A 103,338-nucleotide genomic window follows, 5' to 3' on the forward strand; every position below is an offset into this window, starting at 1 on the left:
GCAGTAAAATCGACCTTCCCCCATGTACCTAACAACCAACATGAAGGTACTAAGACAAGGTAGATGCCCATTCTTCGAGTCCAAGGATTACGCGGCGTTCTGGTTGCGACTTCTTCCATTTTATATATTCGCGAATCATCATTGAAACCTTATAACTGGATGGAGGGAATCGAAAGACCTTGAAGAGTTCTTAACCGAGTAGAAGTCAATAAACGGAAAATTATACTGAACCCAATTATCTTGCTTGAGTTGGTATACATATTTATACACCTTTAGACATAGTCTAGAGCTATTTTTAACCGTTCATGACAGGGAATAAGGCTAGTAGCAGTTGACATTTTATTGTTCAAAAGTGATTGTATACATCAAAATCAAAATCCCAACATTTAGCTAGATAAGAAGTCGGACCTGGAGAACAACTTCTTGTGCCCATGGCGACCAAGCCACTTGGGTTAATTAAGAACAACGCTTCGGCTTCTGATTGGTGAACTTTTAGCTCTAGTACAAATTAATTCATTCGTTGTAATGATTATCCTCAAAGTATCACTTTAGACATGATCTAACAAGAAAAAACTTGTCAAACACTACTCATCTGTAATGAGTTGATGCAGAGATCTTGATTTATAGGTAACAACCTATGCATTTTCTTTCTTTTTTTTTGTAATGAGAATACTTACATCTCTCATACATTTTATCCGATGAATAACGATCCACTCGAGATAAGTACACTCAGGTGCAAAAAAAACGCAACAAGTTGATATTTAGTAAAATTTGAAATCTCATAGTTTTCTTATTTTCAGCTCAATTTTTGAAATTTTCAAAATTTTTCTATTAATCTGTAGATAAAATTATTAATTACAACTTGGATATTCAATCTTTTGTTCACTGCTGGCTCATTAGTCACTACCTACAGTGTTAATTAGAAGTTTGTTGTTAAACCCTAATTTTGAAACATCCTGTGGAATAATTTCGTAGTCAAATTTTTTCAAATTACCAATCTTCATGAAGAACCATTTTTTTCAACAGTTTGTTTTTTGGTTCATGGCGTTAAACGCACTAGTTTTCTTAATGGATAAATAAACTCCAATCAACAGTTCACCCAATTCGAAGAAATGAAAACATTTTGACGATTTGGCTTTGCTCATTATGCTATAATGAGAAGGCAACAATAAGTTGTTCAGTTGTAATGATAAACAATCAGTTCAAAATTTGTTTATGCAAACTTATTGAATTCAAGTAAAAAATAAAACTTCAAAACAAATCAATTCAACTGTAACGTAAAAAACCTTTTTTTAATTTGGATTTATATTTTGTATTACCCCCTCTAGCTCTTAAATTATTACTGCCTCAATACATTGGATAAGATTGTCGCTTAGGGTCGAATAACATCTTGAGGAAAATTTAATTTCTGAAGTAGGTAAACCGCCGATGATAAATGCACTTAAAGGCATGTAACTCAATGTTGAAAAGGAATGGTTATGAGGAATTTGAAAAAATTTGACCACGAAATTATTCCACGGAATATTTTACAAATAAGGTTGAACAACAAACTCCTGATTCACCCTGTATAGTGACTAATAAGCCAGCTTTTAAAAAAGGAGTGAATATGAAAGTTGAAACTTATAATTTTATCTACAGTTCACTGGAAAATTTTTAAAAATTGAGCTAAAAATAAGAAAACTATATCAGACTCGCATCTCCGAAACTAAAAGTTCTAGGACTTACTGGTAAATTATATTGGATTCAATATAGGTAATAGCAATACATGTTTTTGATTTCGATTGCATAATCATGTTTGGTTAATTTTCTGAGAAATACTTTTTTTCGAGTTGTTCGATGATTTATGGTGGGCTCGTTCGCTGAACAAATCACAATGACTGTAATTTTGAAAAGAGAATGGTCTTAAACTATGTATAATGTTCGACTCGATGATAACGAATCTATCCTTAATTTTGATCCTGTACTTTAGAACGGAAGAACCCAGAAACTTTAAATTTACAAGGTAGGTTTCAGATCTTGCCGCGGTTGAGTTCGTTAATGAGCAAATATTCCCTTTGAAACTGTGAATTACATCGAGATGCACTTGGATGTAGAATGCCAATTTTACGCCAAATGCAAATTTTCATGCTGATTTAAAAAAATTATGACAGTTTATCGAGATGGGCGGCCCTGAAGCCCAGACAGGAATCATTCTTTTAAAGCAAAAGTGGCCTATGTCCGCGCATTTTCCTAACAGAAACAGATAAGTTTGACAAACAAAGAGAAGTAAAAAAAATTACCTCATTCCAAAGATGTTCCGATGGGTTAGAAAATACACAAATTGTCACAATAACAGCCATAATATCACAATGACAGCTAAAATGTCTCGATGACAGCCAGAATGTCACTTTGACATTAGTTGTCAAATCTCAATTTATATCCTTAAAATACTTAGTTATTCATAATACTCGTACAGAACTCGTTTTTTACTTTAGCAACTATAAAAGTAGAAAAAATGTAGTATAGTTCATCCAAAGTCACTTGAACTAGTTCATAAAAATGCTTGGCCAGATGTCCCTTTGAAGTGGATACCGCAATCCGTTAAATACCGCTAAATACTTCGAAAGTATTGTCAGACAATAAATTCACTGGCCCCAAATGAATATTTTGAAACTTGGACAACTCTTGCATAATCGAAATATTCTGCTTCCTCTAAGTGACTCCGGATATACTATAACAATCAATTTTTTTTTCTATCAAATGTATTCCCTAACATATATGTTTCTACAGGTATATGGAGTTATGAGGTCTCCAAGGGCGCATAAATGAATGAGAGCTAAAAATCTGACTTCACATCAGTGTCTTCCTCATTTTTTTGCTTCAAAAATTTATGGATCGTGTTCTCGAGCTAGGAGAATGAGAATCAATGCGCTATTGCAATCAATTGTTATACCAAATTTCATGCAAACAGCTCTCAAAGTTTTCAAGAAACGCTCTAAATGGAGGACCTCTGGCTTGGCCAGGTTTCAGTTTCGGGGGGAGTTTTCAAGGCAAGGGCGTATACAGAAGCCAATAACAAATTCTTTTCTCAGAAATATATGAGTATTTGGATTGCCCCTACATTGTTACATAGATTTCTACCGGACCTCCATGTTGAAACACGAATATGGCATAATTCGCCTCTTTTTATTTTAATTAATGTTGACATCTTCCATATTTCGGGCGGGGGTTGAACCCTATAAACGCCACCCCTGGCTAAGCCCGTATGGAATCTGAAAATCAACCTAATATACAAATAATAAATGTGTATTTGAAATGTTTTTTTTCCTTTCCATATATTGATCCCTCGGATTCAAACCTGTAAGCTCCTCCTGAATGCCAAGTCCTTCAAACTAAAAACACGTACAGGCAAACACGATTGTAGCCTTACAATACTCGAAAAATAGTTCTTCAAATTGAATCATTGCAATATAGCAAACTGATTTGTTTTACATCAAATCAAAATTAATTTCCTTTGACGATTTCAAAATTTCATCAGTTATAAAAATTAATACCCATATCTAATTCACAATAATACAAAGAAAACACTGAAAATTTTATTCTATAGCATATTATTTCCTTTTTTATTGCAAAATATTTTGTTCACATATGAAATCGAATTAATACATATTTGGATAAATTATAAAAAGTAACACTCGGTGAGATTCTAACTCAGGTTCAGTCAGTTTTGTTTGATATAATTTTGTCATTGTATTTCCAAGCAAATAGGTATGTCACGAGATATATCCGAAGTAACAGCTCCACAGAGGGTGTGTGTATAATTTTAATATTCATTTTAAATTAATTCTACTTTCCAAGTATAGACCCATTTGAATTTCATAATTCATTATGAAGAATTCTTATTGGAAAGGAAAAACTAAAAAAGAGGAAAAAATCTTCGAAAAGGCATAAATTAAGAACATAATTGGATATCATATCAAATAAAAGAAGAACTTTCAACAAAAGATATATTAACTAGAATTTCAGAACAATTACAATGAAAAATCATTCTAGAAGATTTAAGTCGCTTCAAAAAATGTTGGATATAAATTAACTTGTACGGCAGGTTGGTACTTCACTCATTCCTATCTGCCCTTGGTAAAATTGATTAGATAATCTATAACCCATACTTGCAAGCATAGTTTCAAAAGGATCTACTGACATCCTTTGTTGGTTGTCTTCAACGACTGTAGGGAGATTCTTCACAAGTCTTGTATTGACCTCACCATTCTGTTGATAGGAATAAATTCATGATTAACTCTAGTTAGAAGTACAAAACTATATATTATTAAAAATTTAAGTTACCTCTTTCTCAGGAGACCATAGTTTAACAACAGGATCAATTCCACTAGATGCTATAAAACAAGCAGTAGGATGAGGCTGTATGCAATTAACAATGGATACATCACCCCAGAGAGCATTCACTATATCTCCTGTGTATTTATCCCAAATAAATATAACACCTTCATCTGAACCAGCACATAGATAATTTCCTTGTTCACCTGTAAAAACAAACCACTATCTCCATCAATAATTAAATACAACTTTGTAAATTCCCTATATAACAGGCTATTTGGCAGATTTTTCAAATAATCTCAAGTTTTTCAATAATGGTTATTGAGCACATAAAATTAAAAAAAAATGTAAATTTGAAGGAGGCAATTTCATAGAATGTGGCATCAGTAAAAACAATGAAGTATAATGTATTTGTTTCCATTATTATTCAACCATTTTCTCTTGTGAAGATCATTTTGATGTGAATACAATTTTACTTTCAATGAACCTATTCAGACCCTCAAAATAACTAACATATTTAATTGTAAAAAATGAACAAAATTTGTGGCAAAACACCATATGCAAAGGAACAGAAATACAAATTGACAACATTGTAAATTTGCCCAATCGAGTTTGTTTATCATCACTTGATTATAAGAATGAATTATTTAGTCTATACAGCTTTTTTAGGATATTTGATTACTTTTTTCAGATAATGGATGTTGTTTCTTGAAGTCTAATCTATAAGAATATCAATAAATAGGACCATATTTTTTATACAGTCAAATAGCCTATTTTCAACCTCTACAGGAAACAAGTTCAACTCACCTAAGAAATTAACTTCTTTTATGTCAGTTGTAGTGTTACAGTGTCCCACATATCTGCTCCGATAATCAATTGAAGCCTGTCGTAGGACCTTCTCTTGAGGATCAATCTTATTTTGACCATCTCCATTTTTATCAGCTGATAAAAATTTTATCGTACCACATAAATCTGAATAGTCCTTTGAATCTTTCAGCTCAGGGAATTTCATGATAGCAAATTTTGCCCACTCATTAGCTTCTTTCGACCATTTTAAGGTCACTAGACATTTAATAAGGCCTAAATGTACTTTCACCACATTGGGACAATGTTGCAGTAAAAGGAGGTAATCTCTTAGTGCGGCATAAGTATCTCCCATCCTGAAAAATGGTAGAATAATGAAGAACATCTTCCTATGAGATATATTGATCAATAAAATCAATAATATGGCAACTAAAACAACTTCAATTTAAAGTTGTACTATTCTTGAGAGAAGAATATTTTTTTAATTGAATGTTAGCAATTAATTTTTTAAAACTCGTGAGATATGGACTATCTACTTTTGATAGAAACTGATTATTAATGTTTATTTAACTTTTATTTTGAGACTAGTTGAGTTTTTTGTTTATTGTACCCTTTCTCTAGAACAACTCTGTTTACCCAACTGCAAAAGGTTCTCCAATAGCAGAAAAAAAATTTTCTGATCCAGGTTAACCTCTAGGCCAAACTGTACCATAGTTTTTAACAAGAGTCCCCAAAAGTGTGTAAGAAAAAATAATGCTATGTGCATTTCAAAACTTCATTTGATTCAATAATGTCCTTTTACCATAAAATCAATATGAACAAAAATTGTAAAAATATTTTTACACTTTGAAAATTTGGTAGTGAACTGATTAATAATAATCATGTTCATATTGAAAGCATACACATTTTTTACAACGATTAAAAATAAAATCACCCAACCGAATTGTAGATCTTTTGTTCTCTACCCTAGTCATTCATGAAAACCCAAGGGGGTCGTCATCGCTTAAATAAAACAACTAAATGTTCATATTCTAAATTAAACTCACCAATTCCTCTGAAAAAGTTTTTCAGCTCTATTTATATATTCACAAAGGCAAGTTGGTGTACTCATATCTGTAATATCACTCTTTACAGAACTATCCTGTAAATACAAAGGTAAATCAAAATCTGAAGTATACCATGGTATCACAATAATTGCATCTAGATTGGAGTAATGTTAGTTATTTACCATAGTTTCACAGCAAGGCCGATAAAGGTTCAACTTTTTTGATGTGACATCTGTTGGAATCAAAATTTCATTGATGTGTTCTGTGCTGTTTACATCGAAGAGGTAGATTTGTTCTCCACCCATATTAACCAACATCTCTGTACCTGCAGAATTGAAGGCAATGTAGGTAGCTGCTAACTTAAAATTCATCAAACTGAAGTTCTCTTTCGCTAAATGCCCAGGAGAATAATATTGCACACAATTTGTGTCTGTCAGTACAACTGGTGATCTTTTGAGGGAGTCAATTGAGCAACTCTTCTTCAGCTAGAATTAAAATATAATTAACAGACTAGGAATACCTACAAGAAGGATATTAGGTTTCGATAGAAACCTAATATATAGATATATACTATTAATAATTCCTTGCTATGTGATAACCACATTAATTGCATTGCATCTTTAGACCTGCGACTACATTGTTTTCTTTGTTGAAGTAATACTTTGATGAATTGAAATTTTAAGCGGGTTTGTACTAAAATACAACTATAATTCAATGTTGTTTTAAGTTTCCTAAGATTGAATGTTTTTTTTAGAGAAAATGACTCTTGCAATAACTAGCATGTTTCATTCTTTATCAACAAATTATAATTTTCTTGGTGCTTCTGTAACAATCATGTAAGATGTAATTATTCATAGAATATATTTCAGTAAATTCTATTATCACCTAGGATCCCTCTTCTAGGCGTGCCTTATCTATTTATTTTGTTCTTATGTTTTTTTAACATCTAAATATCTTTGTCCTTTGTTGAATTGGGCTTTTTATACTTACTTTCACATTTGAAACTACAACTTTTCGTCTATCATATAAGCGGACAAAACAATCATTAACCCCTACAGCTACATGATTAGGATTTGTTGGATTCACTTGTATACATTTTACTTCTGTTGCATAGCTCAAATCTACAAAAACTTTCGCCTCTTCTCTGCAGTCATGGGGCTCTCTCATATCATACTGTCTAGAAAATATAATAGGGATAAAATTACAAATTGAATGAAAATAAATAATATTTAATCCAATAATGAATACTAACAATACTAAACCATCTTCACCAGCAGACCAAAATAACATTGGTTGATCTGGACAAGTTGCCAGTCTTTTAACTCTTCCAATATGGCATGAACACTGTAAAAGTGGAACCTCCTTGGATACAGCTTCGTGCACATTCTGTACAATAACTTTACAATCCCCTGCAGCAGTTGCTATTATAGAGTCGTTAGAGTCCAAAAACTGCAAGGAACAAATTAGATGTTGTATTCATCATTTATTACCTGCTGAACTATCTCTAGAAAAACTAGTAAAAGGATTGTTCTAGTAAAACGGGGAGGTACTTACTTTGACAGAAAATATATTTCCTACGTGGGGGGTAGGAATAACTTGTAACTTCTTATGATGAAATGGGTCCCAATAAATAATGTTGGTGTCATCAGAGCCAGACGCTAAATGTCTTCCATCTGCAGACCATTGTAAACAATTAACACATCCTTGATGCCCCTTAAGTTCATATTCTAAACCCAATCTTTTCAGCAAAGCCTCAGTGAAATGACATTGTTTTTGAACTATACCAGCGTATTCCGGATACACTTCCCTGGCTCTCAACAACTTCAAAACATCGTGATCGTTCTTCCATTTTTTCGTTTTCCTTTCCATCTGCGGAATCTCTTCGAAGTAATAATGAGGTGTGAATCAAGCTGTCTCACCTTTTATTACGTTCATTAATCTTGATGGAAATGTAAATGATCAGATTATATCAACCCTATTTTGAAGCTTTCTAGAGTATTTTTGTTTTTGTTTTTAAATTCTAGAAATTGATATTGATGACCTTGAATACAACACTGCCAAATGACACTGACAGCTGTTACATTGACAGCAAACATCAAATCATAGAGCGTTTTTTTTATGGACAAGAGCACAAAAGTTGAATTTGTATAAAAAATACTAAAAGCATCCTTGAACAATTTTTATTGAAAAATAAATTTCAAATTGATACTAGCTTAACAAAGGAAAAGTGTTTTAATTTACGAGTAAATTATTTATAATATTTGAAGTAATGTAATCGAGACTGTCTGATACTCGCTCCATAGCTATGTAGGAATCGACATTTTCGTCTTTATTAGCAATGAGCATTCCCTCGATCTGATCTATCCTTGCGAAAATAAATTTATTTAAAATACAAAATATCAACAAGCTTTCGGTTTCATCGTAGCTTATTCCAAGGTCGTCGGCTATGCTACTTAATTTCAGACGTTTGTACGGTCTGAACAAACGTAAAAGCACTGTTGTTCTCACGTGCTTAAGAAGTTCCTCGATATGTTCCATAATAAAATGATCACACATCAACGATTCCTTGTTATCTTGAAAAATACGTTCGAATTCCCTCATATCGTGGTTTTGGAAAGCGGAAATGAGGTCCATCATTGGTTTCAGCTCGGGATCGTTTTTATACGGTTTGGCCTCTTGAGAATCGAACGGATTGATTACGGATCTGAGCAACATGCTTGTTAGGATCAGGTATTTCAAACATTGTATCCTTTTCGGGGAACCCGACTCGTCGTAGTTTTTGAAGGCTTCGAAAAAGTCTGTGTAGGCTTCCTCGTACTCTCCAGATCTCAAGTGCATCTTGCCTCCGCATTCCCGTATCACGCTCATTATCAGAGGATGTGGAATGGCAGATTTGATGTGCAAGGATTTTTCGTAAAGCTTCTTCAACTGCTGGTGGTTCTTCAGTTCGGTGTACATCTGAATTTCCAAGGAGTAAATCGACAGGATCTGCGCTCCTGTGTGTGAATCAACCTCAGAATAATCCGTAGTATCTGGCGAGTACGCGCAAGCCTGTTTCAATTGCCTCACTATGTTGGCAAGCCTGTTGAATTCCCCCCTTTCCAGATACACCAAACCCAATCTGTAGTTGGTCTTGAACCACAACCTATCGTTTTTGGCAAGTTTCAACGCTTCCAAAGTTGTCTCGTAGAAGTACTTCAGCACGTCAAAATCCTTGGACGTCGACGTGTAGTCCAAGATGGAGTTGATGGATTTTTCGCCGTGATTTTTCGTCACCGATTGGTTTATGTAGCTCAATAGTTCCTTGTACATCCCCATCGTTTCTTCATAGTTTTTCAGGTGGAAGTTGATCTTGACGATCTGTTTCAAAGCTTTGAATCCCCAGATTCCTTTTTCGTTTCCTTGTATTTCCAGAACTTTACGGAAAGCTGCAAGTGCGGCTTTCGGGTCTTCTTCCTTGGTGGTTTTCGCCAAATAATATTGGTTCTCAAGATCAACGTCAGGTTCTGAAGTGCTCTCTTCGGAATATTCGAGACCGTAGTCCTCATCGAAGTCCAGCATGTCGTCCATGTTTTGGTGGTTGACTTGAGAAACGAGAGCTCTTTTCTGGAAAAAATATTAAATTAAACATCTTCGTCTCAGGTTTTGAGAATATGAAATGATTTGTTCCTGAATGAAAGATTACCGTCCTCAACTTTTCACTCAATAATTCCCAAATCTAACCAAATTTTTTCTCAAAAGTTTCATATTATTATGAAGCAGGATAAAACATGGCAAGCTATTGCTTTGCTTGCACAGTATTTTTTTCCCATAAAAAATTGCGTTTTATGAATACACGAAACTCGTTTTCATCCATTTTTCATACAACAACAAATGTATTACCACTTAACTTTGGATATCTCGATCCAGATTTATCTCTGTTCGTAAATTTTGACACGCATTTTTTGAAGTTGAAACTAACGAAAAAAGAAGTTGGTATGCCACTGACAATGACTAGGAACTTATTTTGTGAAGTGTTATTTCATATTTCCTTATTTTTTCATAATTTTCAAATTATCTTGAAAGTTAGAGACTATAGTTTCCGAGTGAAACAGATATGGACCTTAAAAAATTACAAGACCTTTTTTTCATTTTAACTATATAGCCCTTTGGTTTGCTCTAGCGAAAAAGCAAATTATAGCACTAAAATATAATGAAATTTTTACAGTTGAATGAAAATGAGAAATTCGAATTCGGCTCGTATATTATTGTTATCTTAATCGCAAATCATCAAATCTGATATTATTTCTATAAATTGATGCATCAATATCTTTTTTATATAATTATGTTTTTGGAGTTAATTCCATACCAGATTGGTTCACGATTCTCGCGTAAACTATCGGTATTGATAATTTATTTTATAATGAAAAACCTCACCTTATGTTGATGTTTATCCTTAAAATAGAATTGAAAAATGAAAACATATTGTGAGTGATAATGCTAATTTTAATTTCAGGCCTACAGAAACAAACAAACGTACTCACCAAACTAGAAGAGTCAAATTAATATTCTGACAACTGGGATCTGTCAATATCAATTCCAAAATAACAATTACTAATTATAGTTCTGTGTTTCAATTGAAACTTTTATGAAAATGAATTATTGACATTTGAACGCGAGGTTAGGTGATATTCTAGAAAACTTCTAATCTGTTTACGAGTAATTAAGTAATAGGTAACTGTAATCGAATACTTCAACAGTACTTAAATGCAAAAATGAGCATTATTGAACCTTAAAAAATGTGAATATATTTCGGTATACGTTTATTTATTCTTATCCGTTATCTTTTAATGTTCGGTTTATAGTTCATACAAACTATTATCTGACCAGAGGTGTTTAACATTTATTCCTTATACAGGGTGGGCTTTTGAAAACGAAACAGACGAGAAAACAGGCGGAATGAACTCATTTCGATAAAATGCTCGGACACGTCAATTTTTGATTCGAAGGGGACAACTTTTAAGATCAAATCCACGTGCATATCCTTTCAGTCCTTAGTGTTACAGCCCCAACCCCTATATTTCGAATAGGAAAGATGGGGTAAGTGATACCTCATTTGAAAGATGTTTCTATCCTGAGTTCAGCATATTGAATGTTTCCTCATTTGATCGATTTGATCATTTGAAACGGTCATTTTTCAGAAACGCCCCGTAACTTTGAAACGAATCAATATATATCTATGATCTGCTCTCTTATAATATTATATTAGGCCAATTGAAAAGTCCCCGGTCTGATGCACAGATGGCGGTGCTAATATTAAATCCATATGATTTTTAGTTAGCACCAACCTTCAAACGATACGTGTCAAAATTTGACAGCAATCCGACCATTAGTTTGTGAGACATTGAGTTGTAAGTGTGGCTACTTTTGTTATTTGAAAAATTATTGAAAAAAAAGAATTGCGTGTGCTGATAAAATATTGGTTTTTGAAGGGATAAAATACATTTGAAGCAAAATCTTGGCTTGGTGAAGAGTTTTCAGGATCTGCACCAGGAAAATCAACTATCATCATTTTGAATGACTCTAAAGTGAAGTTGATCGAGATAGCAGACATTATTATGAAGATATCATCTGAACGTTTGTACATCATATCATTCACGACATACATGTGAAAGCTGTGTGCAAAATGGATGTCGCGCAAGCTCACAATCGATCAAAAGCTACAACGTGTTAATGATTCTGAGCAGGGTTTGAAGCTGTTTAAGTACAATAAATCTGAATTTTTGCGTCGATATGTGACAATGGATGAAATATGGCTCCATCATTTCACTCCGAAGTCCAATCGACAGATGTCAACAGTCAGCTGGCAAGGTTATGGCATCAGTATTCTGAGATGCGTAAGGTATAATATTCATTGATTACCTCCAAAAGCGCCAGACCATCAACAGCGATTATAATATAGCATTATTGGATCGTTTAAAGTTGAAATTGGTAAAAAACGGCACCATTTGAAGAAAAAAAAGTGCTGTTCCATCAAGACAATGCAGAAATGTCAGAAATCAATGAAAACAATGGCAAAACTGCATGCATTTGGCTACATCCACCGTATTCGCGTGATCTGGCTCCCAGCGACTTTTTCCTGTTTTCAGACCTCAAAAGAATGCTCCCTGGAAAGAAATTTGGCGCCAATGAAGAAGTAATCGCCGAAACTGAGGCCTATTTTGAAGCGAAATACAAATCGTACTACAAAAATGGTATCGAAAAGTTGGAAGATCGCTATAATCGCTGTATCGCATTCGAAGCCAACTATGTTGAATAATAAAATCGAATTATGCCAAAAAAATGTGTTTTACTATGGTAGACCGGGGACTTTTAAATTTGCCTGTTATAGCCTTATAGTTCTCGAGATGCTCTCAGTGAGCATCGAAATTGGGACACCCTGTATATATACAATAATAGGAGAAATGAAATGAAAGCTTTTCTTGAAAGTTACTCCAAAAAATTAAGCCAAATCACCTTGAATTTCCTCCCGAGAAAAACAAAACACGCGAATATTTTGCATTGAAAAAACGGAATGAACCAGAGTGTGCATCGAATATCGTGAGAAGTTATTAAGTTAGAATCGTCATAAATAATTTTCCAATGAGTGTTCCGTGTGCAAGAGCCATCAGGTCTGTAATTTAACGCCAGCCGCTATGTAATGTTTAAAGTTGGGTAAAATTGTGTAAAGATGGAAGCCATATTAGACCATTATCATTCAGGTGATATTACAGTCTTGCGCTTCAAATTGTGGGAAGAGTCAGCTGGCTGAGGCCCCAACTTTATGTGGATGCCAAGTTACAACTGAAACAGTCACCTTTATTGGGGTTATTAGGTTCTGACCGATGATCACAAGGGTGTTATGTGGATTACTTTTCATAGATTTGATCGTCACGAGATCGAACAACTTAAAATTGATGGCGAAATTTGATAATTCCTGGAATCAGACACCAATTAGGAATAATTCTATGAAACAGATGAATATTATCATTTTACTTTTAGTCATTGTATTTGATCACTTGTTTGCTTGATGTATTTTCACTGATTCATCCGGATCCGGCTCGAAGGACCAAAAAATGATGTATTTTGGATTTTTATTGCCATCAGAACTTTTTGATGAAATAACGGGTGTTTTTTTTTTCGAGGTATATAACTTTAAGATGGCATTACTGTTCAATATGGCTACCGATTGGCGATTTAACAGCTGTCAAGTGATTCATTCTCAGTTTGGTTTGGCAAATCATGAATAGACTCACGCCTGAACAACGCTTGCAAATAGTGGAATTTTATTTCTAAAATAATGGTTCTGTGCGGCATACGTATAGCGCACTACGTCCATTTTATTTTGTTTAGCGATGAAGCGCACTTATGGTTGAATGGCTACGTCAACAAACAAAACTGCCGCATTTGGAGTGAAGCTAATCCTCAAGTGTATGTCGAAACACCGTTACATCCAGAAAAACTGACTGTTTGGTGCGCTTTATGGGCTGGTGGAATCATTGGTCCCTACTTCTTCAAAAACGATGATGGCCAGAACGTTACAGTCAATGGTGATCGGTATAGAGCCATGATTACTAATTTTTTCATTCCTGAATTGAACAACCATGATGTCCAGGAGCTGTGGTTCCAACAAGACGGCGCAACATCACACAGCTCGTGCCACAATCGATTTATTGAAAGACATGTTTGGTGACCGCCTAATTTCACGTTTTGGACCTGTGAATTGGCCTCCAAGATCTTGTGATTTAACACCGCTAGACTACTTTCTGTGGGGCTATTTAAAGTCATTGGTCTATGCGGATAAGCCACAAACTCTTGACCATTTGGAAGACAACATTCGCCGTGTTATTGCCGATATACGGCCACATGTTGGAAAAAGTCATCGAAAATTGGACGTCCAGATTGGACTACATCCGAGCCAGCCGTGGCGGTTATATGCCAGAAATCATATTGAAAATGTAATGCCACAAGATTATTTTGCGGATAAATAAAATTCATGTCAATCGAATAATCCATCGTTGTTTTATTGCAATTTAAAGTTCTAAAGCTCTAAAAAAAATACCCTGGTCCAGATATTAGTTCAATAACCTGATAAGCTTTGTTTTCAAGATACAGGGTTTTAAAATTTGAAAAAAAAAACAGTTTTAACTTATAACTCTAGTATAATTACATTCAATTTTTAGGTATTGAAATCTAGATGATGTTATAGAATAATCATTTCAAGTTTCGGGGAGAATTTCGTTCAAATATCGTCATCAGAACCATAAAAAGTTCAAGCAGAATATATAAAAAGAAGGAATCGTAAAAGACGTTAAGTTAGGCGCTTTTGAGCTGTCGCTCATTTTTACCCCAATTGTTCCCTTTATACAGTTCCGTAGTGTCCAAAGGTGCAACCTGTAACTCATTAGTAGGCTCTGCTTATTGCGCTAGATGGTACGCCATTAATTTTCTTTGATGTTTTTATCATCCACCCAAAAGCTATCAGTCTATCAAAAGAATTATTTCCTAACTTTCTGATGAACAGTAGGTACCATATTAAAAAAATTATCAACAATTGGAAAAATGACAGCTTCAAATGGAATGTTAATGTCCATCTAATACACGTACTGGGCCATAATTTATTCACGACACACACTGTATTCTTTTACTCGGGTATCGAACATTCAATTTTTGTATCGGTAAGGGAGCAACATGATTTATAATGGAGTAATGTTTGAATAAATAATTCTAATAAATGGTTTTATGTGCTTTTCGAATGCTGCGGAATAACAGTTATTCCACTGCAGTCAGTTATATTATTCTCGACCCCAATGAAATTTTAATGAGATCGGGTAGCTAGCCAGTGGTCATTTAAACGGTTATTACTGTTTATCATTACGCCTGAAATAATCATTAATTTGAAGTATTGGCCTTTTTCCCACGGTGGTTTGAAGGATTTTGATCGGAAAACGTCAACGCTAGAGCGATAGCTTGCAGGATAACTATGGAAAAAATTAATTCATCCAAATTATTTTTCTTCGATAGTAGGGATTCACGGCTTGGCTTGATTTTCAAGCTACTTGGCTTGAGCTTGACTTGTTTTCAAGTAAAGCTCAAGTCAAGTAGTAGTTTTTCAATCTCAAGTCAAGTCAAGTATTTATTTATCAAATAGGTACTTGAATCATATCAAGCTACTTGATTTTAAGCAGTTTTTTTGTGTAGTGTCACATCAATAAAAAAAATGATGAAATGAGAAGGAACTTCGCAAACAATACTTTTATTTATTTAACTTATTGTAAAAAAGAACCGAAAATATAAACTTTTTCGAAATAGAAACATAAATTGAATCCCTATAAATAATAACAAAATAATAAAAAATAAAGTTTCTTAATATTGAGAAATCTCCAGGATTTGTTTGATTTCATAATTTTCCATCCAGGATCTAAGACACATGAGGCATCTTATAGATTTGTCACCTAACCTATTGCGGGTTTTTGTAACTGTAAAATCTACCAATAGATTCCATAGAAATGTGAGAAAACTACTAATAAAGTCACACTGGCGAATGCTTCAGTCTCTCGGTGCTCGAGGAATCCCCTTATTAGGTCTAAGCGAGCACGAGATTGCAGAAATATAGGGTGTTTTTTTTTGAGGTATATAACTTTAAGTTGGCATTACTGTTCAAGATGGAGACCGATTTAACAGTTGTCAAGTGATTTATTCTCAGTTTGATTTGGCATTTCATCATGAATAGACTCACGCCTGAACAACGCTTGCAAATAGTGCACTTTTATTTCAAAACTAATGGTTCTGTGCGGAATAAGTATCGCGCACTACGTCCATTTTATCGTTTAGCGATGAAGCGCACTTCTGGCTGAATGGCTACGTCAACAAACAAAACTGCCGCATTTGGAGTAAAGCTAATCCTCAAGTGTATGTCAAAACACCGTTACACCCAGAAAATTTGACTGTTTGGTGCGCTTTATGGGTTGGTGGAATCATTGGTCCGTACTTTTTCAAAAACGATGATGGCCAGAACGTTACAGTCAATGGTGATCGGTATAGAGCCATGATTACTAACTTTTTCATTCCTGAATTGAACAACCATGATGTCCAGGAGCTGTGGTTCCAACAAGACGGCGCAACATGTAACACAGCTCGTGCCACAATCGATTTATTGAAAGACATGTTTGGTGACCACCTAATTTCACGTTTTGGACCTGTGAATTGGCCTCCAAGATCTTGTTATTTAACACCGCTAGACTACTTTCTGTGGAGCTATGTAAAGTCATTGGTCTATGTGGATAAGCCACAAACCCTTGACCATTTGAAAGACAACATTCGCCGTGTTATTGTGGATATAAGGCCACAAATGTTGGAAAAAGTCTTCGAAAATTGGACGTCCAGATTGGACTACATCCGAGCCAGCTGTGGCGGTCATATGCCAGAAATCATATTTAAAATGTAATGCCACAAGATTATCTTGCGGATAAATAAAATTCATGTCAATCGAATAATCCATCGTTGTTTTATTGCAATTTAAAGTTCTATAGCTCTAAAAAAACACCCTTTATATGCCGTACACGACGCGTGCATATCAAGCTCAAGTAATATCAAGTAGCTTGATATCAAGTCAAGCAATAAACATCTGAAATCAAGTCAAGTCAAGCTATGTAATTTTTCACGAACTTGATTTTCAAGTCAAGTAGTTGGTTAAAATATCAAGCTACTTTGCTTGATGAATCCCTAATCAATAGACAACGGTATTTTTGTTGGCATATTTGCGAATACATATTCAGCGAATTCTAACCAGTTATTGCATATTTTTGCGGAGTTTACAATATTTTTTCCATTTCCAGAAAAGTCAAATAAATCTATTATCCAAACAATTCTCACATGTAATTATTATAAATTGTATTAACATATAAGTGAAATTTCTCAGCATTCCTTAAATTAAGTAATGAAATTGAAATGAAGCATGTAATTCTTGACGATCATCACAAGGAATTTTTCAAAGGTTATATTTTCGATGCGTAGGGATTCTGAGAACCCCTCACTAGACTAATTATTTGGGACACCCGATACAGGGTGTTTCTGAATTGACGGAAAAGATCTCAGATGGTATTACTTCGACGAAAACTAACAGGGTTTTTTATAACACCTGAAAATTGTACTGTTAAAAAGGGATAAATTGAATTTTGAAATGGTAACAATAATTTTAAGTAGTTAGACCATTCAGGTTTTAACATTATCAATTTTTCAAACGAATAAATGTGGAATATTAGCTTCTGAATAATAAAATCATATAGAGAATATTTGTTATTCAATTTATGATCGATTTCGTCGTTATAATATGAAGTTAATATCGACAACTATTATTTAATTCACATTGAAATAACAAAAGAATCGATGCTTTTATCGAACAAACACTGATAAAATTTCATTGGAAAATAATCACGATACTTGCGGCATCTATATTATTTACGATATGCCATTGAATAAAATCTCTGTAATAACTCAATTGATGAGTTTTTCTGAGAGAAAAGCTTTGTTTGATCGTGGATTATTCAACGTAAATATTATTATTGATATTAACCCTTGAACATTATAGCTATATAAGAATTCTTGTTATGTAAACAGATTAAATAAACATCGACATGTAGACAGACAAATGACATACCTCGTAATATAGGCTTGATTGCTGAATAAATATAAACAGAGACATTGCGGAATAACTTCCTATGTATTTAGTGTAATGAGGAAGCAACTCAACACTTATTGCTTTCTTTTGTAATTTATTATTACTTATTCATATTTATTATTATGTTATTATTTCTATTACATAATATTTGAAAAATACCCAGAAGAATTTCTTATGTCTGACAGATAGCCTTGAATGGATTATGTGTCGATGATTTTTTATTCAAATTTCAGGTATAGTAGATATGAATTGAAAATTTCTTCTGTACTCCATCTTACGTTATCAACAACTTTTAGCTGAGGTAAAATGTATTAATTCACTTCAATCTAATACATTTCTCGAGTTCTGATGTCTTGAATCAAGGAAAGAAAATCACTGTCTTGAAGGTTTTGAACTCTCTTTTTTTCATGCTTCTATAACGCCCTCAGAGATCGCAAAAGAGTATGAGCATATATACAAGGTGTTTCAAAAAAGGTGACCCTGTCTCTAGGATTGGTAGAAAATTGAAAAATAATTGAGGTTTTCTCAGTAAAAAAAATTCGTAACGTCAACCATATCATCAAAGTAGGTATAAAGAATACTATGATATTATACAGATAAAAGGTGCTGTCTAGTCTATCAGTGTGTGCAAGTTAAATTCATTGAACACACAAAAAACACTTAATGAAATATTGATTATTTTGCTCATAATATATTTTTTATGTTAGGTAGTCGAAATAATGAAAATTTTCTTCTATTAATTGATGAAGATTGAAGATTTTCTTATCAAATCAGAATTCCCGGCTTCAAAACTGATTCAAACTTTAATAAGAGAAGAAAACACACAATTTCCCTGCTGGTAAGGGTGGGGGATTGAAAGTGACTGATTTTATAATATAAGTGAGAACAACGAAACACATTACGTGTCACACAACCATCTGTTTTTGTTCGATAAATTCCCACGCTTTATAACTTTTCACAGCCTATACTATCTTTCATCTTCACGTATATTCGGGGATATAATGCTGCCAAATGGGTGAAATTCAACTCTATATTACATAGGAGGAGGATATTTCTATATACAGTGTGTCACTAATAAAAGAGAAGAAAGAGAATTCAAATACTTGCACTGCAACTTTAAAATATGATACATTTACAATATATGACAACAGTTTTTAGTAAAAATTAAGGAGAACTTTTGGAATATATCTATTATTTTCTGAGATAGATATAGATGTCATACAATAAGCTTAGGTATTTGTGAACATAACGCCATCGAAATATTAGACGATTTGTATCTGCATCATAAAGTTAATCTCGATTGAATTTACGAGCCGACTTCTCATCATTTGCGGGAGGTTTTAATTTTCTGCTTCAATATGAAGAAATCTGCGGAGGGGGCTCATCGAATGATCTCAAATATCTATTGTGAGGCCGCTATTAGTGAAAGAACGTGCCAAGAGTGGTTTCAACTTTTCAAGAACGGTGATTTTGACGTCGAAGACCAGCATGACGGTGGAAGAGAGAAGGTTTTCCAAGATGAAGAAAAGGAGGCATTACTTGATCAAGACTCGTGTCAAACGCAACAAAAATTGGCTGGATTATTGGCAGTGATGCAACAAGCCATTTCAAAACGCCTGATAGTCATGGGAATGGTTCAGAAACAAGGAAGTTGGGTGCTGTAGGAGTTAAAGCCGAGATATGTTGCACGGTATTCATTTGCTTGTGAACAGCTGCTTGCAAGGCAAAGACGAAAGGGATTTCTGCATCGCTTGTGATTGGAGACAAAAATTGGGATCATTACGATAATCCCAAGCTCAGAAAATCAAGGCAATATCCCGTCCATGCTTCCACGTCGACGGCCAAACCGAATATTCACGGTTTCAAGGTCATGCTCAGTATTTGATGAAACCAGCACAGTGTAGTGTATAAGGAGTTGTTAAAACCGACTGATACAATCACAGGCGTTATCGAACGCATTTAATGCGAATTTCAAAAAAAAAACGGCAGAAGAAAAGTTGGGTGGGATCTGAAATATTTCGAAAACAGTAAAGTTGAAATGCAAAGCTCTGCGCTTTAAAGTTTGTAACATCGAAAATTCACGTCCTTCGTTCAAAATTCATCAGTCTCGACCATTGTTATCGCCATATCATACATAATTCGACATTAGCGTGTGGCCATCCTTTGTATTGCTGTATTATACCAATAATCTAGGGGTTGATCCCCAATTATAGGTCACCCTACCTACACCAAATCCTGTGACTTTGTGCACATGTTACGTATCAACAAACAGCAATTATTGTCGTCATGATAGCGCTATATAACTCATCCATAAATTTCTTCTGTGATGAAATTCAATATTTGCCTTTTATACGAGGGAGAGTATACTCATGAGTACGTCCGTATATTGTCAAAAATTTCGAATCGGTTACTAACGATTCTAAATTTTTCGTTTAAGCTGTTTCATCATCATTTAGTGGCAATTCCTGTAATTTTCAAATCTTCAGCCGGGAATTTTCTCAATAAGGTTTTACTTATAACTTACAAATAGAAAGACTTAGAAACTTGATATTATCATATCATAACATAATTTCAGATTTTTGCCTATAATTTATGAAATAATGCACTCATCGCCCAACTGCAAGCATTTTCGTAATATACATAGTCGAATCTATCAAAAAAATTATACAATATTCACATGAAGGAACTTTTATTTTTATTCAATTTTCCAAGGGTTGGGTAGGGAAAATTTTACGCAAATTTTTCGACAAAAAATTTTTCAGGTGAGATCGAAATTCGGCTAATCAGAGATCGTCTATTATTGCACCGCTCACCGATTCTTCGTAAAGCTCCCGGTTTCGAGGAAATTTGAACTCGAAATTTGGAAAAAAATCGAATTTCCCTCTAAAAGTCGTTATATCTCCTGAATTATTCGTCGCAGATCCCTGAAATAAAGCGTTTTTAAAACTGCAAGTCACGCTCTAAAACATAGTGAGGTTTCGAGTGCGTAGCCCACGTCCAGAAGAAATGGCAGCTTCGGGAAAATTATCAATTTTTTCTTTGAAAATTTCAGATTTTTGCCTATAATTTATGAAATAATGTACTCATCGCCATGGAATTTTTCAAAAACTGCTGTTAATAAAATAGTCAAGAGACGCGAATACAATGATTTTAAATTTGAATACCAAGCCTTGCAAAAATTATATCGTAATGATCTCAAAATAAAGTTCGATTCTTGATTTTTTTCAACGGAAAAAATGACAAATACAACAATAGTGATACCTCGCGAGAAAATTGAGAATGTTTTGGAGGGTATTCAAGGAGACCAAACGAGCAAATGTATAAGAAGAAGTATGGGTTCCAGAACCGTAAAGTGCATTTTACAAAATGGTGGTCATTTCGAACACTTACTTCATTAATTTTCATTTACTTTCGAATAATCATTTGATTTTTCTTTCATTAAATGATACTTTCGTTTAATTATTATGAATTGAAATATTTAAATGATTATTATAAAAGAAGAACCAAGAAACCATTATAATGGTTTCTTGCTTTGATTCTAATATGTTCTATTTAGTTCAAGATGGGTAAGTTGATTTTCTTATCGAAATTTATTGCATATTGCATGTTGTTAATTAAACTAAATGAAGGTAGTACAGATCCGACCCAAAGAAAATTGGATAAGGGTCAAAATCACCTGAAAATCTACTTTGAATGACATTGTATGATATATCGTTGAATTCAGCGTTAAAAGTTGTCATAAAATATGCAGGTCCGTATTTAAAAAAATGAGGTTGAGGGTGGCCCAGAGAGTACGAAACGTTGGATACGAAATCTGATTACGTCAAATTGAGGATAATTTACTGTCGAATAAAAAATTCCTGTAACATTTTTTGATGATATTTGAAATGACGTGGGAAAAAAAGAAAAATCAAAATGACATAATTTACTTCTCTTATGATATCTCGAAAACCGGCCCTGATAATCACGATTTGTTTGAACTGCTTGATAATGCTTCTATGCATGCAACTTTTTCTCCATTTGACCAACCTTCTAACTCTTATGGTTTAAAAGTTACCAATACAATCCCATTAAAAAAGTGGCCAGCCTGTATGTTCATGTGCTGAAGATCAATTGCGAAGAATATGGACCTGGATCCTTCGCCATTTTGCATTTTCCGTGGGTTTTCATCAAAGTTCTAATGGGCAGCGGTGCAAATGGTAGAAAACACATTTACAGATAATTAATAAATACATCGAAAAATATTCAAATGAGTCTATCTCGCAATATATGATTTAAAAATTTCGTATGTCACCACCGAAATAGAAAACTATTGAAGAAAATACTTCTGGCAAGGAGGACATGCAACCCAACTCATCGATTCAACTTTCAAAAATTACAGCAGACCTGGCCAATCAACTTGATTTGAAGTTATAATAATCGAAAGTTAATATGTTTATTATCTTCTCATAGTCTGCACATACGTAACATTTACTCAATGCTTTATAAAAGCTGATTGTTAATTTCAATAAAAAGATATAAGAAAAATAAATCTATTCATGTACTTATCTCTCATATCTTTTGATATATCTAATACTTGATAAAATGGTAAAAATACGAAAATATCGAAAATATCTAGTTATTCAATTTTTTAGTTTGTTGAAGATTTAGGAAATGAAAATTTTATTTTGTGTTGGAATGATTTTTCAATATTAATATGATATTTCTAGATGAAGTGTATCGATTGGAAAAGGTACCACCCTTAATATCTCGGCCTCCAAGCAAAATCAGAACACATGCAAAAAGAGGTAAACTTTTTTTGGAGACAATTTATTCAGTTGTTTCCAATCAATTTGTATCAATCATTTGAGCGTGATGACAGCAATCTTAAATAGTAAGGGAAACTTGAAACAATCTGCAGATTGTAATTGTAATAATACATGTATTATTATAGTTCTCTGAAAATAATTCTGAGCCGATTATAAATTTTCACACACTTGTAGTTTGCCAATATCGCCATATACTCACTTCGAATTACAGCAAATGAACACAAATCATTATTCGAAATCGTTATTTAAATTTATGTGTTTTTGTATGATTTTTTCCCATTAGTTATAAATGAAAGTAAAAAATTGGCCTAATGTATTATAACGCTTTCAGATGGCATTTAATTGAACATTTCAGAAAGAAAGTTCATCAGACACTCAAACAATACAAATATTCACAAAAATGAGTGTCTTTCAGAAATTTTCAATTGAATGCCATCTGAAAGCGTTTCAATTTTTGTACTTTGATTTATCAATAATGGAAAAATTTGAAATATTAATTTTTGTGGATAGTATTTGCTTTGTACTCAAAAATTGTACATTTTATGGAAATAAGACCTTTTTTTAATGAGCTCTGTTGATTCAAAAAATGAAACAATTTTTTCGATAAAACGACATTGTTGTAGATTTTCAATAAGAAAAGGATCATCGCGCCCCTATATATACGCCACTGGATGAGTTTGGCAGGAGACACTTACCTAATTCGAAACATTACATTATCAATACTTCAATACCTATAAATTAAACCAATGAATATAATAGTACTAGAGTTATAAGTCAAAAACAGATTTCTTCAAACTTTAACACCCTGTATCTCGAAAACGAAGCTTGTTAGGATATATCTTTATAGATTATAGAATTTTTTTTTTCTTGATAAGAGTTGTTCTATCCGATACCAAAGTATGTAGTAAAGATAGTAGTTAGTAGTAAGTAAAGATGATTGCACTAAAATTTGGACCACCCCATTAGTATTATATTTGAAAAAAGGTTCTTTATTGAAAATGTGATAAATTCTTAGTTGCAATTTTTCTTCCCTTGTTATCATTTCCAGCATTTTTCATGTCAAAAGCACAGGTAGTTTGACAAGGTGAGGGTTACATGAACAGATTGGTTCCTTTATAACATTACCTGTATACTTACGGAAACCTGACCAATGAGGGAAGAAACAACCCCTGCGCAATGGACAAAGGCGGGGATGGTCATCCCTAATCACGCCTACGGTACATACAACATTAATTCTTAGCAACCTCACGGTTTTCACCTGGATTAAATGACGTAACTTTCGACACTTTAGCAACTCAGTGTTTGTTCAGTTCTTCATGAAGAAAGATCAATTTTTTTCGATATGGATCACCACCCGAATCCGTCGTATCATTTCGTAGACAATGCCGGAAGTAGTATACTACCGATTTCTGCCTTTTCTACATATAACATACTGAAAAATTGCAATTATCTTCTCAATAAACCACCAGGTGAGAGGGAGTTAAAGATTGTGGTCCAAATTTTTTTTTGCGAGTCTGTCTATGTTCACTTTATCGTATTTTTCACCTTTTAGAATACTATTTCTTATGTTAGATGTGCTTTAAAACTTAAGGAATTTAATCTGAAATGCTGTTTTCACTTATTCAATAACGATAAAGAAAACTTGATAATGCGTTTGAGTGACTACTTTATTTCAGCAATTTGATTTAAATATGGTTGAAAGCATATAATACTTAATATTTCATAATTCATAAATATTTAATTCTAATATATAATCGAACAAACTAAGTGCGAGAATAAGCAAAATTCGTGTAGAGAAATTATACAATTGTTAAAAAAAATAATTGTGTACTTTAGGTATCGAATTGATTGTTTTATATAAATCAAATAATTTGACAACTTTGTGTCTATTCCTTCACAATTATATATCTGTATTATATATTTAGTTGTTCAATTTATTAACCGTTTGCTCAATTTGTACAGTTTTAGTCATTTTGAATTTTCTTTTGGTTGATTATTAAATTTGTCATTTTTAGAATTGGAATATATTCCAAGACAAAAATAAACTAAATATATCATACAGATATATTATTGTGAAGGATTAGACACAAAGTTGTCAAATTATTTGATTTATATTAAATATCCTTTATCAAGAAGACTCATTAAATTTCTATGATTGTTTTATATTCTTTTTCGAAAATTTGATCCAATTATTCTAAATTCGATTCGATATTGGTTGGTTCAATTATAAAAGTTAAGAATGAAGGCATCAAATAAAAAAATACTTCCAAAAAATATATAAAAATATTCTATCTTATATTGTATCATCAAAAATGTTTTATGGGATTCCGGAATATAAAGCTTTGCAACGTGATATTCATTACATACATTTTTTATGAGTAAAGGAATATTCTAAAAGATAGAATTAAATGAATAATATATTGCGTAAAATTTTCAGTGTTTTCATTAGAGATAATAAATTCAAGAATCAATGGAATTCAAAATTGTAATTTTCTACAAAACACCGTTACCTTCATTTCATTCAGAAAGTGAGACAAATCGAATGAATATTCAACTCTGTACAAGTATAATAATTAATAATTATTTCAAAAATTATACAAAGAATACTCCTGTAGTTATAAAAATACTATAAAATTTAATATCAGTTCGGTTTTCGTCCATGATAACAATATATAATAAAAAACATGTCATGAATGTGGACAATGCTTTAATTTTTCTTACAACGTCGGCAAAAGTAAATTTGTGAGAAAATTAAAGCATCGTTCATATTCCTGACAAGTTTTTTTTATTATATAAAATGTAATTTTCCGTAAACAATCTTAATTTGATAATGCTGTTAAAATATCAGTACTGATATGTTCATCGAATTTTTTAGCATTAAAAAGTTTTGGAAAGCGAACTGTTTCTGTATTCGATTTCAGATTATTATAATTAGGGATATATTATTATTATAATATATATAGATAAACTGGAAAATTCTGTTATGGAATAGAATTTTTTCCTCAATTTTTTCATTTGCTCGAGCCCTGTATAGGTCGTTGAACTTTCCGTCACAATACCTGTGATTTTCTAATTTTGAGCCGCAAATTGTCACAAAAACATATTCGATTCAGTCCACCCATCCGTAAACACAATAACTCTAGGATGGAAAGACCTAGTAAATTGAAATTTCACGGGCAGGTTCAGATATCAAATCATGTGATTAAGTTCGTTAATGGGCAAAATCCTACTAGAGGTTCCGTGAATATTCTCTTTCGAAATTTTGTTTTCCTATCAATTCCGATACCACATATTCGATTTGAATGAAATATTGTTTCAGATGTGAAATAACGATTTTGAGCTTTGTGCATGATGTCATGTTGATCACAAAACCAGAATCATAGCAAATTGAAAAAGAATATCGAAAAAAATTTATCCAATATTTCTGTGACCACAAAAACGGCGAAAATGAGATTTAGATTCTAGATATAAAATGATAATTTCAAGCTCCGTGTGAAATTTCAAGCTGATCACATTAACATAAAAAATTCAAGAAGAATTATTGAAAAAATATCTCAAATTTCGGTGGTAACTGTTCCGATAAGATTGAGTTTTTGCGAGTCTATAAATGTAGAATAAGCAATTCAAATTCCGTGTCAAGGGCTTTTGAACGCTCCCTCATTCATGCACCAATTGCATTTATGGCCACATAACTATAAATGGATATATGTGATCTCCAAGGGTGCAATTGGTGCATTTTAACCATTTTTTTCTCTTATTAATTTTGATTATTTCAAAAATTTTTTGTATTGTTTTTCAACCAAATATTGGGTTCTAATCTCGGTTCTAACACCATAATCTATTTCTTGAGATATTTTTAACCGGCGCATGTGCCATTTTGCAACTAGCTATGCAAGCAGAAATTTTCAATACCAAATTTTTGGTATAACATTCTCAATAATACAATTTCATTTTTTGTCAGTCCTCGTACTGCATTTACTCTACAATTAATATTAGCAGAATCAGTCTCTAGGTGAGCCACTGTCAAAAAATAACCAGAAAGTAGGTATTCATTGAACACAAAATACAGAGTATTCCTAAATTAGAGGTACAAACGGAAATCACAGATTCCTCGGATCATTCGAACAAAAAAGAAGTCCTATGAACATGGGACCGCACACGCTATATTTTCGAGATCTTCTTCTTCTTCAAGTACCTATCCGCTTCGAATGTTGGTAATCATAAGTTAAAGTTTTATTTTTTCAAGTTTTTTCTCGTAAGACCTTCTCTTTACAAGATGTTCATCTTAAATGTGTCATAGGTATTCCAATTCAAAGTTCTCATCATGTGATATGCTAATTTTGAATGCCAATCTACAGGGTAATATTTTTTCTGGAACATTGCCCGCTTCTTTCCTCCAGAATTTCTTTTTGATGAACTACTTTAAGTTTAGAAAAATGTAAAAAAAAACTGCTCTAGAACTACACATTTTGGTTTCTTGTAGTTTTGTCGTACCTGCAACCGATTTCGAAAAATAAATTAAAAAAATTCTCTAGTCATCCTCAGGAAAATTCAAATCATTATGAAGATCCAATTATAAATTTCGGTACTTATTCTCTCAATCTGTAGCAGAAATTAATGAAAATTCGATAAACTGCAAGTTTAATCATCACAAAAATGTAGGACTACAAAAAACCCCCTTTATCTCTAAAACATAGCGTTTGCGGAACCATGATAATAGAACTTTTTTTGTTGAAATTATCCAATTTCCTCTGTACTTCCAATTTAGGAACATCCTGTTTGTATGATTCAACGCAATTTATTGTATCGCCTTCAATTAGGTCTCTTTCAGCCTTTCGAGATAATAAACTTAGAACAAGAAACAATCTAATCTTCAAAATACATTTCGGAAACATTTTCAAACATCCAATTCAGTAGATCTTGAAAGGTTGTCCTTCTCCGTTCTATAACGGTTTTTTCAAAGCGATAATTTGAGTTTTAGAAGTAGAAAAACTTCGACCGTAGCACCATCAGGCACATACCATTATGGTAGTTATTCTATGGCTTTCATTTGGTTTCAGGCCAGCAATTTATTAAAGTGTATTAATTGTGGTAGGTGCCTATGAGTTATCTTCAAAAATCTGTATTTTTCGATGAATTTCCTGCATTTCGGTACTCGAAATTTCAATATGAATCCAAAATTTCAGATCCTTCGATCGATATTAAATATAAATACCAACCAAAAATAATTTCAATCTTTAATCTTTCTTAACGATCAATTTACACTATTTTCTGACTGACCTAATTCATCGAGTATTTAATGAATAATTCAAAATGATCAGTTTCTTTCAAGAACAAGAACTTTAAATTAAAAATAAGATCAAATTCAAAACTAAAATGGCAATAGAAGAGAAGCTGAACTTTTCTAAATAATGAATTTACCGTTTGATTACAGATTTCCCAAACAGAATACTCCAACCTCAGAATGCTCAGAGTAACTGTTCTCTATCACCGTTGAGGTCTGAAGAAAATCTTTGCGCGAGTCCTGAAAAAACTGATGTTAACTCCCTAGCTGTGCCTTTTTTGCCCACAACTTCTTTCTTCAGCTACCCTCAACATTTACATCTTTTGCAAAAAGATCAAATGAATGGTAAGATGAAATCTTTTTTGTATTTTTTTGATAACAAGTGAAAAATTGTTGAACTTTATAGGTCTTAGAAGTATTCCCCCATCATGTTCGACCCTAATGAATCCTTTAAGAAGACAAAGGGGTGAAAAGAAGCCTATTCCAGAAGACCTGAAGGATGAAAAATATTATGAGAGGAGAAAAAGAAATAACCAAGCAGCGAAAAAATCTAGAGATGCTAGAAAACTAAGAGAAGATCAGGTAAAATTAATGAAATCGAATGTCTTAAGTCTTAAGACAAATAAAGACAGGAAGCCATAAAGCATTTGTATTTCATTTGAATTAAATACCTAATTGCTAACGTGCATTACCGAAATGAAATATCATATACATATATGTATATACTTCTACTCATAATAATTTTTTGATTTCAGGTTGCTTTGAGGGCATCCATATTAGAACATGAGAATGCTATCCTAAGAGCTCAAGTATTGACCTTAAGAGAAGAGTCTACTTCGCTTAGAAGATTGCTTCTACAGAAAAAAGCTATTGAAATAGTGTCAGGTGATGCTCTGCGTTTTGGGGATCATGAAATACTCTAGGATCAAACATTGAAAATTGTTAAAGATATTTTTGTAAATAACAAAATTTATCACTGGTGAAGTGATAAATATTTCATAGTTGATTTTTATTTTTTCTTATTATATATGTACATTGCCCAAAGTTTTAACTGTAAATAGATATATGTATTATAAATTTATTCAGTTAAAAATCAGTTCTTTCAATCCCTCCACCCAGAAACAATAAAGCGAAAATTGGATTGCAGCTGTATTGATTGAAAAATATATCAATAATTATATTATAACATAAGACATACCTGTAGATAAAGACACAGTGACTTAAAACAGTGATTTAATGAGTCACTAATAAAACAGTGTTTTTTGAGTCACTGTAGGTATAGATATCTATGCATTAGAACTACTGTCACAAGTCCAGTCGGATGTAAACAAAATATTTGATTCAAATTACTAACCTAAAAATGAACACAAACGGAATGAACGTAAAATTGATAATCAGCTGCAACAGAGTTTAATATTAAGTTACGATGGATAGAAAACGTTTATTGGCTACAATCGATGAATATGCTGAAACCAAAAAATATCGCGAGTTTGGGGAATATTTGTGTAATAATTTTACAGACAAACAGGTCAGAAACTCGTTTTGCTTTTCAAGCAATAATGAATTAATGTTTCAATCCCAACTATTATGAAGATTTTTGCAATTTCAATTTCTTTTCATTACAAATCGGGGTATATTTTCAGATCATCACCTTTATCCAAGATGAAATATTAACTGTGGATTTCATAAAAATATGGAAGCACTTTCTTCTAGGCTTATCCTATTTCCAAGAAAAGGGTTTGAAAATAATAATAGCAACTTTGCAATATGTGGATGAAAATGAGACGCCCACTACTCGAGTTAATGATTTGTTGAATTATATTGTGAATGTTTTGCCTAAATATGAAACTAAATATTTGGTGGATCTCCTCAAATTTTGTTTAAAAGGTTTTCAGAATATGAATACTAATAGACTGAGGTATATTTGTATCGATACATGAATTGATTTAATTTAATTAAATTTATTTTAGTTGGAAGGATATTTTTCCTGAAATTGTGAGCAAGTTGTCTGAAAAGGAATCCATTGAATTTGAAGGCAACTGTTTGAGCGGAAAAGACATTGAGAAGGAAATTATAGATATTTTATGTTCGCTGCAATGGGAGCCTTCTAAAGTAGTGATCATCACCTCAATATTTTGGTGAGTTCATCAAATGATGGATTTAATCATATTGAATGTAGAGATATGATTGCATAATGTCATTTCAGAAGATTTACTTCAATTCTATTCAACAGTTTTTTCAAATAAACTCATTTCTATTTTCTTCTTTTGTATTTATTATCAATTTAGTACCATTTCAAAACAAAATATCAACCTTTTGTATGAAATTTTTTTACAGAAAATATTTTATCATGTTGTAAAAAATGTATTCAAAACTTCATCTTCAATCTGATGGTTTCTGTTATCAATCGAATTCTGATAGAAATTCAACCAAAATGAAATAGATCAATGTGAAAAATTTCTTTTTAGTGATATGTCTTTAAACAAAGAGGATCATACAAAGGTTCTCACAAAATTAGGATCTTACATGGAATCTCTTATACCTCAAGAAGTTCCTGGTTTTGTTTATCAACTATTGAAGTTATGCAAAAACCAAAGTTTTTTATCTATAGTTATTATGTTGCAACAATACTTTGGTTTAAGACTATATAAAGAAAATTTTGATCATGTTGATTCATCTATTGATGAGGGTAAGTCCATTCATTTTGTTAGTTCAATTTGAACCTTAATATCAATATTTTAGATTCGACAATGGATGACCTGGAACAATTAAAAGAAGCAGAACTTTCAGTATTTTATATGATAAGAAAATTGGCATCTTTTAATTCATATGCAATTAAAGATTACTTAACATTTTTGAAAACTCTGAATAAAGCTCCTGAATTTATTCTTCATCCATTTCATATCAAAGTATTGCTTGTTATTTCTGAGGTGGAAGATTATAAGGATAAAGTGTGTGATATTCTCAAATCTTTGATATTACGATTCTACAGTGAAAAAACTAAAAGGAATTCTTCTGTCTGGTTTAGACGTATGACTACTCGACTCATAGATATAGAAAGTATAATAAGTACTTTAATAAATAGTAGGTCAGTATTGTTCAATAAATAAATAAAGTTGGCTTATTCTTTGAAAATATTTTCTACAAAATATATGTGGATAGCAGAGTATGAAATCAATATATTTGAATTAAGTTTTTTTCTAATTTTTATATTTTCAGCACATCATTCGACATCACTGAAAGTTTACTTGACTTTGCTCTTACATTATTGAACATTAAAAGTGCACTTCCACATATAGTGGATTCAAATGTGCTGAAATTGTGGGATTTAGGAAAGAAGATCATTCAAAACATACTTCAGAAGTTCTCTAACCACAGTACAGCTATTTTGGATCGTATATTGAAAAATATGCGTACCCATCAAAATATAAACTCACATTTAGGTTAGTAAGCATATATGATATCCTGGACGTTCTTACATTTTTAATTAATTCATAGAGTGTTTATCTGCATGCAAAAAAGTTGTACTTATGGCCATGGTAACGAAGCAAAAATTAATTTACGATATAATGGAGGATCTACAACAAATACCTGGAAGTTCAGCTATTCTCCTCTTAGATATAGTGTTACCTTTAACTAAATTGAATAGTAACGTCAGAGATCAAACCATTTTACTTTTTAGAAAGTCTCTCTACTCCAGGTAATTGAAAATTATTATGTTTATCATACTATAAAGTCAAGATTCTATTTTTCATTTTTTCCTCAACAACTTCAAAACCATTTAAACAATTACCTTGTTATTAATCCTAGGCTCATATAATATTGATCACAAAATGAGTTCAGTGAGTTCTTGTTTGTATTCGTATTCATGTAATATCTTCACAAAGTTGCATGTAGGTATGTCTCCTGAACTCATATCCAAAGTAAAAAAGAAGCATATAAAAATAATAAATTCATGCCCAAAATATACATTTTTTTACTTTTGCTATATTCTACTATCAAATTAAATTGTCTTAACGCCGTGAATTCAATTTGATATTTATTAATATACAGACGTGAAACCATTATTTATATATTCTACTATAAATGTGTACCAAGTTTTGCGAACACATTCAAATTTGTCTATTCTTGAATTAAATCAATCTCTTTATTGAAATTTCCAATTTAATTTAGAATGAATTTGGCAACTTTAAAAATTCTGTTCTTTTTGTATCTTCTTGCAGTTCACATTTCTTCAACACTCCTTGCAAATAAACAATTCATTTGGTCCTCAGAAAACTTTATTGTTTTTTTCTGTAAAACCTACATATTGGTATAACTCCGAAATCATCAAACAGATTCGGCCTATTCACAAACTGAATTGAAATATTTGAACCCTAAACTTACTCTGAATATTTCAAGTTCTTAGTATATTCCGTTCCAGAGTAATTGTGTACAAGACGGACGCATAGAGAGAATTTATTTTGACCTTGAATACTTCATTAGTGAGTCCACCCAATTGTTTAAGACTACTGTCGGTTCAAAACCCGAAAATACAGACAATCCGACAATATAATTCTTTGCAAAAATAAGTCTTCATAAAATAAATATTATTTAATTTCAGTAAAACTGAAACAAGGCAGATGGCAGTCATAGGCTTTTCAAAACTATTGATGAAGATTCCTATAAAGAATGTAGAGAGTTTAAGTCAGATGAGTAACTCAATGAGTAGTTCTTCATCTTCAGGTCCTTCACTGTTCACTCAGTTATCTCTTAACCGAAGTCAATCCCAAGGTCATTTCAGTAATGAAGCCCTTAGTTGGGAGATTTTAAGTATTTTGAAAAGGTGCTTTATGCAAAAACTCGAAGTAAGAAGCCAGCTGTATGAAGGTGAACATAATAGCTTTATTTACAAAGAATGTTTCTTAAAATATCTGTAACTGTAGCAGACAGTGTGAATTTTAAGAATTTCATTCATCTATTGATAGGAATATGTACAAATTTGATATAACACTTGTTTAAAATTGTAGTCATACTTACATGTTGATAATTTTTTGGCACAATCTAAAATAACCAAAAACAAAATTTCAGTCAGTTGTGCTTTAAGAGTGATAAAAAAATATTTTTCTAGGTGTATTTCAGGCAGCTTACGAAAATAAAGACTTGAGTGTTCCAATTTTAGAAATTTTATGGACCCAGATTTCCAAATATTACATTATAGAAGAAGAAACTCTACCTCCACTTGATTTTTCCAAACTTTCAATTACTAAATATACTGATGTTATTCAACAGGTACAGAACAAACAAATGAGTTTTAGGTTGAAGCGAATATGTGAAAATAAAACTTTTCATTGTCCACTGAACCATATAAAAATATTTGAATTAATTATTTATAGGAAAGCTTCGGAAAACTTCTTTATGTTATTGGTTTGATCCTTGTACAAATTCAGAGTGAGGATTTCCCATTCACCGCTGAAAAATTTCAAAAACTAATGGATTCTATATGTGATAGAATGATATCTTGTGAACTCATTCATTTTGAACTTGTAAGTTGTATTATTGGAACTCATCTTTGCCAGGCTAGTCATGATCTTATTTGGTTATAGGATGATGGAACTGATCTTTCTGATATCTTACCTGAATGTAAAGAAAAAGTTATAATTCTTCAGGAAGCCATGAAAGTTTATGAGGCATTGATAGGTTATAAAATTATTTCCTGGAATAACTATTCAGAAGAAAATGGCCCTAAAATTGTTTCCCTTTTTAAATCTTATGGTAGATTACTTCATTTTGCCAAGGTATGCAGTAGAAATGATATCCTTTCGAAATATATCTCACCTTCATTTTCAGAATATTGGAAAATCCAAGAAGGGTAAAAAGGGGAAAGATCAATCATCCCAAAAAACCTCCTCCGCTTTTAAAGTCCCAGAAACTATTTTGAACATAACCATTTTACATAAAGCATTACAACTTTTACATGAGTGAGCATAATATTGGACATACCTCATTTGAATGATATTCAAGAAAATATGATAATTCAAAGATATGAATTAAATATTTTACTATTCCAACTAAATTTTGAAATATATCATTTCAAGCATAAACCTTTTTTCTAGGCCTATTGTTGAATGGACAACTATAGTGGAAGCAAATGTTGTCAGATCAAACAAAGAATTACATAGGCATTTTTTTCAATCATCTCATCAAATATTTTCCAGAGCCAAAAACATAAAAACCAAAAATGATTTTGTTAATCAAAAGATAAAGCCAGAGGATGCATTTGAAATTGCTTGCATTATATACAATAGATGTATAAAGAACTTCGACAACTACAAAGACTTCGACTGTATCAGTGCTATTGAAGCTGCAGAATGTTTTCAGATTATACTTGGTTTCATTTCTCCATATGAGGTGAATAAAGAGATTTTTGGTAAGCATTTGAATGAATAGATTTGCTAGGTAATTTGAGCATGTTGAATCGTCATATCTTTAATATGATCCCAGATCTTGTATTATTTTCACTAGAACATCACCTAAATGTAAGATTAAGAGAACATGTGTCTATAAATGATTAAAATGTTGGTATGTGACAATTTGCTTTAAAACAGTGAACATGGGATTCATAATCTTTCTAAAAAGAACTCAGAGCAGTACCTGAAATTTGGAGAAATCTGACTTGAGAGGTGGATATCATCTCTCCATTCTGCATACTTTATATAGGTGGTTTTTGTGAAATGGTTCATTTTTATATTCTACCGTATGTTAAAGAAAAGACCCACTTTTGAAATGACCATGTATTTAATTTCTAGATCCCATAAAAGATGAGGAAAGCCCTCTTTACTTGTGGAATATCATCAAAACTTACCAGAAATTGTTTGAAGAATTCGAGGAATCAGAATGTGATGATTATGAAATGAAGAAATTACCACTGGTACTTCTCAACACCCTTTCATTTCTATTGAACCTTATGCCTTCAGAAACTAGTAGCTCTTCAAGAGAGGTATTTTTTTGCATTTGATGAGAAATGCTTATTTTCATAAAAGGTATTCTAATTTTTTTTTCAGTTTTATAATTGGATGGTACAATACGCCAAGGATCAAACATTGTGTAACAAATCAAGTGCCACACTTTTCTTCACTCTTCTTTTCAACATGCACCTCAAACACGAACTCGATTCTAAGCTATTCAAATGTGTCATTTCAGGCATTGGAAGTGTATTAGGGATGACAAGAGAGGTAACAAACATTATAAATAATTTTGTACATATAATTTTATAATGGAACATAATTTCCTCTTTGAATTTATTATTTCTAATAATAAAATAATTATTTATCTTTTCAGCAAGAAGAAGAAGAAGAAAGTTTGAAGATTGTGAATGAACTTTCGGTAAATAGTGCATTCACTACTATAACTAATGCAATGAAATTATTACTGGACGATGTAGAACTTATTTTGACTAAACTCAAATGTGAACATAGTTTAAAATCTCATGTACCAGTATATGATGATGCCAAATCAAAAAAATTAACAGCTACAGCTATGTTATGTAGAAGGAATGCTGTTGCAGAGAAAGAAGCAAGTGTGTCAGAGCTGCTTTATGTTGTAGCGAAGCTCCTTGATGAAATGACTGCCATTATAATGCAACCAGGAGTGTTATCCGAACTTGTCCTCCGGACTGCTATTCAAATTTATTCTATATTAGTAAACGTTACGAAATATTTTAACAGTTTATCATCTGCCGCGTCTGCAGCAATGAGGGGAGCTAGGTACGTTTTATGTAAGGTTATTTATTATTTGCATCATATGCAGAAGCGTTTCGAAACTGTTCTGCATGTATAGATTTTCAAGTTATGCATTTGCAGGTTTGAAGAATTGGTGAAATTTATTGGGAAACATTTATCTTCTGATATTAATCTCTTCATATTGCATTTAGAAGAAGAAGATAAAAAAAGTCAAGCAGCTCAGAGCAGAAAAAAAGATAGTGGTAGTTCTCGAAAAAATGAAATATTGAAAAACACCCGTTCAATACCGAAGTTGGTTTATGCAATGGAACAATTCAGCAAATGCATCATGCAACTTTCCAATAAAACTAAAATTGATTTGCACAGATATATTGGAGCAGGAACCACAAGAGATTTCCGAATATTGGTCAACGAACTTGACATTTCGGAAAAAGATGGTACCGACTCACAAGAAAATAATGAAGATGAAGATTCAAAAAGTAATGAAGTAACTAATGAAGACGATGATAATCCAACAGAAAATGATGAAGATGGGACAAATGATGATATTGAAGAAGAGGAAGATGGTAATAATAGTGATGAGGATTCAGATGATAGTGAAGATAGATCAACTATGCCACCGTCAAAAAAAAAGAAACATTGAAATTTAAGTTTTGAGTATTGTATTTTTTCAATAAATATATTTTGATTTAGTATGAATTAGTTTGAACCTTCCAATAAGCATATTAAAAATTCCATGTTTGTTTTCAATTCTTAAATTTGATGGTTTTCAAAATAAATAAAACATATAGAATACAGGTAGTGATAACTTTTTGATCTTTCCATTATATAACTTATTCAATAAATATTTCAAACTAGAGCTGTAGTCAGAATGAAAAGTACTTAAGTAAAAAAATATACTCGGAAAGACGAATAAATAAAAGAGGAATATGAAGGATATCAAAAACTTTATTTGATTTTCAGAAATCACAAATATTAAACTTAACACTAAGATCACAATCTACACAACTTGTAACTTGCATATTTACTATCATTATCAAGGTTTAACGGTATGAAATATAATGAACGGGATTAAAATTCATCATGGAAAAACATTAAGAATAATAAATGAGGTATGGTTGAAAACCTGATGATGTTACAAATCTCAGTTGAAATATGAAAGGACTGTATTAGGCTACAAAATCCAAAGGTCTGTTGAAACCTCCCTTTCTGTTCATGTATTGTCTGTATTTACGTTTCAAAATGACATGGACTGTACCTACATCATTTCCATCAACTTTTTTGCCTTTAGTGGAATCAAACGTACAGAAACCCATCAGTTTCATCATCTCTTGTTCATCAGCTGTTTTGCCTTCGAGGTCTGCAGGTGTTATTAAGGGTCTTTCAGGAAGTGTGTTTCTTTTTTTCAGTCTATCTACTGACCTAGATCTACTTCTCGATCTGCTTCTAGTATAATGATGTCGAATATCCCTATCATTAGAATATCTTCTTTTGTCCCTAGATCTATCCCGCGATCTGGATCTTTTCCTCCTGTGATGTCGATCTCTATCCCGTTCCCTTAATTCCCTGTCTCTCTCTCTATCCCTATCTCTGTCTCTATCACGCCTTCGGGATTCGAAGGGAGATTTCGATCTACTACGTCTGCCCATTATATCCTGAAAGTAAATAGATCAATTAAAATACTAGTTTATAAAAAACCAACAATATGAAAAAAATTATATTTTTCCAAGTTTTACCTATAAAAAAATCAACAGCACTTTTATTTTGACAACTGTCAACAAATCGATATAAAAACGTCTCTCATTTTTAGTTGCGCTTTTTTACACTCAAGCGCTAGTGTTCTAATGCGGTGTTGTCTATTATCCATCGAAATATATCTGAAAGAAGGAATCACCAAATTTCAACAATTCCTATTTTCATTGGCATATTACTAATGTAAATATTACCTTCTACCTATGAATAATCCACTCATTATTGATATATATTATTGAACTGAATTATCTCAGTCTAAGGTTCTTGCACTTATTCAGAAGTATTTGTGAAGTTCTCTTCCTTTATGCATTTTGAATTGCTATGTTAATTGAATACAAAATAAAAGAGATGTAACTAATTCAATTTTATTGTTCCAACCTAAATAATTCGTTCACTTCCATTTCAATAGGTACTTGAACTGAAGATTTTCTATTTTAATAAACTATTCTATGGTTCAGAATGTTGAGTATAACAAAAAAAGTATTGTGATACGATACCTACGTATAATAAAAATAGTCGAATGGTAGTATTCCAATTGATTTTAAATATTATAATCAGCTGATATGAAGCTATTTGAGTTTTTTCTAATTATTAAATGTTATTGGATATACCCATAGAATTGAATAAAAATTCGTATTTACACTAAAAAAAGTTAACGTAGACAACGTCGAATAAGTGAATCATCGACGTTCCACCACAATGTTTGTAATGGTCATATATGCTATTTTAGTCCTTAACACCATGTTCATAAGATCCATCCTAATAATTGAAAACTCCTATCTATTCCATTCGAACAAAGATTGTGCGCTTGCGTAGCCGGTATGAAATAAGTGGTACGCTTGTAAAAGAAAAACTGAGCAAAACTGTTTGGATCGGGATTTAGGAATAGGAGAGGCTGTACTTGTTTAATACAGAGGAGTGAGATAAAACGAGTATTATACCTTTAAGGAATTGTCAAATAACTATTGTCTAAATTTTTGAAAACAGAATTCCCGGTTTCCGCAGTCATTGTTGATTTAGGCTACGGCCGCCAAAATACGTCCAATCGATGATGCGTATGCTCGATCTCGCAGAGTCGAAACAGATTGACTTTTAGTAGTTGTAGTGTCATTTTGTGTGAGACTGGATTTTGGAGAATCTTAGTGGTGTTACGAATAAAAGGGAAAGTGTTGGATTAACCGGAGTGACAAAGGTTAGTTACATAATTTGCGTATGTATGTAATGTAAAACCTGATTTAATTTTTAATTGTAATGACAAGTACACGAAATGTAACAGGGGTGTGTCTATACTTAATATATATCTTAATTTCTGAAGCATTCCACACCTGTTTCAATTTTTTAATGTAACTCTTTGAAGAATCTTTCCTACTTGTTATTCCTAATTCTGAGCCAATATCTCAATTTGAATGACTGTATAGGTTAAAGAAACTTAATACTAGACAGACGCTGCGGATTATGACTTTTTTATTTCAGGCAACTTTTAATTATTGGCCGTTTTTGACCAGTTAAATTATCGATAAAGAATTCCATCAATTTATTTATGGTTTGAATCATGGAAATTAGGAACCGTTTCGTAGACAAGTGATTTTTAATGATAAATAATGAGGATCTGCTGAAATTTAATTTTTAAACGGAAACTTGTGTAACCCATATACATGCAAAATTGTCATCTCATATTTTAAACATTTTTGGATATCGAATTCTTATCTCAAAACGCTTTACATCAAATCGAACCATTACACAATTATAAATAGAATCAATCAAAGTTTCTGATAACGATATTGAAGTAGTTACCATAAAAAATCTCTCATAATAACTCTGAGATCGTGTATGCATATCTTGAAAAACATTCACCTAATTTAGATACATCTGGAAGAATTTAAATAAACGATAATATTGGATGGTTGTGAAAAGAAGAATCATCATCATCATTCAGCAAATGAAAATACGAATTACCTACTATTAAATCCAAACTTGATATTGTTTCCCATATTATTAACTTGTATATCTATGGATTGTTTTTACTCTGTTTTTGTATTGTTTGAATTTGCTTCTATGATTAGGTATATGATTTTTTCATGGCCTGTATTGAAATAGGTACTTGAATATATTGATAATTTCGCTTAATTATGCATGGTCAGAATTTATGCTATTATTTTCTCATTACTATATTGTTCAACAAGGTATGGTCGATGATCATATTTAAAGGGCTCCAAATGTATTTGAATGGTAGTTATGCTTGAATTGATATATATTCTGACTCGTTATTTGGATTCGATTCAATTACTTCAACTCTTTCCAAATTGATATTTATTTTTGAATATAATTCTGTTCATCGATTTCCAATTTTGATGGTCTATTTGATTTTGAAACCACTGAAACGTACCTATTATTCAATTCATTTAAAAATGTAGGTGGTTTTATGTTTCATTAGAAAATTTTTTCTTTGCAAATATTAAATCAAGAGAATAGTTCAATTTGAAAGGGATACGTTGATTGTCAATGTTATGTATATATTATTATCGGAATATTTTCACATTAATATCAATCGATATTTCTCATGGTTTCAATCGAATCAGTTTATCATCGTCATATAGATCGATTTATATTGACATAATTCCGTCGATTAGGAGTGTCCTGATAAGTGTCAGAGTCCTTATCTCCTTGTGAGTCACGGATTTAGGTGTAATAGGAAGAAGAGCTGATATGCATTCTGATGGATTATGCCGCTATACCTTTACATCCTTTAGGGAGAACTTCCTTTGTTTACGGTCTAGTACTGACGGAAGTATGTTTCACACTCTTTGACTTTTACCCGAAAATTCTGATTCCAATTTAGAACCTTCTAATGGTTATTTATCAGATTGACAAATCTCCTCTTTCCTCTTATTTGTTTTCCCATTTCCAGTAAAGAACCATTGGAACATTCTTCCACTATTTACTTTTTGGAAAGTGCAGAATGAACAAATCGAATAATAAAATCTTCGTTTAGAGCTTTCATTTGAAGCTTTGTTACTTCTAGCTCAGAAATACAATTTTGTATTCAATTGAAAGAAAATATTGTTTGAATCTGTGACACTTGAAATCATGCTATTGAATACGTGTAGGTTTTAGATGAAATATTTATTACCTCAGGGTTTTTCTTTCATAGTTCCGAAATTATAAATCGTTGAATATTTTGAATCTGAAACAGATAACAGCCTGCCTGGTTTTTTGTTTTTTAGCGTTATGCTAAGAGTATTAAAGAATACGAGTATATTGTCCCTGGTTTGAATCCTCAAACCAAAAACATTTATTTTTGTTGCTCTTTTTATCTGAGATGTTTTATTTGATAAGAGATATCAAGAACTGTTGTCTAATATTTGCAGCATTTTAATTATTGTTACCGTTAGCCCGATATCGAGGTTTATTCATAATCAGTCGAATGAAAATTATTTCAAACGCTTATGATGATATGATTAATTTATTATGATTATATGATGAATAGATTATTCTCAGAATGAACGATAATCTCTCTAATGCCTAGTTCATAATGATAACTACTCTTTTCGATGTTATCTTGAATCATTGATACTTTAATCACAAGATTCGAAAGTGTTGGATGTAATTCTTCAAGAATAAGTTACAGTAAATATAGTTTTGAATGAATTTTTACGTGCTCAAACCAAATAGTTCCACGGTAGAAATAAATAACATAATCGTTCTGCCACAATTGACCTAACCGTTACTCGCCTTTATTCGTGCAAGAATTTTGGTTAATATTTCTTGATGAAATAAAAAATTTTCTATACTCTATAATATTGCTTTCATTCTTCCATGGGGCTTCGATTTGAACCTTCAACATTCGTTTCGCCGATTGCTGGAAGAAGACGATTTAACGATTTGAAAGGGATCCTTCATGGTTCTGGCCAGCTTCCAACTTGTCGATTTCGAATCGGTATAATATGAATGTCTACTAAAACGTGGCCTTTCATTCGATGTGATAAAATTACGTTATTAACCACTTACCAGATGACGTCATCCGTTTATATGCTCTCCTAACAGAACGTAATCAGACGATGGAGATGAAGATTTAGCCGTGTGTTACATAATCAAACTGGCGTGGTCGAGGTTAGTAGTCAATCAACTAGAGTTGGAATTGAAAACCATTCTTCGGCACGATTGTGATTGTTAAAATTGGATGTAGTACCTATGTTGGACAGATACCTATGTGGATACGATGGCCATCAAACGCTGAAAGTATGACTATTCTTATAAATAAAAAAAATAACCCAAGATTTTTACGATGATTTTTTGTGATGTTTGGTTGGCGGTCTTGTCGCGCGTATTGCCTTCTTTATCAGTTGTGTGATTTCAGTGCAATAAGGTTCAGTGTTTTAGATTTTTGAAATGTGCGTTGTCTGGTATTTTGCAAGATTTACTGAGATAAGCACTGACTTGGCACCATGACCTTTCGAGTGCTCGACAATTAATGCGCGTATTGGAGACCACAGATCTGCTGTAATATATTATTATGAGATGTGATTTATGTCATTGCTGTCGCTTATTTGAACTAGATGAGGATTTTTGTTCATCATACATAAATTCGAACATTCGAGTGATTATTTTATACATAACAAATTTCAACGATATTTTGCTTGCATTTTCTCGAGTTTCCTATTTATCTATATCATTTGAAATGTTTAGGTTTTAAATGATGGTTATCGCAGTGTGCACGCTTAACTTTCTGATTGTTAAGATGAATGTTGACACCCATAATTCCCAACATATTCCTAAAACTCAGTTCTAATTCTTAATTCGGAGTGGTACAAGTTAAAATAGTTTATGTGTTCTATTTATTGAAATGATGGGATAACAGACTTATTAAAAAGAAATTAAAAATCAATCATGTACCCTAACTTCGACAATGCATTCGAAAAATTAGTCATAATTTTAAAGGAAGTGATGTATTTGATGGATATGATCAATATATCGGCCTAACTGACATTTTTGAATTAAATCTCGTGAATCTTAAAAAAATAAAATTTTGAAATTTTTCGAGCTTTATAATAAGATGAACTGACCGCAGCTCCTTAAAAATTTTAGGAGAAATTCTGAAAAATTAGAATCTTAAAGATTTTAATTTCTTTTTTGCAAGTCACAATACTATAATTCTTCACCGAAATGCAGGCTGTGAAAATTCGAATTTTTTTTACCCTTTTTTTAAGCCAAGGTAGACCCCAGTCGAGTCTCCCGGAGACTTCTGGGAGCTCATCTAGACCATTTTGAAAATCACTGATCTTATAGAGCCCACGACTTATTTTTCTGGAAAAAGTATTCAATTAAGTAATTATCATAAAAAGAAACTCGATGATTTAGAATATTCAAGAATTAGACCATCTAAAACTACAGACTAAAAACAAAATAAAAATAATATAACTTACCCTAAGAGAACACTGTTGTAGAGCTTAACGACCACCCAATTAAAGAACGTTTCACTAAATGCAAATGGGTACTGAATAACTGGCGTGTTTGTGTCGACTATTTGTAGCCAAGTTTAAAGAGAGTTTAAGCTTTGTTTTGTAGATGTTATAGTTTTCTTCTTCTTCTTTTGTGTTACTACACTTTATGTCAACCATGTTGCCATTTCTCACTCTACTACGAGTATAACCTTTAAGTATTTATATTTCATAACGAAATTTATATATAAAACATAAATTCGTATCTTAAAACTTTGTTTTTAAAAATACATATCTCACTCTGTTTTGATTTTCGGTTGAACGTAAAGCTTAAAATTTTTTAAATTTCCACACTACTTTCTCTTTTCAGCTCACAGAATATTTCACCTTATGTAGTATTTAGTCTGTAAGATAAAAAAAAATAATTATCAACTAACGGGTGTTTTTTTAGGAGGTTTGTTTTTCCGATAGCTGTCGTTTTATTTTATGACAGTTGTTTTGACAGCTCAAAGTGGCATTTCATAATTTTATATGTGTTTTATTCAAAAAAAAAATCGGCAACCTCTTAAAAAAACACCCGTTATGTTAAATTGGCAGCGTTTCCCATAGAAAAAATAAAATACCCTGTATGACTTCAACTGTTTCCATACGTTGTGACTAGAAATGAAAGTTCCAAAATAAACAGTGGATTGTGGATACCACCATAAAAAAGCGTTTCCGCATTCCCTTCAGTATCGAATATATTTAGATCTTATTCTTCAGAATGAAGTTGGATAACCGTGTCGTATTTTTTTTTACTGAAGCTGTATGTCACTTCAGAATTATTCATTTCATAGTAAGAATGAAATTGCCAGGTCTGGTTTGAACATTGTCAGTTCGACTTATGTACTTTTTCATTTCGTGAGGACATGTAAGGAATTATTTATTAGTTGTTATTGGTTGGTGATGATGAGGAATTTTAAATGACTAATTCGACTTCCTTTCATGAGTACCGTTGCTACCCTAATAAATATGTCACTGTAGTGTCTTTCCTTTGAGATTTATTTTTAGTCATTCCTCAATAATAAAGGACCATGCACCACATAAAATGGAAATTGGCTTTCGGTGAATTTGCTCGAATTTTTTATATGTTGTATAACTTAAGAACTTGTAGAATTCGTTTTTTCCAGAAAATATGATTAAATTTTGCCGTCGATGTTGCCTAATTGTGAAACAGAAACAAAGAACTTTGGAATTTGTATCTACTTTTAAATTTCCCAATAGGTATAGGGTTATTCACTATAAATTACCCAACCATTATTATCGTTATTATTGCCTACAGAAAAAAAGGTTCAATGTAAAAGTTGTGTGCTTATGACTATATTTTGATAAAATGCTATCAAAAACCCAGTGGCGTGCAGATTTCAGGGGATCCGAATTTTTTAATACTTTTTTCAAATGGGACACCCTGTATATTATTGAATTTTTGGAATGGTCTTTTTTTACTGATTTCAAAAATATACCATATGTTACCCCTATCTTATACCATTATCGAGTTATTGACGTTGATTAATGGCGAATTCATGCACGACGTAACTTAATCATAAACTTGAGATGAAACTATAATTTTTATGGTAATGTTCATGCACATGAATTAAGAAAGTCATAAGTTGGCCAAGTTTCAATTCTTCGTGCAAATCAGGTTCTGCGCATGTTCATTAGACATCTCAATGAAGACGAAAAATGAAAAATATACCGTCATATGTTAGCCCTATCTTATAACGTTTTTATTTTTAAGTTATTAGAGGTGAGGAAGAAAAAGTTCAAATATTAAAAAATAGAAAACAAGAATTCATTTAGGAAATTTAAATAACATGATACAATAAAAATCATAAAAGATGTTGAATATGCCCATCATTATTCTATAAAAATATTTTCTACTTCTAGGATAAGTATTTCTTGATAGTTAACTCCTATCATTATATAATCATAAAATATTGAGCCAACAATTTTATTTCTAAAAATTCTGCACCAAACGCTAAAAAAAACATGCGCAGTTATGTTAAGACTAAGTTACGTCGTGCATTGAATTCACCATCAAACGACGTCTAAAAACTCGAAAACGGTATTAGAAAGGGGTAACATGATATATTTTTGAAATCAGGAAAAGAAGACCATTCCAAAAATTTAATGATATACAGGGTGACCCATTTGAAAAAAGCATTAAAAGTTTTTATCACCTGAAATCTGCACGCCACTGGTTTTTTGATAGCATTTTATCAAGATTTAGTCATAAGCACACAACATTAACATTGAACCTTTTTTTCCGTAGGCAATAATAACGATGATAAGGGGTGGGTAATTTATAGTGAATAATCCTGTACCTACCTACCTACTTAAAATGAAAGTTTGAAGTGTCACGTCTGAATGAGAATTTTGACACCAACGTCGTAAATATGTCATTCGAAAACCCTTAAGAGCGAGAGTTATTGGATAGAAAGAAATTAAGTTAAACCTTAATTATCAGCACTGATTATTTGAAGCGGTATCAGACAAGAAATTTATTTACAATTTGTTTATCCAATAACATTTGTTTACATTTATTTATGTGATGAGTCATCCATGGATGCGTTATTCTGTGATTTCATAATGACTGAAATAATAAAATACGAAAATGGGATAATTTTTTAACTCTAACCGAAACGTCAATTTTTATTCTCTTGTGATCTGTAATAACATTCATACATAACATTGATTAAAATTTCAGGATAAATGGACATTAGTTTTGATATTGCTAATACAACAATTTTGAAGTAGAATATGTATTGTAAAAGAAATACTTATTATTTTTGTTATTAATGATCGAGTTGAGATTTCGTAGAAAAAAAATGTCAAGTTTAGTAAAAAATATGGAAAATGAGTATAGCTTCATCAGAAGCATAAAAATTCAAGCAGAATATCTATCTAATATTGCAGAAGAACAGATCGGACCGAAACAAATCTAAAAACACGCAAACGCTTTGTTTTTGTGATATAGGGTGTTTCTTGTAGTTCAACTTTTTTTGTGATGGTTATACCAGTTTATCGAATCTCCTTACAGATCAGAAAAATAAGCACCAAAACTAATAATTTGTTTATTCATCACAGCTTACTAACTGGATTTTATAATAATTTGGATTTTCCTGAGGATTTCGAGAGTTTTTATCGAAATCGGTAGCAGATACGACAAAACCACAAGAGACTAACAAGACTAGTTCTAGATCGAAGTTTTTTTTAAATTTTGTCAAAATACCAATGGTCCACAAAAAAAGGGTCTGAAGGAAAAAACCGGGTACTGTTCCTCTACTTTAGGAACACGTATATGTAGAAAAAAAAATATCAAGCTTAGTGTTGAATTCGACATAATCGTAGAAAATTAAAACAAAAAAAAAAAAAAGAAGGAAACACTAACGTCAGGAGCTTTTGAGCATTTGTTCTCTATGCGCGAATTGCATCCTTGGAGGTCACATTTACACCTTTTTATAGTTCTGTGATCTCCAAGGACGAAATACGATCTATTAGTGTGACGGCACACACCGCCATTTTTGGTTCTCCAGTTCTCCTGTCAGTGTTCGGAATCCAAACAAATAAATTGTCTTTCAAATTAGTACGGTGTCGTTGAAGGAATTGGCGTATTTTCATAAATAAGAGTATTTGAGGAACGATTTCAGTATCAATTGATAGACAGAAGGAACGAGGTTAATACCAGTAAGTTTGAATCCTGTATCATTCCCCAGATTTTGTAAAAAGCCGTGTTTATCAGTTGAAATTCAAGTTCGAACTCACTGGCATGAATCTCGTTCCTTCTGTCTATCAATTAGTAAAATCGTTCCTCAAATAATCTTATTCATCAAAATAGGCCAATTTCTACAACGACAACGTACTAATTTGAATGACAATTTGTTTGTTTAGATTCCGAACACTGACAGGAGAACTAAAATGGCGGTGTGTGACGTCATCACTAATAGAGCGTATTGGCGCTGAAAAGCTCCTGAATTGACCTAAGTGCTCTCTTCATTTTACAAAGTTCCTTTCTGATTTATTGTGGAATAAAGTTGTTGTGCAGAAATAGTTGCTACGTCCATTCTGTTCGGTCTGTAACCGGACCCATGAACACCACGGAAAGAACATTTTATCGGTTGAAGATTGAGCGTGTAGGTAGACTGAGAACACCATGAATTCACGACAGAATGAGCAAACAGGATACCAGAAACGAAAAATGACATTGTTATCATTCGTAATTTCAAGCTCTGCGTAGGTAGTTATTATATTGTCGTTAAATGTGACCGGTTGTTCAGTTCCATCAAAAAGGTATTTTGGAATCATTGAAGTACTTGACGAATTTTAGTTCACTTAAATTCACAATGGAGTCTTTATCAAGCGAAAGATTTACAATCGTCGAATTTCTAGTAATAATTTTCTGCAAAAATTTTCAGCAAATCCGCATCCGAAGAATATTTTCTTTCGGTAGATACTCGGTGTTGAACATTAAAATACCATTATGTTTGATGACGTCATGGTTAGAGTTCTCAGTAGAGCAAGTTTAACTGAAATTCATTTCGATAAATTCGAGATCTATCTACGCTTAGTTGGAATTCTTTCCATGAAATAGTATATTGTGAAAGTGTGACATTTTGTGGTGAGATTAAAGATATGTATTCGAAACAATTGCAGTCGCGCTACCAAATGTTCTTTTCTTGGAACAAGATATTGTTTTTTATCTTGAATAGCATTCGAAAGAAAGTGTAGAGAGAATATTATTGAAATAATTGATGAAATTCGAGAAAAGCACTAATTTGGCTTTTGAGCGCTTGCTAATTCATGCATCTATAGTTTCCATGGATATAACAGACTATGTTATATTATGAATAATTTGACATAACATGTAAATTTTGATGTTGAATAAACTTTAGTATTACTGCTATTACTAACATATAGATATAACACTCAGTAAGTCCAGGAGCTAGCTTTCATAAGACACTGCTACTGTCTTAGCACTTTCTTTTCACGTTAGTACCAAGTTTCTTGTTGTTTGAAAAATATTTGAAAACGGGTTACGTATATTTATAAAACACCGTTTTTAATGAAAAAAATACTGTGCAGGAAAAGCAACGCTTTGAAATGTTTAATTTAAAAAAAGGTAGCATAGATAAATTACAAAATGTATCATACAAAATAGAAGTATGAGAACTATTTCGAAATGTAATAAAAGAACTCCCATAAGAAATATGTTAAATTGTTTGAAATTGATGAGTGTCAATCAAATAATTATTTATAGATCATTAGATTTAATATTCAAAGCAAGGAACGAAATGTTACCTGAATATTTGAGTGAAAACCTAAAATTTGCTAATGAGATACATAATTATAATACACGACGTCGAGATGATTTTTCTATAGAAAAAGTTAACACAACATTAATGAATATATCCACATTTAGCAGGGGATTAGTTATCTTCAATAAACTACCTGCACTGAAAAAAATATATGCTATATCCAAGACTAGTAGTCTTGACTGGAAGCAATATTAGACTCATATATCCGCAAGCATAACTTGACTCAATGCAAGATGCACGTTATTCTTAAACGTAAATGTTCACTACAATTCATATGAGGAAAAGTAAACTTGAGAATAGTATAATAACTTTTATATCAAGATGAAGGATTACTTTAACCAAGAATAAGCCCACTTGGATCGAACATAGAACAATCTTCTGGCAAAACTTTCTTAGTTTCCGATTAAGAATAAGGCTTCTTGGAATGAGTATAGAACATTCTTCGAGTAAACCTACCTAAAATTTCGAATAAGAATAAGACTTCTTGGATCGAACATAGAACAATCTTCTGACGAAACGTCCTTAGTTTCCAAATAAGAATAAATAAAACTCGGTGGTTTACAATTCTTTGGGTATATTAATCGCTAGAGGTAACATTACGTCAGAGATTTAGGGTACTTCATTGTGTACGATTACTGTAGATTTGTACGAATTGTAAGGAATATAAGGTTCTTGGTACAACTCTACAGTAATCGTACATAATGAAGTATCCTAAATCTCGGAGGTAATGTTACCTCTAGCGATTAATATACCCGAAGAATTGTAAACCACCGAGTTTCGAATTGTATTATACTTGAGTTACGTGAAATGAAGTTGAATTTATTTTGGAAATCATCTATTATCTCTTCAAATATAGAGAAACTTGTACCTTTCAGGCAGTATTAACATATTAGGTATCAGGATATTATTTATCTCGACAAATCATATTGGGCATATATCGTATAATCCCTCAATATTGGTTTTTGAAATAAATGACATCCTCTGTTAGGCAACAGATTATTTTGGAGAGAAGATCGAGTTTTTTTTTAATGATTAAATATGGAAGGTCTAATATCACATCGTTAAAAAACGGATAGCTGATGGAGGGATAACAACAATAATTATTTTCTCCGAAGGATCACTCAACATTCCATATTTTTCTTATGAGGTACCTGAAAATGGAATTTAGGGTGATAACAGAATTTACAAAGGAAAAAATTGAACACATTTTATTTTCTCAACATAAACATATAACATTCGTCAAAAATATATAATATATTATCAAAAAAAAAAACGTATAACAAAAATTAAAAAAATATATCTTTGTTTCCTAAAATTAGAACAGGTACTAAATTTGTATCACCTATTGCATGAACTATTGTGTGAACATACTTGAGTACATACCGACGACTCTACTATCTTAATCCACTTCTCAGTGAATTTCATCCTTTTTCCGATATTAGGGATCAATTCCTTAATTAGGCTTTCTGTTAGTTTTGTTATATTATCAGGTGTTATTCCATGCTCTGAAAACCCAAAGCGTGAATTTCAGTATAAAATCTAATGATACCTGCCAACAATCAATCTGTTAATTTTTTCATTCAGACCAACGAAGTGCATAAAACAATTTCTCAGAATATCTGTAAATATAGGTACTCACCCTTGAATATTGGAATCAAATCGGCCAATTCCCATTCGTCTAAAATTTTCTCCATAATAATAAATCACTAAAAATATTATGAACACTAAACTATAAAAAACTGTTCCTGCTCTCTTCGACTTCGAAAATGTCTGCCAATAAACTTTCCACTTTCCACTAGTTCCAACTACCTAGACTAGCATCATGCGCAAGCCCTATCATTCGCTCCGACCAACCACAATCTGCGCAGGAACAAACGGCCAGCCGTAGTAGAGCGTATCTGTATTTGGCTTGCGTATATTAGTATTTGGATGAAGAATAGTGTATGCTTCAGAAAAGCACTAGTTGAATTCGCGGAAGATATTTTAGATTTCAATCAAGATAGCTATTCTTAATATAATCAGTGCAACTCTTCCATCAAAACAATTTTTACTACAATTGAGGATTAATATTCTAGTTATAAGAATGGTTTTCTTTCAAGTCAATATCAAAACTAGACTTCGATCGACTTCTATTAATTTTGACTCATGTATTACATTTTCTCTAGAGGAAACAAAATGATTTTCAATGGATCTTGATAGCTATTCTTGGTTTTATTCTAGTGATCTTGTTGAATCGAGAACATGAAATTTTCAGTTAAATATATTGTAATCTTGGTAAACAAGTATATGTGTGTTCTTGAAATGAAAGAATGATATTTTTGTTTCAAGTAAAATAGTTTCAACGCAATATTAAAACAACTTAGATTTAGAATATTCGTTCAAGATTATCCTTATACTTGAATGTAGATTACGATTTTTTTCCGTGTGAAAAGATCAAATATTGCAATAATTATAGAGAATTTAAAAAATGTTTAATGAGTTATATTTATGAAGAATTTAATTAAGTTAGTGGATTATTACATTTATATTGGTTTCAATAGCCGAGTGCTAAATAAAGTTTATTATTATTATTATAAGAGTGTTATTCAGACTGCTCCGTCCATAAAACGGTTGAAAGGTGCTCCTGGAAAATCTTGAAAGTTCAACAGATATTCTTTTACTTCACATGCTGCTTATTTTTTACTAGCGGCCCTCCCCGGCTTCGCAAGTTTTGTTAGGCAACCCAAAATACATTCTTCAAAGTGTCAAATTATACTTTTGCCCACCCCGGCTTCGCACGTTCTGTCAGACAACCCGAAATACATCCTTCGAAGTGTCAAATTATACTCAATGATTGCTCGCTCGGTAGGAAGAAAAAGAAAAGCTTTTTTTTCCGTGCGATTTTTTTGAAAATATTTTGTTGTGTAAACCTTCTCATGAAAGTAATGATCACAACAAAAAATTAATTATCCAATTTGGTGCAGTCGTTTGAACGTGATGCTCTTACATAATATCCATAGATTATTTTATATACGAAAATATAGGGATGTACAAACTAAATTCACCGGTGTGAAGTTATCCACATCCACAAGTACACTCCGAGCCAAAAGTAGGATCCAAGCAAAAAATGGTATATTTACGATTTTCAATATGAAAATGAATAGTAATTTATTATTTGACTCAAGCAATACAAACTTTTCATATTTTTTTCTATTATTGAACATTTTTTAGATTTTCAGAGGGTTGTTAATGTTGTGTTAGGGGCCGTTTCTAGTTAAAAATTCATAACTTTTTTGTTTGAAATAGTACCGTGTTCTGCTTTTAGTATGTGATAAACAGAGGAAAACTTAATCAAATGACATACCCCTCATAGTTTGTCAGGCCTCGGGGAGGGGGGAAACTGCGGTTTTGGGGGTATTTTCTAAATAAAAATTCATAACTTTTTTGTTTGAAATAGTACCGTGTTCTGCAGAACACGGTACTACTCCATTTAAAAAAGTTATGAATTTTTTAGTGGAAAAATACCCCCAAAATCGCAGTCCACCCCCTCCCGAGGCCTGACAAACTATATGGGGTATGCCATTGGATTCAGTTTTCCTCTGTTCACCACATACTAAAAGCAGAACACGGTACTATTTTAAACAAACAAGTTATGAATTTTTAACTAGAAACGGCCCCTAACACATCATTAACAACATTCTGAAAATCTAAAAAATGTTCAATAATAGAAAAAAATATGAAAAATTTGTATTGCTTGAGTCAAATAATAAATTACTATTCATTTTCATATTGAAAATCGTAAATATACCATTTTTTGCTTGGACCCTACTTTTGGCTCGGAGTGTACTAAGTCGGATAAATATCTGGTAAATTTTTTTATTATTCAGCTTGAATTTGATCAGTTGTTACAAATACTAGAAGTTACTATTAACTCGAAACGCTTGTAAAGATTATGTGGATAGGAAGGCTTTTCAAATGATCAGTACCCGGCAATTTATTGACAAAATATGCACAGAGGCGAGAGAAAGCAAATTGATCAGCGATATTCTCCTATCAAGTCTCGTGGATTATCTTCCGACCGGATAATACCAACTGCAGGAGTGGGCTTTTAATCGTTGGTTTTTTTTTTACCAAGAAACGTTAATACATCAAGTTTTTCGTACCGTTCAGACTGTAAAGCCATGTTACTCGGCTGAAAGAAGTCCGCCATTGTGTTCCGAAGTACAAGGCACCGTTATAAGATCTACAGGTCACCTACCCACCTGTCTGATGACTGTACACTCGATAATAATTGCCATTCGTCGACTTATATTTTGCAGGATGCCTTTTTTTTCACGCCGGTGTTCTATCGAGTGGCTTATTCGAGTTTTGTAGACTGTACTCGATTGGTGTTTTAGTGTCATTAGTTTACTCGGAAGGAATTAGTTTAGTCAGATGGAGTTTATCTGGGAGTGGAAAGGTTTCAATTAATTTCGATAATTTGTTTTCTCAGGGACAGTAGGGCTTTTGTTTGGATACTAATGGAATGGTTTTGGAGGGAGATAAAACGTTATTTCCGAAGCTCTGCCAAAGTCATTATGAACAAATTATAACTTTTATGTTTAGTGGATTTTAATGACGCTACAGTTTTGGGTAGAGAATGTGTTTTTCTTGTGAAATCGTTTTAGAATGGCTTTTTGCTCGGGGCGAATTCAGACATTATTTATTTCGTTATCGAATATTTGTAATTCCGAAGATTTAGGTGAAACAATGGTCCAAAAGCTATCGCAGAGAGAGAGAGAGAGAGCTATGTTTTGATTGGTCAATCGTTCATTGAATCATTAAGATCCCGTGATTTGACTTCCCTTATCATCGATTGAAATTCGAACATCTCATACTCTCCCCCGTGGTCACGTGACCCAGGCTTAATCTTCCTCTCTGTAATGTTGGAGTCAATGATCTGCACTGCACGACCCTTTTAGGGCGCATCTATACAAATTATTAGATTATTGAGGTGAAATTTCATGCGGAAAACCAAAATGATCATGGCTAGAATGCCCAGAATATTATAACTTGGTTAATTTAAACTTCTATATCATCTAGTAGAATCGGGTTAAGGACTTAAGGTTGTAGACTACTTTGCGCTGAAACTGCAATTCCGCTAGATGGAGCTACCCGAAAATTTTTGGTAGATTTGTACCTGACACACCCATTCAATTTGAAGAACCGCCTGTTTGGTATTTATTGCCCCTAATAAAATCTCAACTCTCGATGAAGCCCAGCAAAGAGTAAATTTGTGTTTCTGTAAACTTTAGAAATTCAGTTCAGTTTAGATACAGTGGCGTATCCTAGGGGGGGATAAGGGGGATATATACCCCCCAGAAGGAATATCCATTATATGTAACAACCTTATATATCACAATCTTATTATGAGTGAGCAAAATTCTTTGGAAAACTTCTTCAAAAGAAGGAAAATTTGTTATATTTGTTTAGTTATATATTACTAAATAAGATAATTACTGTAAATATTGTGAATACAGAAATGACAATGAACCACTGTCATGGACGTATATCGAATATGGATAATAGAAAAAAATATATGATTATCTCTGAGTGTATGATTTCACAGAGAAAATCATAAAGAGTGCATATTGAGATTTCTAGAATGAAAAATTCGAGAAGCTTTTGAGTTCTCATTTTATGCGCCTTTGGAGACCACAAAAGTGGGTATAGGAATATAAGACATGTGATTTATTAGGTTATTGTTGTCGGTTTGTTTATCTAGATGAGAATTTCTGATATTCTACTGAAATTCAAAATGATTATTTGACATTTGACACGTAAAAAAATGAGTGAAGGCAATAAGAAAAGGAACACTTGGGGTTTTTACAGATATATTCAGCTCATCTAAGTTCAATATTTAATAATTTTTTCAAATCGGATGAAAAAGGTTATTGTCAAATAAAAGTCACTTTTGATAGTTATTTGTTTTATTAGGCGGCAAAGCAGTAAATTGACTACCTCAGCTGAATTCCTAGTCACGCTACGCTCGGCCATGTATAAGTATTGATCTTTTAATTTTTTTTGTAGTGATGAATTGAAATGAAATTTCATACAAATTGCAATTGTTCGATGGTTGGTTGCTATGGAAATGTATATGTCCATAATAATTGTAGTTTGAAATTTTTTTTTTCCATTAATCATTTCTGATGATGCCTAAGCATGAAAGTACTTACTTTGCTGCGTAGGCAGGAAAAGTAATACTTTACTGATTGATATGTGTCTGCAAAATTGAAATTTGTTGTCAATCGGAGAAAAAATATTTTATAAGTGTATTTAAATTTCAAGAACTTTTTTTGGTAAGCGAGGGAAAGCCCTACGCGTTGAAGCATAAGTTCAAGATTCTGGCTCGCGAACTTGCATTCCTCTTGGAATTCTCCCATCTATTATCTCCGGGAGAATACAATTTTCATAGAATTCTCTCAATTTTGGTACCATAATATTCTTCCAGATATTCTCATCTCTTTTAATGGTTTCTACGTGAAAATCGTTGTCGCAGTATAGAATAAAATCACAATATTCTCTTCTGCATATGTTCAATTGGCCCTGAATCTGGAAATAGTAGTTGTGATTCTTCTTCAACCTGTAAAAATTATTTTCAATGTGACGTATAATAATTATAATGCAACATTATAATCCATGAAATGTTTCTTACCTTAATCCATCCTGATGAACAGTATAGCATTTCGATTTTTTGTTTTCACTAAGCTTACCCTTTACAGATTGAAGGCATTTGACCTCTATCAGACCATCATGCTTGATCAGTCCATCAGGCGAGGCACCTAAGAATGGGAAATCGGGATCTATTATGAAGCCACAGCGTGTTACTTCAACATTTTTTGTGGCTTCATATATTTCAATAGCCCGATTCTCATTAACTCTGCCATATAAAACTCCCGGAGTGTTTATTGGTTTTTTGTAGAGGAGGCATTTCACCAAATTATGGCAGGGTGTTGTCCTTCTTCTTTTCACCACTGCTCCGAAATTCGATGATGTGAGATAATCCTGTCGATATTCCCTCCACAATACATTATCGTGTTGTCCTCTTGTTTTCATCTCTATTTCTTGTATGGATGAATCCCCTGAAATTCTGTCCCGTAGGTTCTGAAGGAAAATTATTTTCTTCTCCTCTATTTCAATTTCAGCCATGTCCGGTTGCGAAGCATTTGGTCCGTAATTGGAATCAGGACCAACACATAGTTTTCTTGATTTCGACGGAATAATCCTCTCCCTCCTCTGCTCATTATGCCGCTTCCTCTTCAAACAAAATTGTATCATATGATTGCTGCTATTCCCCTTCCATGCATTCAGATGCCAGGAAGGACCATCAGCATGGGAAAGTGCAGCACTATAGGCACGGCAGGTGTATGAAATTGATCGGCCAAAGTTGACTCTCTTTCCTTTCATTGTTTGCTAGTTTTAAGCGTTCGAGCAAAAACTATCGCTTATACATCTGGTAGAATCGCGTCAGGGTGTTTTAATGCATCCAAACGCCAGTTGTGGGCGTCAGTATTTTTTTTAATGACGCCCACAACTTCGAGTTTGGATGCATTAACACCCTGACTCGATTCTACCAGATATTGTAGAAGCGATTGTTTTTGCAATGACGCCTAAAATTAGCAAATAGTGTTTTTTTAACACGTTCTCCTGAATAGGTGAAAACCCAACTAGACCAAGGCTAGAAATACCGGAATTTTTTAATTCTATCGATCTAACGCTGCTACTCATCTGTAAAATCACGTCGTTGATGCGTTTGATCTCGAAGTTCTGGGCGCCAGAGCAAAAAAAAAACCAGTATTCCAGATCGGAGAAAACCCAACTAGACCACGGCAGAAGATTACAGAATTTTTCAACATTGTTGATCTATTGCTGTTACAACACATGGTAGAATCCGTCAGGACCCGATGGCAAAGTCATGGGCGTCAGAGCAAAAAACCCCGGTGTGTCAGATCGGAGAAAACCCAACGGCAAGAAATTTCAGAATTATCCAATTGTTGATCTAATGCTGCTATAACCTCTGTATAATCACATCAGGGGGTTATTGCGTCTAATTGCGAGTTTATGAGAGTCACGACAAAAAAAAACACTGTATTTCAGATAGGAGAAAACCCAACAAGACTACGGCAAGACATTTCAGAATTTTCTATCTCTGTTGACCTAAAGCTGCCACAATGCCTGTATAAAAAAAGGCCGTTGCGTTTATACGTCATATCGCGAAGTTGTGAGCGTCAGAGCAAAAAAAGAACACGGTATTTCAGATAGGAGGAAACTAGGCTACTGCAAGAAAATTCTAAATTTTCTTATTCTGTTGATCTAATGCTGCTATAACATCTGTAACGTCAGGGGGTTATTGCGTTTGATCGCGAAATTTTGAGCGTCAGAACAAAAAAAAACACCACGGTATTCCAGATCGGTGAAAACCCAACTAGACAACGGCAAGAAATTTCAGAATTTTCTAACTCTGTTGATCTAACGCTGTTACAACGTCTTTATAAAAAAGAGTCTCATCGCGAAGTTGTAAGCGTCAGAACAAAAAAAAACACGGTATTTCAGATCGGTGAAAACCCAATTAGACTATGTCAAGATCTTTCAGAATTTCTAACAATGTTGCTCTAACGTTGCTACAACGCCCATCTAAAAAAGGCCGGGACGTTAATACGTCACGTTCACGAACTTGTGAGCGTCAGAGCAAAAAAAAAAACAACACTATTCCAAATCGATGAAAAATCAAGACGGCAAGAAATTCAGAATTGTTAATCTACTGCTGTTTCATCTGGTAGAACCGCGTCTTGGCTCAATGGCAAAGCTGTAGGCGTCAGTGCAGAAAAGCTATTCCAGAAGTTGTTAGCGTCAGAGCAAAGAAACAACGTTATTCCAGATCGGTGGAAAATTAACTGGACCACGACAAGAAATTCTAAATTTTTTCAAACTTGTTAATCTAATACTGGTACAACATAATTTGGTAGAATCGCGCGGATAAGGTGAAGACGTCAGTGCAAAAAAAAAACACGGTATCACAGATCGCTTCGAATCCAACTAGACTACGGCAAGAACGCTTCTACATCACCTGTATAATAACGTGAGGGTATTAATGAGTCTGATCGCGAAGTTGTTGGAGTCGGTACAAAAAAAAAAACCACGGTATTCTAGATCGGTGAAAACTCAACTGGACCACGGCAAGAAATTCCCAAATTTTTCAACCTTGTTAACTAAATACTGATACAACATCTGGTAGAATAGCGTTAAAATGCGCCCGATGGCTGAGTTGTGGGCGTCGGTGCAAAAAAAAAAACACTGCAATCCTCGGTCCGGTCCGATCCGTCCATAACGCGACAAACGCATAGGCGCCCACGTAATGCGGCCGCGGTGCAACCGCTTCCGCCGTCTCCTGTCTATAATTAGCTTCCGGAAAGAACAGGCGCCGTTCTACGAGCGAGACAATATTCGCGAATTCGCTACCAGCAACAGTTCTTGTTAACCCCGTTACGGTTGCCCGGACGACGCTTTGGCGCCCCTATATCGATCGCGCCCGCCCGTCCAGACGCCCACGCTCCATTTGTCGATCCCGCTAAACCCTGACGCGTTTTTGGACGGGTATCAGGTGTTTTGGAATGATGGGCTGGTTTTTAAGGGTTCATTTTGCCGGATTATTTCGAGGATAAATTCTAGAAAAGGATTAATAAGCATAGATAGAGGGGAGCATATGTCGTTTTCAGTAAGCAAATTTTGTTCTCAACATGAACTATCAAATTTGACATGAAGCGCGCGGAAATGAAAACATATCAGTGATACGATATTTCACTCAATTCGTGAGTTTCTCCACAAAGAACGCACTTCCTTTGTCCCATAGTGAATCAATGTTTCATATGAACTCAAAATATATTGAGATGAATATATCAGAAATTCAGAAAACAAACTTTAAGCGCGCCAAACGACGTGAAACAACCGATGACGCTAGGAGAGCAAAAGTTGCCAAACCTTGGATTTCAGCAGGTCGATACAGAAAAAAATAAATATTCTGCTTATTATAAATTCGACAATTAGGAAAGATATCGGATTCCAAATATTCAAATTTGCATATTTAATCGGGAATCACTCAAATAAATATATTTCATTCAATATGATATACATTCATAACGATATAGTAAAATTGTGGATTTGAAAATATATCGCAATCTGACAACGTAATCTAACCATGTTGGGGACATGTAAAAATTTCTAATTTGAGATTAGGAATGATTGGTCGTTCGAAAAAATTCGGGAAAAGCACTGACTTGGTATCTGGAGCTTTTGAGCGCTCGGTTCATTCATGTTGTGTTGGAGAATTGAGAAAGTTGAGAGATAGGAAATACCACCACGTGACTGCTCAGCTCAAAACGAAATTATGGATTTTTCCTCTTACAACTAGCGATTTTTATGGGATTTTCACATAATCTGTTCGAACAATAATCTACATTGTAGAATAACAATTTAATTTGCGAATGAACAAAATGTTGGTAACTTTTCGTTTTTCGCAAAGTACAAAGCACTGATATAATTTTGAAATATTCGTGAAAAAAAAAACAAAAAAAAATTTGTTAAAAAGAGGTAAAACTATAATTTTGTGAAAAAATAATCGACCGTCGTACAGTGCTGCCCTCTACTTAGATGCTTGTAAAAAGAAACAAATTCCGGTACAAAGTTTGGTCATCGCAGGAGCGCCAGAGGGAAATGAATGAATACCTAATGTTTGACTGATACGCGGAAAGCCACGTGGTGGTAATCCCTCTCAACTGTCAACGAGAACTTTACACCTCGATTTTTCAGCATTAATATGAAAATCTGAAAAAAAGCTAGTCGATTTCTGACTGGAGGAAAATAAGTTTTTTCTACCTCTGAAGGGGAAGTTTAATATCCTGATTTGGAATAGTGATGAGGGGTGTTGCCATAGATCGTTTTGAAGATCTCACTTACTTTCATGCATTATTTTTTTTCGATAAGAGAAATAAGAAATGAACGTTATCGATGAGAATTCTGGCGCCGTCAATGAAATCTTTGGAATAAGATATCTCAACCTTGAAGGAACCCTTAGTTGGATTTTGGCCTTTCGAACCTAATCGTAGTATCGGATACTCAACATACCTCAAAAATTAAATGGGCATACTCATATTCTCCATTAACGAACTTGATCGGGATATTCGGACCTTGAACCTTCCTTGAAAAAGTGCTTAGCACATTTTACTCGAGAGTTTTCGTGTTCACGGCGGTCGGATGGATGGTGAGAATTGAATTCGACTTCGAATTCTCCATCAGTGAGTTTGAGATCTCTCTCGGTTCAAAATTAATAAATTGAAGACAGTGTGTTTCCTATGGCTGTTTTTACAAATTGTATATAGTCGTCGGGATCAAATCATGTCTGCTTCCAATTCCATTTAACATTTAGACGCCCCCTAGATTTCAAACTGCAATCAACGTGATCGACCAATAATAATTTTATGAAACATCCCTTAAATATGCCTGAACGACAAATTGATTAATTTCCTGGCTTCGGAAATTGACCTGAATCTCGATGAATATTGGTATTCCTCAAGGATCCGTTTTGGGACCTCACCTATTCACAATTTTTATAATTATCAGTTAGATAAGCTATTAAAAATGACCTAAAATTTATAGCTGTTCTAAAATATTGAGTCGCAATCCTGAAACTCCCTGTATTCGCACCCTGTTTCGTTTTTATGAGCGGCCGTTTCATTGGAACGGCCCGAAATTTCGAAGCCCTGCACCCACGTAATTATACGTGGGTGCGGGGCTTCGAAATTTCGTGGTGTCGATGACTCTTCGGATCGATGGTCGAAAACACGTGACCTCGTTCGTCTCGGAGATACGGAGTTGGTTGCTCTAAATTGTGGATGATGACAAAAATCGATGAAAGCTCCCCGTCGAGGATTCGGGAATGTCTCATGTGCCCAAAACAGAGCGGTCTTCCATCCACATACTAACCTCGACCAACTCTGAATATATACTTGTTGACTTTTTGACTTTTTGCATCCATTTCTCAAGAACGTGAGGAATCGATATGTTGACAGTGAATTGTGTATGAAAATTCTACTGAACAATATCTTTCTTGCCGAAATCAGATCTTGATGAAAATATAATTAACTAAACGATTCTCATGGAATTTTGCTTGAATCCTCGTTCCAATATTTTAGAGCTAACTACTTATTCGAGTTCGGCCATTTTCGAATTACTGTTCGCATTTCCTAGGCTGATTAGTATGAAATTCATAGCAAGAATGTGTCAGTACATATATCCGAGAAGTCGAACCATTTTAAGGCTTCCATAAAAAATTATGTGAATGGAGTGTTTACGATAATCTTCAAAGAAAACTGTTCTATTAATTTCGTCGCCATTTATAAAAAGTTCTGCTGAAAGAGATACAGAACAAAGACTTTTTTTTTGAGTTATGGAAATAACAATTATTTTATGCAGCCAATAGGTGAAAGCACTGTTGGATGATTTCCAAACAAAATAGCTGAATACCTCAGAATTGAATTGTCATGTTTTCAACCAACATAGTAAAAGACTCACATTTCTCCCGATTTTGAAAGAGTAATTGGCTTATGTTACCTAGGTCATGCAAAAAAATTAATGAATAACGTTCGGTGGATTTCCTCAGTCAACTTACTCAAGTACTTGAACTTCAAACCTTCTCCGGAAATTTTGAGAATCTAGGCCTTGTGTTTCGGAAGTTTAGGCGATAACGGCTAGACGGGCGGATATAGTTCAAGTCGAACACGAATTCTTCATAAATGAGTCTAACCTAATAGTTTAAAAACATTTCCTGTTAGAAATTAGGAAATTACCGCTATTTAAAAAAAATATATACCTGATACCTACATAATTTTATCACGATTGGGATTAGAGGAGGCACGTAAACGTCTTATTAGTTGATCAGATTTTGATTTGGTTACCGCATAATATGGATGGAAAATCCTGTTATTATTCAATATTAGAATTAAATACTGGAGGCCTCTGAAAGATAAAGGTGGAATTTCACACAAAGCATTTTATTTCTTTTTCAATGAATTCTTTAAACGCGTGGCGTCATCTATAATTTTTTTGTTCACATTCAAATGCACTAACAATCCTAACTATCAGGATCAGAACATAGCGTTGAAAAATAATGTAATTTATTAATACCTTGTTTTATTTTTCGTTAATATACTAATCTTCGGTTTTGCACCTTTGAGAATCATCTATTTAATTATTTCATGTTTGATATTTTGAAAATACTGAACCAGTATTTCCCTCGGTATTTCCTCAGTTTAAATTGTTGCCAAATTTATCGAAGGTTGGGTTTATTTTTCATCATTCAGAGAATACAATGTCTCATGTGGGAATTACATTCCTTTTTTTCTATATTTCATTGTTACTTCCATCATCAAAGTGAGAAGCTTAGCCTACATGTCGTTTTTTATTGGATGTATAGGGGTGTTATTCACATGCGATATAAGGGAGTCACCTGTCCAAGAAATGGCAATCACACTAGTGAAAGTACTTTTGCTTTCGACCGAAGCTTTTCTAATTTTTTTCGTAGATTTATTCACATTCAGCTTATTTCCTATTATCCTAATGGTTTAAAAAGATGATATTTTGCTCTAGAAAACCTTGGACTTGCTCGATGTCATTTCTAGACTGAATGCGTCAATAAGTAAAAAAATGTAACCAAGTTCAGTTTGATCTTATGATAGATTCATCAAAGTTAAAGTGGCAACTCGTTCAATAATTCTTCATGAATGATCAAGATGTAATTTGTTTGTTTGGTGTTCAATCGTTCATTTGACGATATACAGATGATTGAAGTAATTATTCCAATGAAGGTATACATATTGTAGTAAATTTGTTGTTGTAACAATATATTGTTTATTCGCATGTAGAATGCGACAAAGTCGATTTAACATCTAATCTGTTCAAATTACGTTGTAGGGATATTTGTTACCAGGATCATATTACAAATACCTATTTTGTTACAACTAATCCAATACCTGATTAAGTTTGGTTTCGAATTTTGGTTTATTAATTCGAATAAAGAACATTTAGTAACGTTTAGGTTATTCCTTAATTTCTTCTATTGTTTACAATTGGGCACAGGGTGGCTTAAATTATAAAAAAAAAGTTGCGTTTTTAAGTAATGAGTGTGTTGGTGTGAACAGATACAAAACATCTCCAATGGTTCCCGAGATATTTCGAAAAAACTAAAAATCGCGATTTTCTTTCTTTCTCTATAACTCATTTGTTTTTGGAGATAACTTCACGAAATTTGGTTTGTAGCCATTATCCAATATAGAGATTCTAATGGTGTATTCAGTTTTTTTCTGTTTTCCATTGTTTTAGAGACGCGATGGTCATTTTTATTATGGACGCCATATTGGATTCTGACACCAGCCTACTACTCAAACAAAAAATAAAAACGAAGTTCAAATTTGCGTAATTAGACTCGATATTTTTGAAGTGTGGTATATTGTTGAATTCGTAATTTTTTTCTTCATCATAAGGAGAATATGATAACAAAGAAAATTCGTTGAATAAAAAACATTCCAAGTAAAATTTGAATTTTGGTTAAGTCTATTGAATGATCGTTTTGTGGACTGAATTGAGTGAACAATATCAAGAAACCGCGCACACTTTACCGTTTGGAAATTTCAATCAAGAGCAAGCAGTATTCAGATAGAAATTTCACTCTCTTGGATATTAAATAACGGTTGGCGTGCAAGTATGGCGAATTATAAAACATCTCACGATAGAAAGTGCTACAAGACGGTGTTTTTTCGTCTGTGAAGTGTATTATTGACTTTGTCTAAGTGTGAGTCATAAATGGGACAGGGCTTATGATTTGATTGAACCGTTTAGTAGAAATCAGAAATTTATGCGCTGTTTTCACTTTTGTTTTTCATCGTTATTTAGTTTTTTTGGGTAGATGAATATTGATTACGTTTTGGTGTTAATTACTCAAAAATTTTAATTTATTGAATAATGGGCTTTAGAGTCTATATTCATTAACAATTTCCCATTTCCCACTGAAAAGCGTGTGACAAGAAGATAAAATAGCACTTAAAAACCATTTAATTGCTTTGGGTATTTGAATATCTGATGAAAATATCATCAGGTGATCAAACTAATCAGGTTTGTGCTACTCACTACTGACGTTCCAAAACTGTCGATTTGACCTGACGATAATCTGAATGAAGATCTCGACCTGACGATCGCCGCAGCGTCCAAGGACAACTGACAGTATTCAAATCGACAGTTTTGATCGACAGTTCTGTACGACAGTTCACCGGTGCGTTAGTAGTCATTCATTGATGAATTTTTGCATATATGAACATTGTCGACAAACAGTGTATGATGTCTTCGAAATGTGAGAGATCTTCTCCTTAGTTATGGCGAAATGATTCAATAAAATAAACTCCTAAGAAGTCATTGCACCCAAGAATTTTAATGTTCGTGTGTTTGGTGTATATCAGCCTGACTGAATTGTCCATGATGAGTTCTTGGAAACGGGTCAAACCATTACAGCTGAGATATCATGTAATTTTTTTTTGTTGGATACATCTAGACACAAACTTCTCTTATGAATCGAAAGAAAACTTTCTGGGTACGGGATATCACAAAATAATGTAGTGAAAGAATGATCAGAGCTTAGCTGGAAATTTTACTAGTTTTACTATTGATTTTTCTTCATTAATTGAGCATCATCTGTTCCTTTTTCTTGCAAATTGAAGAAATTTTGATCAGATCAAAAGAATTTAAAGTTGGAGTCATAGATGTAGCCCGGCAATTTTTAATTTTGGATTATTTTTCGAAAGAAAAGTAAAAATAATATAAATGTAGATATAACTCTGAAATTATGGCCTTTAGGTATAGGGAACAATACATAGAAAATATTTAGTATTTTTAGGGATTTCAAACGGCAAAAATATACATGATTCATTTGAAATAACGAAGTTCGTTATTATTCTGAAAAAATGAAAGAGGTGATAACAATATAAGTATCATTATAGTATAAGGAAAGGATTCCTTACACTATGGTGATACTTATATATTAGTATAAGGAATTCTCTCCTTATACTATGGTATCACCATAATATCGGTCTCATGACAAGATTCTAACACACCAAAATATATAAAAATCGTGCAATCTGTTTCCGAGATAAATGGGATGTAACATATCGAAAATTCATTCATTCATTAGTGAGAAAACTCAGAAGTAATGCCATAAATGAAAGTTTTATTCCTTATAGATAATGAACATCTGTAAAACTAAAAAAGCGGTTACTTCGCATACGTATTTGTTTACCTTGATCAGTTATTTTCGGAAATCAGTGAAATTAACATGTTTCATTTATTGAAAAAAAAATCTGAATTTGAACAATCATTGAATGTGGGAGCTGAACTAGTAATTTATTTTTGTTGATACGTTATACCTACAGCTATTTATAAATGTGACAGTATTGTATTCAACAGATCAGGTTTGCATAATTGTCTACTTGATTCGAGACTGATAAAATAATTCTAATGTTCCCATGCAACTAATTCTTAGTTTATTTTATGTACGTATTACGTTTGGAAGAATAAATCAGAAATTATCTGCAAGAAACTTATCTGCTTTCAATCCTGTTCGAGCTTTCGCGAAACTTTATCTTTTGCGGTATTTTTGGTTTCGAATTTTCTAACGGAATTATGGCATGATACTTCCACATTTATCTAGAGTGAGATAATAGACGCTACGATTCTAAACAAAATATTTCCACGAAGTCAGCAAAAGTGTTGAATTATTAGAAATAAAAATATGACTCTTTTTGGTGGCCATTGCAATCGAGCTACAAGAAGTGCATCTTCCGAATAAAACATGTTATTTTTTTCGAAATTAGATTGATAGAATTGAGGGAATACTTTGAAACAGAAGCATTCCAGAGTAGATGATTATTTTAGAAAAATACATTTCTACATTTATTACGTTTATAGCTGCGAAGGCAAAAAACAAATTCCGGACCATCCGGAACGACTTTGATTCGTTTTAAATAGATAATATATGAAGCTACGATATTTTTTGAAAAAGCAGAATAAAAGTTGTACCAACAAAAACGAAGGTATTTTAAATGCAAATAAATCTTGAGTTTGAATACTTCCGTCAATGAATCTGAACGAAATTTCATCGATATTGATAGAAATGAGGAAATAAGGAGTTTAATTCTCTTCAATTCTCAATATGGAATATTTGCGGTGCAACCTAAATAACTATAATTATTAATTATTACCAATAACACTAATTTTCGTTGATGAAGTTCCATAGTTCAAGTACCTAATATCATAGTATAAGGAATTCTTATACTGTGCTAATATTAACTTTTCCACTTTAATTTCTGTGATTTCACAGATGACACTTCTACGATTAAAAAAAAAAGTATCGTTCTGATAATTTTTTCTGGTCATGACTCTTTTCTAGTAGATGTTTTTCGAAGTTAGCGGAATAATTTTTTTTCGCAGTGAATTCGCAGCTAGAGGAATGAAATGTAATATCGACTTTTCCTTGAACAACACATTGTTTTTCTTGGAAGAACATGACGCCGTTACGTCGTTCACGATTTTCATTATTCCGCCTATATCCAATGCATAAAATCCCATAAAATGAGTCCCCAAGTTTCGTCTATCCACTTTTTACGACCAGCTGAATAGGGGAGTTTGAGGTTCATTGACATCGCATGTCAACCCTTATTGTCTGACATTGAAACAACGAACGCTGATCTAACATTCGAAGGGTCAATCGACAGATTGACGTCTTTAGAGTAATAAACATAGATAGATGAAGTGATGAAGTATACGCAATTTTTTTACATGTGCCCAACATGGTTAGATTACTTTGTCGGATTGTGTTATATTTTCAAATCCACAATTTTACTTTATCGTTTTGAATGTATATTATATTGGATGAAATATATATATTTGAGTGATTCCCGATTGAATATGCAAATTTGAATATTTGGAATCCGATATTTTTCCTAATTGTCGAATTTATAATAAGCAGAATATTTATTATTTTCTGTATCTACCTGCTGAAATCCAAGGTTTGGCAACTTTTGCTTCTCATCGGTTGTTTCACGTCGTTTGGCGCGCTTGAAGGTTGTTTTCTGAATTTCTGATATATTTAGGTATTTATTTCAATACATTTTGAGTTAATATGAAACGTTGATTCACTTTGGGACATGAGAAGTGTTTTTTGTGTAGAAACTCGCGAATTGAGTGAAATATCGTATCACTGATATGTTTTCATTTCCGTGCGCTTCATGTCAAATTTGATAGTTCATGTTGGGGACAAAATTTGCTTACTGAAAATGCTCCCTCAATGTATGTTTATTACTCTAAGAGCCCGTTCACATGACGAGCGGTTTACGCGCGGTTTGAAACCGCGCGTTTACAAGTACATGAATTTTCTTCGAAGCGTACACATGCCTCCGCGCGTTTTTATGGACCGCGCGTAGAGCGCGGTTCTAGAGCTTGCCCGTAGTAACCGCGCGTTGGCGCGCGGTTTGAGATCATAGGTTTCTAATGTAACCGTTCAGATGACCGCGCGGGCACGAGCTGATAGATGCCAGAGACGTATTTACGTATTTTCCTTCGATCCGTTCGGTCAGAAATATTACAAAATGGAACCGGACGCTCCTAAATTATTTATAGATGAAATTGAGAATTTTCCTGTAATATGCGACATGACAAGTAGTGTATATTCAGATAAAAACTCAAGGAGACGGGCTTGGGAAGAACTCGTCATCATATCCTGTGAAGGAGATGCTAATGAAGAAAAAAAAATTATTATGTGACCACATAAAAATGATAATAGCTCTTTATTTAGAAATCATGAGATACACGTAGAACGAATACAAATGAAGAGAAATAGTATCAAAATAACATTCACCTACCACTTAACAGCAGAAATCTACTATACTATGCAGGCATCGAAAACTTTCCTTTTAAGGTTTATTGGGATGTCGTTATTCCTGAATATATATTTCATCTTTCCAAAAGCCATCCAAGTTAGCCCGATTCTTCTTTTTATCTCTGCTGTTTGATTTTCTTTGCCGATTCTTATTGAGTGTCTTAAATATATATATTCTTCTACATTTTCAAGTTGTGTGCCGTCAATGTTTATGTGTTCTGTGGTGTTGTTGATAAGTTTGGTCTTCGAAACATTAATTTTCAAAACGACTTTTCTCAGAGCATCAATAAGTTGTTTTAACATCTCGCTCAATTCCTGCATGTTGCTACTTATTAGGACGATGTCATCCGCAAAACGAAGATGATTTGAGTAGGATCAGTTTTAATTGATGAATAATAGAAACTATTCGATCTATAATTACCTATCAAAACTTAAAAACGTTTAATTCTCACCTAAATCTGATACTGAATCCAGATTCAAACCAAAATGTAGAATTCAAACTGAATACGGGCCGTTACGGCAACGCGCGGTCACCGCTTGGCAACCGCGTTCCATGTGAACGGTATCCAATTATCCACCGCTCATTCAACCGCGCGTAGACCGCTTGTCATGTGAACGTGCTCTAAGACTTCGACGTACGTGTCGAGGTTTTCATCGCTTAGATTTCATTATTATTCGTATATTCTTTGTTCTTTAAAAGTTCATAACGTTATTTTCTTTGAAGGAAAAGGAATACACTATCGTTTCCAGTTGTTTATGTGGAAAATAAATAATACATTCGAGATATTCTTGATGTGATGATTCCAGGAATTCTATTATATTTCGGGTATCAACTCCAGTTTTTTGATAAATCTAATTACATTCAGTTTCGACAAAGAAATAAAGGTAAATTTCATTTGTGGACGGTTTTTTTTTACATTCAACTATTATATCGTTCAAACCGAAGATAACGAAAGTAAAAGTTCTAGATCTTCCTTGTTCGCTATCTTCAGACAGTTTGAAAAATCCAGTTTCAAGCTTCATTACAATCTATTATTGCTTTTGGGTCTAATAGAAGGAAGAAGAATTTGGGATTATTTTTTAAATAAAAAAAAATTGTTAATTCCGATTTCGAAACTTCCAATGGCGAAATTCTGTTCAGACCTTTCTGAACTCTAGATTCTTGTTCATCAGTCATTCTGTATGTCCACTTCCTTCCGATAATCAATTCAATTTGTTGTGTTTCATTCTTCAGTGTAGTATTGTTTTCCTCATTTATAATTATAAATTTCGAACTTTTGAGTGTCCTTATTTATTCGTCATCACTATAAAAATTCATATCATATTAAAAGTATAGCAGTCAATGTCCGTGTTAGTGTAACCTATGATCCAACTCTTGTGTTTGAAAACGTGGAAACGATTCATATTTAAGGAAACGTAGGAGTTCACCCTAGGGACCCCAAGAAACGAAAATAAACGTCAAGCAAGCACAACACCGGATAAGGGTGGCACGTATCAGAAAGGGGGAGAATTTTATATGTTGATCTTCAGGCATTCATGGCCCCTAAAAAGCGAACGGTAATAAAATATTCCGAATAATCTGGATAAACCAATGATGCAATTTGTAGAAAAAAATCATTATTTTCTCTACCGTGCGAAGAATCAACTTATTGAATGCAGGAAACAGATATCCTTACTTTGGGTGGTATATTGCCGAATAGAAAATATCTTTGATCCGAAACTATTGAGTGCATTACCTACTTATATTTGAAAGATATTCCGTTCATCATATCGGTGTTCATATATGTTACTGAGAGAAATTCAAGAAGAAGTCGTAGACGATATTATTCATTTGATCGACTCACTATTTTTCGTATTGTACACACATTTGACCAGAGGATCTATCAGATTAGAGAAAAATGCCAAACTGAAGAGATAGTAAGTCCACAGTTCTCCTTTATAATTTCTCCAATTTTCTACTGTTGTTCATTTGGCAGAATTTTCTCCCTTCTGCATGACATTTGCCTCTATTTGAATCTTTGAAAACGATATTTCCTCTTGTATGTCTCTCTTGCTGGAATTTGTATTATCTTTCTTAATTCTCTATTCTCGTGTGCGTTTAGCGTCTCTATTGTCTTCTTAACTTTTTTGCTATTCCCTTAATAGTTCGGATTTTCAATTATTCTCTGATTTGTTGGTTGCTAATATACCATGGGGTCCATTTGCTGTTCTAATTACTGTATTCTGTGTACTTTCTCTACTGATCTTTCTTATTGTCTTTCGTATTATACCAGGTTACTCCTGCATATGTAATGATTGGTGATAGCACTATATTTATTTTCTTCAGCTTGTTTTCTAAGGAAAGTTTATTTTTTGAGTTTAGTAGCGGGTAGTGTCCCCTGTGAAATTGCATTGTCCTTTTCTCTGTTTTCTTCTATCTGTTTGTTAAAGTTCATTCTTTCATCTAGAATTACTCCCGAATATTTTTCTTTTTTTTTCTATTCCATCGGCTATTTGTCGACGTTTCCTGCTTTCTCTTTCTTAACTGTTGTATCTCCGAAGTAGATTGCAACTGTTTTCGTCGTATTCACTTCTAATCTCCATTTCTTGAAGTATTCCACCAATTTATCTAGGTCTATCTGTTACTACCTAGTAATTGATTTCCGCATTCTACTGTGATAGTAAATTGCGGTGTCATCTGCAAATAGGCCTATCTTGCATCTATTCATTATGTCCGCCTTGTATAAGTTGAACAACAGCTGTCCTATTATCGATCCTTGGGGAACTCCAGCTTCCATTTCTCTAATCGTCGACCTGGTACTATATAAATTTTCTATTTCCAGGTATGATTTTATTTACCTCGAAAGTTTGGTTGGAAATTTCATCAACTTTAATTTGACATATTGGACCTTGATGCCACATTTTATCAAACTCAACTGGTGATCTGGAAATATTCTTTTTCATCGAAATCTAATAATCTTCTGTGAATGAATTTTGCTATCACATGACGTTTTCTTTTGTATGTTCCTTTCTCCCAAATGAATATCGTATCCGCTATTTCAACCATTTCATCTCGAGCTCCTCCTGGTAAGTGACTAAATGACATAACCTACTGAACCCAAAAGACATAAGAAATGTAAAAAAAATAACAGTGTTGCCATTGTAACCATTTTAAACTGTATACTTCCTATTGGAAAACCTCTTTAACTATCTCATATCATTTGTAGGTATATTCATTTAGAGGAAACTCCACCGCAAGGCGAATATTTCTTGAGCAGAGTATCAATAATGACTCGACTGAAGTGAATAACAAACCTTTGTCCTGAATTTGCAGCGTGTTATTCATTCCATATCGCCAAACAAGAAAACTTCAATTTTATCGCTACGGTTATTTATTTATATCGAAATATACTAATCGAAAACATCGCCAGTGCCATGTGCGCTGATATCTCTCCGCCATTCAGAATGAATATAGTCACTGACGGTTTTAACTTTTAACCTCAATCGGCATATACGAAGTCTCATCTCGCTATCTTTCCGAATGTTATACCGATGATGTAATGGTTTTAACAAAATATAATTCGAGGTCGTGATGCATTCAACACGTTATTCGTTATTGTAATAGGTGTTTCTACGGTCGGTATATAGATGTCCGGTTGTCGTCCGACGGTTGTGCTAGATCACTTGCGCTAATAGGCTCGGCGTCCCATCGTTACATTTTTATTAATGGACTTTGAGGTTCAGATCATTTTTGAATGAATGGATCGTCATTTGCATTTAGTCACGAATTCGTGGCTGATTGAGGTAGAGGGTTTTCCAATGAGAGTGTTTTTCGTTGAAAATCGAGTCGACTTGATTCTATTACATTGGGATAATGAAACACCGGATTTCTTAACTAATATATTGAATTTGGCTGTACAAGTTATGTGTTTACAAGGTAACAGCTACGAGCGTACTGAATATGGTACCCCAATTTCCTAGGGATGTTGAGCGTCGCTTTGGATTTTGCATACCAAAGCGCAATCCAGGTCCCTGATTGGTCCACGTCTTCGTTCCTTGCCCTTAGATGTGACTTCAGGATGACCATATGTAGCGCCAATGTGGCGCCAAGGATGCTCTTGTTCTATTTTTAGCCCTCGCTGTACCTGCTGGGGTTGGTTTTTCGACCTAAATGCGTCTTTTTGAATATTCAACTGCCCGTAAAGTTTGCGTGAAATTCACTTGACGCAACAGAGAGGTTTCATTTCGATATTGAAAAAAAAAACGAGTAAATTTTAAGAGGGATTACTACCAAGTGGCTTTTCGCGTATCAACATTAGGTACTCCATTCATTTCCCCTCTGGCGCTTCTGCGTATGAAGTCGTGTACTTTTAGTTCATCTTCTTTCTCTTCATGAAGTATATAAGTAGTGAGCAGTACTGTACGACTTTTGATTGTTTTTTCAATTTTCATTATTATTAACTGCAACACCCAGAAGGAGCAGTTTGAATTTTAATTAAAATTAAAACTATGATTGCGGGAATTTGGACAGTTGTTTTCATAGTTTTAATTTCAATTCCATGGATGCTTATAGTAACATTAAATATTAATTTTTTTTTTTGGTAAAACATTGATAGTAGAGCAAGGAGTAAATGATTTTAAATTAATTTAAACAGCTCCTTCTGGGTGTCAGTTAGTGTATTTATTGAAAACTCAAGCGCATAAAAAAGCAATGCAATAATTACGCTCTTATTACGCCAATATCACAAATATCTGCGCCATGAAGATTATTTTTGAGAAAGTGTCACCATAAATGGTTTAACTAACGGTGTCGAAAGACAGGATCTTGGTGGTTATTTATAGTCAACGGTTTTTGCACTTATTCCTTCAGGTTTGTAATGAGGTAATTGTTTCTTTCATGTTGTTCACATTCTTTCAGGGTTTAGTACTTCCGTAGAATACATCACGTTGTAGACTTAAATAGTTCAAATAGTTGCGAATGTCACCTAATGGATTTTTCAGGTATTTCGGTGGAATTTTGATGATGATATAATACGTATGGACTATAGTGTTTTCCAATAGGAATGATACAATATTTTTGATCAAATAATTCAACAATTAATAAACGTTGTTGAAGCTCCATGTTCCATGCTTAAATAATTTTCAGTAAGCAAATTTTGTCCCCAACATGAACATCAAATTTTACATGAAGCGCGCGGAAATGAAAACATATCAGTGATACGATATTTCACTCAATTCGCGAGTTTATCTACAAAGAACGCATTTCTAATGTCCCATAGTCAATCAACGTTTCATATCAACTCAAAATATATTGAGATGAATACCTAAATATATCAGAAATTCAGAAAACATACTTCAAGCACACCAAACGACGTGAAACAACGGATGACACTAGAAGAGCAATAGTTGCCAAATCTGGATTTCAGCTGGTAGATACAGAAAATAATTAATATTCTGCATACTATAAATTCGACAATTAGGAAAAATATCGGATTCTAAATATTCAAATTTGCATATTCAACTGAGAAACACTCGAATAAATATATTTCATTAAATATAATGTACATTCATAACGATATAGTAAAATTGTGGGTTTGAAAATATATCACAATCCGACAACGTAATCTAACCATGTTGGGGACATGCAAAAATTGCGTATATATACTCCCTCTATCTATGTTTATCACACTATGGAAATGTCAAAAAATAATTCAAAGTGTTGCCATTATGACCAATTTAAATTATATTATTCTTAAAGGAAATTCCTTTTCTATTTAAACCAAAATTTTTCACATGGTAATTGCCATCTGATTCGAAAAATTTCCTGAAGATTTATCCACTGATATGAGATTCTCTTCTATGAATTTTGAAGGATTTGCATCAAATAAATCCCGAATACTAAACATCAACATTGAATTAAAATCTTGTGCTTTGGTTATAAATAAAATATTTAATTTTGACTAAAAGCCCTCTAATGATAATATGAATAACCTTATTCTTAACGAGTATAGATAATCTGTGAATGAAGAGGAAATAAAAAAAAACAATTTGTAGCGATTTTCCTTTTATTTCAATTCCAAATTCATGCGATGTTGAAATGTGCACTGTGTATACTTCTGTTGCAAATGCAACCAATCCTTATTCCCATTCTAATTTCAACATTCGATTTGCATCCTTGAGAATCGATATATTGGTTGAAGATGTTCTTTCCAAGATAATAATAGAAGTGATATTTGTAGTAGTACTTCTTGGAATAATCTGTCCAGTATGTTGAGAAAAGCATAGATGCCTATTTGTGAATTAATTTTTTGATTGTGCAATGCCTTGTTGCCTATTACAATATCAATCATTCATGTTTTTCCATTGAGTATATTTATTCATTGATATTATTGAAAACTAGTACATCAGAAAAAAAAATTATATACATAACAGTATTGGTAACTGAAGCTATTGTCCTCACTGTGCAAATACTGTTACTTGAATTTATTGCTCAGGAATAATATCGATCTATCATATACTTTTTATAACCGATGCAGTTGAATTTACAAATCACTATCCATATTTTATCTTGAGGAGATATATTTCATAGTAATTTAAGAGTATTCCAATATCGTTTTACTTCCTACTTGTCCAATGAATTACTTTTGTCTCGTTTATCTTGGATACTTAATGGGAGCAATATTTTTTTATATTTATATCCATTTCGATTGTAATTTGCTGTAGTCAATAGGAAATTATGAAATTAACAGCTGCGACAAATAGCTTAAGAAAGAAACAATGAAAGAATTCGCATGAAACGTTATCAAATAGAAATTTGATAACGTTTCATGCGAATTCTTTCATTGTTTCTTTCTTGATGTCAATGTAGAAAGTTTTCCCATCGTTGTACTTTCCCAGTATTGTTTCAGAAATTACCTAAACCGCCAGTGTTGTGTAGTTTTTTTAATCCAATAATTAATTATTGGTCATGAATTCATTTTTTCAGTTAATTGCTAAAGACAACTCTGCAAATTTTGCACAATGGTTTATTATTTCTTCATATCTTACCGAACATCTCCACTCATTAAAAATTTAATGAAAGGTTTTCTATTGACAAAAAAAAGGAAGATGGAACCAATAGTCCCTACTACCTGAAAAAATCGCATTAGAAATTATAATAAAAAAATATTTAAGAAATTATATTTATTTCCGTAAGTTTTAAACTTCGAAATGCATGTTCTTTCCATATGGTTTTTACATGAACTATAAGTGTAAGGGTAATTTTTTCTCCAAAACAATTTTATAATTCCATCATTAAAATCTATAATCTGTTTTCATTGAAAATAATGAATTCGAAATTATTGTACGCCTAATTTGTTGAAATTGAAGGCAGAATATTTTTTAGCGTAGAAAATGCATTTTTTTCATCATTATGATCTTTTTATTGAATCCAGAAATTTTCCTAATGAGGAATTGAATCAAATAACTTGAGACTTTTTATAGCTACTCTGATTCTTACTGATTCTACGAAAAATAATACTATTCATATCGTATTTTTACGAACATAATCAAATTGCTTTCTATTCCAACAATAACATAACAGAAAATAAAATAAGCAATCAGATGAACAAAGAACTCTCTAGTCCAATTTCAGTAGATAACAGTATATGTATATTACAGTTGCTTACTCCACATAAAAAATGCCTTTTCTCATTATGCAATTTGCAAATAAAGGAAAGTTATTTTTATTTAATGCATCAATGCCCATCATCTCTACTAGATATAAATTACAAAACCTGACCGAACCGTTATTTACAATTATAAATAATGAAAGTAATAACATATACCAGGCTTTTTAGAATGTAAATAGCACCAAAATTGAATTCCCATGACCTGACGAATAAGGCATCATGATGTTATTTGCTCTTGCCTACTCCATTCGAATCAACCAAATATGTGGACAAAGAGAGTTCACCAAGCTGTAACTATTTGATTGTCGAACAGTGGTGATGAATTGAAATTACCATATTTACCTTCAGCATTGTTTCTGTTTGATCTTTATCCGATGCACTTCGATGGATACAGATCAAGCGATCGAATTGGAAAATTGAATTTTTCATAAACTATCAAATTTAGATAATTGGAATGAAATAATTCCAAAATCTGAGGATAAAAATAATAAATTTATGGAAAAATGTTTAAAAAACTCAATGTGTATTAATGTAGAAAAATTCAATTTTTAATTTTTTCTTTCTAATTAGAACTAAAACTTTTGAAACATACAATGAAATGTTTACGAACACTATATTCTTTTCCATTGTTGTAAGCCTTATGGTTTCAGGCTTATAGAGATTCCAAGGAAAAATCTTTTTACCCCTCTAAATATTCCACAGTCAGCGTTAGGGAATATGTAAAACCCAAAAATCTAACGAAAAACCAAATAATTTTAAACTAAACGAAAATATAGATTTACTCATACCAAAAAAAGGGAATTTTTTATTCTACTATGAATATTTCTTTGAAAATTTGATATTTGTTCATTTGAAATTGTTTTATTTGTGAAATAACTTGACTAAAGTAAAAATGAGGAGGCTCTTCTGAACTCATATATGTTCTCATTATATGAGGTCTGTAATTCAATTCCCTTCGCCCTTATTATCATTTAACCGTTTTTGATTGTTAGAGAGAATTTTTCTTTTCTGTTTGTCATGATTTTCGTCTTTTCGCTTATTTGGGAGGGGTAGGTCCTCCTGTTTTTGTTTCTTATTGGTATTTTCATCATATTCTTAATACAATGTTGTACTTCTTGAGGGTTTCTGTTAGCTTCTTTATTTGTTTGTTGAGTATACATCGATAGTTCTTCTCTGGTTTGCTGGATGGTCATCTGTCATAGGACACCAACCCAACCCTTTTAGCTGGTTGCTGAAGTTCAATTTTCTATCTTGACGTTTTCTGTTATATCTTTCTTTAAGTTGTGTTGCCGAATTGTACTGCAACAGTTTTTGTTGTCTGGTTATTAATTTTCGTGTTCTATTAGAAAAGCACACAGCAGTGTCTTCTGCAAGCTTGCGAATCTTGCTTCTATTCATAATTAGTATGTCGGACATGTATATGTTGCACAGCAGCGGCCCTATGACCGATCCTTGGGGTACTCCGCTAGAAGCGTTTGCAAGCTCATTGCAAGTTGTATTGAAGTATGCAATTTTGTCACTGAATTTCGAATGAATCTTATTTATTTATAGGTCTAGTGTTCTATGTATATATTGATTTCAAAAGCATTGAACAGCAACGTAAAGTTTGGATTATATTGTTGAGTGACGATTGCATTGTTTTCAAGACAATACAATACATATTTGCTGTTACCGATATGCATTTTATCGACACAGTCGGTGAATTGAATATCACCACCAACTTTCCAAAGAAGAAATTCCAATTCCTAACACCGAATTCCTTCTCGAGGTTCACGATAACAGCCGTTGGCCTGTCAAAATCCCAAACTGGAACCATTATTCGTTTGAATTTCTCATCGAATAGACCAGTTTGCATAATTCCTTTCATATATTGGCCATTATATCGCTAATTAGTATATTTATAGGTGCACCAATACACTCTATCGAGTGTATTGACTCCGTGGCATTGAAAACGAGCTTGATCTTTCGGAAAACTATATATAAATAATCGTGAGTCATGCCGGCAACCGGCTTATGCAATTGTTGTGTATGTTGGAAAAAGGAAAACAGATGATCTGGCATTATTTCCCAAATAATACGTTATAACGATGGATTGTTATGTTACCGGTGCATGGGAGAAAAACATGACCTTTGTTGCTTTATCGAAGTTGCAATTTCAATTGCAAATGTTGATTATTTACATCTTTTTGCAATGGTTACTTTCGGCACGTACTGTGAGTCTCGAAGCGTTGAACATTCGAGAGCGGTTCTTAATGATGTTGGGAAGTCTAAGCAGTATCCAACAGGAATTTTTTTGGTCTTTGTCAGTTGGTGGAGCTATTAGGATTGTAGTCTATTCGTTCGAATATAACAATTGCGGTATCGGACATTATTCGAATGAATAATGGATTTCTTCTCGATTCAGGTTATTATGGAATGTATACTTTGCTAGCAAGTATCAATGTGTTAGAAGGAAATGCGAAAAGAATACCGAATGTCAAAGCGAGAGCGACAGCGTTTTGCCCTTTGCCAATAAGAAATAAACAGTGAAAGTCCAATTAGAAACAAGACACAAAATTAAAATATGAGAATAGGTACATCATTCTCGTTTCCAACAAAATACTCATTCAGAATCCAGTCAATCTAGACCCAATGATTTTGAACACGCGTACTTATACTCCTCAAAGCGATGTCGGAACAAAAAAATTTTCCAAATGACCGCATTATACAGTCTTTATTTTACTGATGGGATTTTATCTCTATTCTTCTCATTAGTTATTCACTTTATCGAGACTTATCGTTGCCAAAACTCTATTTAAACTTTATAATGATCATTTTTACCCACGAGTTCTTTCAAATTATTCACAGACGCTATATGAAATTATTTTCTAAATTTGGAATTTTATATCATTCATTGCTTCCTTCTGCCCGTCGGTTCAGTCAAGGTTAATATTGTGCATATTAAACATGCCAATTCATATTGTTGATCCTACCTATAGGTAGGTATCATTTCACATCCTAAAAAATGTCATGACAAAATGATAAAGTGATCTATTCAGAGAACGAACGCTCAAAGAAGTGCTTGAATATTTCGATGAGAATGAAACAAGAATAAAATATATTCTTTTTATTGTCCTACTCAATCTGTCAAACCTTTGCCGAAGAAAAATTTTTTTTATAACACACATGGTGTTCCCGATTTGGGGGTACAAAGGAAAATGAGAGATTCCTTGGATAATTTCAAGAAAAAAAAAAGTCCGTAGACGCTTCATTTCCAAGATACAAGGTGTTTCTTGTAGACCTTCCTTTTTGTAATCATTATACCAGTTTATCGAGTGTTTATTGATATTTGCTACATATTGGGTAAATAAGTACTAAAACTTATAATTGAATTATTCCTCACTGCTTACTAACTGGATATTCATAATCATTTGGATTTTCCCTATTATTACTTGAGAATTGTTCAGAATGTATTTTTTAAATGGGTAGCAGATACGATAAAACTACGAGAAATCAAAAAGTGTATTACTGTACCAAAGTTTCTTTTTACATTTTTTTAAGCTTCTAGTGATCCACCAAAAAAAAGTTATGGAGAAAAGAAGCAGACACTGTTCCACAAAATAAGTACTGTGTAGATTTGCATTCAAAATTAGCATAATTAGCATATTACATGATGAGAACTTTAAATTGAAATATCTATTCAGATTGAATAACTTGTGAAGGGAAGATGCTAGGAGAAAAAAAACTTCACCACCTGTTTTTCGAAAACAAAGCGTTTGCGGTGTCATGTTTATAGGTCTTTTTTTTTTCTTAAAATAATGTAATTTTCGTTTGTACCTCCAATTTAGATCTTCTTGTATTTAAACAAGTATGTTTATGTTATTCACAGCTCATAACGAAGACTTCCAATTCTAACATCATCCCATTGTTTCAGATAAAAGATGACGGACACAGTGCAGGCGGTCGATCCGCCCCAAACGAACGGTATCGACTCGATCGACGAGGACGAAAGGACGAAGAACCGACCGGCCGACATAGACGCGGACGTCAAGGAGATGGAGAGGCGAAAACGGGTCGAGAACATAATGAACAGCCGGATGTTCCGCGAGGAGCTCGAACGAATAATCGAGACCCAGATGAACGAGGGCACGGGTACGAACAGTCTCATGCAACAGATATCGGACATGATGGGCGTGAACAAACAGTCGGCCGGCAACTTCTACAAGAACTCCAGCTGCGTGCTGCCCATCAACGACATCAGGGGCGTAGAGGCGATGAGCTACGGCAAGGGCGAGAAAATACTCAGATGCAAACTGGCCGCCGTCTACAGACTGATCGATCTGTGCGGCTGGAACCAGGGCATCTCGAGCCTCATAACTGCCAGGTTGAACCAGGACGAGGAACACTTCCTGGTCAACCCTTACGGTATGCTCTACCACGAAATCACTGCCTCCAGTTTGATCAAGGTGGACATGCAGGCCAACGTGGTCGAACAGGGTACCACGAATTTCTCCGTTAATATATCCTCGTTTTCCTTACACGGTGCGATACACGCCGCCAGGCCTGACATCAAATGCATCATCCACCTTCAGACGCCTTCGATCGTAGCCATCTCGGCCACCAAGCAAGGCATCTTGCCCATCAGTCAAGAGTCGGTTGTGATAGGCGATGTGAGCACCCATCCCTTCCTAGGAGGCCTATTGGAACCCGAGGAGAAAGACAAGCTAGCTAGAAACTTAGGACCCAACAACAAAGTACTCCTCCTCTCCAACCAAGGAGTGCTGTGTTGCGGAGAGACGATAGAAGAAGCGTTCTTCAACGCCAGAAACACGGTGTTGGCGTGCGAGGCTCAACTGAAACTGTTACCGATCGGATTGGACAATATCAACGTCCTCAACGAGGAGACCAGAAAGAGGATCTACGACGCCGCGCACAAGGCGCCAGAGAGCACGCCCAGGCCGGACAAACCCACCATATTGGAGGGTAAGGTGGAGAGGAAGTGGAGAGTGGGGGGTATGGAGTTCGAGGGTTTGATGAGGATGCTGGACAATGTCGGTTTCAGGACGGGCTACATTTATAGGCATCCCTTGGTCAAGGGGGAAGTGCCCAAACCGAAGAACGACGTCGAAGTGCCGCCGGCCGTTTCTTCTCTGGGTTATTTGCTGGAAGAGGAAGAACTCTATAAAAAAGGGTGAGTACTCGACGTTAATTCATAGTATTTTCAATCTTGACGTTTTAAACGTTCGATCTGATAAATGTTTTTCCACCCTTACGTGAAGGGTTTACTGATTAGGGGTTAAATTTTGGTTTATAGGAAAACTAGGTAATTTTATGTGGAAAATAATCTAAGTTCTTTCAACATGACTTGTTCTCTGGTGTTAATAAAGTACACAAAGAGTCAGAAATGGTTTTTTCCATGAGAAGGATATGCTACTCCTATAGTTAAGCTTTTTTTGTGTTAACTTCCGAACGACTCAACCATTTCTGTCAATTTTTTTAATTTGAGTCAATACAAATATCAGTAATGATTTGTTCCTAATACTTTCTTCATGAGTCTTTAAGACCTCAGGAAAAAAAAGATTGAAACCGTGCTGACTTAACTTTATAGGTATACTTTATACACACCTAAGAAAGATTCACATAGTGCCGGACATGTATATTTTCCTAGAATATTCTATGGTTCTAGTGTTCGATTAGCATAAAATTCTGTTTGAGTCTTCAAATTGCCATCCTACATGCTAATGCAAATTGCCATCTCGATTGAACATTCAGTTTTGGAATGAACACAAAACAAAATTTTCAATGGCCATATTTAAGGAACTTCTAGTCGGATTTGGCTCGAACTTAACAGAGGCATTCAAGATCCGAACTAACCTTGCCAATTTCAAGTTTCTAAGTCCTTTCATTCGATAGTTATAGTGTTTAAATCAAAATGAGACCTCTTATTGGAAAACCCTTTATGATTTTATCGATTGAGAGTTCTCTTACCGAACTAAACCTTTCCTTGTAAGGTATATCCAAAGTCACTTGAACGAGTCCTTAAAAAGGCTTGGCAATAGATATCCCTTTGAAGTGGCTACCGCGATCCGCTAAATACCAGGGTTTATTCGAAATTATTGCTAGGCAATAAATTCACTGGTCCCAAAGGAATTTCTGGGAACTTGGACAACCCTCGTATAATCGAAATATTCAGCTTCCTCCAAGTGTCTTTGGATATACTATACTTCAAGATTCAGTTTTTCAATTTCACTCTTTGCACATAACGTATAGGGAGATATCTCAGAGCTTTCTAATATCATTCGTCTAATCGCTTCATAATAAAAAGACCAAGTTAGAGCTATGTAGACCCATCTGGACAATTTTACGGTCAAATAATAATCAATTTCAATTTTTTTTTTATAGATTATGGAGAAACCTAGGAGAAGGCAAAAAAGGACAACATCGAAGCAGGTGGTTGAACTCGCCGAACGTCTACCAGCGCGTGGAGATCCTAGAGACCGGCACGCAAGATCCAAAGAAAATCACAAAGGTAGAATATCTTAAAGTTGAAAGTGAATAAATACACAATTCTCTGGTACATGTCGTATATTAGCCATATTAAGACAACAGACGCACCAAATCAGCCGTGTTGATCGAGAAACCTGGTCGATTTAGATTTCGTAATTTCTTTACGAAGTATCGGACTGCTATTGCCGTACTAGGAAAATGGAATTGTGCAATATCTTGTCTAAAAATGCTTTATATCGAATCGGTGAACCGATTTGTATTCTCTTCATAGCTTACACTCTGCTCTTAGAGCGATATGTTTCATTGACGTTAACTATTTCATGGTTCAGAATTGTCAAAATTGCCAATCTGAATTTGAAGACTGCCTAAATATGACTCGAAATAAAAAGTAAGATCTGAAATTCAGCTTAGTTTCAGGCTTTTAACAGTAACCCAGTCGGTTTTTTATCTGACGTTTGGCCTGCAACTGGCGTAGAGATCTTCAAAGTTTTCTTGGTCGTAAGTTGTAATGTAACTTACTGCAAATATCTTTTGCACCGCATAGATAATACAGCAAACGAGATTTGCAGGCTCTGTAGAACGGAGGTAGAAACATATGAACACATGGTGTGTAAATGTCCAGAGTTGACTGGCCTAAGTATCGCGCATATGGGAAAGTCAGTCCTGGATACTCACGAGGTAACAACAGCATAGGTTCCTAAGGATGTTGTCGGTTTTGTTAACAGTATCAATGACCTCCTTGGGTTTGTATGAATAGCTAAGGTTAAAAACAAAAGATCCATGGCGTCGCAGCTCCTGGAAAGCTAATAATAGTAAATAATAATAGTAAAATTTTTAACTTAGATTTTTCCGAATTTAGATAATTGAAAATTTCGAGTTACGACCTTTGACCAAGAAATCCCCGAAGACGCTTACCGTATCTCCGAAACGTCCGGTGAAAAGCCTACTAGATCACGATTAGGAAGTCTGTAATTGTTAACTCCATCCGGCCGTGAAAGCTTCATTATATGTGTATATAAAACTCAATTCAGAAAAATAAGTGGTCATTAGAAATAGTACTAAAGATAAGTACCAATGATCTAATCATATCTAGATAGCGCGTGGAGAGAGGAATCGATTGCAACTTTGGACTGAGAGTAAGCATCAGATCTACATGTTATACTTATCAATACTATTCTATCATTGGCTGAAATTCAAAATTCAGATGATAGGATAGGAGTAGGAAGCATTCTCTCTTTAATGTTGGAGTCGATGCTCAGAAATGTACTCATTTTCAGTATTTTTGTGAAAAAATGTTTTTTTTTTGGTACTACATTACCTAATTTTTTTAATTAATTTTTCGCTTTGAAAATTATCGGAATGCCAATCTGAATCCACGTATTGAGAAGATCAGAATTGATATGCCACTTCGTCATTGGACTACGTCCTGCCTTTGTGGCAGTGACGTCATATTAATGAATTCTTTGAAATGATCATCCAAATTACGTTTTCACTTTCAATATCAAATAATAAAAGAGTTGTTTGGAATTAATATTGAATAAATGCTTAGGGATTTGACCTAATATGCTCAACATTATATGAAAAGCTGCACATTTGAATTACCGGAAATGTTCATCAGAAAGTCTCTTGCTGTAGTTATGCAGTAACAAAAAAAATATAAAAACTCACAAAATCAAAAAAGTCTGGTTGAAGAAGCGTTAACGTCAATGAATACTAAAAACGGGTTCTGTTTATAGATTCTGACCTAATTTTAGAACACCCGCATAAGCGTGACGAATTCTGATTCAGTTCGTAGATTATTTTCCTCTAGAGATGTCAATAATATCTTCGTGATAAATATTTTGATGGACATCTCATTGGATTAATTCAAATGGATAACATTTTACACTATTTTCCTTTCACTATAAATTCTGTTTGAACGTTTGTAAAATTCCTTTTTCTAGCAATTTATTCGAGTTAAACATAAATAATAGCAATGAATATCTTTCGATTTTATATATTTTTCTAAGACCAGGGTAAAAGATATCGAATTGGCTTCATGGCGTCCGAAATTGTTGTCGAAAAATATTAGTGCCATATGTCCTGATTAACTTGCATGTCTAGCTGAATAAGTGAATAAATAAATTTTAAAAAAAATTGCTATTTATAACAACTTCAAAATGAAGGCAGAAATGATGAGCTTCAATTTGTTGTTTTTAAAATAGTCATTTTAATTTTACGATTTTACTGAGTACCTAAAAGAATTGTCTCGTTACGGCGATAATCAAAAATTTTTCGTATTGAATTTTTTTATAGAAAATTGTACCATAATTTCCGCCAGATGTTATGAAGAGTTTGATACCTTTGTATCAGATGTGATTAATTTTCATTGTAAAATGTAATAATATTATGCAGATATTGGGTCATTTCTGTATAAATGTGATGGACTCGTATATCTAACGAACCTATTGTTTAACAATGATGTTAATCAGTTATCAGCTTGATTCATCATTGAAAAAAAAGCAATGGATTAGTTGGCAGCTGTAATTATTATGCAAAAATTTGATCACAATTTTCAATATTTATTTTCGATCATTTCTATATCGTCCAACAGTAATTTATTTCGAACCTAATATTTTTTATATATAGATAACCAAATTTCATGGAATGTTATTATTTTCATCACAAAATTGCGAGACTCAAAAGTTTTTTTAGACTGAAATTTATGATATTAATCGTCTAATATTTAATTTTATTAACTGCTATAAAATGGATAGATGTACTAATTAACTTTGAACATTTTACAAAACGCAGTGTCACTAACAATAAAATAGTCAATACAAACAACGCACACTTGGTAGATGATTCTGTCAATAGTGTCAATACAGAGTTTTAAATGTTTCTACTAATGAATGTTTTTATTTATATAGTTTATGCTTTGCTTGGAAATAAAACGAACTAAACATGCTTTATGGTATTGATTTAAAACCTCCCCTTTTTATTTTATATACCTTCACTGGTTAAAATTGAAAAATTGCTTGCTCCTTTTACTGTACTGAATTTACCAGATGTAGGTATTGCAATGAAAGTTTTGAAAAAGATTGAATTTTATATGAGTAATAATTAGATTTAGCTTACTGTACATAATCAAATTCCTACATAGAGTTTTGACTTTAAATAGCTTCAGATTTTTTTTTTTTAATTCGTCCAACTTTTATTATGTGTGGCTTTTGTATTTTATGTGGCTATGGCAAAATCAGTACATTAGAATCTCGTAAATTAGATTAAAATTGCCGAGTTTTTATGCTATTTAATTAACTCTTTGATCCATACATTCAACTAATGTGCTGGTTTTGTCTTTTCAGTGGGTTGCTGATGGATCACCAACACATTCAAGTACTCCTATTAAAATTGACAATGCCTTGCAATTCGTACCCAAGAATACAAACCCTAAGGAATTCAAGTTGAAGCAGCAACAAGTAAGTTTTTTCATTTGAATTTTTGAATCTGAATTAAATTGTTGTAGAAGAGACGAAACTGTTTTATTATTTTTATGTTCGTGTATTCAATAATAGTGCTAACCAAATTAGTGATTAGACTCTCTTTGTTCAATTTGCTTTTGAATTATTTTTGGCTAGTGCCTCAATTCTTAAAGATCTAATTTCAAATTTCCATGATTCTAGATAAAAGATTACAGAAGAGCAGATAAAATATCGGCTGGACCGCAGTCATATATATTAGATACTTTAACATGGGAGGAAGCAAAGAAAATGCAAGACGCTTCATTGGTTCAGACTGGAGATCAAGTAGTTTTGATGGGTGCGGCTTCTAAAGGTATCATTCAAAGAGGACATCAGCACAACGCTATGGTTTATAAGTCACCCTATGCCAAAAATCCATTTGACTCAGTCACTGACGAAGAATTAGACGAATACAAAAAGGTTGTTGAGAAGAAGGTGAAGGGAGATTGTAAGTATCAAATATAACTAATAATAACGAACAATTTGATATTTAACTTATAAATTATATGAAATAGGGACCTTTTCAACAAAGTGGGATTCTATTTTCAGATGATACAGATTTTAGTGAATCAGAAATGTCTTCAACTGCCATAAATAAAAGGATGGACAGTTTACATCTTAGGTCTCCTACTAGCGAAACAGAAGAAGAAAGTAGAGATGGTAAGTTGTGGTTCTACTAATAATTGAAAAAACTAATATACATTCCGTTCCAGAACCTCAAGTTTTACGAATAGAAACTACTCAAGCTCCTAGACCAAGTCAACCTGAAGTTGTATTAAGTGATGGTAAGTTTTTCACTTTTCAAAACATTTTTATTAGAAAGGTTAGTGGTGTCAGTATTACTTGGTATAAGTGAATAAGTGGTATATTTTCTTCTGTTAGATTATTATAAGGAAAAGTGATTATTTGAGGGTAAGTGTTCATCACTACCAGAATCACTGTCATTTTAGAGTCAGTTTTAGAGTAGACATGAGTCATTTTAATGTAAATAATAATATAGTCATATCAAAAGATTAATTTTCTCCTAATTTAAAAGCTGCTTCAAAGAATTGATAATTATTGTTTCCAAAATTTCAACTGAAGGATTTTTCCTTCAGATGTTTTCTCATATTTTTCAATTCTGTAGGAATATGGTGATGAACTGATTATTGGGATTTTATTTGTTTTTTTGCTTTATTTTTTTTCATTTATGTATTCAATAGAAAAATCTGATTTGAGTTAAACAAATGTTTTTGCTTCTTTATTTTTTGCATGGTATGCATTACCTTAGGAAATTGATTTTGGTTCAGTCTAGAAGAAAAGTAAAAATTGAAGAAAAAATTTTTTCAATATTAGTTATTGGTTCACATTTAAATCACGGAATATTTACAAGCGTTTAACCAACGTTTCGACAATAATCTTGTCATCTTCAGAGATTAAAAGATAATTTTATTTATTTGCGTTAGTTACCATAACCAACAGAAACTTAGTTTCTGAAGACGACAACATCAATGTCAAACTTTCTTTAGACGCTTATTTATTATCAATTCCACAATCCCAGGATTAGAGTAGAAAAGTATCTACTATGAACTACTCAAACTTTATATCGAATTTTTAGATTCTCTACTTGACTGAATCAGATATTTCTTTTAAATATTCCAATTTATTTGTTTGGATGTAAATCAAATTGCATTGCATATATATTGAGTCTTCACATGCTATTCATAACGAAATTTGGATAATTTTTTTTAAATATAATATGTGCATGTAAAGAATTTGATTGTGATGATTCTATATTTTGAATTATATTTTTATAATGCACCTTGAATGAAAAGTAGTGTTATTACTGAAAACAGTTGATATGTATCAGCTACTAGCAAGTGTAGTCAGATGAATTATGATGAATTATTTTCCATTATTTACTCAAGTTGAATTTAGGTTGCACACTACTATGTGACCAAACTGTCGTTATCATATTATTAAATTTAAAATTATACAGTGCAACCCAATTGGAACTTGTCATGAATATATCAGATGATAATATTGGTGATAAAAAAGGGTATGCACAGAATAATTGATTAAGTTTACAAAGTCCTATTTGAATAATCTTCACTTCCTCATGAGGAGTTTGATATCTTCAATATTACCATCTGAGATCACCACCATGTCAAGTTTTTGTTGGGATGGCCTGTAAATATTTTAGTAGCTTGAATTTGATCAAAACTTTGCATGATTTAGCATCTGCAACCGAATTACTTCTAAGAGCCGAGAGGGTATCCACACATAGTAATAAAAGTAAGATATTTCAAGTTCGCATGTTTAGCTTCGCTTTTGTTATGCTTCCAACACAACATTCACCCTAATGGTTTTACAGAGTTCACTCTGGGCAATTACAATTCACATTTTACATTTCATAACACGTAGATTCCTTTTCAGGTATTCAAGTGTACAAATTGAAAAATCACCCAGAAAAAATCAACATTTACCGTACTAACAGTCATCATGGTCTACCTAGAGGATCTTTCCTTGTTCCTAATCCTGTTCATTTTCACATTGCACAAGAGAAGAAGATAGCTCTTCGTAGAAAACCTTATATAAGTTCATTTGCACCTTTCAATTGTTCTACTGGATATATATTCAATCACAACAGATTGGGAGCTACTGTTAAACCAGTAGTAACGGTTAATTTTGACAGTACCCATTCAGTCTCCTTGAATATACCATTGGAAATAATCAGAGAATTCATATTACCCTTTGCTAACGCCCTAAACCTGACAAAAATGCCAACTTTAAATACACAGTCTTCTCAAACCACCTATATGAATAATTTTCAAAAAGTCAAACCCAATTTATCTGAATTACAAAGGAATTATACACCACTGGTTATAGAAACAAGTTCTGCTGATTACTCTACAGCTGCTGATAACACAACATCTTTTGAAGCTCAGATACTTATAAAGATGCAACATGGAATAATGGACATGTCCATTGATTCTAATACAACCCAAGATTCCAAGAATACTTCTGACAATATCAAGTCTGATGATGACATTGATTCTGAAGAGGTTTTCAATTCAAGTTCATGCAGTCAAAATTTAGAAAATGAAGGAGAAACAACACTTCTTTTAGATGAAACAGGAATTTTAGATATAAATGAAACTATGGATGAAGTTGTTGACTACTCTGTAGTTTCAAACCAAACCTCTTCATCTTCTGCGGTTGTTTATTCTATCAAAGAAATGCCTTTCCAAAATTTAGAGGACTGCGAACTATTGAATTTACTTTTGGCGGAAAATTATGATCTGGGAGATGAATATAATAAAGACATTTTATCTGAAATAAATTCCCGTGAATCATCAATTGATGAAGTTTTAGATAAGGTTTTGGTAGACATTGAAGGGTCTATACATGATTTACCAAAATCTAATTTGCAAACAGATGTTATTGCAACCCATCCTGTTGAAAATGGCAATGATGAAATTGAAGATATGCCATGCAGAGTTTTGTGGAGAATTTCGGAAGCATCAAATGAAGACAAACAGAGCATAATTACACAAAGTTCTGATATTCCGAATGACATAAGAAACGATACGTTCATAGTTGATGATAGCCAAGAGTTAGAAGAGATGTGTGAAACTTTTGATATGGACAAGGACTATGAAGAATCGAAAAAATACGATTCAATATTCAATGAGAATACAACAAATGAGATTCCTATCAATCCATCAGAAAATAATGTTCCTGACAATCCCAATGAAGCCAATGTTGGGTCTAATCAGGATTTGAGTGAAGATGAAGGTATAGAAGATATCACCCCTCAAAGGGTTGCCACAAATTCATGTAATAAAGAAAAGAAAATTATAGATGAAAAAGTGAAAAAATTATCAGATGTTATTTATGAATATCTAGAACAACAATGTTTTGAAATACGTGAAATCGTACTATTTCCAGAAGTTTTACATGATCCCAACCTAAACAAGCTGTTGGCTAAACTCAAGACGATGTACGATGAGTTTTATGAAGAAAAATTATCAAATGAAGAAAAGAACAACCTGAGGTTTTCAATTAGTTCTAATATATTGAGTTGTCTTGAGGTTGATGAAAATGTCAATAATGTTTCTGATGATTCTAGTTTCTTGAGTATAATATCTGATAAGATATTCTCGATAACTGAATTTGTTTCAGATATTTTAGATAATTTCTTCAATCTCATAAATTGTCTAGTTGTAAAGGAAGATAGCAACGGTGAAAACTTTTTAGAATTCACGAAGCCATTCAGAGACAGCAATGGAAATTTACTTCATTCCACACCCGAATCTCCTCTGAACGTATCTGAAACTGCGGCTAATAATGATGTTCCTCAAAATTTACCAGAGCTATCTGTCATTTCATCTTTCAAGAAAAATACCTCCAAGAAATCTGGCTCCGAAACATTTTGGATATCTTGCTATTCAAGTCCTGTTGATGTTAAGGATGTTCCCAAAACACCTAGACGTGTAGTCAATGTTGATGAGATTCCATTGAGACCACCAGAAGACTTGATAAACATTTGTTCTTCAGATAAGACGTTATATTCTATAACAGAAGAACCTAGGTGTAATTTATTTCAGAATTGGGAAGAAGAGACCGAATGTGATAACTTAAAAAATCCTTACATGTCTGAAACTGTTGTAGATGATATTTTAGCAGGAGGTGATGGATCTTACGTCAATTTTGACAAGTCTGAAGTTAACATAGTTTTACATAATGAAGTGAGCTTTTATAGAATGAACTCTATGGATACAGTTTCTTTTATCAGGACGGATAATGTTGTTCTTAAGAAAAATGATGTGAGTTCAGATTCTTATTATTCGTTTGAGAACAGTGCTGAGAACAATGAAGATGAAGGGGACTGGATGGGTTATGAAATGGCTAAGTTTTAAATTTTATTACTTCAAGATTTTATTCATGTTCTGTTTTATATATTTTTTGATTTTGAATAAAGTATTTTCATTTATTTATATTGTTTTTGGTTTATTGTTACCAACAATAATTTTTGTTTGAAAAAAATAATCATAACTCAATTTATGTTAGTTAGGTTAATTTTTTTTTTAATCAAAAACTAACTACGCCCAATTCAATGTAAATATGTGTCAATATGAAAATATCTCTTGAAACCAATTGTTAAATGGTCCTCTAGTCCAGTTGCGAAAAAATTTCATAAAAATTCTCCCATTTACATTATTTTATGGTGAATTAAAATTCCTTTTGAAGATTTAGAGGCTCATTAGGAAATCAACTAGATATGCACACAATCGTTATTTTTATAACAATATGGTGGTGGGTACTATTCGTCAAAATCTTTCTTCCAAATAATTGGTTTTCAATTCCGAAACACAAAAGTAGACATAATTGTTTTTAATTAGTATAGTTATTAGATCTATGTAAAAAACTTCCTTTCCTTGTGTCGATGTATTGCCTGCATTATGGATATTTATGAAATGCTTTGCAGTTATCAAATAGTTTAATAATGAAGCACTGTGTAGGTAATAATGAAATAACTAATAACATCCAGGTATGGAATTTCATTAATAAAAAGTAAACTTTTTCAATGCTGATTCAATTTTTTTTTTCAAATCAATTGACACATAATATAAAGTAATTTCTTGGAGGGAAAATATTATGAATGAACTGGCGGATTTTTTTAATGGTCAACAAAATGTCTGAACAATATTGTGTGAAATTCAATCAGCAATGAAAGTGATTGTCCTTACTGCTTCTGCCTTTACAATCTGTTATAATGTCGTAAGCATTTTATTTTATGCATTTGTTGATTTCTCAGGTGAAAATACTGTGAATGGGGACCAGTCCGACGCACATATGAGTACTTTATCGCAGAGTAGTAAAGAGGTAAAGAACTAGAAGTGAAATATTGACGACACAGATACAATACAATAAAATAATTTTCACAGGAGCCCTCTGTTTCTGAAGGATCCCCAAAGAAAGATAAGAAAAAGAAGAAAGGTTTGAGAACGCCATCATTTTTGAAAAAGAAGAAAGAAAAGAAACGTGAAGCATAAGGTAATGGTCTCAAATTTAATGATGTTTTCAATCGTTGTGTTAACCTAACCAATGCATCCTTACATGATCAATGATCTTGTAGATATTCTGTCTCTTCAAGTTTTCCATTCATTTTTTATTATGTTGTGTATCTACTTCATGACTTCTATTTGTAGGTGCTGACTCTACTTTAGAATTTCCAACTAAATGCCTCCATCGAGACTGCCAGCGATTCACATAAATAATTTAGTAATTGATCGCAACAGCTTCAATTCCTGCACTCAATGGCAATGGACCTTGCATTTGTCTTAATTCAAGCCGTATGAAACATATTTTAGCTTTATCTGTACAGGACGCAGTAAACTCCAAACAATAACTTTACCTTTTCAAGTGCGAAAGTAGTGATGAATCAATGAAGTATATTTTATGAAAATTAAGGCGATACATCAATTTGTTTTGATTTAATGTATCGGTTACATTGACTGACATCACAGATTTATATATTTTTATCTAAAGATTTTTCTGCTTTATGTTTCTATTACTGTATATTTAAATGAATTTTAGCTTCTGTCCTTTGATAGATTTATTGTTTTATTTAAATTTGTTTTGGGCTGCTGTTTATACCTAATTATATACAAAATAAATCAAGTATATTGAGTAGATTTTTATTTAGCTGAAGAGTTTTAATTTTATTTCAGTAACCATTTTTATAAATGTTAAAAGATTTAATTCTTTTTCAAAAACCGGTTATTTGACCTGCAAAGGTAATATAATTCAATTGTTTTTTTAATTATAAAATATAAGTAAAAAAGAATCAAATCTAGTTCATTCTAATTTAAAATCGTTTTGTTTGTGCATTTATATTAAATTACGAAAAATTCATGTGGATTCTCCCCACCTTGAGAAGTGATAAATGTGCTGTTATGTAGATGAGATTGTAGTCTTTCAAGAATTTCCTTGAGCAAAACAAGAAGTTGAATTAAATTAGTATATAATAGAAATAAATAAACATTTGGTAGGTAGCTGCAATTCAAAAGAAATTCAAGCTGCTCTGTTGAAATATCTCAAGTCTGTTTCATTGTTTAGTTGATACAGTAACTTGCAATTGAAAGAAGCAGTTCTGAATTGATTACGATGAAGAGACTTGTATTTGAGAATCTTGTCAAGCTTAGGAATGATGGGTGAAGAAATATCTCGAGTTGGTTTTCATTTTAGGTAAACATAATTTTACATGTTTCCAATGAATTTTGTAACTGATTTTTTCCAGCTTTTTATTTTATCACCATGGTTGTACTGAGGTTGTTCATATTTTTTAACTGTGAAATATTGAATAATACCTAGAAAATATGTAGTTAGTCGAAATGTAATAGTTTACCTGCATCAGATTTTTTACTGAAGCTACATAATGTTAACTATTCCTCATTACAAATGACTGGCCTACTATGTTATCACTAAAGATCATTCTTGCATCCATCTCAAAATGAAACATTAAGAGTTAATACAATTTAGGGCTTGAATATATTGAACATAAAATAACAATAATTAAATTAGTTGCTTCTGCCCATTTGATACTTGAAGAAATCTGCTGATACTCAAATAAGTTCTATTCCCAATAGGCAATGAAAGATGATATTGAATAAATTGTGTTTGAATGGAAAAATTTTATATACCTGGATGATGGAATTTATATTTTTGAGATTCTTGTGCCGTAGTTTGTTTTATTCAGAATTCTATAATAAATACACATTCGAAATATTGAGTACTATTAATATCGAGTAGAATAGATATCCCACTGAAAATATATTCAAGAATTTGGTTACTGTAGTAAAGAGATCAGCTACATAGGTTTTAGTTAATCTTGTGTATTTTGCCACTATTGTAAGTTACTATGTTATTGTGCATTCGGAGCAAGGTAAGTAAATAATTTAGTATATTTTGTATGGTATCTAGTGCTGAAGTAACACTTCCTATAATTTCAATTCAAAACATCAAGTTCGTTGAAATATAACACACCATTACAAGGCTATTATTGTGAAGGAATTTCAGGACAAAAACTCGGAATATCTTATGAAACAACTACCTTCAATGTACCACATATGGTTTCAATTGGACTTCAATTTCCTTCTTTTAAAACTTGACTTACCACTTTGAGTTATTCCTTTGCAGTAGATAGGATACATAAGAGGTTTAGCATTGAGTAAATAAACATGGTAAATTCAGACGAATAGTACATATTTTGTATTTCATTGGCCAATGCCAGGTATATTGTTTGATAAAGAGACCTATGTGTGGCTAACTGCTAAGGTTGCATATATTAAATAGGACATAATTATAATTCTTACTTTACTTAACTGTAAGCATCATTCATGTTTTAATAGTTGAACTTGTAAAAAATGCCTGAAAGCAACAACTCAACTATATACTGAAATAAAATAATTTATTAAATTACGGATGGGAAAGCCCAAATCGAATTTCGGAAAAAGTGGTAGCTTCATTGCTGCCTCTTCATTAGTCAGCACTGACGAATTTTATTTCTGGCTTCGAGAATTTTCTGAAATAACATTGAACCTGTAATAACAGAAAAAACGGGCCTCCCGTTTTTCAGATGTTCAATTTCTGAAGAAGGCAAAAAACAGCCTGTAAAAAAATTAAAAATATATTGCTTCTACTAGCTTCGTTTTAATGCTTGGAAATATTTGGTTTTAATCTGAATAAAGTTTCAGGGAAATCGAAAGAACAAAAATGTACTGGTTAGAAACAAAATCTAAGAACTTGTTTTAACGGATCTAGCTCCACACAGCATGTGTTTCGTGGAATCAGGAAAATTTGAAACATCAATTAGAAAATGGAACGGAATCTAGACAAACTTCTTATTTTATCAAAATCAGATACTTTTAATTATAATTCCCTCGGCATCGTCTTGAAAGAAATATACAGCTAACGGAAAAATGTTTACGAACTTCTTCAATGACCGAAAATCGTTTTTCATTACTCATCCCTAAAAAAAACAAATGATCATTCATACTTTTCATTATCCTTTCCATCTAGAATCTAGGTTGATTCTAGATCTTGATTGATAATTTTTATTTATCAAAAAAAAAAAGACAGTTCTAATTATTATTTCTTCTTTACGACGAATCACCCTCTAATTCGTATTCAATACGGCGGTATTGTCTCTGCAAACAACAAAGAATACTTCAGGAGGTATCGCTCTCAACTTCAAGTAGGCTGGTGTCCGTAGAATTTCACACTGTATTCCAATTGACTTGGTGGTTTTAAATTTTGAAAGATCGACGGCGGCTCTCTTGGGCGGATTTTCTTCACTTCTCAGCGAAGGTCGGTGTCTATAGACTGGCTTCGAGCCGGGTTCGAGTTTTGCCAGCTCGAAGACGGCTCTCTTGACAGAATTCTCTTCACTTCGCAGAATCGTAGGACGGTGTCTATGTACTGACTTCGACTCTGCTCGGAATGGATCAGGAATGCGTGCCAACTGGCTTTCGTTTGCACGTTTCCTTATCTTGGGATCACTTCTGGGTTTACAAAGACACGCACGGGTTAATATTCCTACCAAACCACATCTGGAGCAGAATAGTTTAGCGGCATTGATACAGGTCTTACGACTATGTCCGGTTTTACCGCACCGCCAACATAGATGTTCACAAATTTTGATGTACTCGGGGGTCTGCGTAATCTTCGTATGTTTTGTAGGTTCTCGCCTTTCTTCGGTATCCTTTCTGTCCTGACTACGTGGTCTTTCTTCTTTTCGATCGCGAGAGGGGCTGAACCTGGAGTGCCTCTTGGAACTGGTCGATCTATTGTGATCGCTTCTGGTGGGGGAGGCATCTCGATCTTCACAGATCTTTTGTCTAAAGTTGCGGAATTCTTCCTTCATTAGACCATCAAGGCTTTTTGGTGAATATTCGACCGGGCTTGAATCGATAACATTCCACTCGAATCGGGACATTTTGATCTGAAACAGTCAGTCTTTAGTAATGCTTTGCTGTGATTTTTAAGTGATGGTATGACCAACCTGGTTATCCAGTATAGGCTCTCGGGAATGGTCATAAATGATAAGGTTTGACTCACTGATGACGTATCTGATGTGGTCCATTGCGGTAGGATCTAATAAAACATATGTAGTGTAGTGCATTGACTCCAATAGAGCGAGATCCCAGAGGTGTAAAACACAACTTATTCTTTGAAGGATAAAACCTTAGGCGTTGAGTAGAGTCTCCTTGTACCTACTTGTAATACCTGCAAGTTTGTGAAGTTCGCTCATTGACATCTTGGCAGATACCAGATGAGAAAGGTAACTAAAAATAATAGCTACTTTACTTATTTTTAAATGGCTGATTTTTATATATATTTTGGAGAATATTACTCTGAAGTTTTATCTGAAACGCTTTCCATGGATCAAAACTTTACAAAAAATGAATTGTACTTTTTTGAATGGCTGATTTTTATATATATTTCGAAAAATATTACTCTGAAGTTATAACAAGCCATTTAAAAATAAGTGAAGTAGTTGTTATTTTTAGTTACCTTTTTCACATAATGAAAATTCAAAGAGAATACTGAACGGAAGAGAAATACCCAATATTTTAATGATAGATAAGAATAGTCGTAATGAATTTTAACAATTCTTATAGAAGTACAGCTTTTAGGTCTATTTTTCAATTCACAATCGTGTCTGATCAATACTTTTTCGGTTTATTGTCATAAACAATCAAAATCAAGAATTCACGTAAAAATAAATAGAGGAGGCAAAAAATTTCTTGAAATATTGAATATCAAAGTAGGTATGTACCTTCTACAGTAATTCATATCATATGTTTTTGATCATTAATCGCGGATTGATGAGTGATGATAATTTCTTATCATCTTCACCAAATGTGATGGAATTACTTTTTTCCGGTTCTCATTCTGAATATTGGAATTTCATGTTTCTTTTCTGTAATATTCGAAATATTGAAGCTGTACAGGGTAATTTTTTCATCATTCTTTGAAAATGGTGAAAAGTAGGTACTTCGGACGCATCGTACTCTTATTTAGGTATAGTGCTAAAAACCAAAATGCCCAACGAACGGGTATAGCATAAAAGACATCCGGAGAAAAGTGTCGTACGTACCTATGTTGAGCATTTGGTTTTCAAATTTCCGTCGCTATAACATTGAAAAAACCAACTAAATTGCTTAATGAAACTATTCATGTTGAAGTACTCGTACAATTCACAATGGATCCCATCATATCAATCCAAATCTACCTTGAAAATTTCAATTTTCAAAGATTTTCATTTGTATTCATCATCAGTGAGACTAGCCTTATCGTTTGAGACCATTCCGGTCTCAAAATTTGTAAAATACGGACACCATGATGAAGCGAACTGTTCGGGAAACGAGCGTTCAAAAACCAACGGGTCTTACCTATCTGACACACTTCACTCACTCTGGCCAGAATACTGCATATTATCTTTCGATTTTCGCTAGGCAAGTCCTCATCACACCTCGAAAAAATGCGAAGATTTTCAAGTTAGGGGGGCCGAGTTGCCTATTCATTGGTCAGAATTTTCTGAAATAATATCGAACTGATGACAACAGAAAAAACCCACCTCACGTTTTTCAGATGTTTTACTTCTGAAGAACGCGCACATCTGGCTATGATAAACAACAATTCATTTCGCTGGACCTGAATTTCGTACTTATAAGGTCCAAGAAAATTGAAAGAATAAAATGTATAAATCTACAGACAAATTTTTCGTTCCTAACTCATCGGAATTTAATAATTTTTTTTTGTATCGTCAAAAAAAAATATTCCCGGAATTATAAAATAATTTTTTTACTGCAATTGGTAATTTACGAAAAGCGATTCATTACAAATGATGGATCATAACAGTATGTATATTATAATGGTCGCCATGTTTAAGCATTAGATCGCGAATATTAACAGGTCCAAGCGCAGGTTCGAACTCCGAGGGAGAAAGAAATTTTTATTCTTTTTCAGTGATGGTTCCTCGAACAGAGCTATATCGTTTCGTCACGTTGTCTGAATTGTTTTCAATTTTGATCCGGGAATAGTCTCAAAGGATAAGATTTGACTTGCAATTTTGCAGGTAGATGTGTACCTAACAACAATGTCCAGGTTCATGTAGAATTTCATGCTGAAAAATCATTTGTGAAATTCGTTGACATTAAAAAAAAATATTTATTTCATTCTTCCAAGAATCCAGATTTCTCGGAAAAAGTAGATAATGCTGCCCTCCATAATTTGCCGCCCCTCTAAAGTGGGTCCTGCGGTTTCAGTTCTTCTGCTCTGATTTGATTTTATGAAAAGCTCGAAATTTTTTTTTTCTTTAAGATTATCGATTGAAAGAATCTCATTATGTAGATGAACCATCATGTTAAATTCCAATTTACGTACGTCCAACACTAGTTGGTTTATATAAAAAAAGGAAAATATTATAAAATATTTGAATGTGGTACGAAATAATGAAATTTCTTTTATTTCTTAAGAGGGATAAGGTGGAAATGGTGAAATAGGATCGTTTCTCGTATATTTTGCATTCTATAGGGTGTTTTTTTTCGAGGTATATAACTTTAAGTTGGCATTACTGTTCAAGATGGCGACCGATTCAACAGCTGTCAAGTGATTTATTCTCAGTTTGGTTTGGCAATTCATCATAAATAGACTCACGCCTGAACAACGCTTGCAAATAGTGCAATTTTATTTCGAAAATAATGGTTCTGTGCGGAATACGTATCGCGCACTACGTCCATTTTATCGTCGACAAAATCGTCCATCAGAGCAGTTGAATGCCTACGTCAACAAACAAAACTGCCGCATTTGGAGTGAAGCAAATCCTTAAGTGTATGTCGAAACACCGTTACATCCAGATAAACTGACTGTTTGGTGCGCTTTATGGGCTGTTAGAATCATTGGTCCGTACTTCTTCAAAAACGATGATGGCCAGAACGTTACAGTCAATGGTGATCGGTATAGAGCCATGATTACTAACTTTTTCATTCCCGAATTGAACAGCCATGATGTCCAGGAGCTGTAGTTCCAACAAGACGGCGCAACATGTCACACAGCTCGTGCCACAATCGATTTATTGAAAGACACGTTTAGTGACCGCCTAATTTCACGTTTTGGACCTGTGAATCGGCCTCCAAGATCTAGTGATTTAACACCGCTAGACTACTTTCTGTGAGGCTATGTAAAGTCATTGGTCTATGCGGATAAGCCATAAACCCTTGACCATTTGGAAGACAACATTCGCCGTGTTATTGCCGATATACGGCCACAAATGTTGGAAAAAGTCATCGAAAATTCGACGTCCAGATTGGACTACATCCGAGCCAGCCGTGGCGGTCATATGCCAGAAATCATATTTAAAATGTAATGCCACAAGATTATCTTGCGGATAAATAAAATTCATGTCAATCGAATAATCCATCGTTGTTTTATTGCAATTTAAAGTTCTATAGCTCTAAAAAAAAACCCTTTATTCTGAGGAATGAACATTCTAATCAGAAAATTGAAAAGAAAAATAATCAGGAGCCGCCCCGAGTGGCAATGAAGATCATTGCCTCAAACCCCAAAATGCAAATTTTCAGCACAAAATTATGATTATGATTAGAAATGTTAAAAATCCGCAACGATTCTTTACTTTTTACGTTTATAAAGCAAATAATAAAACCAGAATTAACTGAATAAACAGACCAATTTCGGTCTCCCACTGAACCACAACATTCAAAGCAGCAGCATTGAATTCCGATTTACCATTCACTAAAAAAAAACTGGTTCACGATATAAGAAATCATAACCGACATCCCGATTTTCACCAGCTCGGAAAGAAAAACCAACAATCGAGCCAATATAGGAGAGAGATGATTACTCCCTCATTGATTTCCATTCGAGTTTGGCAGGAATTGACAATTTAATTTGAGCAGAGCCCTTCTCACAAATTGCCGTAGATAAATTCAGGGATTCCCTGAATGGACTGGAGCCGTGGCCCTCGCAATTAAGGACCTCTCGACTGACAGGTGCTGGTGTCTGTTCCCTTCATGTTTTAAATTGCACCAATTTTATGTACAATGATTTGCGTACTGTTCGGATGGGAAGGCAGTACGTATACCGATTTTTCATCGATTCCAGAATTCAATAGTTGGTGAATTGGAGTGAAATGAGATTTTCTGGCGCGTTTTATCTTTTTTCTTCCGGAAGGAGGGCGGATATGAAGGGAAAACAGGGGAGTAAATTTCTTCATTTAGTTCGAATTGGATTAGAACAGGAATAACAAGCCGGTAATTAGGGGATTGATTGAAAATTGAAGGATTTCGATGTAGATCAACTTTTTGAGCGTTTTTAGAGTGCTGTCCGAACAGCACTCTATCATTTCGTTCCATTATCTGAAATTTCCGAATTTTGAGCCGAGAATGGTCTGAAACGATAAGGTTCGACTCGGTGATATTGCTTCCTTTTAATTTTCGAAACTGCATATTTGATGGAAATCAAAATTTGCATTTGAATGACTATTTCAAACCGAAATTTCATAGATTGGGTAACCATAGAAAATAAATATAGAAAAAATTACCGTGACCATGAAATCAGATGAAATAACAATTTCAAGCTCCGTGCACCATTTAAAGCTGATCATATCATCGGAACCATAGATTATTCAAAGAGAATATTGGAAAAATAGTTATTTTCCTAACAAGAGCGGAAAGTCACTTTTGGCAAGAGTTAGAAACGGTTTTTTCCACAAGCGTTTGAAATAAATTGAAACTGAAAAAATTTGACTAAAATATCTTTTTTCTACAAGCGTGCGCTTTCAACTATTTTACCACACGCATTTAAGTCACAAAGAGTCAGTTTTTCACATAGTGCAGGAAAAACCACTTTCCCGCACGCATATGAGTGCGCAAAAGAAATAACTGTGGATTTTTCCGCACCCAATAAATTCTATCATGTCTCTATGCGCCAAACGCCCAATTAACGTCAAGGATGAGATAATTACTATGGTAATGACATGTAGAATTACGTCTGTCATTTATGTGTATGTGAATAATAATTGATCAAATCTTTTGAGTTTCCATTTATTTCAAGCGCTTGGAGAAAAAACGTGTTCCTAACTCTTGCGGAAACTGTCTTTCCCGCACTTAGCTGCTTTCGGCATTTTCGTGCAGGAAAGCACCACTTTCCGCACTTATTAGAAAAATAACTATTGGGTCGACATGATAAAGCACCTTCTCGGTCGGAAAGGAAATAGTAAAACTAGTGGAAAAATTTGAGCTGTTGGGATAAGTTAGTGATGTGGAAAATCGAAACCGTGTACCACTCAAGAACAACTATGAATATTGCTGCTGTAGCCCTAAGGGTTGACGAAAACTCAGATTTGTCTATTCCTTGTCCATCTTAGGAATTAAGCCTTCCACAAACGACATAAGATTCATTTTGTATAATGATTTAGGTCGGAAGGCTTTTGAAGCTCACAAGACTTAGAGCTGGTCGGTCACCAGCAACATCTTATCTTTGCTGGTTAGGCCCTTGAAATGCATCAGAATGATCCGAATTTTAATAGAAACGAGACCTTCTGTCACTTCATAGGCTACCTTTAAGATGTCTAAAAACCAGGTGTATGAACTGATTAGCTTTTGTTTTGCCAATTTTGAGAATATTAGTTTAAGCTTCTGATTGGCTGGGATCGGGTTTTAATTGATGTATCCTGTCAAAATCAAAGGAAAAAGATCGAAATGAAAGGTATGACATTGCGGCGCCGCCACGAAATAAAACTAATATTTTCAATTCGGTCGAATGTCATTCCATTCAAAAATTGACGAGTGCATTCACCATGTTTTTAGACATCTTAGTTACCTTAATAAGAACAATTGTCACATTTGGGTCTCGGAAAATCAAAGAATGTTTGTTGAAAAGCCCCTCCATCCTCAATGTGTTACTGTTTGCTGTTTTTAAGAAATACTTGTTTTTTTTTGATCAAAATGAAACCTAATAATGGTAAACCTCGTATATTTAAAATTTTCACTCATACCAACTTTCTGGAGGATTGTATCAATTCAACTCTTAATCTAGATAAATTAACCAAACAAAAATGACATAATGGTAAATCACATTATCGTAGGTAATTGCACAAGTGCATCAAAATTACCGATAATTTTGCATGACAGCGTGTTGTCATAAAAACTGCATGAGTTCATTTTCATTTTTGGAGAAAGAGCCCGACACCGAAGGTGGAGGGCTCTTTCTCCAAAAATGAAAATGACCGAATGCAGTTTTTCAAAGAAAACACGCTGGAATGCGAAATTATCCGGTAATTTTGATGCACGAGTGTAATTCGGGGGAATATTTCCCGAATAAACTGTTACATTACCTGTCAAACTGATTTAGAATGGAATTGCCATAGATTCGAACTGTGTTAGATGCATAGAAACTAAGCATCTATGAACAGAACAATTATCGCAGTGCAGTTTCGCTTCCTACAATGCAATTATCGCTGTAATTTTCGATAATTGTTCTCCAGATACATAGAATTTTTGACAGGAGGGAAATATTCATATATATTTAGTCCTATAGTTCTTTGTCTTTAAGGGCGCAATAGGTGCATGAATAATGAGCGCTCAGAACCTTCTGACGTTTGCTTTTATCGAATTTTCTAATTGCTATTCAACACAACTGTTTTAAATGTCAGGTGAGATCAGAACATTTTTCCCCATATATTCTGATGGTTGATAAATTCAAAAAAATAAAGTTAACGACTCTATTAATGGATTTTTGTGGTTTTTAGCTTAATTGATGGCGGCGGATGCATTTTTAATTCGATGCTGAAAGATCGACGTTGATAAATGATTTCATATAATGAAGGGAGAAAATATGCTATGATGTATATTCAGTAAATTCGCACTTTACGTGATGAATGAAACCAATATGTGATTTAGGTATTTCCTCAAGAAATTTAAACATATTTGGGGATCGTTTCAATGAAGAAATTTGAACTTGACTTGATTTCAAGTCAAGTATTTATTTATCAACTACCTATTTTAATCATATCAAGGTACTTGATTTTAAGCAGTTTTATTGTGTCAATAAAAAAATGATGAAATGAGAAGGAACCTTGCGATAAACACTTTTATTTATTAACCTTATTGCTTAAAAGAACCGAAAATATCAACTTTTTCGAAATATAAACATAAATTAAATCATTATAAATCATAACAAAATAAAAAATAACAAAAAAATAAAATTTCTTAATATGGAGAAACCTCCAGGCTTCGTTAGATTCTATAATTTTCCATCCAGGATTTAAAACACATGAGGCATCTTATAGATTTGTCGCCTAACCTATTGCGAGTTTTTGTAACTGTAAGAGCAGCTCTGGAAAATTGTCTTTCAACAAGAGTTGAAGATGCTGGCGTTTATGAAAAAACCCTTGGCAATTTTGGCCAAGTTTCGAAAGATATTTCTGAAACTACCAAAATCTATAAAAATATTTCATAGAAATGTGAGAATAGTTATTTATAATACAAGTGCAGAAGGCATTGATATTCTTCCACGAGTTCAAAATTCAAAAACGAGCCACGAAGTGGCGAGTTTTGGAATGAACGAGTGGTAGAATGAGCCTTCTGTACGAGTATTATACATTATTTTCTCTAATTCATTGCATTTTCATTGAAATTAATGAAATATTTCCATAAATATAATTTATGTTGGTTGGCAGAACTGATTTCTTTAAGGCAAATTGATGAATTGACAGATAAAGCCGTGGCAGAAAGTTCGGAGTACCAACATATAATAATGAAATATAACCATGAAAACTGTGGGTTTCTGATATATTCTCGCACGATTTTGTTCTACAAGATGTGGAAGAATGAACGGAATAACCACAGAATTAGAGAAAACTACTTATAAAGTCACACTGGCGAATGCTTCAATCTCTTGATGCTCGAGGAATCCCCTTATTTGTCTAAACGCACATTGCAGAAATATATGCCGTGCGACGCGTGCATATCAAGCTCAAGTAATATCAAGTAGCATGATATCAAGTCAAGCAAAAAATATCTAAAATCAAGTCAAGCCAATCTCAAGTAAGTATGTAATTTTTCACGAGCTTGATTTTCAAGTCAAATAGTTGATAAAAATGTCAAGCTACTTGGCTTGATGAATCCTCACTTGTAGGTATGGTCTTCCCTTCAAGTTTGGCCCTTTAAAAAATAGACCACCCTCTATGAAAGACCATTCAATTGGGAGATGTGTTGAGTGGCTTATTGCGATACGAGGAAAAATTCTGGCGTCTTCATTCTCAGGAGCAGTATTCATTAGGGACATACCGAACCGTTCCATCTGCGGATGATGAGGTTTTATTGAGTTTGTCCCACCGCCTTATATGGGAATTCCGGGAATACTTCGAGAATTCAGCCAGACGACGAGGGGAATACGAATCGGGAAGTCTCTGTTAAGAGGG

At 33.2% G+C, this 103,338-nt stretch overlaps 7 protein-coding genes across 15 annotated transcripts; 3 read left to right on the plus strand and 4 right to left on the minus strand.

The window, feature by feature from the left end:
• Positions 1 to 3,972: 3,972 nt before the first annotated feature.
• On the minus strand, positions 3,973 to 8,228 carry LOC123676215 (WD and tetratricopeptide repeats protein 1-like). Of its 2 annotated transcripts, none has more exons than XM_045611984.1 (8): positions 7,719 to 8,228; positions 7,417 to 7,613; positions 7,155 to 7,341; positions 6,347 to 6,649; positions 6,165 to 6,259; positions 5,122 to 5,474; positions 4,324 to 4,520; positions 3,973 to 4,248 (listed from the first exon to the last, which is right to left on the minus strand). In XM_045611984.1, exons 1-8 carry the CDS (start codon positions 8,031 to 8,033, stop codon positions 4,069 to 4,071), a joined length of 1,827 nt encoding a protein of 608 aa, XP_045467940.1. In that variant the 5' UTR covers positions 8,034 to 8,228; the 3' UTR covers positions 3,973 to 4,068. The 2 variants fall into 2 exon arrangements, with proteins under 2 accessions (XP_045467940.1, XP_045467941.1); XM_045611985.1 differs by having other exon boundaries at positions 6,347 to 6,646; positions 7,719 to 8,213.
• A 101-nt stretch (positions 8,229 to 8,329) lies between these two features.
• LOC123676220 (COP9 signalosome complex subunit 2-like) lies at positions 8,330 to 29,173 on the minus strand. Of its 3 annotated transcripts, none has more exons than XM_045611994.1 (2): positions 29,153 to 29,173; positions 8,330 to 9,770 (listed from the first exon to the last, which is right to left on the minus strand). In XM_045611994.1, the coding sequence occupies exon 2, from the start codon at positions 9,732 to 9,734 to the stop codon at positions 8,397 to 8,399; it is 1,338 nt and encodes a 445-aa protein (XP_045467950.1). In that variant the 5' UTR covers positions 9,735 to 9,770; positions 29,153 to 29,173; the 3' UTR covers positions 8,330 to 8,396. The 3 variants fall into 3 exon arrangements, with proteins under 3 accessions (XP_045467950.1, XP_045467948.1, XP_045467949.1); XM_045611992.1 differs by lacking the exon at positions 29,153 to 29,173 and adding an exon at positions 10,688 to 10,840; XM_045611993.1 differs by lacking the exon at positions 29,153 to 29,173 and adding an exon at positions 10,581 to 10,611.
• Positions 28,007 to 28,989, plus strand: LOC123676227 (hepatic leukemia factor-like). Its single transcript, XM_045612004.1, has 2 exons — positions 28,007 to 28,536; positions 28,710 to 28,989. The coding sequence occupies exons 1-2, from the start codon at positions 28,396 to 28,398 to the stop codon at positions 28,875 to 28,877; spliced, it is 309 nt and encodes a 102-aa protein (XP_045467960.1). The 5' UTR covers positions 28,007 to 28,395; the 3' UTR covers positions 28,878 to 28,989.
• A 104-nt stretch (positions 29,174 to 29,277) lies between the features above and the next one.
• LOC123676209 (Fanconi anemia group I protein homolog) lies at positions 29,278 to 36,365 on the plus strand. The gene is made up of 17 exons (XM_045611970.1): positions 29,278 to 29,482; positions 29,598 to 29,872; positions 29,925 to 30,092; positions 30,423 to 30,643; positions 30,697 to 31,042; positions 31,174 to 31,397; positions 31,453 to 31,654; positions 32,558 to 32,823; positions 33,065 to 33,225; positions 33,330 to 33,479; positions 33,540 to 33,731; positions 33,784 to 33,914; positions 34,050 to 34,363; positions 34,743 to 34,933; positions 34,998 to 35,168; positions 35,275 to 35,699; positions 35,796 to 36,365. The coding sequence occupies exons 1-17, from the start codon at positions 29,381 to 29,383 to the stop codon at positions 36,316 to 36,318; spliced, it is 4,062 nt and encodes a 1,353-aa protein (XP_045467926.1). The 5' UTR covers positions 29,278 to 29,380; the 3' UTR covers positions 36,319 to 36,365.
• A 240-nt stretch (positions 36,366 to 36,605) lies between these two features.
• LOC123676226 (U4/U6.U5 small nuclear ribonucleoprotein 27 kDa protein) lies at positions 36,606 to 37,569 on the minus strand. Its single transcript, XM_045612003.1, has 2 exons — positions 37,412 to 37,569; positions 36,606 to 37,330 (listed from the first exon to the last, which is right to left on the minus strand). Exon 2 carries the CDS (start codon positions 37,322 to 37,324, stop codon positions 36,845 to 36,847), a length of 480 nt encoding a protein of 159 aa, XP_045467959.1. The 5' UTR covers positions 37,325 to 37,330; positions 37,412 to 37,569; the 3' UTR covers positions 36,606 to 36,844.
• A 591-nt stretch (positions 37,570 to 38,160) lies between these two features.
• On the plus strand, positions 38,161 to 91,535 carry LOC123676208 (protein hu-li tai shao). Of its 4 annotated transcripts, XM_045611967.1 has the most exons (11): positions 38,161 to 38,619; positions 78,773 to 80,029; positions 81,241 to 81,367; positions 84,690 to 84,803; positions 85,008 to 85,293; positions 85,395 to 85,505; positions 85,559 to 85,630; positions 87,063 to 87,119; positions 90,646 to 90,713; positions 90,776 to 90,884; positions 91,040 to 91,535. In XM_045611967.1, the coding sequence occupies exons 2-10, from the start codon at positions 78,780 to 78,782 to the stop codon at positions 90,881 to 90,883; spliced, it is 2,193 nt and encodes a 730-aa protein (XP_045467923.1). In that variant the 5' UTR covers positions 38,161 to 38,619; positions 78,773 to 78,779; the 3' UTR covers position 90,884; positions 91,040 to 91,535. The 4 variants fall into 4 exon arrangements, with proteins under 4 accessions (XP_045467923.1, XP_045467924.1, XP_045467921.1 ...); XM_045611968.1 differs by lacking the exon at positions 87,063 to 87,119; XM_045611965.1 differs by lacking the exons at positions 87,063 to 87,119; positions 90,646 to 90,713; positions 90,776 to 90,884; positions 91,040 to 91,535 and adding an exon at positions 87,261 to 89,824.
• A 75-nt stretch (positions 91,536 to 91,610) lies between these two features.
• On the minus strand, positions 91,611 to 96,442 carry LOC123676222. 3 transcript variants are annotated; one of them, XM_045611998.1, is made up of 3 exons: positions 96,287 to 96,306; positions 94,894 to 95,117; positions 91,611 to 94,833 (listed from the first exon to the last, which is right to left on the minus strand). In XM_045611998.1, the coding sequence occupies exons 2-3, from the start codon at positions 95,011 to 95,013 to the stop codon at positions 94,009 to 94,011; spliced, it is 945 nt and encodes a 314-aa protein (XP_045467954.1). In that variant the 5' UTR covers positions 95,014 to 95,117; positions 96,287 to 96,306; the 3' UTR covers positions 91,611 to 94,008. The 3 variants fall into 3 exon arrangements, with proteins under 3 accessions (XP_045467954.1, XP_045467953.1, XP_045467955.1); XM_045611997.1 differs by lacking the exon at positions 96,287 to 96,306 and adding an exon at positions 95,992 to 96,019 and having other exon boundaries at positions 94,894 to 94,985; XM_045611999.1 differs by lacking the exon at positions 94,894 to 95,117 and having other exon boundaries at positions 96,287 to 96,442.
• Between the last annotated feature and the right edge of the window lie 6,896 nt (positions 96,443 to 103,338).

Source organism: Harmonia axyridis, chromosome 3, assembly GCF_914767665.1.
Source record: "Harmonia axyridis chromosome 3, icHarAxyr1.1, whole genome shotgun sequence".
NCBI classification, from domain to species: domain Eukaryota; kingdom Metazoa; phylum Arthropoda; class Insecta; order Coleoptera; family Coccinellidae; genus Harmonia; species Harmonia axyridis.

Bases quoted from the DNA above. Each gene is read 5' to 3' on its own strand.
- LOC123676215 (XM_045611984.1), bottom strand. From the start codon at position 8,033: ATGGAAAGGAAAACGAAAAAATGGAAGAACGATCACGATGTTTTGAAG. The intron at 6,650-7,154 runs GTAAGTATAAAA...TTTTAATTCTAG, and splicing joins TTGTAGTTTCAAATGTGAAA to CTGAAGAAGAGTTGCTCAAT. The intron at 6,260-6,346 runs GTAAATAACTAA...TTGTATTTACAG, and splicing joins GGCCTTGCTGTGAAACTATG to GATAGTTCTGTAAAGAGTGA.
- LOC123676220 (XM_045611994.1), bottom strand. From the start codon at position 9,734: ATGGACGACATGCTGGACTTCGATGAGGACTACGGTCTCGAATATTCC.
- LOC123676227 (XM_045612004.1), top strand. From the start codon at position 28,396: ATGAATCCTTTAAGAAGACAAAGGGGTGAAAAGAAGCCTATTCCAGAA. The intron at 28,537-28,709 runs GTAAAATTAATG...TTTTGATTTCAG, and splicing joins GAAAACTAAGAGAAGATCAG to GTTGCTTTGAGGGCATCCAT.
- LOC123676209 (XM_045611970.1), top strand. From the start codon at position 29,381: ATGGATAGAAAACGTTTATTGGCTACAATCGATGAATATGCTGAAACC. The intron at 29,483-29,597 runs GTCAGAAACTCG...GTATATTTTCAG, and splicing joins ATAATTTTACAGACAAACAG to ATCATCACCTTTATCCAAGA. The intron at 35,169-35,274 runs GTAACAAACATT...TTATCTTTTCAG, and splicing joins TATTAGGGATGACAAGAGAG to CAAGAAGAAGAAGAAGAAAG.
- LOC123676226 (XM_045612003.1), bottom strand. From the start codon at position 37,324: ATGGGCAGACGTAGTAGATCGAAATCTCCCTTCGAATCCCGAAGGCGT.
- LOC123676208 (XM_045611965.1), top strand. From the start codon at position 78,780: ATGACGGACACAGTGCAGGCGGTCGATCCGCCCCAAACGAACGGTATC. The intron at 85,294-85,394 runs GTAAGTATCAAA...TTCTATTTTCAG, and splicing joins GAAGAAGGTGAAGGGAGATT to ATGATACAGATTTTAGTGAA. The intron at 85,631-87,260 runs GTAAGTTTTTCA...ATTCCTTTTCAG, and splicing joins TGAAGTTGTATTAAGTGATG to GTATTCAAGTGTACAAATTG.
- LOC123676222 (XM_045611998.1), bottom strand. From the start codon at position 95,013: ATGCACTACACTACATATGTTTTATTAGATCCTACCGCAATGGACCAC. The intron at 94,834-94,893 runs GTTGGTCATACC...TGACTGTTTCAG, and splicing joins AGCCTATACTGGATAACCAG to ATCAAAATGTCCCGATTCGA.